Below are 144,179 nucleotides of genomic sequence, written 5' to 3' on the forward strand. Positions count from 1 at the left end.
TGAAAACAGATTTACATACTGTACACATTAAATATTGTCAAACATCAAACTCACTGCTGGCCAAACAACGCATACCTTTTCATAAACAATGGACCACACCCTAAACATTTCTTCTCAAACAGTATCTCTCACACACGCATGAGGAACTTCCAGTACCAAACTCTCACCAGAGAAGGACTATGGGCAAAGATTATCTATTATATTGACAATATAGTTGAGTGACCGCTTCAACAATATATGTACATGTCCTCAAAGATGGAAGGCAGGCGGGAGGAGGAGCCAAGATCAGGTGATACCATTCTAGCCAATGACAGGTCAGATGCACGTGTGAACAGACACTACTCTGATGTAAATTGCCAAACTTTTTTCTACTTATACTGTATCAGTGCTTTCCTAACATCCTAACCATTACGAAACTTCTATTCAATCAAATAACCTTTTTTTTTCTTTTTTTTTGTGTGTATACATACAATAAGTATATAAATAGACAATGATAACATATGCTAGGGGGTACAACAAATTACAGATTATACAAAGACCTTAAAAGAAACAACCATATTGATTGTTTTAACAGCTTTCTTATTAGAATCATGTAGAATGGTCTTAATGTACTGCTTAATGTACTGTGAATATCTTTCCATAATTGTTTTACATATAGACGATGCCAAAATGAATGCAACATTTTCTGGATGTTCAACACAAAAAGTATAATCAATGTTAATGTATTTTTTGAGTTTCTTCAGGGTAGTACTTATGGATCATTCTGAAAGAGACCTTGACCTTGTTAACAAGTATTTGTGTGGTAATAACCAGACTTTTTTTCCAACAGATATTAGTGACCAATGTATTCCAGTAAGTTGTGATATAAGGAATGAATACAATATCCCTTTGAAATAAAGCATGTATAGATCTGTTGTTCTGAGGGAGCAAGGAGAAACACATTTTCCCAATTGGAGAGTCAACTGGATTAATTGAGGGTAGGTCAAGAAGGTGAGGTCTGGCTACACCTCTAAATAACATGAAAGTTCCAGATGGAATAGCATCAAAGACTATGGTGAACTCTCTAGGTGTTACAGGGATATTGTAACAAGATAACATTTCCCCATAATTGAGAAACAATCATTCTGCATTAAAAAGTTGACTCACCAGCAGGATATGATTATTGAACCAGTTCTTTAAAAACAAAGACTTGTTTCTATACAAAATGTCCTTATTGTTCCAAATTAAATACCTATGCGAGGAAAAATTATGTTTATATATTAACGACCATGCTATGAATACTTGTTTATGAAAAGCAGATAATTTTGCAGGAGTCTTATCAATGTTACAGTTACAAAATGGGAGAAGATGTAATGAGGGATGAAATTCCAAATTGAAGTTGGATTCTTTAAAAAATGTTTAGCCCAATTTATCTTAACTATTATTCAAAGTAGGAAAGTCAAAAAAATTGAGACCACCATATTCATGAGTTCATAACAACAGATTTCCTAATACAATGTGTACGATTTTTCCAGAGGAAGTTGAAAAGCACCTGGTTAACCTTTTTACCTAACTTCAGCTTTAGAAAGCAATACTCGACCTTTCAAGGATAAATCCCTCCGCAACCAATGGTTCAACTTCTTTTAGTTTTCTTCAATAAAAGGTATTACATTTAATGAGCATCTTTCCTGTTGATCTGTAGATATGGTAATCCCAAAGTATGTTACTTTTTCCTTGACTGGAATATTGCATATAGAGTGAGGCAAAAAAAGTATTTAGTCAGCCACCAATTGTGCAAGTTCTCCCACTTAAAAATATGAGAGAGGCCTGTAATTTATCATAGGTACACTTCAACTATGACAGACAAAATGAGGGAATATAATCCAGAAAAACACATTGTAGGATATTTAATGAATTTATTTGCAAATTATGGTGGAAAATAAGTATTTTTATTGTGTTTAAGTGTTAATTATTATTATATATATATTTTCTTTGAACAGTAACATGCAAAACCCAAAAAACAGAACAGCCAGAGGGATTACACAAAGAAATAAGGAAGAGAAAAAAAACAAATCCACATAATATCAAATCAAATACAGACATGTAGGGAATACATCTTTTAAATATTTTGTTTTGCATACGTTTTAATGATTCTAAATAGTTTTCCAAATTTAGATTTGCGTATGAAACATTTTCCTAATAAAATAAAGATTTATTAAAATAATGTCCAAATTTGATATTTCAATGGCTGTATGCATTTTGTTGCCAAGATATAGTTTCACAACAGTTCAGAACACTTCACTATGTAAACAATTACAAAACAGGTGTTCAATAGATTCCATTTCTAGTTCACAAAAACTGAATTCACTGGTAACATCAGGTATATATTTAGAAATAAAGCTATTACATAGTTAGAATCTATGGATAATTGTCACGACTTCTGCCGAAGTCGTTGCCTCTCCTTGTTCGGGCAGTGCTCGGCGTTCGACGTCACCGGTCTTCTAGCCATCATTGATCATTTTTTCATTTTCCATTGGTTTTGTCTTGTCTTCCCACACACCTGTTTTCAATCCCATTCATTACCTGTTGTGTATTTAACCCTCTGTTTCCCCTCATGTCTTTGTCAGAGATTAATTTGTTGTCAGTGTAGTGTGATTGTTTGTATAGGTGCGCGTCGGGTCTTCGTACCCATGTTTTGTTTGTTTGTACATTTATTGTTATGGAGCATACTCGTGGAACTTTATTAAAAGACTCCATATTTACACTCCATTTGACTCTCCTGCACCTGACTTCCCTGCCACCTATTACACCTATGCATGACAATAATCTTAAAGGAGATCTCCTTTACTTTATTGGTCACCATACACTTGTGTGGATTGAGCCAAGCACGGCGCCATTCTACATCAATCGATGAAGCCCAACAAAATATAGCAGAAGGAATAGAATTGAGGTTGCGGGCGGTGCAGTTGCCATACCAGGCGGTGATACAGCCCGACAGGATGCTCTCAATTGTGCATCTGTAAAGATTTGTGAGGGTTTCAGGTGCCAAGCCAAATTTCTTCAGCCTCCTGAGGTTGAGGAGGTGCTGTTGCGCCTTCACCACACTTTCTGTGTGGGTGGACCATTTCAGTTTGTCCGTGATGTATACACCGAGGAACTTGAAGCGTTCCACCTTCTCCACTGCGGTCCCGTCGATGTGGATAGGGGGGGTGCTCCCTCTGCTGTTTCCCGAAGTCCACAATCATCTCCTTTGTTTTGTTGATGTTGAGGGAGAGGTTATTTTCCTGGCACTACACTCCCAGAGCCCTCACCTCCTCCTGTAGGCTCTCTCGTCATTGTTGGTAATCAAGCCTACTACTGTTGTATCAACTGTTGTGACTCAGGACCAGACAGGAGGAAGAGCAGTTTAAGGGGATTGAGATTGATACTAAAGACTCCATTTTGAATCTGTTATTTTTGGTCTGAAATTCTCCATGTTCTACAGGACACCACAGGTATTACTGTTCAACCAGACTCATGTGATCTCCTTCTAGGTATTGTTCCTGTGGATACACTCCAATCCTTTCCACTTAAATGGATAGATGATCTTAGCAGCAGCAAGGAAATGTGTAACAAAATCCTGGAAGAATAAGCATGCACCCTCAAAATATATGTGGTGAGGTCTATGTTTGGAACTTGCTGACATGGAGAGAATTACATCAACCTTGAAACATAGACAGCATAGGTATGAAGGTGTCTGGTTGGCGTCCCTGACATATTGTACTGGTCTTATTCTGTCATTTCTTTTTTTGTTTCTGTTTTTCTGTGGCTTTATCTTATTCGGACTCTTGAAATGCTCTATACAGCCAAAATGTACCCTTAACATGTGAATGTAGTTTTTCTCCTTTGTAAAGACAGAAAATATATGTTGTGTATGTATGGTACATGTTCTTTATGTGCGCTTAAATAAAAATGTATAAAAAATGTTTGTTTTTTTAATACTCAATTTTGACTTCTGCTTGTGTGAAAAGTGACTGAGGACTCAGCCTCCAGTATTTATGCTGCAGTAGTTTGTGTCGGGGGGCTAGGGTCAGTTTGTTATATCTGGAGTACTTCTCCTGTCCTATTCGGTGTCCTGTGTGAATCTAAGTGTGCGTTCTCTAATTCTCTCCTTCTTTCTTTCTCTCTCTCGGACCTGAGCCCTAGGACCATGCCCCAGGACTACCTGACATGATGACTCCTTGCTGTCCCCAGTCCACCTGGCCATGCTGCTGCTCCAGTTTCAACTGTTCTGCCTTACTATTATTTGACCATGCTGGTCATTTATGAACATTTGAACATCTTGGCCATATTCTGTTATAATCTCCACCCGGCACAGCCAGAAGAGGACTGGCCACCCCACATAGCCTGGTTCCTCTCTAGGTTTCTTCCTAGGGAGTTTTTCCTAGCCACCATGCTTCTACACCTGCATTGCTTGCTGTTTGGGGTTTTAGGCTGGGTTTCTGTACAGCACTTTGAGATATCAGCTGATGTACGAAGGGCTATATAAATAAAATTTGATTTGATTTTGATTTGAGGACCCAGCTCTCATATCTCCATCAAGCTCAAAAGGAAGGAAACAGAGAGAGAGAGAGAGAGAGATTCTATCCAGTACTACAACTGAACAGATCACAACAGAACCTGATGGAGAGGACTATAGGGAATCAGAACCAACCAGTGTCTCCTCGCCCCTCTCTGCAGTCAACCCAGACTGCAGTTCAACGTGGTATGGAGAATGGTTTAAAGCCAGTAAAATCAAAGAGAGAAGAGATCATAAAAGGACAAAGGTCACATATCAATGCTAAGGGTAAGAAATCACTAACTTTCACCTGTGAGAGGAGATGCACCTCAGGACACAACTCTTGGGTGAATAAGATAGGACTGTATTCCAGCTTGAACATAAGATCTCCACATCACTGTCAAACAGAGCAGTCAGTGGATTTCTGAGCAACAGTAGTTCCTACTCATTAGTTATAGGATGACGCAACAGACATTTGAACCTATGTCCTCTATCTGTACATAAAACATGTTTTTTTGTTTCGAGAGTCAAAATTCTCAATATGTTGAAATCTGCTACATTATATCTCTTGATGTTGTTAAAGTAGTGTTCACAATGTTGGTTACTTTGTGCTTATGTGCCCTCTGGTGTCCACAGGAGTTGAGAGAATCCTAAACACATTGTATTTGTAATATTTTCTAAGGGTTAGTTTTAAAATAAAATGGTCAGAGAAATTGTAAAAATTGTCGGGGTTTATGACTTTGTGGTGTGGAAGCTGGTGATGATAGTGACGATCTTTTGTCGCAGATGCCGCACATGATTAAAACAGACCAGCTGGATGGCTAATCAACGTGCATGATCTAAAAATGCCTAAAATAGAGTTGAGTTCTCAACAAAAGATGAACAGCTGCTGCTGAGGAGATATTTGGGCTCATTGAAAAAGCGATAGGAGAGTATCAGGAGGAAGTTGTCAGTCTACAGAGGCTGCTCGACATTGTTCTTCAACCTGAGATAAAGCTACACAGAGCATGTTTCTTACTCAACGTTAATATAACTGAAACAATCTTCATTTTGTAGGACAGAGAAATGCCATGTTGCACTCCAGTCCAGCAGGTGGCTATAGCGCAACAATGTAATAACTTGAACATGCACTAACAGTGGAGTTTTTTTTAAAGTAAAGCCCGGATTCTGTTGATGACGCACGGACAGGGATAACAACTAAAATAAAAACACAGCTAGCTAATCAACTTGAATTATCAAAGAATGTCTCAAATACAGTTGTTGAGGGTTTTTCTGAACGATAGATTAACAGCTGCTGCTGAGGAGATATTCGGGGTCGTTGAAAAAACGGTAGCAGAGTATCAGGAGGAAGTTGTCCGTCTACAGAGGCTGCTCGACATTGTTCTTCAACCTGAGATAAACCTACACAGAGCAGGTAGGCTAACTCGGGGGTTCCCAAAACTTTTTTTGCGCCGGGGACCCCTTTTGTGGTAAATTCATCAGGCACTTCCTTGAATATCAGAACACAACTCCTACTTCAGAGTACGACGAAAATAGCATAAAAGTTGCAGTTTAAATGAGTCGTTCCATGTTTGAACAAGCCATGGCGATCTCTGATCGTTCTGAAGTCGTTTATGTAGTTAGAAACAGATAATATTAACATTCATACAACATTATTTTGTTTTACATTTGATTTGATCTCTGAAATTAAGCTAATGGATTGCACCCAAATTGGCCCTTTTCATTTATACAGGATTGACATAATATCCATTTAACAGGGTTTGGGAGTAGTGAACTACACTGAACAAAAATGTAAATACAACGTGAGCTGAAATAAAAGCTTCCAGAAATGTTCAATTTTTGCACATTTTGTGCATACATTTGTTTACATCCCTGTTTGTGGGCATTTCTCCTTTGTCAAGATAATCCATCCAACTGACCGGTGTGGCATATCAAGAAGCTGATTAAACAGCATGATCATTACACAGGTGCACCTTGTGCTGGGCACGATAAAAAGCCACTCTAAAATGTGCAGTTTTGTCACACAACACCACAATGGTTTTGAAGGAGTGCGCAATTGGCATGCTGACTGCAGGAATGTCCACCAGAGCTGTTTACAGAAAATGTCATGTTAATTTCTCTACCATAATCTGCCTCCAATGTTATTTTTGAGAATTTGGCAGTATTTCCAATCGGCCTCACAACTGCAGACCACATGTAAGGTGTCGTGTGGGCGAGCGGTTTGCTGATGTCAACGTTGTGAACAGAGTGCCCCATGGTGGTGGAGTTGTGGTATGGGCAGGCATAAGCTACGAACAACACAATTGCATTTTATCGATGGCAGTTTGAATGCAAAGAGATACCGTGACGAGATCCTGAGGCCCATTGTCGTGCCATTCATCCACCTACATCACCTCATGTTTCAGCATGATAATGCACAGCCCCATGTCGCAAGAATCTGTACACAATTCCTGGAAGCTGAAAATCTCCCAGTTCTTCCATGTCCTGCATACTCACCAGACATGTTACCATTGATGTTTGGAATGCTCTGGATCGACGTGTACGACAGCGTGTTCCAGTTCCCACCAATATCCAGGAACTTTGCACAACCATTGAAGAGGAGTGGGACAACATTACGCAGGCCACAATTATCAACCTGATCAACTGTATGTGAAGGAGATGTGTCACCCTGCCTGAGGCAAATGGTGGTCACATCAGATACTGACTGGTTTTCTGATCCACGCCCCTACCTTTAAAAAAACAAAAATTGTGTTCCCAGTCATGTGAAGAAATCCATAGATTAGGGCCTAATGAATTTATTTAAATTGACTGATTTCCTTATATGACCTGTAACTCAGTAAAGTCTGAAATTGCTGCATGTTTTATATTTTGGTTCATTATAGAAGGACTGAGAAGCTCAGTTCTGGTGACTTTTTGAAAGGACATTCTACTCCAAAATGAATGGGGGGGGGATGATGCTGACGTCATCTAAAATATAATTTCCACTTCCAGAAATGAGCCCAATAACATATTGATAAAATGATGTATTATTTTAACCTGTTGGACCATGCGTATAGCCTATGCATGGTCCATATTATCAGGTATGCTATTAGCTAGCATTCGAAAATTAGGCAGTTTTCAGCCATTAACTTCACCCACGACTGACTCATGCAAACTACAGCCCCAATGTATTTTAACATTTTAAACATGTCATAATCATTGCTTGCAATACGGCTTTAAAAAAAATGGCATTTATCTTTAATCAGCGAGAAAGAATCTTAAATATTTTTTTTAAAATGAGAACAGATTCATACAGCTATGTGTGCTTCGATCTGACGAAGCTACACTACCCAAGTTACACTAACACACACAATGCTTCCAAAACCGTACCGCAAGCAAAACCGTACCCAAGCAACGGCTGTTAATGTTCAGATTGGGTGTCAGGGCTATTAAAAAAACTCCCCTGTACAGAAGACACCTTCGTTCAATGACTCATTATGTGTAATGTAATGCAACTGAGAGTCATGATCAATGGCTAGATATAAGCATCATCACCTGTAGCCGAACTGATGCAGAATATTGGCTATTAATAAATAGGCAATCCCATGTTTCAGCCTATCGCCATTTACCCTATTGCCTTCACACTTAACTCTGGACCTCGAAGCCTGTTCCACTGCGTTTTTTTCATTGTTCCCCTCTAAATCAGGGATTGACCTGGGACACCAGGTGGGTGCAGTTAATTATCAGGTAGAAGAGAGAACCAGCAGGCTCCGGACCTCATAGGGTAGGAGTTGAATACCCCTGCCTTATTGGTCTAATCATTACCCAGATCCCAAATGGGATATTTTAACCAACTATTTAGCAGAAAACATGCATAAACATAGTGAATGGGGCAGCAGGTAGCCTAGTGGTTAGAGTTTTTCGGTTACTGGATCGAATTCCCGAGCTGACAAGGTAGAAATCTATCGTTCTGCCCCTGAGCAAGGTAGTTAACCCACTGTTCCCCGGGCACCGAAGACGTGGATGTCGATTTAAGGCACCTCTCTGTTTCAGAGGGGGTGGGTTAAATGCAGAAGACACATTTCAGTTGAATACATTGTTGGACAACTGACCTAGGTCCCCTTTCCCTGGAATATAATGTAGGCCTGTTAGGGTAACTTGGGTTAACCACCCGGGGTAACACTCCCCCTGACTTTACTTGTCACAGAAACTACTTGTCACTTTCCCTGGTTGTCACTACTCTTGCTCAACTAAAAATGTAATGTTTCATCACAATTTTAAGTCACTCCCAAAAACCTATTTTGAGGTAGGGTGGTGTTTTACCCCAAGTTACCTTACAATTGACCTGTGTTACATTCAGCGCCACTCTCCCATATGCACTCACAGGGAATTGCTGAGCAGTAACTTGCTTAATTAACCATGCCGCTGCTAGAAACTCTTGAGTTTAAAATGGTGCAGTACGCACATATTTAGCAGTTAAAAAATAAATAAAGTAGCAATGGAAAGCTGGGATCCCCCTTTTTTTAACAAAGGACATTAAAACTGCTGTTTTCCCCTACGATTGCAAGAATTGTTGAGCATTGTTTGCTTGTCAGAAGCAAGTTTCCCTCCCTATTGTACTTGTACAATAGGGAGTGCACCTCGAGAGAAAAATTTCTCTCACATAGAACAACAAGCCGACTAGTTAAAAACATAAACTATTCTGCTATGGGGTTGTCAGATTTTTCTAGTCATTAGTTGTTTTGTTTGCAAGAAAAAAGTAAACATGGACTGTTCTAGCATCTTCAAAGTGCATCTCGGCAGAAATATATATTTTTTTAATGTTCCATAGTTTTGGGATGGTGGCAACAATGATTTAGCTGTGGCGCAGTGCCATTGCTAGATGACTGCAGCAAAAACACTGCTGTTAACATTTGACCCCAAATTGATCTCTTCTTGCAGTCTATGACATTTTAGATTTACAAATGATAATGTTTTACAAAGTAGTTTGGATGTACTTTTAAGTAACTTTAGTAAACTATATTTTTCTTAAGGGTAGCTTTAGTGCTGCTTAACTTCTTCCAGTGTGAAGTATTTGGCAGGTTGGTGAACTATCTTTTCAGAGTAGCTTCCCAATACTGTCAATAAATATAGTACGCAACATCTGATTTGGACCATAATTCTTTCCACCGTTAATGAATAAAATGGTGAAAAGTCACCCATGATTCCCCACACCAATCCCACTCCAACCACCAGTACAAAGTGTCACTTCTCTGTTTGACAAGTAGTGAATCTGATTTATATTTTCTTCCCCAATTCAGAGAAAATAGTCATTGACGTTTCTTCCCGTATTTACAATAAATTGTGAAAGTACCAGGTTTTGCCTCCTAGATGCTGCTGTTTTTGCTGTTGCCACACTCTTTTATAAGTGTTGTTGGTCTCTTGTGTTTATTACATTTATCATAACATTTTCTTTGCAACTTTGAGTAGAAAAGCAGTAGCTTTTGCGTATGATGAAAATAACTTCTGGTCATCCTCACAACAAGCCAAGCCTGTCCTTCATGAAAGTCATTCCGTTGGTCCTTCTCTAGGCCAGGGTTTCCCAAACTGAGTCAGCTGTGTAGTGCTAAGTCAAAAAATAAAATGTGCACCCAGGTGGTGCCCCAGGACCGAGTTTGGTAAACCCATCTCTAGGCAACCTAATGCTTAAACCAATCTCTCCTTGAATACTGCAACAAATGGCAGCTCTCGGAGGAAGAAACCATACTCTAAGCCGCAGCTCCATAATACTTGTAAGACATAGAGAACTGACAGTGTATAGCAGTTGTTGGGGTGAGACTGGAGTGGGGTGTGAGGGATCCATTGGTGGCTTTTTTCTTCTTTTACATTTTTTTTTTGCCCCCTTTTTCTCCCCAATTTCGTGGTATCCAAGTGTTAGCAGTTACTATCTTGTCTCATCACTACAACTCCCGTATGGGCGCGGGAGAGACGAAGGTCGAGAGCCATGCGTCCTCTGAAACGCAACCCAACCAAGCCGCACTGCTTCTTAACACAGCGCGCATCCAACCCTTAAGCCAGCCACACCAATGTGTCGGAGGAAACACTGTGCACCCAGTGACCTGGTAAGCGTGCACTGTGCCCAGCCCACCACAAGAGTCGCTAGTGCGCGATGAGACAAGGATACCCCGGCCAAACCCTCCCTAACCCGGACAACGCTAGGCCAATTGTGCGTCGCCCCATGGACCTCCTGGTCGCGGCCGGCTGCGACAGAGCCTGGGCTCGATCATTGGTGGCTTTTGATCATTTTATTGGATTCCTCATGTCTTACTCATTGTTAGATGGAACTATATTTATTGAAGATTATATCAACACTATAAATTAAAAGGGCCAATTTGAGTACAATTAATTAGATCAAATTATAGTTCAAAATAATTTTTCAGGAATGCAAATATCTGTTTCAGTAACACTTTATTTGGATAGTCCATCAGTAAAATGTAATCCATCTACTAACCTTAAACCTTAACCTAAACCTTATTCTAATCCTAACTGTTTAGGATTAAAAGTTTAGAATTACAGTTAAATTATATTTGTCTAGTAGAATTAATTATTGCAGGCGTACCAGACAGGAGGTAGGTCTACATGTCATTGAGTTTTCTGTTTTATCCTTTCTCCTTTCCTCCAGACCTCCAGCAGCGTACTCTTTCTTTCTCTGAAGAGGAGGTTCCCCCTGAGCAACAGCAGTGTGAGCAGGAGTGGAGCCCCAGTCTGGGACAGGAGGACCCAGAGCCCATACAGATTAAAGAAGAGCAGGAGGAACTCAGGACCAGTCAGGACGAACAGCAGCTTAAAGGGCTTGAGGCAGAGACCATAGAGTTCATATTCAATCCTGTCTGTGTGAAAAGTGATCGTGATGAAGACCCAACTCAGCCCTCACATCTCTATCAAGCCCAAAAGGAAGGCAACGGAGAGAGAGACACTCTACCCAGTACTAAAACTGAAAAGATCAAAACAGAACCTGATGGAGACATCTATGTAGAATCAGAACCAACTAGTCTCTCTCAGCCTTTCTCTACAGTAAATTCAGACTGTTCTGCAGCTCAGAGTGAAAACAGTCAAAGTGTCAGTGGTATGGAGACTGGAGAACCTCCTTCAGGTTTTAACCCAGTCAAATCAAAGAGAACAAAGATGATGAAAGGACAAAGCTCCTGTGTCAAGAAATCTACACAGTTGTCCCTCCTGAAATCACCCAGTCAAAGTCATGATACTCCCTGTTGTTGTAAGGTGTGTGACAAGTCTTTTCATCACATGGGTTCATTACTTAAACATGTGAAAACTCATAGAAAGGATAAAGAAGGTATTTGTGGTGTGTGTGGAAAATGTATGGAGTTCACAGAAAGTATGAAAGATCACCTCCAAACCCACATTGCAGCTAGATTTTGTTGTGATGTTTGTAGTAAATGGTTCAGCACAAATAGTAAGCTGACAGTGCACATGAGGAGCCACACAGGGGAGAAACCTTTTTCCTGCCCTGTTTGTGGTACCTGCTTCATGCAGAATGGAGGTCTGAAAATACACATGAGAATCCACACAGGGGAGAAGCCATATCGTTGTTATTGTTGTGGACAAGGATTCAGCACTGGCAGTGCTATGAAAAGGCACATTAGGATTCACACAGGGGAGAAGCCATTTTGTTGCCCTGATTGTGGCAAATCATTCACTCGTAAGGGACATCTAAAAATACACATGATGACCCACACAGGGGAGAAACCACATAGCTGTCCTGATTGTGGCAAAGGTTTCAGCATTGCCAGTAATCTGTCAGTGCATATGAGGAGGATTCACACAGGAGAGAAAGGTCAAAGGATTCAGCAGTGGCACCAATCTGAAAGTGCACACGAGGACTCACAGGGGAGAGACCATACTGATGTCCCTGTAGTAGAAGATTAATTTTCCAATCGGGTACATTGAATTGCAATAGGCACCATCTATGGCCACCAGACTATATCCAGCTGATCTGTCATTAAACCATCAATACGCATTAAAATCACCCGCACAGCTGATCTCAATTGCAACCATCGTTGGCCACGGATTTACCGCTCCTTTAACGCAGATGTCGAGCTTATCTTTTAGTCCTGATTGCAACCAACATTTTTCAAGATGCCCAATGGTGGGTATTATCATCGTAACAATATAATCCTGCAATTTTAAATTGACTAAGGGCCATTTATCTATTTGACTATCCGTACAACTGATTTCCTCGTTTACCAAGGCAAATATACAATGCAATGTAGCTTACCCTACACATTTTATGATTTGAAAGATTATGGTGTAGGAGTATTTATTTGTTTCCAATTGATGTAATCAATTAATGGTTTTACTTGTCTTAATAGACTGAGTATTTCTGACGAAGCGGGGGAAATGTATACTCCTTAAAGGGGATGTTTTTTTACAACCAAATCTCTATTTTTGGTGTAAATGGCATGTTATGAAAATTATTGCAACCAATAGAATGTTATGTACAGTACCAGTAAAAAGTGTGGACACAGCTACTCATTCAAGGGTTTTTCTTTATTTTTTACTATTTTCCACATTGTAGAATAATAGTGAAGACATCAAAACTCTGAAATAACACACATTGAATCAATCATGTAGTAACCAAAAAACTGTAAAAAATCCAAATATATTTTAGATTCTTCAAAGTAGCCACCCTTTGCCTTTGACAGCTTTGCACACTCTGCATTCTCTCACTCTACACTGCATTCTCTCAACCAGCTTCACGAGGAATGTTTTCCCAACAGTCTTGAAGGAGTTCCCACATGCTGGCTGCTTTTCCTTCGCTCTGCGGTCCAACTCATCTCAAACCATCTCAAGTTGATGTTGAGATGTGTCTGTTACTTGAACGTGAAACATTTATTTGGGCTGCCATTTCTGAGGCTGGTAACTCTAACTGATTTTCTGCAGTAGAGGTAACTCTGGGTCTTCCTTTCCTGTGGCAGTCCTCATAAGAGCCAGTTTATCATAGCTCTTGATGGTTTTTGCGACTTCACTTGAAGAACCGTTCAAAGTTCTTGACATTTTCCGGATTGACTGACCTTCATGTCTAAAATGAATGATGGACTGTCGTTTCTCGTTGCTTATTTGAGCTGTTCTTGCCATAATATGGACTTGGTCTTTTACCAAATAGGGCTTTCTTCTGTATACCAACCCTACCTTGTCACAACACAATTGATTGGCTCAACTGTTTCCACAAATTAACTTTTAACAAGGCACACCTGTTAATTGAAATGCAGTCCAGGTGACTACCTCATGACGCTGGTTTAGGGAATGGCAAAGCTGTCATCAAGGCAAAGAGTGGCTACTTTGAAGAATCTCAAATATAAAATATTTTGATATGTTTAAAACTTTTTATTTGGTTACTACATGATTCCATATGTGTTATTGCATAGTCTTGATGTCTTCATTGTTATTCTACAATGTAAAAAATAGTACAAATAAACAAAAACCCTGGAATGAGCAGGTGTGTCCAAACTTTTGACTGGTACTGTATATGGGGCATACAACCATCCCAGTACTGCTGATTTTGCTGCGAAGAGACAGAAGAATTTGATCACTTGTTTTGGTACTGCACATATGTATATAGCTTGTTTTTGCTCGCAGGTTCAGGAATGGCTGAAGAATTGCAACATTTACCTGGAGCTAACTGCAAAAACCACTGCTGGTTGACTTGAAAAGCCATAGTCAATTGATCAGTAATATAGTAGTACTTTTAGTAAAAATATTAATCTGTAATATACAATCTGTAGAAACTATGAGAATAGAAAGGTACGGGACTTTTGTGAAACATTACAGCACAATTGAAAAATATGGCAATTAGAAATGAAAACTATGGTTTTCAGAGATTGATAGGAGGGGTTGAGGGTAACTGAAGGGTGGGGCTAAAAACGAACAAAAAAAGATACCTAATGTCAAATATACCATGTCATAAAATGTATATAGTATGTATAAGCTGTAAGTAGAAGCCTAAGTATTGTAGTCAATTATTTTACTCCAATTAGAGGAGGGGTGGTAGAATTAGTGTAAAATAATAAAGGCAAAAATATATGGGATTGGAAATTATGCAATTACATTGATAGAATCCACAATCTATCTGCAGTATTAAAGCTGATCTACCCCCTTAAAAAAATAAATCAGATTTAATCAACAAATACAATAGTCAGTTTAAAATAGGTTAAGGATACAAGACTGTACATATGTGTGTTGGTAAAATCACTACATATCCCATCGAGCCAAGCAGGGAGAGGCTGCCCGTTGTCACCTTTCCAAGACCTGTCAGAAATGTCAGTAACCCTACGCTAATGACGCAGGTGGATCTCAAAACTGAACTTGTATCCGTGGTGTCTTTCTTTCATGATTATATAACTAGCAAAGGAGTTTTAAAGTTGGGGGTGAAGTATTTTTGGAGTTTTGCAATGAGGACATAAACAAGCATTGTTCAGCTAGTTTCGCCGGGTAAAACAAGCTCGGGACAGGATCTAGCTATGCGCACTAGGCTAATTCAGGAGACCGATTTGTAGTTTTTATGCTCTATCAGGAAGGAGCTGGCTGTGGAAAGTTTGATTAAACAATTTAGAGACCAACGAATGTCAGATTACAAATATTTAAGGAGAGCGAATTGATATACAATCCTGAAATCAGCTGTAGTTGTCAATAGTATAACAACGCTTAAAACTATGTTTGAGTGAACCCTGAATCCAGAAATGAATGATGGAGTCTTCCGGACACGGTACACGACGACTCCTCACCACGCTATTTTAAGACACTTTATGTTGGTGTTTCCTTTATTTGGGCTGTTACCTGTACGTCCTCCCTTTTGTACATAAAACATGTTTTACGTGTAGATGTAATGTGGAACATTTTTACATCGACAAGACATCTGTTTTGATGTTGCTAAAGGGAAATTACATGGTAACGGAATTATGCTGAGACACTTTTAAAATGTATACCAAACAAAAACCATTGATTTCAAAGTTTAACAAACCATTTTCTATGCACAATGACTACTTTTAAGAATCTCCGCAAAGTTTTACAAAAACACATTTACAGGAAGAACTGTGCCGGTACAAAGTTTGATAACAATTCACCTGAGGGAGATTTTACCTTAATCTGTTACCAAACTTTGCACAGTTTTTACAGTAAATTATATATTTTAAATTATTCAAATGAGTTGTTGTGCATCGAGTTGTACTGTTTGTTAAAATGTTTAAAATGTTTGTTTGGCATACATTTTAAAGTGAAATTCAGTCTCAGCGTAATTCCATTTCCGTGGAATTGTCCTACAGTAATTTTCACAATATCAGTTACTCCGTGCTTATGTTTCCAGTTTCCACAGGATCTGAACAATTCCTATCGTGTTTGTTGTTACCTCTGAGCTTGATGCCAATATCCACTCTGAGGAATTATCTTTTTTTTTTTTATCTATCAAGTGTTCCCATTCATATAAATGAACCTTCTGAAACATGTTTGTTTAATCTAGGAATGTATATATTTAATCTGCCTTTGTATAACAGAATAAATGTTGATAACGCATGTTTATTGTGAGGTGTCTTTACCTGCACAATTATTTTTCCTCTGTGTTAATTGCACTTATTTCAGAATATTTAGGAAAGTTAGCTGGCTAACTCATTGATTCTGCTTTGTAGTATACCCCTCAGGCTGACTGTCCAAGTCCGACAGTAAACTAACTTAATAATGAAATACAAATGTCTAACACCTACAAATTCAGAGAGAGAGAGATTCTACAGCAGCAAAGTGCAGTGATAAAATGGGAAAAGTTATACTGTCACAAAATATGGAGAAATAAGTGTTCAGTATATTCCATTACGTTTGTACATTTTACGCATTTCGTAGACACTCTTATCCAGAGCTATCAGCAAAGTCAGTGTTAGGAAAAGACAAGTGCAAAGGGATGGGGGAACTGACAAGTCTTTTTTAAGAAGCGGTAGGGTTTCACATGTTTTGGGAAGATGGACCATGGTCAGCGGGTCGGACACCAGGAGCTCGGCACAGGAATATGTGCAAATAGCTTATTGCACAAAGAAGAAAGGAAGAATATAAATAGAATGCCCTGAATGTGTTTTCATTAAAGGACTCACCCTGAAAGTAGTCTATGGAGCAGGAGAAACTAGAATGCTAGCTAAACATCTATGGAAGAGATGGGGCATGTTGTTTTTTTTTTAAATGGTCAAAATCACCTTTAAGTAACATGCTCACATGCCCCCATCACTTTCATTGATTGAGTTTGTTTTCAAAGAACAACAGAGCTAGATTGTTGAGACATGCAGTCAGCATGCAAGATTGGATGGATGTTTGGATATGGCCTGTAGTGGAGAAGGGTCTCTCAACACTACAAGTCATAGGAGGGGTGATGATGGCCCTTAGTAGTCTATTGATGTTATGGAAAATGTCAGGGTTGTAGCTATCCAAAACTTCAATATGGGTTGGGATGGGAACCGTCGACACGGTTGGCTAGCTATGTTCCAGAGTGAACAACAGTAGAAGATGGGAACGAGGACACCCCTTTCGGACAATCTGAGCCATACAAGCTTGCCGCTGAAAGGCCAACAACCTTCCTAAGGAGGGCTGGTTCCGAAAGAGATAAACGTCGAACAAAGGCACTCACACGTAAATACATTCTTGATTTCTTATTCCAAACAGTAATCATATAGTAAAACTATATGATTACTGTGAGAATAGTTTTGAAAATGTATCGGCGATAAGTCTTTTTCTCTTTTTCCCTCTCAATGTCGTTGTGTAAAAGCCATATTGTGTCAGTCTGCTAGGGACCTTTGTCTCATGTAGTAAGTGGGTATGTTTATTCTGTGTTATTTAGTTAGCTAGTCAATAAATAATTAAACAAATTTGTGTAGTACTGAATCATGAGGAAGGCCGGGTTTTTTGCAGATTCAAGAAGGTTACCACTGTTCAAAATGATAAGAGGTAATGATTAATAAGGTGACTGATTATTGATGTAATAGATTATAGAGTTTAATTTGGGAGATGGTAAATCTTTAAAACTTCTTGTGGCTGGGGGCAGTATTGAGTAGCTTGGATAAATAAGGTGCCCAGAGTAAACTGCCTGCTACTCAGTCCCAGAAGCTAAGATATGCATATATATTTGGATAGAAAACATTCTGAAGTTTCTAAAGCTGTTTGAATGATATCTGTGAGTATAACAGAACTCATATGCCAGGCAAAAACCTGAGAAAAAAAATCCAACCAGGAAGTAGGTAATCTGAGGTTTGTGGTTTTTCAACTCTTGGCCTATCGAATACACAGTGGGATATTGGTCATATTGCACTTCCTACGGCTTCCACTAGATGTTAACAGTCTTTGGATCCTTGTTTGATGCTTCTACTGTGAAGTGGAGGCGATTGAGAGGGGAATGGGTCAGGGCTCTGGCAGAGTGCCATGAGCTGACCGCGCTCGTTCACGTGAGAGCGAGCTCTGTTCCATTGCATTTCTACAGACAAAGGAATTCTCCGGTTTGAACATTATTGGAGATTTATGTTAAAAACATATATCGCTGGGGGCGAAGGAATAACCCTGCAAGATAATTAACAGAGAACCCGCGGAGGAGCATGTTAAGCAATTCACAACACATACATAGAACAAGCCAGTTGGCACACTGAGTCATAGTGTAACTGTCACGTTCTGACCGTAGTTCTTTTGTTATGCCTTTGTTTTAGTATGGTCATGGCGTGAGTTGGGTGGGTTGTCTATGTTTGTTTTTCTATGAGTTGGTATTTCTGTGTTTGACCTGGTATGGTTCTCAATCAGAGGCAACTGTCAATCATTGTCCCTGATTGAGATCCATACTTAGGCAGCCTGTTTTCACCCTTGATTTGTGGGTGATTATTTTCTGTCTGTGTGTTCCACACAGAACTGTTTCGGTTTTTGTTATTTAACGTTGTTATTTTGTATTTTTCTGTGTTCTATTAAAAGAATCATGAACACGTGCTTTGGTCCTCACCTTCTTCCACCGACGACCGTTACAGTAACGCTAACAAAACAAGCATGACAAACCACGGGCGGAAGATACAGATCAACAGCGCCGCGACAGGCCAGCTGCTCCAGGCTGCAAACAGCCAGTGAGTATACTTCCACGCAAGATACTTACCAGTGACATGCCAAGAGAACTTCAGAAAGTTTGTACCTCAAACCATATGGACGTCCGCCGAGAAAATGAAAGAGAACATGTCGCGGCCATGGGGTCTATATATTAGTGATAGCCAGCTCTTATAGGTGAACGTTAGGAGCTGACTCGCATATCAGAAGAGCCAAATCTATTTATACAAATATTTTTAAATGAAGATATGAGTAATCAAAAGATTTAAATGAACAGAATGAACTAATTCAAGGAACGAAAAATAAATAAAATAATATAAGCCTAAATGCTCAAGCGCACACAAATTTTCAATTTTCAATTCCACCTTGTAGTGCAGTCTTGCAGTCTTGCAGTCTTGCAGTCTTGCACTACAAGGTGGAATTGAAGATTGAAAATGTTGAAGCGGTTTCTTGAGTCAAATGATGCCATCATCTCTATCCTGGCCATTGTCAATGCCCCTGTTGATGCTCTGACCCAAGAGGAATGGGAGGTGGTGGAGGAGGTGTGCAGAGTCCTGGAACCCTTTGAGAAGGTCACTGTGGAGATCAGTGGAGAGGTACAGTAAGCAGTTATTACTACATCATTATTTCATCCAGTATTATATATGTAGATGAGAATGTAGTATCAGTAGACAAAACATGAACCTGAACTAATAAGTTCTCTCTTTTCAGCTATATGACAGCCTCAAAAATGATACTCCTGTGTAAGGGTCTGCAGCGAATCACAGCCAGCCGCCAGAAAGAAGCAAATGTAACCACAGGACATGTGACAGAGTTGATGGACACCCTATGTTCATCAATAGACAGAAAGTTCCACAGAATGGAATATATGCTATCAGAAACTGCTGCACTTGACCCCAGGTTTAAGAAGTCTTCAGTGATGCCAGAGCGATTGATGAGGCTCTTCAAAGAATAACCTCAGCAGCAGGGAGGTACAGCCCCAGCAGTCAGCTGGCTCAGGCACCAGGGCAACAGGAAGAAGAGAGATTAGATGGAGCAGAAGCACCAGCAGTAGTGCCACAAACGTCTGCTGTTTGGATGCTGTTTGACGAGAGAGCAACTGGGGATGCAGTACGAAGGAATCCCTCAGCAGATGCCATAATGGAGGTCCGATCCTATTTGGAGAAGCCCCTCCAAAGATCTGCAGATCCTCTGAGCTGGTGGAAGAACAAGCCTCTGTCTACCCACGGCTATCTAAAGTCATGACAGGGAGACTCTGCATAATGTCCACATCCATTCCCTCTGAGAGGGTCTTCTCGAAAACGGGACAAATAATTACTGAGAGAAGAAACCGCATCAGCCCCTCGAAAGTGAGGGAGCTTGCATCTCTGAATGTAAATCTCCCATAAATGCAAAATATAGTCAGCATTGCTGTGTGCTGCTGGTTATAACATGGTAATAAAGAAGAGAGAGAAAAGAGGGACCAGTTTAATGTTTTAACTGGGATGCTGCCGTTTTGCACATTGTTATTTATTTTTCTTTGATATGGTGCAATATTCTATTATGCTGTTCAGATTGTATTCATTTTGAATGGTTCGATTTATATTCACTTTGTTTATATACATTAAAAAGTTGCAAATGTTTAATAGCATTCTTTTTCATAACAAACCAATTCATTTTTAAATACATTGTGGTTAAGGTAGAGTATGATTTCATTTAAGAATTTAATTAGAGTTGTTTTAACACCAATCATAGTCAAACTATCGCAAACATTTTTGGTGGGCTGAGCCGAACGAGCCGGCTCACTGGAAAGAGCTGGAATGCCATTCATATAGGGGCAGACCCCAGCAGTGACACAGGTGTACACGGGAGAAAATCTGTAAATCCTCACCTCGGGTGTATCCCTCCGCCGCGGAGTGATACCAATATATTGGAGTGATCCAATATGGTGAAACATAACAATGTGCCGCAAACTATCTGGCACCTCCCTTCCGCTAGCAAGAATAACAAGACCAAGAAAGAATAAGATAATGACTACTGCGCTTTTCCTTCAAAATAAAATTCCCAAAAGCATGGCGGCTAGGAAAAACTCCCTAGAAAGGCCAGAACCTAGGAAGAAACCTAGAGAGGAACTAGGCTATGAGGGGTGGCCAGTCCTCTTCTGGCTGTGCCGGGTGGAGATTATAACAGAACATGGCCAAGATGTTCAAATGTTCATAGATGACCAGCAGGGTCAAATAATAATAATCATAGTGGTTGTAGAGGGTGCAACTGGTCAGCACCTCAGGAGTAAATGTCAGTTGGCTTTTCATAGCCGATCGTTCGGAGTATCTCTACCGCTCCTGCTGTCTCTAGAGAGTTGAAAACAGCAGGTCTGGGACAGGTAGCACGTCCGGTGAACAGGTCAGGGTTCCATAGCTGCATGCAGAACAGTTGAAACTGGAGCAACAGCACGGCCAGGTGGACTGGGGAAATCAAGGAGACATCAGGCCAGGTAGTCCTGAGGCATAGTCCTAGGGCTCGGTCCTAGGGCTCAGGACCTCCGAGAGAGGTCCTGAGATGGTGTGGGGTGGCATTTCTTTGGGGGGCCGCACAGCCCTCCATGTGCTCGCCAGAGGTAGCCTGACTGCCATTAGGTACCGAGATGAGATCCTCAGACCCCTTGTGAGACCATATGCTGGTGCGGTTGGCCCTGGGTTCCTCCTAATGCAAGACAATGCTAAACCTCATGTGGCTGGAGTGTGTCAGCAATTCCTGCAAGAGGAAGGCATTGATGCTATGGACTGGCCCGCCCGTTCCCCAGACCTGAATCCAATTGAGCACATCTGGGACATCATGTCTCGCTCTATCCACCAAAGCCACGTTGCACCACAGACTGTCCAGGAGTTGGCAGATGCTTTAGTCCAAGTCCACCTCATCAGGAGCATGCCCAGGCGTTGTAGGGAGGTCATACAGGCACGTGGAGGCCATACACACTACTGAGCCTCATTTTGACTTGTTTTAAGGACATTACATCAAAGTTGGATCAGCCTGTAGTGTGGTTTTCCACTTTAATTTTGAGTGTGACTCCAAATCCAGACCTCCATGGGTTGATAAATTTGATTTCCATTGATCATTTTTGTGTGATTTTGTCAGCACATTCAACTATGTAAAGAAAAAAGTATTTAATAAGAATATTTCATTAATTCAGATGTAGGATGTTATTTTAGTGTTCCCTTTATTTTTTGAACAGTGTATTATGTTTCACCAAGTTGTGACTGAACAACGACACGTATAATATAGAGCTGGCTGGGTTTTCTCTGCATCGCCAGGACAGAGAAACTACGCCTGTCACGAGAATTATGTTCTCAATATTCAAAACCCAATTCAATTAAACTACTCAGTCTGCAACCTAGAATTTGTAAGATACTGGTTGAATGAAACAGACGGAGGCCCAGCTATGATAGTCAAAATGTTTATTCACGAGAGCGCTAGTCCGTCAAAGCATAGAGTATACAAAACATCTACACTGAAATGGATTTAACAAGTGATATCAATAAGGCATCATAGCGTTCACCTTGGTTTTACCTGGTCAGTCTATTTAATGGAAAGAGCAGGTGTTCCTAATGTTTTGTACACTCTGTGTACATAATGCATAAGATTTCAAAAACAAAATTGTTTTAAGTACAAAGGGAGGAGTTTCCAAAATGTCTGGTCATCCTATAACTAACAACTGCTCTCTGTTAGATAGTGATCGAGTTCTTACATTCAAGCAGCAATTCCGTCATATCTTATTCACCCACGAGTAGTGTTCTGAGACATCGACTCTCAATCTTCGGTCTTCAGACCTTTCCCCAAACAGCACACTGTTAAGTTCTCCCTCTAGTGACAGTTCTATCCATTTTAAATGAAAGACAGTGTTTTCTCATTGTGTCTGACTGTTATTTAACGTACCTGATTGGGGAAATAATTTTCTAAATTGAGGGTATCTATTCTCTCCTCTGAGTCCTTAAGGGCACTTTCAGATTGGTGCCAGTGCAGAATCCTTTACCACAGTCACTATGGATACTGTTTCTCTCCAGTATGAATCCAAATGTTTTTAATCTCAGAAGGACACAAGTGCTGAATCCTTTGCCACAAATGGCAATATTATTTCTCCCCTGTGTGGGTCCTCATGTGTAATTTTACATGTCCACTCCGATTAAATGTTTTTCCACAATCAGGACAGCAAAAAGGCTTCTCCCCTGTGTGAATCATAATGTGTCTTTTCAGAGCGCTGCCAGTGCTGAATCCTTGGTCACAATCATGACAGCGATAAGGTTTCTCTCTTGTGTGGGTCCTCATGTGTGTTTTTAGATTTCCCTTCTGGTTGAAACCTTGGCCACAATGACAACAGCTATATGGTTTTTCCCCTGTGTGAATCCTCATGTGTATTTTTAGATCTCCATTCTGACTGAAACATGTGCAACAAATAGGGCATGAAAAAGGTTTCTCCCCGGTGTGAATTCTCATGTGTATTTTTAGACTTCCATTCTGTTTGAATCCTTTGCTACAATGACAACATCGAAATGGAGTCTCCCCAGTGTGGCTTCTCATGTGCACTATCAGCTTACTGTTCTTGCTGAACCCTTTACTACAAACATCACAACAAAAACTAGCTGTAATGTGAGTTTGGAAGTGATCTTCCATACTTTCTGTGGACTGAAAACATTTACCACAAACACCACAAATATCTTCTTTATCTGTATGAGTTTGCACGTGTTTAATTAATGAACCCATTTGATGAAAAGCCTTGCCACACAACTTACAACAGGGAGTAGAATTACTTTGACTGGATGATTTCAGGAGGGACAACTGTGTAGATCTCTTACCCTTACTATTGATATGGGACATTTGTCCTTTTACCATCTTTGTTATTTTTGATTTGACTGACTTAAAACCTGAAGGAGGTCCTCCAGTCTCCCTACCACTGACACTTTGCCTGTTTTCACTCTGAACTATAGAGAAAGGCTGAGAGACACTGGTTGGTTCTGATTCTATGTAGTCCTCTCCATCAGGTTCTGTTTTGATATTTTCAGTTGTAGTACTGGGTAGTGCGTCTCTCTCTCCGTTTCCCTCCTTTTGGGCTTGATAGAGATGTGAGGGCTGAGTTGGGTCTTCATCACGATCACTTTTCACACAGACAGGATTGAATATGAATTCTATGGCATCTGCCTCAAGCCCTTGAATCTGCTCTTCCTCCTGACTGGTCCTGAGTTCCTCCTGCTCTTCTTTAATCTGTGTGGGCTCTGGGTCCTCCCGTCCCAGACTGGGGCTCCACTCCTGCTCACACTGCTGCTGCTCAGGGGGAACCTCTTCTTCAGAGACAGAGAGATTGAGTAGCTGGACATCTGGAAGAAAGGATGAAATAGAAAAGTCAATGACATTGCAGAACTACCTCCTGTCTGGTACGCCTGCAATAATTAACTTCTGCTAGTAAAGTATAAAGAAATGGGTCTTTCCATATTAATTCAAATCACCTTTTTGACTGCACCCCTTTTGATTTTAACAAATAAAACATTCCATACATTTTTGCCCATGAATGCCGAAACAAAGTTAACCCATTTTGCAGGCGGTGATGCAACCGGTCAGAATGCTGTCAATGGTGCAGCTGTAGAACTTTGAGAGTCTGGGGACCCATGCCAAATATTTCCAGTCTCCTGAGGGGGAAAAGGTTTTGTTGTGCCCTCTTCACAACTGTCTAGGGAGTGTTTGGACCATGATAGTTTGTTGGTGATGTGGACACCAAGGAACTTGAAACTCTCGAACCGCTCCACTACAGGCTTGTTGATGTTAATGGACTGAATTCTCTGATCCACCTCTTCGCAGACACCATTCTGTATACTTCTGGCCCTTCTTTGGACACTGTGTTAACAAACCTCCAGACGAGCTTCAATGCCATACAGCAATCCTTCCGTGGCCTCCAACTGCTCTTAAATGCAAGTAAAACTAAATGCATGCTCTTCAACCGATCGCTGCCCGCACCCGCCCGCCTAGCATCACTACTCTGGACAGTTCTGACTTAGAATATGTGGACAACTACAAATATCTAGGTGTCTGGTTAGACTGTAAACTCTCCTTCCAGACTCACCTTAAGCAGCTCCAATCCAAAATTAAATCTAGAAACGGCTTCCTATTTCACAACAAAGCATCCTTCACTCATGCTGTCAAACAATATCCTACTGATCCTTGACTTCAGCGATGTCATTTACAAAATAGCCTCCAACACTCTACTCAGCAAATTGGATGTAGTCTATCACAGTGCCATCCGTTTTGTCACCAAAGCGCCATATACTACCCACCATTGCGACCTGTATGCGCTTGTTGGCTGGCCCTCACTACATATTCATCGCCAAACCCACTGGCTCCAGGTCATCTATAGGTCTTTGCTAGGTAAAGCCCTGCCTTATCTCAGCTCACTGGTCACCATTGCAGTACCCACCCCGAGCACATGCTCCAGCAGGTATATTTCACTGGTCATCCCCAAAGCCATTTCCTTCCAGTTCTCTGTTGCCAATGACTGGAACGAATTGCAAAATAAATAAATACATTTTTTTTTTTAAATCACTGAAGCTGGAGTCATATCTCCTTCACTAACTTTAAGCATCAGCACTCAGAGCAGCCTAACATCATTGCACCTGTACACAGCCCATCTGTAAATAGCCCACCCAACTACTTCATCCCCATATTGTTATTATACTTTTTTGATCCTTTACCCCAGTATTTATGCTTGCACATTCATCTTCTGCACATCTATCACTCGAGTTTAATTGCTACATTGTAATTATTTTGCCACTATGGCCTATTTACTGCCTTACCTCCCTAATCTTACTACATTTGCACACACTGTATATAGATTTTTCTATTGTGTAGAATGTTTGTTTATCTGATAGAGGAAAATATAGTTTAGATGATCAATTATGTATTCGTTAATGATTAGAAACCATGTATTACTGAAAATGTAAGCAAAACTAATTTGATTGTCTGTGCCTCTTGGGAAGGTCAAGGGGGAGAAAAAGCTTTTCAGACAAGATAAGAATGTTTGGGTTTTGTTCCATTGTTGAGAGAAATCTGTATCTTTTAGACAGGTTGTAATGTCTGGTTTATGAGGGGAGTAGAAAGCATCTCCGGACCTAAACAAAAAAACAACGGGGCTATCGTGGGAAACTGATGATGTCATTTTGAGTTTATAACCTGTGAAAATCTGTGTATGGGGGAGTACTCTCTGGAATTAAACGCTCTTTAACCTGGCTTTTAAGACTGTTCTCAATCTACTTCATGCATAATTAATGAACTTACAACTCATTAAATGAATTAGAAATGAGTGCTAATTGGTATTGGCAATTAAAACATTAAAGGAATTTAGAATTCCTCTATCATTATCCCATGTGTTGTTTGTGTCGCACTGCTTTGCTTTATCTTGGCCAGGACGCAGTTGTAAATGAGAACTTAATCTCAACTGGCCTACCTGGTTAAATAAAAAATAGCCAAATTGATTAGTCACAGGAATCCGGACTAATAAAGCCAATGCAACTGCCTGTTTTACTAAAGGTAGGCCCACTACATGGATGGACATATATACATTTCCATCTCTATGTTTGGTTCAGATTTGGTGCGGCAATTACATATTTTCAACGTTCATTCAAAACCAAAAATGAACCCGATTTCAACTTCCGGAAAATAGATGTTCAACGTCCATAAAATATTCATTTAAACGTCCAGAAAACATGCATTTTAAACGTCCAGAAAATGTATTTTCACATTTCCTTAAGACATTTAAATTAACTTCAAAGTCTCTAGACAACACTTCCCCATTGTCATTTGCGGGGTTGTAGGAGGGCAACAATTATTTGTCTCCCTAAGGCGGCAGAACGGCCAGGACCACGCCTGTCAATACAATCTTTGCCTTTACCTAACGAATGGTTGATAATTCTGATCCAATATTCACATTCTGACCATTTTACCATGGACAAACATGTAGCTAACTTAGTTTCGTTCAAATTAAAAAAGGTGCGGCCAAAAAAAGTCAGCTTTTTGATTGACTAACCCTAAACTTAATCTACAAAATAACCACCTTTGTCCAACGTCCTATAAAATGAAGGTTGAGTTAGTTAGACAAACGTGATGGGTTGGCCTACCTGCTCTGTGTAGGTTTATCTCAGGTTGAAGAACAATGTCAATGTCGAGCAGACTCTGTAGCCGGAACACTTCCTCCTCATACTCTGCAATAGTTTTTTCAACAACCCCTAATATCTCCTCAGCAGCAGCTGTTAATCTCTCGTTGAGGAAAACCCTCAATAATTTTATTTTAGACATTTGTAGAAAATGTAAGTTAAGTAGCTAGTTTGCCAGACAGATAGCGCGTTGTGTTGTTTTCATCACGTCCGGCATCAGCGACAAAAGCATCCGGTTGCGAAAGGTCGTCACTAGTTACTACAGCCACAAAGTCTTCATTATGGCTATTTCTACAATTCCTCTTCATGAAGTACCTCCCCTCGACCTAATTTCCCTTCAAAGAGAGGGAATGTATGGCGGACCAAATCTACTGTAATTAAAAATAAATAATTAAATGCACACATAAATATATACATACATAAATGAATGAATGAATACATACATAAATAGATAGATCATTAATTTAATAATTAATCTACTTTTTCATTTTATTCATTGATATTATTTCTTAATTTATTGATTTCTATATTTCTTTCTCCAATATGAAAATGAGGGGGTGTCAAGTAAATGTATGTGGGTGGTATCTAACACATCATTGGTTGATCAATGCCAAAGCACGCTGCTCGATAGCATTTGCCAAGGGATGTTAGGCTATATAAGTTATCCTGAATGAGCTTTTGTGCCAAATACATTACATTATTACAGCACTCAAGCTTATGGGCATGTGGCAGCAGTGTGTCGGAGAGAGGTTCCTGAAAAAGTAGAGAAAGATGGGTCAAGGGGGAGGGATCCTGAGAGGAGTGGTGTGAGTAATAGATACTATATGTTTTCATTTCAGCCTCCTCCATTTCCACTAATTGAAGTTCATTGTAAGGATTGTTTTATATTAATAGTGTAAATTGAACAGCTATACAGAAAGACTCATTGTGAAGGCCTAATTACAAAGGAGGAACCTCTAGATGCAATTTCTGTATTTGTATTTCTGACCGATCCTCATTAGCTGCTGCATTGACAGCAGCTGCTTTTCCTGGGGTCCAGCTAAATTAAGGCAGTTTATACAATTTTAAAAACATTACAATACATTCACAGATTTCACAACACACTGTGTGCCCTCAGGCCCCTATTCCACCACTATCACATACAGTAGCAATAAAAAGTATGTGTACCCTTGGAATTACCTGGATTTCTGCATAAATTGGTCATACAATTTGATATGATCTTCATCTAAGTCACAACAATAGACAATCACAGTCTGCTTAAACTAATAACACACAAACAATTACATGTTAATATCTTTATTGAACACACCATGTAAAAATTCACAGTGTAGGGTGGAAAAAGTATGTGAACCCTTGGATTTAATAACTGGTTGATCCTCCTTTGGCAGCAATAACCTCAAACAAACGTTTTATGTTGTTGCGGATCAAGAATATTGCTGAACAGAAACAGTTTTGTAAAGAGGAATGGTCCAAAATTCCTCCTGACCATTGTGCAGGTCTGATCCGCAACTACAGAAAACATTTGGTTGTCGTAGCAGTTGGACGTGTGTTTGTTTTGTCCCATGTAAATAGTCGGTTTCATAGTTTTTTCCCGTATATATTTAATCTCACTTTCCATCGATGATCTAAATATACTTTCCTGCAACCCGCCTCACCCAATGTGGTATGGATCTGCGATTTTTATACGTTATAACTGGAACCTCCATCAGAAGCAAGCCAGCTAACTAGCTACTAGCTAGTAGTCACTGTTAACCACAGCTAGCGGTCTTCACCTTTAGCTCAGAAACCAGCCAGCTTTAGCTCGGGCAATACCTGCCAGTCTGCACAGGGCGATATCAACCCAGAGCATATCGGACTGCTTTTCTCTACCACATCACCGGATTCCTGCCGCAAGCTCTGGGCCATTACACTGGATCATTCCAGCTAGCTAGCTGCAAGCGAGTGGCTACCGCTGGCTAACGTCTCTGTCCCGAAGCAAGCATCAGTTAGCCTTGAGCTAGCCTCGAGCTAGGCCCATCTCCCGACTAGCCGAAGAGGTATACCCGCTAATTCGTGGGCTACAATACCTCTTTTGCCAATTGGCCTGGACCCTTTATTTCCGACACGGAGCACTGCCAATACATCACGACTGGTCTGCCGACGTAATCGTCACATGCGGTTTCAACAGGCTATTCCGTTGCGATGTCACCGAAGACCCATCCGCTATCCCCGGCCTGCTAGCTTTCTGAACGCCGTGCCTCCCGATCGCCGAGCATAGTAGCGACTACCGAATGGCTCCCAGACTAACCTATTGCTGCTCACTGGACACTATGATCACTCGGCTACATATGCCTCTCTCAAATGTCAATATGACTTGTCTTCTGCTGTTCTGGTTAGTTATGGTTTTATTTCACTTTAGAGCTGGTAGTCCAGTTCAACATGCCTTAGATAGTTATTTTTTCACACACCTCACACATGGGAGACCTCACCTGGCTTAGCTGGTGTCTCCAGAGATGCAAGCTCTCTCATCATCACTCAATGCATAGGTTTACCCCCACTGTACTCACATCCTACCATACCCTTGTCTGTACATTATGCCCTGAATCTATTCTACCATGCCCAGAAATCTGCCCCTTTAATTCTCTGTTCCCAACGCACTAGACGACCAGTTCTTATAGCCTTTAGCCGTACCCTTATCCTACTCCTCCTCTGTTCCTCTGGTGATGTAGAGGTTAACCCAGGCCCAGTAGCCCCCAGCATCACACATATTCCCCAGGTGCTCTCATTTGTTGTCTTCTGTAACCGTAAAAGCCTTGGTTTCATGCATGTTAACATCAGAAGCCTCCTCCCTAAATTTGATTTATTCACTGCTTTAGCACACTCCGCCAACTCTGATGACCTAGCCGTGTCTGAATCATGGCTTAGGGAGGCCACTGAAAATGTTGAAATTTCCATCCCCAACTACAACATTTTCCTTCAAGATAGAACTGCCAAAGGGTGCAGAGTTGCAATCTACTGCAGATAGCCTGCAGAGTTCTGTCATACTATCCTGCTTCTACTTTAAAAAATCCACACTTACAGAAATAAGTCTCTCACTGTTGCCGCTTGTTATAGACCCCCCTCAGCCCCCAGCTGTGCACTGGAGACCATATGTGAATTGATTTCCCACCATCTATCTTTAGAGTTCATCCTGTTAGGTGAACTAAACTGGGATATGTTTAGCACCCTGGCCGTCCTACAATCTAAGCTAGATGCCCTCAATCTCACACAAACAATCAAGGAACCTACCCGGTACAACCCTGAATCCGTAACCATGGGCACCCTTATAGATATCATCCTGACCAGCTTGCCCTGTCAATACACCTCTGCTGTCTTCAACCAGGATCTCAGTGATCACTGCCTCATTGCCTGCGTCTGTAATGGGCCCGCGGTCATTCGACCACCCCTCATCACTGTCAAACACTCCCTAAAACACTTCAGCGAGCTGGCCTTTCTAATTGACCTGGCACGGGTTTCCTGGAAGGATATTGACCTCTTCCTGTCAGTAGAGGATGCCTGGTTGTTCTTTAAAAGTGTTTTCCTCACCATCTTAAATAAGCATGCCCCGTGAACTAGAACTAAGAACAGATATAGCCCTTGGTTCACTCCAGACTTGACTGCCCTTGACCAGCACAAAAAAAATCCTGTGGGGTACTGCATTAGCATCGAATAGCCCCCACGATATGCAACTTTTCAGAGAAGTCAGGAACCAATATACACAGTAAGTTAGGAAAGCTAAGGCTAGCTTTTTCAAACAGAACTTTGCATCCTGTAGCATTAATTCCAAAAGGTTTAAGTCCATGGAGAATAAGAGCACCTCCAGCTGCCCACTGCACTGAGGCTAGGAAATACTGTCACCACTGATAAATCTAGACGACTCTGGACGATTCTGACTTAGAATATGTGGACAACTACAAATACCTAGGTGTCTGGTTAGACTGCAAACTCTCCTTCTAGACTCACATCAAGCATCTCCAATCCAAAATTAAATCTAGAATCGGCTTCCTGTATGCTCTCGTTGGCTGGCCCTCGCTACATATTCGTAGCCAAACCCACTGGTTCCAGGTCATCTATAAGTCTTTGCTAGGTAAAGCCCTGCCTTATCTCAGCTCACTGGTCACAATAGCAACACCCACCCGTAGCACGCGCTCCAGCAGGTATATTTCACTGGTCATCCCCAAAGCCAACTCCTCCTTTGACCGCCTTTCCTTCCAGTTCTCTGCTGCCAATGACTGGAACGAATTGCAAAAATCACTGAAGCTGGAAACTTATTTCTCCCTTACTAACTGTAAGCATCAGCTGTCAGAGCAGCTTACCAATCACTGAACCTGTACACAGCCCATCTGTAAATAACACACCCAACTACCTCATCCCCATATTATTATTATTTTTGCTCTTTTGCACCCCAGTATCTCTACTTGCACATCATCATCTGCACATCTATCACTCCAGTGTTAATGCTAAATTGTAATTATTTTGCCACTATGGCCTATTTACTGCCCTACCTCCCTAACCTTACTACATTTGCACACACTGTACATATATTTTTCTATTGTGTTATTGACTGTACGTTTGTTTATCCCATGTGCAACTCTGTGTTGTTGTTTGTGTCGCACTGCTTTGCTTTATCTTGGCCAGGTCGCAGTTGTAAATGAGAACTTGTTCTCAACTGGTCTACCTGGTTAAATAAAGGTGAAATACATTTTATTTTAAACTAGGGCCTGTAGGACCTGCCTTGTTGATAGTGTTGTTAAGAAGGCAGAGCAGCGATTTATTTTGGACATACTTCTCCCCATCTTAACTACTATTGTATCAATATGTTTTGACCATGAAGGTTTACAATCCAGGGTTACTCCAAGCAGTTTAATCATCTCAACTTGCTCAATTTCCACATGATTTATTACAAGATTTAGTTGAGGTTTAGGGTTTAGGGGGTTTAGTGAATGTTTTGTCCCAAATGCAAATGCTTTTAGTTTAAAAAATATTTATGGCTAACTTATTCCTTGCCATCCACTCTAAAACTAACTGCAACTCTTAGTTGAATGTTGCAGTCATTTCAGTCGCTGTAGAAGCTGACGTGTATAGTGTTGAGTGATCTGCATATATATACACTCTGGCTTTATTAAAAGTCAGTGGCATGTCGTTAGTCACAAAAAATGTAAAAAGGAAGGGGCCTAAAGAGCTAACATGGGAAATTCCTGATTCTACTTGGATTATGTTTGAGAGGTTTTCATTAAAGAACACCCTCTGTGTTCTGTTAGACAAGTAACTCTTTATCCACTTTTAGCAGTGGGTGTAAAGCCATAACACATACATTTGTCCAGCAACAGACTATGATCGATAATCCTGCACTGAAGTCTAACAAGACAGCCCCCACAATAATTTTATTATCAATTTCTCCCAGCCAATCATCAGTCATTTCTGTAAGTGCTGTGCTTGTTGAGTGTCCTCCCTTTAAGCGTGCTGAAAGTCTGTTTGTCAATTTGTTTACTGTGAAATAGCATTGTATCTGGTCAAACACAATTGTTTTCCAGAAGTTTACTAAGGGTTTACTAAGGGTTAGTAACAGGCTGATTGGTCAGCTATTTGAGCCAGTATTGGGGGCTTTACTATTCTTGGGTAGCGGAATGACTTTAGGCCTGAGGGCACAAGTAGGCTTAAATTGAAGATGTGGCAAACAGGAGCGGCAATATCGTCTGATATTATCCTCAGAAATATTCCATCCAGATTGACAGACCCTGGTGGCTTGTCAATGTTGATAGACAACAACACTTTTTTCACCTCTTCCACACTGACTTTACAGAATTCAAAAGTACAATTATTGTTTTTCATAACTTGGTCCGATATACTTGGATGTGTAGTGCCAACATTTGTTGCTGGCATGTCATCCTTAAGTTTGCTTATCTTGCCAATGAAAAAGTCTTTAAAATAGTTGACAATATCAGTGGGCTTTGTGATGATTGAGTCATCTGATTCAGTGAATGATGGAGCCGAGCTGGCTTTTTCCCCAAAATGTAATTTATGGTGCCCCAAAGCTTTTTACTATCATTCTTAAATTAAAGCCTTCAAGTCTGGGACAATTCCAGGGCTGGATGGCATACCAGTTAAGGTACTGTATATATAAAAAATATAAAAAATGTACTCAAAGGTATTAGTATTATTAGGTTATTAACATGTTTTAACCACTTCTATAAAAATGTAACACTGTCAGATACTCAGCAGGAAGGTCTGATTTCACTATTACTGAAACAGGACCCAGACGGTAAATATAGATCCAGTCCACCTAAAAAACTGGAGACCCCTTACACTTCAGTGTTGTGATGCCAAAATCCTAGGAAAATGCATAGCACATAGAATTAAAAAGGTGTTGTTGTATGTTATTCATCCTAATCAGAGATAATATAAGAGAAATACTGGAAACAATAGAACACTATGAAACATCAGGGAAACCAGGCCTGATATTCATAGCTGACTTTGAAAAGTCCTTTGTTAAAGTACGATATATACAGTGCCTTCAGAAAGTATTCAGACCCCTTGACTTTTTCCATATTTTGTTACGTTACAACCTTATTCTAAAATGGATACAAAATGTAAAAATCTGCAGCAATCTACACAAAATACCCGATAAAGAAAAATCCCAAAATGTTCTTAGATTTTTGCTCGTCATAAAAAATAAAAAACAGTTTTTGCTTTGTCATTATGGGGTGTTGTGTGTAGATTGATGACGGGGAAAAAATGATTTAATCAATTTTAGAATAAGTATGTAAGGTAACAAAATGTGGGAAAAAAATTCAAATCACCCAGAAAAACAGTTACATTCCTCCACAAATAAGTCCCCAATCAAAACTTTAAATTGCCCGAACGCCACCAGAACATGAAGATGAAATGTACAGTGTATTCGTTAAAGTATTCAGACCCCTTAACTTTTTCCACATTTTGTTAAAATCAAATCAAATGTTATTGGTCACATACACATATTTATCAGATGTTATTGCGGGTGTAGTGACGTACTTGTGTTCCTCCAACAGTGCAGTAATACAGTTGAAGTCGGATGTTTACATACACTTAGGTTGGAGTCATTAAAACTTGTTTTCAACCACTCCACAAATTTCTTGTCAACAATCTATAGTTTTGGCAAGTCGGTTAGGACATCTACTTTGTGACATGCACAAGTCATTTTTCCAACAATTGTTTACAGACAGATTATTTCACTTATAATTCACTGTATCACAATTCCAGTGGGTCAGAAGGTTACATACACTAAGTTGACTGTGCCTTTAAACAGCTTGGAAAATTACAGAAAGTTATGTCTTGGCTTTAGAAGCTTCTGATAGGCTAATTGACATAATTTAAGTGAATTGGAGGTGTACCTGTGGATGTATTTCAAGGCCTACCTTCAAACTCAGTGCCTCTTTGCTTGACATCATGGGGAAATTAAAAGAAATCAGCCAAGGTCTCAGAAAAAAAATTGTAGACGTCCATAAGTCTGGTTCATCCTTGGGAAAAACTTCCAAATGCCTGAAGGTACCAAGATCATCTGTACAAACTATAGTACGCAAGTATAAACACCATGGGACCACGTAGCTGTCATACCGCTCAGGAAGGAGTCGCGTTCTGTCTCCTAGAGATGAACGTATACTTTGGTACAAAAAGTGCGAATCAATCCCAGAACAACAGCAAAGGACCTTGTGAAGATACTGGAGGAAACACGTACAAAAGTATCTATATCCACGGTAAAAACGAGTCCTATATCGACATAACCTGAAAGGCCGCTCAGCAAGGAAGAAGCCACTGCTCCAAAACCGCCATAAAAAAGCTAGACTACAGTTTGCAACTGCACATGAGGACAAAGATTGTACTTTTTGTAGAAATATACTTTCAAAGTTGTGGCAAAACGGCTTAAGGACAACAAAGTCAAGGTATTGGAGTGGCCATCACAAAGCCCTGACCTCAATCCTATAGAAAATCTGTGGGCGGAACTGAAAATGCGTGTGCAACGAAGGAGGCCAACAAACCTGACTCAATTACACCAGCTCTGTCAGGAGAAATGGGCCAAAATTCACCCAAGGCTACCCGAAATGTTTGACCCAAGTCAAACAATTTAAAGGCAATGCTACCAAATACTGATTGAGTGTATGTAAACTTCTAACCCACTGGGAATGTGATGAAATAAATAAAAGCTGAAATAAATCATTCTCTCCAGTATTATTCTCACATTTCATATTCTTAAAATAAAGTGGTGATCCTAACTGGGAATTTTTAAGAGGATTAAATATCAGGAATTGGGAAAAAACTGAGTTAAAATATATAAATTTGGCTAAGGTCAATGTAAACTTCCGACTTCAACTGTAAGTATTCAGACCCTTTACTCAGCACTTACAGCCTCGGGTCTTCTTGGGTATGACACTACAAACTTTGCACACCTGTATTTGGGGAGTTTCTCCCATTCTTCTCTGTGGATCCTCTCAAGCTCTGTCAGGTTGGATGGGGAGCGTCGCTGCACAGCTATTTTCAGGTCTCGCCAAAGATATTAGATCGGGTTCAAGCCCAGGCTCTGGCTATGCCACTCAAAGACATTCAGAGACTTGTTCCGAAGCCACTCCTGCATTGTCTTGGCTGTGTGCTTAGGGTCATTGTCCTGTTGGAAGGTGAACCTTCGCCCCAGACTGAGGTCTCAAGCGGTTTGGAGCAGGTTTCATCAAGGATCTCGCTGAACTTTGCTCCGTTCATCTTCCCTCAATCCTCATTAATCTCCCAGTCCCTGCAGCTGAAAAACATCCCCACAGCGTGATGCTACCACCACCACGCTTCACATTAGGGATGGTGCCAGGTTTCCTCCAGACGTGACACTTAGCATTCAGGCCGAAGTTCAATCTTGGTTTCATCAGACCAGAGAATTTTGTTTCTCATGGTCTAAGAGTCCTTTAAGTGCCTTTAGGCAAACTCCAAGTGGGCTGTCATGTGCCTTTTACTGAGGTGTGGCTTCCGTCTAGCCACTCTACCATAAAAGCCTTATTGGTGGAATGCTGCAGAGATGGTTGTCCTTCTGTAAGTTTCTCCCATCTCCACAGAGGAACTCTGGAGCTCTGTCAGAGTGACCATCGGGTTCTTGGTCACCTCCCTGACCAAGACCCTTCTCCCCCGATTTCTCAGTTTGGCCGAGCGGCCAGCTCGAGGAAGAGTCTTGGTGGTTCCTAACTTCTTCCATTTAAGAATGATGGAGGTCACTGTGTTCTTGGGGACCTTCAATGCTGCAGAAATTTTTTCGTACCCTTCCCCAGATCTGTGCCTCGACACAATCTTGTCTCGCAGCTCTACAGACAATTCCTTAGACCTCATTGCTTGGTTTCTGCTCTGACATGCATTGTCAATTGTGGGACCTTATATAGACAGGTGTGTGCCTTTCCAAATCATGTCCAATCAATTGAATTTACCACAGGTGGACTCCAATCAAGTTGATCAATGGAAATAGGATGCACCTGATCTCAATTTTGAATCTCGTAGCAAAGGGTCTGAATACTTAAGAAAATAAGGTATTTCTGTTTTATTTTTATAAATGTGAAACATTTTCTAGAAACCTGTTTTTGCTTCGTCATTATGGGGTATTGTGTTTAGATTGATAAGGAAATTGTTTAATTTAATCCATTTTAGAATAAGGCTGTAACGTAACAAAATGTGTAAAAAGTCAAGGGGTCTCAATACTTTCTGAACTGTAACAGTCAAACATTTCAATGGTTCCAATGTTTCATAAAAGTGCAATGAACAGTCAGAGGAAAGAAAAATGTGCAGGTAAAGACACCTCACAATGAACATGTGTTATCAACATTTATTCTGTTATACAAAGGCAGATAAAATGTACAATCCCTAGAATAAAAAAAAACACGTTTCAGAAGGTTCATGTACACTATATGAATGGGTCCACTTGAGCATAGCACAACAATTTTCTTCATGCTTTTCAAAACATGGAAAACAAAATAAAAATGTATTTTCCCCTCAGAGTGGATATTGGCATCAAGCTCAGAAGTAATAATAATGGTAGGATTATTTCAGCTCCTAACTGATATACAAAGTAATTGATATTGCGAAAACTACTTTATAGGGCAATTCCATGGTAACGGAATTACGCTGAGGTTCTGATTTTTTCATTTAAAAATGTGTGCCAAACCAAAACCATTGATTTCCTAAGTTTAACAAACCATACAACTATATACACAATGACTACTTTGAACAATTTACACAGTAAATGAAATAAAAACACATTTACTGGAAAAACTGTGCAGATGCTAAGTTGGGTAACAGAATTACAGTATAAAACTCAGTTTTATTCTGTTACCACAATTTGGATCTGCACAGTTCTTTCTGTAAATGTGTTTTTGTAAAATCCTCTGTGGAAATTGTTAAAAGGTGGTCCTTGTGCATAGAGTTACCATGGAATTTCCCTTTAACAACTTCATAACAGATGTAATGTGGCAAATTTCAAAACCATGACAAAACCATATTTTATGTAGAGATGGAGGACATAGTTTCAAATGTCTTTCTGTCATCCTATAACTAATGACCAGGGACTACTGTTGCTCAGAAATCCAGACTGCTCTCTGTTAGACAGTGGTGGCTGCTTCGGGTGATATATTGTTCTTATGTTGAAGTTGTAATTCAGTCATATTTTATTCACCTAAGAGTGGAATATACAATGCCTTCAGAAAGTATTCATACCCCTTGACTTATACCACAGTGTGTTGTGTTACAGCCTGAATTCAAATTTGATTAAATAAATCATTCTCACCTATCTACACACAATACCCTCTTACGACAAAGTGAAAACATGTTTTTAGAAAAACATTGTTTTTTACTGAAAATGAAACACCCATAACTAATTTACAAAAGTATTCACGCCTCTTTGCTATGACATTCAAAATTGAGCTCAGGTGCATCCAATTTACTTTGATCATCTTTGAGATGTTGCTACAACTTGATTGGAGTCCACCTGTGGCCAATTCAATAGTTTGGAGATGATTTAGAAAGAAACACACCTGTCTATATAAGGTCCTACAGTTGACAGTACATGTCAGAGCAGAAACTATACCATGAAGTCCAAGGAATTGTCCGTAGATCTCCAGGACTGTGATGAGACATATCTGGGGAAGGGTATAAAACAATTTATAGTGTGTTGAATGTTTGATTGAGCACAGTGGTCTCAATCATTGGGAAAATGCAAATATATGGAACTACCATGACTTTGGCTAGAGCTGGCCGTCCGACCAAACTGAGCAACCGGGCAAGGACCTTGATCAGGCAGGAGACCAAGAACCCAATGACCACTCCAACAGAACTACGGAGTTCCTTGGCTGAGATGGGAGAACCTGCAAGAAGGATAACAGTCTCTATGGCACCTCACCAATCTTGGCTTTATGGGAGAGTGACCAGATGGAAACACAAGGGAATTCTGCCCTATGTTCATACAAGAGACCACGGGAAACTTCCTTGATCAGAGGTTAGTTTGTTTAATAAGGATTGCAAGCCGGATTGCAACCCGGAGTTTACACTTACAGTAATTTGCAAGTAACACACTTAGTTCAAAAGATGGTGTTTTCCCTTTTTATCCCCAACTGAGGTTCACCTCACCCAGGATGATGTCCCTTAACTTTAATACCATATAAGCTCATAATTAATTCTTACATTTAAGTCATTGTAAATTCAGGCTATAACACAACAAAATGTTGAATAAGTCAAGGGGTATGAATACTTTTTAAAGGCACTGTACAATGTGCCTCTCAATCTTCTGTCTCCAGACCTCTCCCCAAACAGCACACTGTCATGTTTTCTCCCTCTTGTGATTGTTCTTCATGTTACTTTATCAGAGTTCTATCATTTAGAAAAATACTGCCAGTTCCACACATTTAAAGTGCTTCCTTGGTGTGTCTGTTATTTAATGTACCTGATTGGGAAATACATTTCTACCATGAGGACATCAGTATGGTCTCTCCCCCGAGTTCTCATGTGCACTTTCAGATTGGTGCCAGTGCTGAATCCTTTTGTCTTTTCTCTCCTGTGTGGATCTTCATGTGCACTGACAGATTACTGGCAATGCTGAATCCTTTGCCACAATCAGGGCAGCTATGTGGTTTCTCCCCTGTGTGGGTCCTCATGTGTATTTTTAGATGTCCACTCTGAGTGAATGATTTGCCACAATCAGGGCAGCAAAATGGCTTCTCCCCTGTGTGGATCCTAATGTGTCTATTCAGAGTGCTGCCAGTGCTGAATCCTTGGCCACAATAATGACAGCCATACGGTTTCTCTCTTGTGTGGCTCCTCATGTGTCTTTTTAGATTACTGTTTAAGGTGAAACCTTTACCACAAACATGACAACAAAACCTATCTGCAATGTGAGTTTGGAAGTGATCTTGCATACTTTCTGTAGCCTGAAAACATTTTCCACACACACCACAAATACCTTCTTCATCCTTTGTATGAATTTGCACATGTTTAATTAATGTACCCATGTGATGAAAAGACTTGCCACACACCTTACAACAACAAGGAGTAGCATGACTTTGACTGGGTGATTCCAGGAGGGACAACTGTGTAGATTTCCTACCCTTAGTTTTGATGTGGGACATTTGTCCTTTTATCATCTTTATTTTTGATTTGACTGACTTAAAACCTGAAGGAGGTTCTCCAGTCTCCCTACCACTGACACTTTGCCTGTTTTCACTCTGAACTATAGAGAAAGGCTGAGAGACACTGGTTGGTTCTAATTCCCTATAGTCCTCTCCATCAGGTTCTGTTTTGATATTTTCAGTTTTAGTACTGGGTAGAGTGCCTCTCTCTCCGTTTCCCTCCTTTTGGGCTTGATGGAGATGTGAGGGCTGAGTTGGGTCTTCATCACGATCACTTTTCACACAGACAGGATTGAATATGAATTCTATGGCATCTGCCTCAAGCCCTTGAATCTGCTCTTCCTCCTGACTGCTCCGGAGGTCCTCCTGCTCTTCTTTAATCTGTATGGGCTCTGGGTCCTCCTGTCCCAGACTGGGGCTCCACTCCTGCTCACACTGCTGCTGCTCAGGGGGAACCTCATCTTCAGAGAAAGAAAGAGTACGCTGCTGGAGGTCTGGAGGAAAGGAGAAAGGATGAAACAGAACTTAATGACATGTAGACCTACCTCCTGTCTGGTACGCCTGCAATAATTAATTCTACTAATCTAAAATAAATTAACTTTAATCCTGAACTTTGTCACAAAAATAACTACCTTTGACATCCAATGCCTTAAAAAATGAAGGTTGAGCTAGACAAACTTAACGAGTTAGCCGGGGTTTCCCAAAGTGGGTCCGACACTGCAGGGAGTCCGCAACCAGATCTCAAAATATAAATACAATTGTCTTTTGTATGAATATCGCTAGCAACAACAGATTACATGAATATTGGAGAAGGAATCAGTGGAAAAAGTTGAGGGTGCAATACAATACAAAACAATATCATACATCCACAATTTATGTTCTTAACCTTTAGATGCACAACATGGGCCTGGGTAGCTCAATAATAAACTAAAGGAGCCTAACGTTACTCCTTATAGTCCAAGGACCTTATATGTTCTTCTTAGAGGCGAATTGGCTCAGGCCGCCAAAACAGCCAAATATTCCATCTAAATGTGAAAATACATGGTCGTGACAATGACTGAAGAGAATTCTCTCGAGAGGTAATGCGGTCGGCATTTGATGGTGAGGCATTCCAGATAGGGCGAACAAACAAAATTCAGTTCTTGTACGTTAACCATAAACACACAATGAGTAGTTAATCATGAAACATACACCTCCACCTTTCTTTTTCCATGCAATGTATGGAGACCCCCCCCCCCCGGCAGTAAGGATGTGGACAGTATATCCGGAGAGAGCCATGATTTTGTGAAACAGAGAATGTTAACAGTCCTCAGAGCATGCGCAGACCTGCTGGCTGAAGTGTTTACAAACATATTCAATCTTTTCCTATCCCAGTCTGTTGTCCCCACTTGCTTCAAGAGGTCCACCCATTGTTCCTTGTACCCAAGAAAGCGAAGGTAACTGAACTAAATGACTATTTCCCCGTAGCACTCACTTCTGTCATCATGAAGTGCTTTGAGAGGCTAGTTAAGGATCATATCCCCTCCACCTTACCCGACACCCTAGACCCACTACAATTTGCATACTGTCCCAACAGATCCATGGCGACACAATCACATCACACTGCCCTATCCCATCTGGACAAGAGGAATACCTATGGTAGAATTCTGTTCAACAACTACAGCTCAGCCTTCAACACCATAGTGCCCTCCAAGCTCATTACTAAGCTCGGGGGCCCTGGGTCTGAACCCCACCATGTGCAACTGGGCTTCTTAAAGGGCCGATCATAGGTGGTGTTAGGCACCAGCACCTCTGCTACGCTGATCCTCAACATGGGGGCCCCACAATGGTGCTTGCTCAACCCCCTCCTGTACTCCCATGACTGCATCTCCAACTCAATCATCAAGCATGCAGATTACCAATAACGACAAGACAGCCAACATGGAGGAGGTGAGGGCCCTATTGGAGTGGTGCCAGGAAAATAACGTCTCCCTCAATGTCAACAAAATGAAGGAGCTGATTAGGACTACAGGAGACAGCATAGAGAGCACACCCCCATCCACATCGGCGGAGCTGCAGTGGAGACAGTCAAAAGCTTCAGGTTCCTCTGCATGCACATCACTGACAACCTGAAATGGTCCCTTCAAACAGACAGTGTGGCGAACAAGGTGCAACAGTGCCTCTTAAACATCAGAAGGCTTAAAGAAATTCAGCTTGGCCCCTAAGAACCATATGAACTTCTACAGGTGCACCATTGAGAGCATCCTGTCAGGCTGTATCACCGCTTGGTACAGCAACTGCACCATCCTCAACAGCAGGGCTCTCCAATGGGTCGTGCGGTCAACCCAACGCAGCACACTGCCTGCCCTCCAGGACATCTACAACACCCGGTGTCACAGGAAGGCCAAGAAGATCATCAAGGACCTCAGCCACCCGAGCCACGGCATGTTCACCCTGCTACCATCTCGAAGGAGCAGACAGTACATACAGGTGCATCAAAGCTGGGACCAAGACATTGAAAAACAGCTTCTATCTTCAGGCCATCTGACTGTTAAATAGTCACTTCTAGCCAGCCTCCACCCAGTCACTGTTACTAGCCGGCTACCACCCTGTACTCTACCCTGCACCGTAGAGACCGCTGCCCTATGTACATAGCCATTTTAATAATGTATGCATACTGTTTTACCCACTTCATATGTATATACTGTATTCTATTCAAGGCTCATCCTATATAACTACTGCTGTAGACACATTTCCTATTCATATACTGTCCATAATGTCTATACACACAATTATATACATGTATATTCATATTCCAGACTATGACATTACTCGTCCTGATATTTCTACATTTGTTTTGTATTGTAAGGTATTACTGCACTGTTGGTGTTAGAAACATAAACTTTTCGCTGCCACCTGCAATAACATCTGCAATATATGTATATGCGACCAATCAAATTTGATTTGATTCTTAATTGTGGTATAATTCTAGAAACATAAAGCCCCCTACCTTCATATCACATCAAAATAATTTCACATATTCAAAATATACTGAGACTGTACACTGTTTTAACTGGATTTAACACAGTTTCAGCCAACAGTATTTTTCAGTGACAAGACTTTTGTGGTGGAGTGGTGTCTGTCTTCCATTTACACACAGGTGTTTGGACTTACAGATAGCAATTTAGTACGGGTACACCTCTCTATTCTATCTGTTTTCTGTAAACAAGCGCTGTAACATGGAAAAATGGCAGTGTGGGAACGCTAACCCTATAAAAAGGTGTGTAGTAATTAAACTTAAAAAAATATATATATTTCTGTGATATGACAGATATGTTAGTAATGTTTCCAAAACTGTACTGGGTTTTAGTGGTCAGAACAAGCGTCGGGGCTCTTAACAAAACTCTGGCCAGAAGATACTATCATATTTAGCGTTGATGAATGAGTTAGGGCTTGGGAGACTCACATGGATATTGGTATCCACAGTACTCCATCAATGACACATTTTTTAAAACTTAATTTGTTTTGTATTCCCCCAAAATGTTGTTTTAAACATCATGCACTATAATTTGAGCTTTTAAACGGCAACATTCTATTTCTGTTTCATGGCAAAATGTGTAAACTTGAAAGAAATTAGCTTTAAAACTGCAAAACGTTCTCTTTACCTCAAGGCAAACTGTGTAGAATTGCAGGAAATTTGCTTTAACTGCAACATGACTCTCAGTTCCATTACACAAATCAAATCAAATTTTACATGCGCCGAATACAACCGGTGTAGACTTTACCGTAAAATGCTTAAGAGCCCTTCCCAAGAATGAAGAATTAAAAACGAATAAGAATTAGCTAAAATAAAAATAAAATGGTCAAATAAGGTTTAAATACAAGGAGTTCCGATACCGAGTCAATGTGCAGGGGGACGAGGTAGTTGAGCAGTGTGCTGCTGAGGGGAGGACGGCTCATAATAATGTCTGATGTGGGGGACCGGGAGCTGTTGGGCTGTGGTTAAAGCTTTGAAGGCGTGGAGACATTGGCTTGAGGGGGCTAAACACCCTTTTCTCATCTGGACTGACCACCGCAACCTGGAGTACATCCGGGCAGTGAGGGGACTCAATCCTCATCAGGCAAGGTGGGCCATGTTCTTTACCCGTTTTGTGTTTACCTGTCCTACAGACCAGGTTCCCAGAATATGAAGGCAGACGCACTGTCCCGGCTGTATGACAGAGAGGAGTGGCCCATGGATCAGACTCCAGGCCTCCTGCCTGGTAGTGCCGGTCGTGTGGGAGCTGGACGTAGACATTGAGCAGGCATTGCATACAGAGCCCACTCCCCTCCAGTGTCCCGTCGGGCGCCTGTACGTTCCGTCTGCTGTCTGACCAGTTGATCTACTGGGCCCACACATCACCCTCCTCTGGTCATCCGGGGATTGGTCGGACGGTGCTCTGTCTGACTGGGAAGTATTGATGGCCCATCCTGGCAAAGAATGTGAGCGTTTGTTTCCTCCTGCTCGGTGTGCGCCCTGTGCAAGGCCCGAGGCACCTGCCCAGAGGTACAACCCTTACCCGTTCCAAAACGGCCCGAGGTCGCACCTGTCGATAGATTTCCTGATCGATCTTCCTCCCTCACAGGGTAACACCGCAATCCTGGTCGCTGTGGATCATTTTTCTAAGTCCTGTTGTCTCCTCCCTTTGCCCGGTCTCCCTACGGCCCTACAGACTGCGGAGGCGTTGTTTACACACGTCTTCCGGCACTACGGGGTGCCTGAGAATATAGTGTCTGATCGGGATCCGCAGTTCACGTCGAAGGTCTGGAAGGCGTTCATGGTACGTTCCGCCGAAGTAGTCTCCTTTCCTTGTTCGGCCAGCGTTCGGCGGTCGACGTCACCGGCTTTCTAGCCATCGCCGCTCCATTTCTCCATTGTTCCTTTTGTCTTGTTCCCTGCACACCTGGTTTTCATTCCCTAATCACACTGCATGTATTTATTCCTCTGTTCCCCTCCATGTCTTTGTGTGAAGTTGTTTTTGTTACATGTTCGTGTGTATGCGCCAGGCTGGGTTTTTCCCTGTTATTCCGTGGCTTCTCACGAGAGATGTTTATTGTACAACATTTGCTCTATTTTTGTGACTGTTTCGCGCATAGCACTTTTACCTTTGTCTGGAGGTTTTGACGCAGTGGCGTCTGTCTGTTTTGTTTGCCTCTGCCTTAATAAAGTGTGTGCCTGTTCACAACTCTGCTCTCCTGCACCTGACTTCTCCACCAGTAGCGCACACCATGACAGGGGGTGGAGGAAGCATGTTGTGGGGGTGCTTTGCTGCAGGAGGGACTGGTGCACTTCACAAAATAGATGGCATCATGAGAAAGGAAAATTATGTGGATATATTGAAGCAACATCTCAAGACATCAGTCAGGAAGTTAAAAGCTTGGTCGCAAATGGAATCTTCCAAATTGACAATGACCCCAAGCATACTTCCAAAGTTGTGGCAAAATGGCTTAAGGACAACAAAATCAAGGTATTGGAGTGACCATCACAAAGCCCTGACCTCAATCCTATAGAAAATGTGTGGGCTGAACTGAAAAAGCATGTGCGAGCAAGGAGGCCTACAAACCTGACACCAGGTCTGTCAGGAGGAATGGGCCAAAATTCACCCAACTTATTGTGGGAAGCTTGTGGAAGGCTACCAGAAATGTTTGAGCCAAGTTAAACAATTTAAAGGCAATGCTACCAAATACTAATTGAGTGTATGTAAACTTCTGACCCACTCGGGATGTGATTAAAGAAATAAAACATTCTCTACTATTATTCTGACATTTCACATTCTTAAAATAAAAGGTGTGATCCTAATTGACCTAATACAGGGATTAATAATTACTAGGGATTAATAATTACTAGGATTAATGTCAGAAATTGTGAAAAACTGATGTATAAAACGGATGTATTTGGCTAAGGTGTATGTAGACTTCAACTGTAGGTTCTGGAGGCAGGGAGCGTGGCCCCAGTGATGTACTGCGCCGTACGCACTACACTCTTTAGTGCCTTACAGTTGGACACCAAGCAGTTGACATAACAAGCGGTGATGCAACCAGTCAAGCTGTATATCTTTTTGAGGATCTTCCTGAGGGGGAAGAGGCGTTGTTGTGCCCTCTCTGCGACTGTGTTGGTGTATTTGGACCATTATAGGTCCCTAGTGACACAGAGGAACTTGAAGTTCCACAACAGCACTGTCGATGGGGTTTGCTCAGCCCTCTGTTTCCTGTAGTCCAGGATCAGCTCCTTTGTCTTGCTGATTTTGAGGGAGAGGTCGTTGTCTCTGACCTCCTCCTTATAAGCTCTCATCGTCGTCGGTTTCTTACACCACAGATTATCCATTATATTGACCAGATACTGTAATGGCCGCTCTAACAATGAAAAAAAGTCTTCAAAAACGGAAGGCATTCGGGAGGAGGCAAGAGCAGGTGGGACCATTCTAGCTAATGAGAGGGCAGATACACATATGAACAGGCACTACTGTTTCCAATACTTACCACAGTCACAGAGTCAAAATGGTTAAGCATAAGGTTATCAGTATGGTTAAGGTAAGGTTTAAAATCACATTTTAAGAAGATACATTGTTGAAATAGGTGGGGTTTATGACTTTGGCTGTGGTAACTAGTGACGACTAGGCACACTACTGATAAGAGTTCTCTCAAAGTTGCTGGGATGTCGTGTCCTACTTATATCAGTACACTTGTAACAACCTAGTCTTTACGAAACTTTTAGATCAAATAAGACATTAATTTTTATGTGAACCATATTCAACACTCTTATTGACCTCCATATAAAACTTGCTTGGTGAGCCATTTTGGGCCCAGTTATCCCTCTCCCTTTGCCTCTTCCTCTCTGATTACATATAAGAGTCATTGGATGAAGGTGTCTTCTGTACAGGGGAGTTTTGTTAAGTGCCCTGGCGCTCGGTCTGAACATTAACATTGCTTGCGGTACGGTTATGGAAGCATAAGGGCCTTATCTTTCATAAAAGCAAGAAAACATTTTCAAAAAACACAAGTTAAATTGATAAAGGTGTTTAGGGTTGGTGTTCCCACACGGCCATATCTCCATGTTACAGCGCGTTTACAGAAGACAGAGGGACCACCTGCGCTACTTAGCTATCTATAGCATGCTCCAAACATCTGTGTGTAATGGAAGAAATCGGCTACAACTGCGATAAAGCAGGTTAGTGGGTAAGTTTTGCATTTGTGAAATTATTTTGATGTGACATGAAAGTAAAGGGCTTTATGTTTCTAGAACCGTTTCGCAATAGAGAATCGATTCACGTTTAGATGGAGGATTTGGCTGATTTGGCTGCCAGAGTCAGTCTACCTCTGGAAATAACACAAGGTCCATGGACCTTAAAGAGTAACGGTAAAGTTTGGCTCCTTAAAATCCTATTTATAGGCTCCGTATGGAGGGTGTTTCGCAATTACGGAGCCTCCGCCTGCAGAGGCCAAATTGAGCTCCGTACCGCATCGCTGTGCACCTCCCAAATGTCGTAACAATGTGGAGGGCTCCTTATTGCTCCACATTGACATGATTGGTTGACGGTAGGTGGAGTCGGGAGGTCCTGTATAAACACAAACTCACTTCAGTAACAACTTCCTTGAAACTACTCAGAATGGTAACCTGCTCTGATTGGGCTACAGTGTTGAGTAGTGTGAGGACAGGCATGTTGGATAGGGGAGACTTGTAGAGACGATGGTGCTGTTAATGGGATTGAAGAGGATGGAAGTGGTGATAAGCGTTTGCTGGTTTCCTGCCCATGTAGATGTAGAGGGTAATGAGATGGCTGGTGTGGTGGCTAAAAGTCTGGTGAGGCAAAAGGGGGTAAATATTCAGGTCTTGCTGGGCCGCAGTAGTAAGGGTAGAGGTGCACCGGTCAGTAAAGGAAGAGGTGAGCAGTATGGGATGTAGGACAGAGGAAGTTGTGTGGATTAGACTACAGTTTGGGCACACATGTTTGAATGCCATGTTGTGGATGATCTGGAGACATTAAACAGGTCTGTGTGATGAGCGTTTAGTGGAGGAAACGGTGGACATGTGTTGATATTTTGTGAACTGTATGAGATTGTGTGAAAGGGTTAGAGGCTGGACGGGGTTGGGGTTTGGGGGGGCGGGGGGAGTGGTGTTTAGGGCTCTATTTCACGTTTTTAGAGGAACAGGGCTTGTTGATGAAGAACATTTTATGTAGGTAGGCCATGACTGTCCCCACACTCCAGTACAGTAGACGGTGGTGTATGCACATAAAAGAATGGATGCGATCTGCCAACCCAATCTCAAAGTAACAGAAGACAACTTCCTTCACAACAGCTCTGCACTGCTCCGTGAAGCGCAAGAAGTATGAATGCCCTGACTTTTGCCATAACACTGTAAATGCTGCACGGCCAATGCAGACGTCGGATTGACTATGCAGCACCTTTAAGAGTACATCTTGGGTTCTAGCAAAGATACATCACTCCGCCCTAACAATGGGAGTCGTTGTCCACAAACCCGCTTATCCATTCTTTGGATTGGTGGATACTAGAGGTTGACCGATTATGATTTTTCAACGCCGATACCAATAATTGGAGGACCAAAAAAAGCCAATACCGATTAATTGGCCTGTGTATGTGTGTGTATATATATATATATATATATAATGACAATTACAACAATACTGAATGAACACTTATTTTAACTTAATATAATACAGAAATAAAATATATTTAGTCTCAAATAAATAATGAAACATGCTCAATTTGGTTTAAATAATGCAAATACACAGTGTTGGAGAAGAAAGTAAAAATGCAATATGTGCCATGTAAAAAAGCTAAACATTTTAGTTCCTTGCTCAGAACATTTGAAAGCTGGTGGTTCAATATTCCCAGCTCTTCAATATTCCCAGTTAAGAAGTTTTAGCTTGTCATTATAGGAATTATGACGTGTCGACTATTTCTCTCTCTACCATTTCTATTTCATATATCTTTGACTATGGGATGTTCTAATAGGCACTTTAGTATTGCCAGCCTAATCTCAGGAGTTGATAGGCTTGAAGTAATAAACAGAGCTGTGATTCAAGCATTACTAAGAGCTGCTAGCAAACGCAGTAAAGTTCGAATGAATGCTTACGAGCCTGCTGCTGCCTAGCACTGCTCAGTCAGACTGCTCTATCAAATATACGTGTTCTCGCACACCCCGAGAGCTTCTGGTCAGCGGGGTGGTGGCACCGGGATCCTCATCTCTCCCAAGTGGTCATTCTCTCTTTCTCCCCTTACCCATCTGTCTATCGCCTCCTTTGAATTTCATGCTGTCACAGTTACCAGCCCTTTCAAGCTTAACATCCTTATCATTTATCGCCCTCCAGGTCCCCTCGGAGAGTTCATCAATGAGCTTGATGTCTTGATAAGCTCCTTTCCTGAGGACGGCTCACCTCTCACAGTTCTGGGCGACTTTAACCTCCCCACGTCTACCTTTGACTCATTCCTCTCTGCCTCCTTCTTTCCACTCCTTTCCTCTTTTGAGCTCACCCTCTCACCTTCCCCCCCTACTCACAAGGCAGGCAATACGCTCGACCTCATCTTTACTAGATGCTGTTCTTCCACTAACCTCATTGCAACTCCCCTCCAAGTCTCCGACCACTACCTTGTATCCTTTTCCCTCTCGCTCTCATCCAACATTTCCCAAACTGCCCTTACTCGGATGGTATCGCGCCGTCCCAACCTTCGCTCTCTCTCCCCCGCTACTCTCTCCTCTTCCATCCTATCATCTCTTCCCTCTGCTCAAACCTTCTCCAACCTATCTCCTGATTCTGCCTCCTCAACCCTCCTCTCCTCCCTTTCTGCATCCTTTGACTCTCTATGTCCCCTATCTTCCAGGCCGGCTCGGTCCTCCCCTCCCGCTCCGTGGCTCGACGACTCATTGCGAGCTCACAGAACAGGGCTCCGGGCAGCCGAGCGGAAATGGAGGAAAACTCGCCTCCCTGCGGACCTGGCATCCTTTCGCTCCCTCCTCTCTACATTTTCCTCCTCTGTCTCTGCTGCTAAAGCCACTTTCTACCACTCTAAATTCCAAGCAGCTGCCTCTAACCCTAGGAAGCTCTTTGCCACCTTCTCCTCCCTCCTGAATCCTCCTCCCCCCTCCTCCCTCTCTGCAGATGACTTCGTCAACCATTTTGAAAAGAAGGTCGACGACATCCGATCCTCGTTTGCTAAGTCAAACGACACCGCTGGTTCTGCTCACACTGCCCTACCCGGTGCTCTGACCTCTTTCTCCCCTCTCTCTCCAGATGGAAACTCGCGTCTTGTGACGGCCGGCCGCCCAACAACCTGCCCGCTCGACCCTATCCCCTCCTCTCTTCTCCAGACCATTTCCGGAGACCTTCTCCCTTACCTCACCTCGCTCATCAACTCATCCCTGACCGCTGGCTACGTCCCTTCCGTCTTCAAGAGAGCGAGAGTTGCACCCCTTCTGAAAACCTACACTCGATCCCTCCGATGTCAACAACTACAGACCAGTATCCCTTCTTTCTTTTCTCTCCAAAACTCTTGAACGTGCCGTCCTTGGCCAGCTCTCCCGCTATCTCTCTCAGAATGACCTTCTTGATCCAAATCAGTCAGGTTTCAAGACTAGTCATTCAACTGAGACTGCTCTTCTCTGTATCACGGAGGCGCTCCGCACCGCTAAAGCTAACTCTCTCTCCTCTGCTCTCATCCTTCTAGACCTATCGGCTGCCTTCGATACTGTGAACCATCAGATCCTCCTCTCCACCCTCTCCGAGTTGGGCATCTCCGGCGCGGCCCACGCTTGGATTGCGTCCTACCTGACAGGTCGCTCCTACCAGGTGGCGTGGCGAGAATCTGTCTCCTCACCACGCGCTCTCACCACTGGTGTCCCCAGGGCTCTGTTCTAGGCCCTCTCCTATTCTCGCTATACACCAAGTCACTTGGCTCTGTCATAACCTCACATGGTCTCTCCTATCATTGCTATGCAGACGACACACAATTAATCTTCTCCTTTCCTCCTTCTGATGACCAGGTGGTGAATCGCATCTCTGCATGTCTGGCAGACATATCAGTGTGGATGACGGATCACCACCTCAAGCTGAACCTCGGCAAGACGGAGCTGCTCTTCCTCCCGGGGAAGGACTGCCCGTTCCATGATCTCGCCATCACGGTTGACAACTCCATTGTGTCCTCCTCCCAGAGCGCTAAGAACCTTGGCGTGATCCTGGACAACACCCTGTAGTTCTCAACTAACATCAAGGCGGTAGCCCGTTCCTGTAGGTTCATGCTCTACAACATCCGCAGAGTACGACCCTGCCTCACACAGGAAGCGGCGCAGGTCCTAATCCAGGCACTTGTCATCTCCCGTCTGGATTACTGCAACTCGCTGTTGGCTGGGCTCCCTGCCTGTGCCATTAAACCCCTACAACTCATCCAGAACGCCGCAGCCCGTCTGGTGTTCAACCTTCCCAAGTTCTCTCACGTCACCCCGCTCCTCCGCTCTCTCCACTGGCTTCCAGTTGAAGCTCGCATCCGCTACAAGACCATGGTGCTTGCCTACGGAGCTGTGAGGGGAACGGCACCTCAGTACCTCCAGGCTCTGATCAGTCCCTACACCCAAACAAGGGCACTGCGTTCATCCACCTCTGGCCTGCTCGCCTCCCTACCACTGAGGAAGTACAGTTCCCTCTCAGCCCAGTCAAAACTGTTCGCTGCTCTGGCTCCCCAATGGTGGAACACACTCCCTCACGACGCCAGGACAGCGGAGTCAATCACCACCTTCCGGAGACACCTGAAACCCCACCTCTTTAAGGAATACCTAGGATAGGATAAAGTAATCCTTCTCACCCCCCCCCCTTAAAAGATTTAGATGCACTATTGTAAAGTGGCTGTTCCACTGGATGTCATAAGGTCAATGCACCAATTTGTAAGTCGCTCTGGATAAGAGCGTCTGCTAAATGACTTAAATGTAATGTAAATGTAAATATCAAATCATATACTTAATTATAATAAACACAGAAATACGAGCCTTCGGTCATTAATATGGTAAAATCCGGAAACTATCATTTCGAAAAAACAAAATGTTTATTCTTTCAGTGAAATACGGGACCATTCCGTATTGTATTGAATGGGTGGCAACCCTAAGTCTAAATATTGCTGTTTACACTGCACAACCTTCAATGTAATGTTATGTCATAATTATGTAAAATTCGGACAAATTAGTTTGCAACGAGCCAGGCGGCCCAAACTGTTGCATATACCGACTCTGCATGCAATGAACGCAAGAGAAGCGACACAATTTCCCTAGTTAATATTGCCTGCTAACATGAATTTCTTTGTGTATTGATTTTAAGAAAGGCATTGATGTTTATGGTTAGGTACATTCGTGCATTGATTGTACTTTTGTTAAATCATCACCCATTTGGCGAAGTAGGTTGTGATTCGATGATAAATTAACAAGCACCGCATTGATTATATGCAACGCAGGACAAGATAGTTAACCTAGTAATATCATCAACCATGTGTAGTTAACTAGTGATTGTGTGAAGATTTATAAAGAAATCAGATATGTTTAATGCTAGCTAGCAACTTACCTTGGCTCCTTGCTGCACTCGGGTAACAGCAGTTTCCTCGTAGAATGCAACGTAATCGGCGTCCAAAAATGCAGATTACCGATTCTTATGAAAACTTGAAATCGGTCGACCTCTAGTGGATACATCTCATTACTGTAATCCTGTTTTGAATATTCAATGAGGGTTGTTGACGTCAACCGCTTGTATTCAATGGAGAGAGATGCTATGCTACTAGCCTCAACTATGAATATGCAAAGCCATCTCGAGACAACTCCGATAAAAAGTGTGTTTTTTTCCTAGTTGCTGGGATGTGATGTGTCCTACTTATATCAGTACACTCGTAACAAATGAAGCATTATGAAACTTCATATAATCCTCAAGTAGCAAATAAGCCATATTTTTTTGTTGATCTCCATACATTCTGTAATAGAGAATTATCAATGGAAATAGTTGGTTTTCAGTTCAACATCTGTTAGGAATGTCAGTCCTGAACTCATAGCTACGTGTTGCACTTTCTCATTGGTCCAACCTGAAATAGGATACTTGTTATTTGGCCATTGGCCCAGTTTTATTGCAAGGAATTCTAATTGGTCAACCACAGGCTAGGGCTGGGTTCTAAAACTACATCCTGGCCCTTTGTTCTGTGGAGAGAATCACTGAGGACAGGGAAGCATGAACATCTACCTCCCCGCATGGACCTATTTTCCTCCCTTGGCAGTAAAGATAACAGAGTAAGAGCAAGTATGCTGCGCCAACCACAACTTACGCTGACGAAAGCCATAGACATAAGCAGAGCAATCGGACAGACGTAGATACAATTTTTAAAAGATGAACACTGTCCCTAAACAGGCAGAATCTGTTAATTATGCCACTCAGAACAAATACAGAGACCATGTCGATAGAAAATGGAAACATAATTCATCGGACAGCGATCTAAGGCGGAAAAATACTAAAGAAGGGTGCATGTACTGTGGATCAACATACGCAAGAGCCAAAAGCCCAGCATATGGGGTTATATGCAAATTCTGTGGAAATGTTTTATTTTTTTGCTGAAGTGTGCAGACAAAGACAAAGTAAGCATGTCAATCTGCTAGAACAGGATACATGCAGTGATCATAATGATGATGAAGAAGCGGACATCCTATACATGACAGATGTTATTTCTGTTCAAAGTGGCAAAGATAAATGGTTTACAAACTTAAAGCTTATCCTACTATCATGTGATAACTGTGATTATGATCCAAGCAGCATTTACATTTACATTTAAGTCATTTAGCAGACGCTCTTATCCAGAGCGACTTACAAATTGGTGCATTCACCTTATGACATCCAGTAGAATAGTCACTTTACAATAGTGCATCTAAATCTTAAAGGGGGGGGGGTGAGAAGGATTACTTATCCTATCCTATAGACAGTGGCTCAACTGTCAATATACTCAGCTACAGAGACTTTATGCAAGTAATGTAGGATGGAGATGCAAAGCCACAACCAAGCAAGGCAAGGCGAAGGCTGTACGGTGGCTCGGTTATTACACCAGTAGGGGAGTGTGAACTACAAGCCAATCATGATGGGGAAACGTGCTAAAGGGGTGAAAACCTTGCAAAAGCCTCTCATTCAGCAGAAACTTGTGAAAAGCATAAGTTGCTACAGCTCAACCACCAACATGTCATTCATCATGTTCGCACTAAATAAAAACAAAAGGTTCCATCAGACTTGAACACCTAAGAGGCAATACTGAAAGAGTTTGATGACGTTTTTGAAGGGATGGGGGCTCTGCCAGGTGAGCTCCACCTTGTGGTGGATGAACCTGTTAGACCAGTTCAACAGCTTCCCCGTCGAATCCCCATTCCACTGAAGAAAACCATACTAAAGGCTGTTGATTCAATGGAGGAACAGGGTGTCATTACGAAGGCCACAAAACCTACTATGTGGGTAAGCAACATGGGTTGTGGTGGGAAAGCCTGGCAAAATAAGAGTCTGCCTCAATCCAAGTGCTCTGAACAAAGCTTTATGTAGGGCACATTACCAAATGCCATTGACGAGATACTGCCAAGCCTGGCAAAAGCTAAAATATTTTCGGTTATGGATGCAAAAATTGGGTATGTACATACATGGGACATATTTTGACAGCTGAAGGCCTGAAGCCAGACCCCAAGAAGGTGGAGGCAGCAAATGCCACCACCTACAGATGCAAGATGTGATGCAAGTGACAAACGCCTAGGGGCAGCACTCCTGCAGAAGGGGCAGGACATTGCATTTGCTTCAAGGACATTGAGCAAGGATATGCCCAAATTGAAAAGAAGTGCCAAGCCATAGTGTTTGCCTGTGACCATTTTGATCAATACCTTCAAAGTAGACACTCTATCACAATGCACACTGATCACAAGCCGCTTGAGGTTATCTTCAAAAATCATATTCTGTCTGCCCCGAAGCAACAACTAGACACCCGCAATATCGGACAAATGAGACAGTATATGCTGTACAGGCATAGTTTGAAGATGTGAACCATGCTACTGATCAAAACATCTCCCAGCAGACACAGGATACTATTAAAACTCATTCAGCAGAGGACAATACTTCTCTAATGTTTCAGTCTTTTATCCTAAGAGGCTGTCCCGGACACAAGAAAGAGTACGTCCATCCTGGTGATGGACTACTGGACATACAGAGCCGAACTCACAATGCAGGAAGAGGTTGTCTACAAAGGCAACAGGGTGGTAGTGCCAGATACTCTACGCCCAATGATTCTCACTCATATCCATGCAGGGAACTCAGGGGTCGAAGCCAGTCTCAGGAAAGTCAGAGACTCAGTATGAAAAGAAATTAAACATTTTGTGGCTGTGTGCAGAATATGTAATGCTAATCTACCTAAACAGCAAACAGAAACGCTGCAGCCACATGACATGCCAACACGTCCTTGGTTTAAAGTGGGAATGGATCTGTTCACAGTAAATAATGTTCCTTTTCTGATTATAGTGGGCTACTATTCAGATTTTTGGGAGGTGAAGAAACTGATGGACACAACAGCCACTTGCATCATCGACTGTTGTAAGCAGCAGTTTAGCAGAATTTGCATATAACCTCATACGGATAATGGGCCACAGTTTGAATCAAGACTTTGCAGAAGTGGTCGGTTATTATATCTGCCTGCTTAGTCCCAGCATTCTGTTATGGTTGGTCACAAGGTTTGTGAGCTATGAAGTTTTTCCCAGATTCCCAGTTCCATCATGTGACCTCTTCACCATACCACAGTCAGAGTAATGGTAAGGCGGAGTCAACAGTGAAAATAGCAGTGAAAACTCTCATCACAAAGGCAATGCAGGAAGGCACAGATGTGTGGCAAGCCATTTTTGCGTGGAGAAATACTCCCACAGAGGGCTTTCGGCAGCAGTCCTGTACAGCACTTCATGCCTAGACGCACACGCTCTCTGTTGCCAACAACTCCCAAGCTCCTCGCACCAAAAGTCATTGGGGATGTTCAGGTACACAAACGTGCATGTCAGGACAAGTAAAAAACAGTACTATGACCAGCATGCAAAAAAAATCTGCCTGTAATAAAACAAGGCCATGCTATTAGAGTGCTCCTGTCACCTCACGCCAGGGATGCCACATGGAGTCTTGGCACATGCATAGGGCACATCAGCGCAAGGTCATATGAAGTGGAAGTAAAGGGCCAAAAGTATTGAAGAAACCATAAGGACATGCGCCCAGTTTAGGAGAGCATCGGGCACAGGAGGGCCACTTGAAAGACTGGGAATATCCTCTGGATGGTGTGGGCAGGACACATAATGAGGAGACGGGGAAGACCCCACCAGGGCAGTTCTCTGCAGACTGTGCCTTCACAATTTCAGAAGGCTGTGGAAGAGCCAGGAGAGGACCTGAGGACCCCAGAGGTGCCCAACGTCCCAGAGGTGCCCAATATGGTACCAGTGCGACACACTAGGACACGGGCTAACGTAAGACCGCCCCTGCGGTATGGGGACGGTATGATGTCCCTTAAGAGATGGACTTTTGTTTTTTTGACCTTATATAAACATTTATAAAAAAAAAGAGTGATAATATAAATAGGTATGTTTACTGTGGTATTAAAATGGTATGAAGTGCTCAAGCTAATTATATATGAAAAGGAAGATGTTAAGATAATGGACGAAATGCCAACCCAGAGATGGCGCTAGTGAGGCCCCTATCTAGGATATATAAAACAGCTGCATTATGAGTGTCTGATTAGGATGTTGTGACCTGTAACGTGTTATACCTGAGCAAAGGATTATGCTTTAACTTTACCAAACGTCCCGACGTGAGTTAAACACATACAAACAGTGGGCGAAACAACGAAAAAACGCCACCTGCTGGAGGTAGACAGATTTTACACCGAGTTGGGCCTCTCTCTTCCTCTTTGTGCTATAGTTAGCCTACCTGCTCTGGGCATGTTAATCTCAGGTTGAAGAACAATGTCGAGCAGCCTCTGTAGACGGACAACTTCCTCCTGATACTCTGCTACCGTTTTTTCAACGACCCCGAATATCTCCTCAGCAGCAGCTGTTAATCTATCGTTGAGAAAAACCCTCAACAACCGTATTTGAGACATGTTTAGACAATTCAAATTGATAAGCTAGCCGTGTTGCTTTAGATATCCATACCGCTACTGAACAGGCAAGAATAACTATGTACTTCCGAGTTACGAATCCTTCAAAATAAGAGTACCGTCCTATATACGTTGTAAATTAATAATTAGGGCGAGAATTATGGAGAATGTTCACAATTATCGATCTGTTTTATACTAGTTAGCACACCGAATAATTAAAAGTATTTCCATAAGAAACTGTGATTTGTCCCATTTCATATTTATATACTGTATTCTAGTCAAGCCCATCCTATTAGACTATTGCTGAACATACTGTACACTATTTTATCCTATGTATTCTTTAGATATACTACATATTCTATCCACATACTCTCCATAATCTTTATACATCCCATCACATATATATACATATTTATACTCCAGACTCCGACATTGCTCATCCTAATATTTCTTAATTCCATTCTTTTACTTTTAGATTTGTGTGTATTGTTAGATATTACTGCACTGTTGGAGCTAGGAACACAAGCATTTTCACTACATCTGCAATAACATCTGCTTAATATGTGTATGTGACCAATACAATTTTCTTATTTTTCAAACCTAAATTTACATTTACATTTACATTTAAGTCATTTAGCAGACGCTCTTATCCAGAGCGACTTACAAATTGGTGCATACACCTTATGACATCCAGTGGAACAGCCACTTGCATCTAAATCTTTTTTTTTTTTTTGGGGGGGGGAGAAGGATTACTTACCCTTACTTACCCTATCCTAGGTATTCCTTGAAGAGGTGGGGTTTCAGGTGTCTCCGGAAGGTGGTGATTGACTCCGCTGTCCTGGCGTCGTGAGGGAGTTTGTTCCACCATTGGGGGGCCAGAGCAGCGAACAGTTTTGACTGGGCTGAGCGGGAACTGTACTTCCTCAGTGGTAGGGAGGCGAGCAGGCCAGAGGTGGATGAACGCAGTGCCCTTGTTTGGGTGTAGGGCCTGATCAGAGCCTGGAGGTACTGAGGTGCCGTTCCCCTCACAGCTCCGTAGGCAAGCACCATGGTCTTGTAGCGGATGCGAGCTTCAACTGGAAGCCAGTGGAGAGAGCGGAGGAGCGGGGTAACGTGAGAGAACTTGGGAAGGTTGAACACCAGACGGGCTGCGGCGTTCTGGATGAGTTGTAGGGGTTTAATGGCACAGGCAGGGAGCCCAGCCAACAGCGAGTTGCAGTAATCAAGACGGGAGATGACAAGTGCCTGGATTGGGACCTGCGCCGCTTCCTGTGTGAGGCAGGGTCGTACTCTGCGGATGTTGTAGAGCATGAACCTACAGGAACGGGACACCGCCTTGATGTTAGTTGAGAACGTCAGGGTGTTGTCCAGGATCACGCCAAGGTTCTTAGCGCTCTGGGAGGAGGACACAATGGAGTTGTCAACCGTGATGGCGAGATCATGGAACGGGCAGTCCTTCCCCGGGAGGAAGAGGAGCTCCGTCTTGCTGAGGTTCAGCTTGAGGTGGTGATCCGTCATCCACACTGATATGTCTGCCAGACATGCAGAGATGCGATTCGCCACCTGGTCATCAGAAGGGGGAAAGGAGAAGATTAATTGTGTGTCGTCTGCATAGCAATGATAGGAGAGACCATGTGAGGTTATGACAGAGCCAAGTGACTTGGTGTATAGCGAGAATAAGAGAGGGCCTAGAACAGAGCCCTGGGGGACACCAGTGGTGAGAGCGCGTGGTGAGGAGACAGATTCTCGCCACGCCACCTGGTAGGAGCGACCTGTCAGGTAGGACGCAATCCAAGCGTGGGCCGCGCCGGAGATGCCCAACTCGGAGAGGGTGGAGAGGAGGATCTGATGGTTCACAGTATCGAAGGCAGCCGATAGGTCTAGAAGGATGAGAGCAGAGGAGAGAGAGTTAGCTTTAGCAGTGCGGAGCGCCTCCGTGATACAGAGAAGAGCAGTCTCAGTTGAATGACTAGTCTTGAAACCTGACTGATTTGGATCAAGAAGGTCATTCTGAGAGAGATAGCGGTAGAGCTGGCCAAGGACGGCACGCTCAAGAGTTTTGGAGAGAAAAGAGAGAAGGGATACTGGTCTGTAGTTGTTGACATCGGAGGGATCGAGTGTAGGTTTTTTCAGAAGGGGTGCAACTCTCGCTCTCTTGAAGACGGGAGGGACGTAGCCAGCGGTCAGGGATGAGTTGATGAGCGAGGTGAGGTAAGGGAGAAGGTCTCCGGAAATGGTCTGGAGAAGAGAGGAGGGGATAGGGTCAAGCGGGCAGGTTGTTGGGCGGCCGGCCGTCACAAGACGCGAGATTTCATCTGGAGAGAGAGGGGAGAAAGAGGTCAGAGCATAGGGTAGGGCAGTGTGAGCAGAACCAGCGGTGTCGTTTGACTTAGCAAACGAGGATCGGATGTCGTCGACCTTCTTTTCAAAATGGTTGACGAAGTCATCTGCAGAGAGGGAGGAGGGGGGATTCAGGAGGGAGGAGAAGGTGGCAAAGAGCTTCCTAGGGTTAGAGGCAGATGCTTGGAATTTAGAATGGTAGAAAGTGGCTTTAGCAGCAGAGACAGAGGAGGAAAATGTAGAGAGGAGGGAGTGAAAGGATGCCAGGTCCGCAGGGAGGCGAGTTTTCCTCCATTTCCGCTCGGCTGCCCGGAGCCCTGTTCTAAATCAACAATGTTTTTTGTTTGTGTATGTATCATTTATTACACTGTACATCATTCCTGTACGTTGGGTCACAGTAAAAGGGGGGTCCATTCTACTCGGAAGTACTTGTAGTTTCCAAATCCACAGAGTTTACACTCAGAGGATACACATTTTGTGACACATCGTACAGAAAATTGTGCATGGTGCAATATGTATGGCCAATAGGAAAAAAAACATGATTGTATTTAAACTGATTGGCCGCAAAATGAGCAGTGATGCTCCTCTAGGATTTGGAAATGAGAGGTGCTCATGAATAAAATGGACCCCCTCTTTTACTGCGACACTATATGTATGTACAGTATGTCCAATATGAACAACTTACTGAACATTGTGCAATATGAATGGGCTAAATAAAAATGGGATTTAAATGGGATTTCTAAGGTTGATTATAATAACAATAATAATAGTGATAATGATGATAATAATATTATTAACATTGTTATTACTATTATTATTCATAGTAGCCTTAAATCATGTTTTGCTATTTGTATTAATGTTGTTACCATAACTATCTGGTTGTATATATTATTGTATAGATTATATTATTATTTGTATTGTTTCATTTACACCTGCACTATTGGAGCTCAGAGCTTTAGTATTTTTTTATTCATTAACTATTACTTTCAATAATAGTATTTGTGCTATTAAGGCTCATATCTATTTTTATTTTTTGATATTGTTAAACTAAATTCTAAGTCTGCTAACATAAATAAAATGCAGTGGTGTAAAGTACTTAAGTAAAAATACTTTCAAGTACTACTTAAGTTGTTTTTTTCGCGGTATCTGTACTTTACTTACTTTATTTATATTTCTGACTACTTTTACTTCACTACATTACTGAAGAAATCAATGTACTTTTTCTCCATACATTTTCCCTGACACCCAAAAGTAATCGTTCCATTTCGAATGCTAAGCAGGACAGGAAAATGGTCCAATTCACACATTTATCAAGAGAACATCCCTGGTCATCCATATTGCCTCTGATCTGGCAGAAAAACATGAAAATCATGCTGTCTGCATTGCTTAATATAAGGAATGTGAAATGATTTATACTTTTACTTTTGATACTTGAGTAAAATTATTTGGTTTTAAATATACTTAAGAAGTATTTTACTGGGTGACTTTCACTTTTACTTTCGTCATTTTCCATTAGGGTATCTTTACCTTTACTCAAGCATGACAATTGGGGACTTTTTCCACCACTGATAAAATGTTACAAATTTCTACATTTTGGATTACTTTTTACCATCTTCATTGCGGTACTATTTTTTTGAAGGATAATCGCCATGGTCACGGTCTTATTCTTGTTTGGTCTTGCTTATTCTTGCCGGCTTCTCAGAGATCGTGTCAGTGCGGCAACAACAGTATCCGGTAGAAGAAATGGGCGGGGTTTATGACTTTGTAACCTAACGTAACAGGTGTAGAAAGACTTTGTGTTTTGGTAAGTTAACTAGTGACGGGTTTCTCACTGGGTTCCGACCTTATTTTATAGCTCAATGGTCCCAAACGCCCTGACTATTCTCAGAAGCCTAACTGACCTTTTCACACTCCACTCCAGCAGCAGGTGGCGATAGGGAACAAGTGTTTACTCGTGCGCCACCAAGAGCGCGCATTGCAGCAACCTTTGTGTCCAGGTAGCAAAATTAATACTTCCTGTTTTCTGATTTTGCCTTCAAAATAAAAGTCTGTAGTAAAACGCTATGTGTATATTCCAAAATCAATATTTTTTTTCAACTTTTCATAGTGCACAATGTAAAAAAACAAACATTCTCAGCTAAAGACAATTATTACGTCATATAAAATAAATAATATTATAAGGTGGAGCACATTGAGAAATGGTTGTAGCTTAAGAACTAATGTAAAGAAGACAACATTCTACAGACCCGATTGATCTAGAGTCTATATGGTGTATTTCCTGGATAATCGTGGTCTACATAGCCAGCAGCCCTTTCTACTCCACCCATTTCATTGGTCCCAATGCAAAAACACTGTAGGCCTATAAATGACATATTGTCTTACAGAGGAAAAAACATTCTATGTGCTGATGTAAAAGTGGGATTGGGCATTGGGAATCTATATGGTGTAATTTCATGGGGCCTTTTGCTGTGGTCAAACAGATTAGAATTGGGTGCCTGGTCACTATACGGTACAAATATAGAACTATTCAGGAACAACTATTATTTGTGCCGATGTAAAAACTGTCTGGGAAGTACTTAGTAAGATCTGTAGAATCTATATATGGTATTATTTCATGGGGGACTGATGTCTATATGCCCAGGAAACACTTTCTACTCCACACACTCCATTGGTCTCAGTGCAATACAGTGTGGTTAGGATTACTCACCAGGACAGGGATCAATAACTAGACAGGTTGATTACATTTATTTTTTTAACTAGACAAGTCAGTTAAGAACAAATTCTTATTTTCAATGACAGCCTAGTGGGTTAAGTGCCTCGTTCAGGGGCAGAACAACACATTTTTCACCTTGTCAGCTCAGATTCTATCTTGCAACCTTTTGGTTACTAGTCCAACGCTCTAACCACTAGGCTACCCTGCCACCCCAGGGATGGTCAGGGGGACCCTGCACTAGGGTCTGTAAAATCTACAGTGAGCTCCAAAAGTATTGGGACAGTGACACATTTGTTGTTGTTTTGGCTCTGTACTCCAGCACTTTGAAATGGTACAATGACTATGACGTTAAAGTGCAGACTGTCAGATTTAATTTGAGGGTATTTTCCATATCAGGTGAACCGTTTGGAAATTACAGCAGTACATAGAACCTCCATTTTAGCAGACCAAAAGTATTTGGGCAAATTCACTTATGTGTATTAAAGTAGTCAAAAGTTTAGTATTTGGTCCTATATTCATAGCACGCAATGATTACATCAAGCTTGTGAATCTACAAACTTGTTGGATACATTTGTTGTTTGTTTTGGTTGTGTTTCAGATTATTGGGTGATCAATAGAAATTAATGGTAAATCATGTATTTTGTGATTTTGGACTCACTTTTATTGTAAATAAGAATATAATATGTTTCTAAACACTTACAGATCGTTCTGAATGAATTGTGAATAATGGTGAGTGAGAAAGTTACAGGTGCACAAATATTATATCCTCCCCAAAATGCTAACCTCCCATGTTATTGTAATGGTGAGAGGTTAGCATGTCTTGGGGGTAGGATATATAATGCTAACCTCCCATGTTATTGTAATGGTGAGAGGTTAGCATGTCTTGGGGGTATGATATATAATGCTAACCTCCCATGTTATTGTAATGGTGAGGTTAGCATGTCTTGGGGGTAGGATATATAATGCTAACCTCCCATGTTATTGTAATGGTGAGAGGTTAGCATGTCTTGGGGGTATGATATATAATGCTAACCTCCCATGTTATTGTAATGGTGAGGTTAGCATGTCTTGGGGGTATGATATTTGTGCGTCTGACGTTCTTACTCAAAAAAAAGAATGTACTTTCTTTACAAGTTTTTTTCACTGCTGGGATGGTGTAAATAAAACTAGGCTAGACTAATATTACACACTGCAATTCATATCTTAATCATGAGCCCTGGCCTGGCCTGCCCTGCTCTTGCTGATGTAAACTTTTTGTGCTGCCTAACCAATGGCTGTGGCACTTCAGGAAGCGAGTCAAAGGCTTTCCTGAAAATCTTTTTTGATTTGTCCAAAAAAGTCAATATATCTGTGGAGGGACAGGTGGAGGCAAAGGGTGGACCGAGTGCTATAGTAAGAGTTGACTGTACTGATAGTGACACTGTTGTCTGTGGTGATAGAGTTAACTGTGGAGTTGACAATACTGATAAATGCATAGATCATAATAATTTAACACAACAGATGATACATGAAAATAATGCTGTTGAACCACCAATATGACATCTAAATTGTATGGGGGTGGCAGGGATGTTGGGGAGGACCAGAAAGTTAAGAATCACAACAACAAAAATTAACACCATTTTTGGGGGGGATCACCATGCTAGTTCAATGGCAATGCATTAAGTTATGCAGCAGCCAATTTAATATGCAAAATATACATTCTTTATAGGATAAAGAACCTGCTTCTGATCTTCATCATGATGTAGCAAAAGAGTTCATATGGAGTGTCAAGTGTGCAGCCCAATCAAATTTCAGACACCCAAGATATTGGGAATGAATACTACCACTTAGAGACAGAACGTTGTGGTAGAGGTATATCAGATGAGGAAATCGTAAGCTCTATGACAACTGAATCAGGTGAGCAGCATGTAACTGGAGAGATTGACGTCGAAATAAACAAGGATTCACTGAAATGTGTTTTGTCAGATGATGTAAGTTTTGGAGGGTTCAGGCTTACCACTTCAAATAATTGTGTGTTTACGTTGATGTCCTGTCAAATGGGAGAGGGTTAATTCAGAAATTAGTGGTAGGTAGTTAAAGAAGGACTCATGAGAAGGCTTATTTGCACCTCCGAGAATTGGGGTCCAGAAAATTAATGGACTCTACAAGGTGTGTCGACAGCGTTCCACAAGGATGCTGGCCCATGTTGACTCCAATGCTTCCCACAGTTGTGTCAAGTTGGCTGGATGTACTTTGGGTCTCAAGGCTTAAAAATCCTTCTTTAACCTGTCTCCTCCCCTTCATATACACTAATTTAAATAGAGTATACAAGTGAAATCAATAAGGTATATATATAGCTTTTACCTGGATTCACCTGGTCAGTCTATGCTATGGAAAGAGCAGGTGTTCCTAATGTTTTATATACTCAGTGTATAGGCCTATAGTGTATTGCTTTAGGACCAATTGAGTGGGTGGAGTAGAAAGTGTTGCTGGGCATATAGACATCAGTCCCCCAAGAAATGATACCATATATAGATTCTACAGACCCTACTTAGTACTCCCCACCTCACTTTTACATTGGCACAGATAATCGTTTATCCTGTTCAGTGCTATATTTGTACCATATAGTGTCCAATGGCATGGAGTAAAATGCCAGCAACACTCCGAATGGATTAAATTGAGATTTTGTGTCACTGGCTTACACACAATGCCCCATAATGTCGAAGTGGAATTATGTAATAAAATATTTATAAAATAAATTATAATAAACCCTGAAATGTATTGAGTCAATAAGTATCAACCCCTTTGTTATGGCAAGCCTATATCAGTTCAGGAGTACAAATGTGCTTAACAAGTCACATAGTAAGTTGCATGGACAACAATAGTGTTAAACATGTTGAATTGACTACCTCATCTCTGTACCCCACACATACAATTATCTGTAAGGTCCCTCAGTCGAGCAGTGAATTTCAAACACACATTCAACCACAAAGACCAGTTTTTCCAATGCCTCGCAAAGAAAGGCACCTATTGGTAGATTGGAAGAGTCATTGAATATCCCTAGACCTAAGCACACACAAAATCCTAGAGGAAAACCTTGTCCAGTCTGCTGTCCATTTTCTTTTTTTTTCACTCAATCTGCTTTCCAATAGACACTGGAAGGCAAATCCACCTTTCAGCAGGACAACAACCTAAAACACAAGGCCAAATATACACTGGAGTTGCTTACCAAGACAACATCGAATGTTCCTGAGTGGCCTAGTTAAAGTTTCGACTTAAATCGGATTGAAAATCGATGGCAAGACTTTAAAATGTCTGTCGAGCAATGATAAAGAACAAACTTGACAGAGCTAGATGAATTTAAAAAATAATAATGTGCATATATTGTACAATGCAGGTGTGAAAAGCTCTTAGACTTACTCAGAAAAACTCACAGCTGTAATCGCTGCCAAAGGTTATTCTAACTCAGGGGTGTGAATACTTATGTAAATGTAATGGGGTATTGTGTGTAGGTGGGTGCGAAAAATAAATACATGTAATCCATTTTGAATTCAGGCTGTAACAACAAAATGTAGAATAAGTCAAGGGGTATGAATACTTTCTGAAGGCACAGACCCTTATGAGTATTCCCTACAATACTTTTACTGTGGCACCCAGAACAGTTCTTGCTCTATAAGCCAATAAGTATTCCATATACAGTAATTCACATTGTCGCTGATGGAATGGATGGAGTAAAAGGCCAGCAACACTGTGTTATTCAGAGGCCCATGAAATGACATCATATATAAACTCAGCAAAAAAAGAAACATCCTCACTGTCAACTGTATTTATTGTTAGCAAACTTAACGTGTAAATACTTGTATGAACATAACAAGATTCAACAACTGAGACATAAACTGAACAAGTTCCACAGACATGTGACTAACATAAATGGAATAATGTGTCCCTGAACAAAGGGGGGGGGGAGGGGGGGTCAAAATCAAAAGTAAGTCAGTATCTGGTGTGGCCACCAGCTGCATTAAATACAGCAGTCAGTGCATCTCCTCATGGACTGCACCAGATTTGCCAGTTCTTGCTGTGAGATGTTACCCCACTCTTCCACCAAGGGACCTGCAAGTTCCCGGACATTTCTGGGGGGAATGGCCCTAGCCCTCACCCTCCGATCCAACAGGTCCCAAACGTGCTCAATGGGATTGAGATCCGGGCTCTTTGCTAGCCATGGCAGAACACTAACATTCCTGTCTTGCAGGAAATCACACGCAGAACGAGCAGTATGACTGATGGCACTGTCATGCTGGAGGGTCATGTCAGGATGAGCCTGCAGGAAGGGTACCACATGAGGGAGGAGGATGTCTTCCCTGTAACGGACAGCATTGAGATTGCCTGCAATGACAACAAGCTCAGTCCAATTATGCTGTGACACACTGCCCCAGACCATGACAGACCCTCCACCTCCAAATCGATCCCGCCCCAGAGTACAGGCCTCGGTGTAACGCTCATTCCTTCGACGATAAATGCGAATCCGACCATCACCCCTGGTGAGACAAAACCGTGACTCGTCAGTGAAGATCACTTTTTGCCAGTCCTGTCTGGTCCAGCGACGGTGGGTTGGTGCCCATAGGCGACGTTGTTGCTGGTGATGTCTGGTGAGGACCTGCCTTTACAACAGGCCTACAAGCCCTCAGTCTAGCCTAGCCTATTGAGGACAGTCTGAGCACTGATGGAGTGATTGTGCGTTCCTGGTGTAACTCGGGTAAGTTGTTGTTGCCATCCTGTATCTGTCCCGCAGGTGTGATGTTCGGATGTACCGATCCTATGCAGGAGTTGTTACATGTGGTCTGCCACTATAAGAGGACGATCAGCTGTCTGTCCTGTCTCCCTGTAGCTCTGTCTTAGGCATTTCACAGTATGGACATTGTAATTTATTGCCCTGGCCCCATCTGCAGTCCTTAAGCCTCCTTGCAGCATGCCTAAGGCACGTTCACGCAGCTGAACAGGGACCCTGGGCATCTTTCTTTTGGTGTTTTTCAATAGAAAGGCCTTTTCAGTGTCCTAAGTTTTCATAACTGTGACCTTAATTGCCTACCGTCTGTAAGCTGTGAGTGTCTTAACGACCGTTCCACAGATGCATGTTCATTAATTGTTTATGGTTCATTGAACAAGCATGGGAAACAGTGTTTAAACCCTTTACAATGAAGATCTGTGAAGTTATTTGGATTTTTACAAATTATCTTTGATAGGAAAAAGGAATGTAAGTTTTTTTGCTGAGTTTATATTCTACAGACCCTTCTGAGTATTAGCTACAATATCTTTTTGCTGTGGAACCCAGAATAGTTGCTTTATAAGCCGATATGCATTCCATGTACAGTGATATGACTTTGGAACATGTTTTAAAACCCCATTTTAATGCACACGTGACTTAAATATGAACAAATATGAATCATTAATGTTTAGACAATTATTTTTCATATCATTTATAATCACAGGTTATTGACACGTTTCTACTATTATGTGGAAGACTTTTATTTTGAGAAATTCCGTGACCCAGAAGTACTTTACTATAGTGTTGCTGACGAGACTGCGATAAACTACAGGATGCTTTTGTCTTTCATGCCGTGCCACGTGATGAAAACAACACCGCTTGCTATCTCGTGAATACTCCACTTGCATTATCTAAAAATGTTTAAAATACAGTTGTTGAGGGTTTTTCTCAACGAGAGATTAACAGCTGCTGCTGAAGAGATATTCGGGGTCGTTGAAAAAACGATAGCAGAGTATCAGGAGGAAGTTGTCCGTCTACAGAGGCTGCTCGACATTGTTCTTCAACCTGAGCCTGATATAACGTTAAAGCTACACAGAGCAGGTTTGTTAGCTACTCAATACGTCTTTCTAATTATGGGGCGCAATAGCGACATATATATGGAGGTAAATCATTGACATAATGATGTGAGTGTGTAGAATGGTTTTATAGTGTAAACACAATTTGAAAGGGTAACTGATGAGTTGTCAACATGAAATAATCCTCTGTACAGTAGTTGTAAACACGTTCTCAAACGTGTAACTGATGAGTTGTGAAAATGGGGTTGTAATGGCATTTGCAACCTATGATTCGCAAACGTGTAACATAATATTTGCAAGCAATAATTGCATCTGTACACCTGCACATGTCAATTTCGCACGCACAGAATTTTGGCAGAGAGAGACCTGTTTCTTTTAACCAATCAGATGAGGTTTTTGATAGACCAGTATACTCTACACTGGTTGGTTGGTGACAGCTCACACGGGACGGGGTGTGTTGTCTGGCGCAACCACCTGTCAATCACGACGTGTATCACTAGGTTACAACTGCGACTACTTGCACAATGTCCATCACAGAAGCCCAGCTGTTAGTTATTGCCGGTAAGTTTAAATGTCTTTCTTTTATGGATAGGTAAACAAGCTATTTTCTACTTTGTAATAGGTGTTTGAAAGCAATTGTCCAAGTCATTGTTGTTAAAGAGTTTAACTCTTACGTTGTAGTCTGACGCTAGCTTCCGAAAACAAACTATTTAAAGCTTAATTCTGTATGGAGCCACAACTAGCTAGCTAGCATAATCATTAGAAAATGAATCATTCACCTGCTAGAACCTAGCAACTGACATAAATCCCATGATTTATAGATCACCCAGTTAGATATGGAGTTTTAGTAGAAGTCAGACTGAAGGTAGAAAATAATTTGTTCAATATGTAGGGATCGATGTTCCGTCTACGGGACAGACGTTACACAATTAGCATAATGTGTGAACATGTGTCTTATATGGGCAGAAAGCTAAAGTTCTTGAGGAACTGCAATTCCTAACTGCATTGTCCAATTTACAGTAGCTATTGCAGCGAAAAAATGCCATGCTTTTGTTTGAGAGTGCATTAAAACAAAACACTTTTTTCACCGCAACAGGTTTGATACATTCACATATGAAGGTAAAATATTTACTTTACATTCTGAAATCTTGCTCTGATTTGTCATCCTAAGGGTCCCAGAGATAAAATCCATATAGTATGCACTATTTTGTATTTCCACTTGTTCAACTTGCAAAGAAATAAATCTGAAAATCGAACGCTAAACGTTGTTTCAACCAGTCAAATTACATTCGTATTTATTCCTCACAAGTGAAAAAGTAACCAACCTTTGCTAGATCAGTCTGCATTCAGTCAATCCACTGGGAAATCAATTTTAGCTAGGAAGGCATCATGGCTATATGATACGGGCTGTGTTCCCTTGATTGACTAATCTTTCAAATGACCACCTATCGTTTTGAAACCAAGCTAGCTAGATACTCTCATACTCATTGGCTATGTGGAAACTAGAGGTCGACCAATTATGATTTTAACACCCAATATCGATAATTGGAGGACCAAAAAAAGCCGATACCGACTAAATCGGCCAATTTATATTTATTTATTTGTAGTAATGACAATTACAACAATACTGAATGAACACTTATTTTACCTTAATACATCAATAAAAATCCATTTAGCCTCATAAATAATGAAACATGTTCGATTTGGTTTAAATAATGCAAAAACAAAGTGTTGTAAAAGTGCAATATGTGCCATGTAAAAAAACTTGAGTTCCTTGCTCAGAACATGAGCAAGGAACGTTGGTGGTTCCTTTTAACATGAGACTTCAATATTCCAAGTTGAGGTTTTAGGTTGTAGTTAATATAGTATTTATAGGACTATTTCTCGCTATACCATTTGTATTTCATATACCTTTGACTGTTGGATGTTCTTATAGGCACTTTAGTATTGCCAGTGTAACAGTATAGCTTCTGTCCCTCTCCTCGCCCCTACCTGGGCTCGAACCAGGAACACATCGACAACAGCCACACTGGAAGCAGCGTTACCCATCGCTCCACAAAAGCCGCGGGGGAATAACTACTCCAAGTCTCAGAGCGAGTGACATTTGAAACACTATTAGCGCGCACCCCGCTAGCCATTTCACATCGGTTACACCAGCCATTAGGCTGATATGCTTGAAGTCATAAACAGCGCTGTGCTTGTGAAGAGCTGCTGGCAAAATGCACGAAAGTGCTGTTTGAATGAATGCTTACGAGCCTGCTGCTGCCTACCATCGCTCAGTCAGACTGCTCTATCAAATATCAAATCATAGACCTAATTATAACATAACACACAGAAATATGAGCCTTTGGTCATTAATATGGTCGAATCCGGAAACTATTATTTCGAAAACAAAATGTTTATTATTTCAGTGAAATACGGAACCGTTCAGTATATTATATAAAACGGGAGGCAACCTAAGTCTAAATATTCTTGTTACATTGTACAACCTTCAATGTATGTCATAATTACGTAAAATTCTGGCAAATTAGTTCGCAATGAGCCAGGCTGGCCAAACTATTGCATGTACCCTGACAATGAATGAACGCAAGAGAAGTGACACAATTTCACCTGGTTAATATTGCCTGCTAACCTGGTTTTATTTTAGATAAATATGCAGGTTTAAAAAATATATACTTCATGTATTGATTTTAAGAAAGGCATTGGTGTTTATGGTTAGCTACAGTCTTGCAACGATTGTTTGTTTTCCCGCAAATGCGCTTTTGTTAAATCATCCCCCAGCGTTGCATCGATTATATGCAATGAAGGACATGCTAGAATAACTAGTAATATCAACCATGTGTAGTTAACTAGTGATTATGATTGATTGTTTAAGATAAGTTTAATGCTAGCTAGCAACTTACCTTGGCTTCTACTGCATTTGCGTAACAGGTAGGCTCCTCGTGGAGTGCAATGAGAGGCAGGTGGTTAGAGCGTTGGACTAGTTAACCGTAAGGTTGCAAGATTGAATCCCAGAGCTGACAAGGTAAAAATCTGTCGTTCTGCCCCTGAATACGGGAGTTAACCCACTGTTCCTAGGCAGTCATTGAAAGTAAGAATGTGTTCTTTAATAACTGACTTGCCTAGTTAAATAAAGGTGTAAAACAAATCGGCGACCAAAAATACAGATTTCTGATTGTTATGAAAACTTGAAATCGGCCCTAATTAAATCGGCCATTCCGATTAATCGGTCGACCTCTAGTGGAAACCCTTTGTCTGGCGCACAAACTTTCAGCTAACCTAGCGCGCCAGGAGGCTAGTTCTGTTTGGACATTTATGCGTAACCTGCTTCGACATATTCTTGCATATCTGTGAGTTATGAAAATTGTTTTGCAAATGTTGAACTTACAATATGGCTACTAATACTGGAAAAGCTAAATGAAAGTCCAGGTATACAGATTTTGGACGATATTCTAGCATAAATCTACCGGGAAAGTGTCATAGACAACAGCTAAAGGAGAGGACGCTAACATGACCTTAAACTGGTAAGTGAAATACGAGTCTTTATATTTATATTGTAAATCCGAAAGCCACATGTCAATGTCAACATACAATACACATTTGGGCTCCCGACTGGCGCAGTGGTCTAACACACTGCAGTACCTGGTTCGAATCCAGACTGCATCATATCCGGCCGTGATTGGGAGTCCCATAGGGCGGCGCACAATTGGCCCAGCGTTGTCCGGGGTAGGCGTCATTGTAAATAAGAATTTGTCCTAACTTGCTCAGAACATATGAAAGCTGATGGTTCCTTTTAACATGAGTCTTCAATATTCCCAGTTAAGTTTTAGGTTGTAGTTATTATAGGAAATATGACGTGTCGACTATTTATCTCGATACCATTTGTATTTCATATACCTTTTGCTATTGGATGTTCTTATAGGCACTTTATTATTGCCAACCTAATCTCGGGAGTTGATAGGCTTGAAGTCATAAACAGCGCTGTTTTAGTTAATATTGCCTGCTAACTTTAACTAAATATGCAAGTTTAAAAAATATATACTTCTGTCTATTGATTTTAAGAAAGGCATTGATGTTTATGGTTAAGTACATTTGTGCAACGATTGCATTTTTTGCTAATGTGCTTTTGTTAAATCATCTCCCGTTTGGCAAAGTTGAAGTAGGCTTTGATTCGATGATAAATTAACAGGCACCACATTGATTATATGCAACGCAGGACAAGCTAGTTAACCTAGTAATATCATCAACCATGTGTAGTTAACTAGTGATTTGTAACGACGTGCGTTGAGAGTCGGGAAGCAAGTTCAGGGAGTGAGTGTTTTAAGAACTAAACACAACAATACAAAAAATAAGAAACATGAACAACACACAGAACTGACACAAGAACAGAAACAATAACGCCTGGGGAAGGAACCAAAGGAAGTGACATATATAGGGATGGTAATCAGGGAGGTGATGGAGTCCAGGTGAGTCTGACGCGCAGTGCGTGTTAACGATAGTGACAGGCGTGCACCATAACGAGCAGCCTGGGGACCTAGAGGCCGGAGAGGGAGCACACGTAACATGTTATGTGAAGATTGATTGATTGTTTTTTATAATATAAGTTTAATGCTAGCTAGCAACTTACCTTGGCTCCTTGCAGCCACAAGGTCCTTTTGATGCTGCACTAACCACCTGCGTAACAGGTGGTCAGCCGCCATGCCGTCTCCTCGTGGATTGCAATGTAATCGGGTCCTAAAAGGCAGATTTACCGATTTGTTATGAAAACTTGAAATCAGCCCTGATTAATCGGTTGACTTCTATTCCATACATGTTTCATTTTAAAACAAAGGAGTTTAATCTACCTGCTTAACTATTTATCTGTATATGGAATTGTATTTTGTTTAAAAAAAAAAAAATTCTTAATCTTTACAGGAAAATGCCACGGCCCCTATCTGATGTGTGGAGCCATTTCACTGCAGCTAATGTAGAAGGAAAAGCTGTGTACATTTGCTAATATTGTGACAAATCATGTGTGAAGAATGCAACAAAGATGCAGAATCATCTGGCCAAGTGCATAAAGTTCCCTCAGCGCTCACAACAAGCAACCTCTGACAAAAGTCCCTCTTCTATTCAAGGTGAAAATTATGAATCAGACACCTTATTGATAGCAACAGCTCATGGTCCTCCTGGAATCAGATTTTTTTTAACTCAATGGATGAACGTAGTCAGAAATGCTGATGAATGTCTTGCTCGAGCTGTGTATGCAACTGGTTCACCTCTGATGCTCACAGGCAATGTGTATTAGAAGAGATGTTCTTCGCCCAGCATACACCCCTCATCTACTCATTTGCTGGATATAGAGTTTAAGTGAAGGTCAAGCAAATCTTAGAGAGAGCAGACAGTATTGCAATCATCTCTGATGGGTGGTCAAATGGTCGTTGGCAATGAATAATTAACTACATCTCCACCCCTCAACCAGACCAGCTGAAGGCAGTCATCAATGACCTTGGACCACAGAAGGTATTTGCACTGGTGACAGACAATGCAGTGAACATGAAGGCTGCTTGGTCTAAAGTGGAGGAGTCCTACCCTCACATCACACCCATTGGCTGTGCTGCTCATGTATTGAATGTGCTCCTCAAGGACATCATGGCACTGAAAACAATGGATACACCCTACAAGAGAGCCAAGGAAATGGTTAGGTATATGAAGTGTCATCAAGTTATAGCAGCATTCTACCTCACCAAGCAAAGTGAGGGGGCGGCAGGTAGCCTAGTGGTTAGAGCCTTGGACTAATAACCGAAAGGTTGCAGGATCGAATCCCTGAGCTGACAAGGTAAAAATCTGTTGTTCTGCCCCTGGACAAGGCAGTTAACCCACTGTTCCTAGGCCATCATTGTAAATAATAGTTATTAACTGACTTGCCTAGTTAAATAAGATAAAAAGTGAGAAGATAAGATTACCACATTGAAGCTGCCCAGCAACACCTTTTGGGGTGGTGTTGTCATCATGTTTGACAGTCTCCTGGAGGGTAACGAGTCTCTCCAAGAAATGGCCATATCACAGTCTGCTGATATGGACAGCCCCATCAAGAGGATCCTCCTGAAACCTATAGAAGTAGCCATTGCATGGATTGAGGGAGACAATGCCATCCTGTCTGATGTTTAGATTTAAGAGAAGAAATCTGTACTGCCCTTCACTGTTGCTCCAAGCAGAGGAAACTGCAGTTCTGAAATACATCAAAAACATGAAGACTTCTGCCTGAAGCCCATAAAAGCTGCAGTATACATATTGGACCCAATGCTGGCAAGAGCATCCTGTCTGGTGCAGAGATCAACAAGGCCTATGGTGTCATCACTACCGTGTATTGCCGCCTGGATGAGGGCAAGGTTCTTGGCAGTCTGGCAAAGTACACTTCCAAGCAAAGGCTTTGGGATGGAGATGCAATATGGCAGTCATGCCAACATACCTCATCAGCCACTTGGTGGAAGGGACTTTGTGGATCTGAGGCTTTTTTCCCTGTTGCCTCCATCCTCCAAATCCCACCAACATCAGCCGCCTCAGAGCACAACTGGCCCTTGTTTGCGAACACACACACCAAAACACGCAACAGGCTGACCAATACAAAATGGAAAGTGACAGTGAAGATGAGGCCTCAGAGTCTGATGGTCAAGAGGTGGACATTGAGGTCCAGGGAGAAGACATGTGAAGCTTGAGAGGAAGACAACCAAAGCTTTAGTTTCTAGACATCATTTTACAGATGTATGTTGAAAACGTTTTGGGAGATGCGATGGATCATTGGGGATCATTCAATCTTCCCTTTTCATCGTTCAGTGAAATCATCCCATATAATTTTATTAAAGTTCAATTTCGTAACTAAAATGATTTGTATTTTTTTATATTGGAAGGATTTAATCATCATTTGCAAATTTGTCTACTTATGATAAGGTAAAATGTTTGTTTTTGTCTCCATATGATATGGTAAATCTATCCAAAGTAAAAAGCATTTCAATTGTGTTAATATTTGCATATATTTCCGTTATTTCCCATATATTCCCCAAAATGTGAAATCCTAGGGGTGAGACACACTTTGCTACGGGGTTCTGGGGGCATGCCCCCAGACTTTTTTGAGAAAAGTATACAGGCAACAGAGAATTTTTTTGTTTTTTTGTTAATTTACTGCAATTCTACTAATCTTGCCATATGGCATAGAGAACAATTTGCAGTTTTACAGCTAATTTCCTTAAATTCTACACATTTTGCCATAGGGTGGTGAGAAATGTGTGCAATGTTTTTGGTTATGGTATTGAGTGACAGTGAATAACAAAATCAATGGTGGCTCCCCAGTCGGTAATTTAACCATGATTACCACAAGTTTAGATTGGTAAATTAGTCAAGCCAGCTAAAACATGGGCTAATTGACTGACATAACAATATTTATTTAATTTTTAATTGCACCTATTCTACTTTTCTAATTCTCAGTAAATTTAGACCCTGACTTTTAAACTGCGCACCCATAATCCAATGTTATTTAAAGCTTTTACTACCTACTTGTGCTTGTCCTGATTGTTAGAGTTGTCAGTTGGATTTGGAATCTATAGTTTTTTAGATGTTTAAATTTTTTGTGTCCCTTGCTAAAAAGAAAGCATCGTTGCAGCTCTTTCTCCATTAAGAAACAAAGCCTCCCTTGGCAGAGGTCGGGTAAAACTCTAAAAATAAACATACAGATTTCAGCACCCAAAGAAAAGCTTGCAGCTATACGGCAAACATAGGTACAAAGAAATAATTAAAGAATGGACATTTTCAAGTATAGATTCTAACCGACTCGATGTCGTTGGTGGACACTCATCGCAACTCAAATTTCTGCCACTTATAACTAATTTCTTGCATTTCAACATTTTTTTAAATGACCCATTGCCCTTCTAACCATAATATTTTTTTAAAGAATGGCACCATGTTCAAAAGTTGTGGCTAAATCACTGTTGGCTCAAGTTGAACAGTTTTATACCCTCAGCATATGATCAAATGATGTGCTCAACAGGAGTTGCATAGGCCTTTATCTGAAGGAGTTATTGGCTAATTCATGTTATTTTTAGGCTGCATTTTGTGATGACGTTGATCTATCAGGTTTGACAAGCACCTTTATTAGGGCTCTGATTGATAACCACTTTGTAGGGATGGTGAGATCCAGAGGCAGATGTTGCAGACCTTTACAGTGCAATCCTCTGAATAGTAAGCATTTTCTGTGTAACATTAATTCCCCATTAACTAGGGATGGGAATTTGAAATTATTTCACTATTTGAATAATGGTTTTTTTTCAGCTGAGATGTTCACCATCATAGAACTGATTCTGTTTTTTGAACTTTCTGGTGAGTATTTTTCATTGATCAGTGTTGGTGCACAGCTGTAGGCTAATCGCTATTTGAAGTTGGGAAAATAGCATACAATTGTCATGGCTGAATGGAGGGCTAAATGCGGTAGCATAGTAAAGTATTCATGTAAAACGCAACCCATATCCCATGAGACAGAAAATGAGCTTGAAAATAAGTAACTTTGTGCGTCCTTAGAACTGGTGGCTACATTTACAGTGCGCAACTGTAAACAGTGTACTGTCAGACACGTGACATCTGAATCAACAGTAGCTCAATGCACCTTATAAATAACACAAATATACACTACACCTGCCCGTCGATCATCTCATTCCAAAACCCCTTTGCTGCTATAACAGCCTCAACTCTTCTGGGAAGGCTTTCCACTATATGTTGGAAAATTGCTGCAGGGACTTGCTTCCATTCAGCCACAAGAGCATTAGTGAGGTCGGGCACTGATGTTGGGTGATTAGGCCTGGCTCAGTCTGCATTCCAATTAATCCCAAACGTGTTCAATGGGGTTTAGCTAAGAGCTCTGTGCAGGCCAGTCAAGTTCTTCCACACCAATCTCAGCAAACAATTTCTGTATGGACCCCGCTTTGTGCACAGGGCATTGTGTTTCATGCTGAAACAGGAAAGGGCCTTCCCCAAACTGTTGCCACAAAGTTGGAAGCACAGAATCATCTAGAATGTCATTGTATGCTGTACCGTTAAGATTTCCCTTCACTGGAACTAAGGACTCCTAGCCCAAACCATGAAAAACAGCCCCAGACCTAAATGTAATAATGTCAGTATTAAGTTCTGTTTCATCCTTTCTCCTTTCCTCCAGACCTCCAGCAGCGTACTCTCTCTGTATCTGAAGAGGAGGTTCCCCCTGAGCAGCAGCAGTGTGAGCAGGAGTGGAGCCCCAGTCTGGGACCGGAGGACACAGAGCCCACACAGATTAAAGAGGAAGAGGAGGAATTCAGGACCACTCAGGAGGAAGAGCAGAGTCATGGGTTTGAGACTGATACTAAAGACTCCATATTCACTGCTGGCTGTGTGAAAAATGACTGTGATGAGGACCCAACTCATCCCTCACGTCTCTATCAAGCCCAAAAGGAAGGAAATGGCAAGAGAGACCATATAACTGAACAGATCACAACACAACCTGATGGAGAGGACTACATAGAATCAGAACCAATCAGTGTCTCCCAGCCCCTCTCTGCAGTAAATCCAGATGCAGCTCAGAGTGAAAACATTGAAAGTGTAGGTGGTATGGAGACTGGAGGACCTCTGTCAGGTTTTAAGCCAGTCATATCAAAGAGATCAGAGATGGCAAAAGGACAAAGGTCCCATATCAATACTAAGGGTAAGACATCGACACAATTCTCCCTCCTGAAATCACCCAGTCAAAGTCATGCTACTTCCTATTGTTCCTGCGCTGTTTGTGGTACATGCTTCAACCAGAATGAAGATCTGAAAAGACACATGAGGAGCCACACAGGAGAGAATCCATATTATTGTCATGATTGTGGCAAAACATTCATTCGGAGTGGACATCTAAAAATACATATGCGGATTCACACAGGGGAGAAACCTTTTAATTGTCGTCATTGTGGCCAAGGATTCAACCAGAATGGAAATCTAAAAAGACACATGAGGATTCACACAGGAGAGAAACCATATCACTGTCATTTTTGTGGCAAAGGATTCTGCAACAGCAGTAATCTGAAAAAACACATAAGGATTCACACAGGTGCAGGGTTTGGGTCAATTCCAATTTAGTTAGAAATTCCAATTCTTGAATTCACTCAAGAAGTGGAGAATTTAAATTGAATTCAAATTTCAACAATCTTTAAGTTACGGAATTGGAATTAGACTGAGTTGGAATTGTAAAAACATTTCATCTTTGGAATTAAATGAAAATGTATGGAATTTATGCACTTAGAATTTTTCTATTGCAGGATTCGTTTTAAATCATTTCAACTTGTAATTATATATTTACACTATAGCTAAGCGGTCTGAACACTGACATGATCAGCCAGAAAGAAGCCTGAATGAATTTGTGGAATTGGGGATAATATTCAATTGGGAATTGAGTTCCTGGAATTTACCAAACATTGGAATTGGGACGAATTTAATTACTGATCTGGAATTTGAATTTACAGGGAGAGGGAATTGAATTAGAACTGAATTTGTGGAATTAACCCCAACCCTATACGGGGGGAGAGAAGCCATTTCACTGCCCTGATTGTGTCAAAACACTAATGTTACAACTCGATCAACAAATTAATTCACACAGAGGAGAAATAAGACTTACTGCCCTAACTGTGGCACAGGCTTCAATCCGATTGACCATCAAAAGATACACAAGGACTCACACGGGAGAAATGATATCATTGCCGTGTTGATGACTGATATTTCAGGAATGACACAAATCCAAAAAGTACTCACATGGGAGAAACAATTAAGATGCAATGATTGATATGCTTAAGTGGGTCCATTCATATAAATGAACCTTGTGAAACCTTGTATTTTTTCTTCATCCAGGGATGGTGTGTTTTATTCACAACATAATAAATGTTTAACCTTGTTCATTGAAGTGTCTTTACGTGTTCTTTCTTGACAGTTTTCTAGTTTGATGTTAGAAAGCTTCTATGCAAAACAATCCTCTGAGTTAGATTAAAAGTGCAATATTAAACATTTAAAATGTTGGACCATTGAACTGATCGGTGGGTTCAACATTTGATGTCATGACTACATTACTGTGTAGTCTCAAAGGGTCCATGTTACTACTAAAATCCTTTCCCTCCCTCACCCTGAGAGCTGGACTCCAAACCCTGCATAAACATGGCAGTTTGTAAGCGAGTGGAACAAAAGAGCAAGGGAGAAATATTAAATCTCCTAATCTAGTTAAGAATAGGCTGCTAGCTACAATTACGGTAATCCTCTCTAATGTCTGCCTCTAAAACAGCAGGTATTGTGGGGAGGGGGAACAATGGGTTGTGGCATTCCCTCTCTGTCTGGACTCACTGCTTACTTGCATTGAGGGAGGGTCAGGTTGCCTTAGTGCTGAGAGTTTCGGCATTAGTCTATAATGCGAATAGCAACTTCTAACAAATGTACGTTTACACTGTACTGCTACTAGTAGTAGGGTGCATCATTTAAAATCGGTTGCAGAGATTAGACAATGCCCTTGCAATTAGAAGTGAAGAAAACATTTAGGTTTTGAAGCATGGAGAGATTCCGGTCGTCCTCATCTCGAGGTAGCCTATGTAGTCATGACACACATGAGAAGGGACACTGACTGCATGCACCAGCTATGAGACTTCATTTCTGTCAATTGACCAAGTTCAAGAAACCTCGCAGATGCGTCTGAGAATGTTCACGGTCCGCTCTTCAACTTGAATTTTAAAATAATTTGATTACATATTACACGCGCAATGACTGTTCCATGCAGTTTGATAACAATGAGTTTGGTGTACCACACGGAATCGAGGTGTTCACCGACTTCTTACTATACTGTTGAATTCGTCGATACCCTGGTATTTTCATCGATAGTGAAGAATCTCAGAAGAGGCGCACAGCTTCTGAATTATTACCAAGAGGCAGCTCTGAAATGCAGCCGAAACTGTTGCCTTACAAGACATTGTAAGTTTACTGTATTTGTTCAGTTTTGCATTTCATCTGCACTGCCAACACTGGAGAGCTGCATCCTGAGCCACAAATACTTTATCCTGTACAACATCACGAAAGGTGAGCCTCCATATGATACAATTTAGACACTGGAACTAAGTTGTAGGCTACTTTAGTGGTGATTGTTTCTATAATAAAACAAGACAAACTTATGTTTATTTCTGCTAATAAAACATTTAAAAAGCTTAATCATGTACTTATTGAAAACCATTTATAAACTGTTATAGCTTACATTGAGTGATTGAGATGTAGCCTATAGGCTTCAGTGAGATGACCCATCACCTGCTACACAGTATGACTGTGGGGTTAGTTTTCTTGTCTCATTCTGGTGTTTCCAGACCTGTTGGTGTTTGGGAAGTACTCCACCTCCACACCAAATTCAATGCCTCAGAGCCCCTGGCCTCAGACAAGCGCCAGTTCAACTGACCACCACCCCGTAGCCCTGGTTAGAAGCAGGGCAGGATGCCCAGCACCACCATCGCACCCCAGAGCTCTACTCAGGGCACGATTCATCACATCCACCCCCTCCTCCACCGTAATGCCCACCTTGGGGACCTATGCCCCCACCACAGCTGCCCCCTACATTACCCAGGAACCATTAGTGGTGTAGATAGTCCTGCAAACTTATTTACATGCAACTGTATCGCTAACTATATTTGTGTTCTTGGAGATGAGCTGCATAGAGAATGAATTGAAGCACGTGTCAAAACTGTAAGATCAAATTTGCTGTGAGGATTGTGGTTACTGTTGTGAGGTAATAGCTTGAGACTTGGAGTAACTGCTGATGCATTTGAGGTCACTTGCCTCAATATTTAAATTTTATTTAAAAAAAATGGCACATTGTTGAATGTGTCCTTTCAGTAGGGTGCTTCTCTTTCTCTCCCTGAGCCAGAGGGGGTTGGTCAAATATTTCACAACAGACAGTTACAGGTATCAAATGCTGTGTGGTGAAATCAGAGGTTGGTCTCTTAACATTGCACCGGTCAACATCAGGGTGTAGAAATTAAATTCTGGTCTTTGTACTACACTACCTTTAACTACACTGTCCCACAATTGGACGTGAAGTGATAACGCTGCAAAACTGTTCAAGTGGTGAGGTGGCTATGCTTAAAACACAGCCAGTTGCTTAAACTATGCTTAACACAACCATGTGATGTCTTCCTGAGCCCAAGAGGGGGGTTTAGGTGTCCCGAATATTGAGTGGATTTACGCTGCTACTGTTGACTCACCTGTTGAACATACAGTTAGGGAGTCAGCCAGAGCCTCCCTACTTTTGGACCTACAGAGGTTCCACTGGCCAATGGAAAATTGAACACTCGTGATGTGGGCTTTGTAGTCTGGTCCGACTGGCTGGACCTCAAAGACCTGTGGAACACGACTGGAGTGGAGCTCAGGTGGACACGGACTGATATACAAACTGAGCCAGTGACTTCCTCTGATGCAGTTGTGGTAGATTGCGGTGTTGATGTAGAGGCTTCTGTCACCCATGATGAAACATCTCATCCTACATCCAGGACGACACTCCTTGGTCTCAGACGGATGCAATTTTGTATTCTACATGAGTCAAATGTAATGGAGTCCATTGTTGTGAAGGGCTGCTGTTCCTACAAGGACTTGTACATTGCTAGACATGACACGCCTTGTTGACCTGATAGCCAGCGAGGTGAGACAGTCTCACCAACAGCACACATGCATAAACATTCTTGTGCAAGGGGGAAGCTGATTTGATGCATGTTCATGTGTGCCAACTACTCCAGATATTGTTGTTGTGTGTGTGTGTGGGGGGGGGGCGCTCATTTTCATTTTGGAAGTGGGCTGCTCATTTGACGGCTACATGGAGCGGACCTTTGCTGAGAAGCTTGCTTAAATACCAGTCCCTCGTGGCACACCAGCCTCGGGTGAAGGTGCAAGCTGGTAGCGCTGATATTTGGCAAGGGTAGGGTAAAGCAATTGGCTAAGTACTGCTCTGTTTCAGCTGTTGTGGGCAGCCTAGCTGTATGGAGAAGGAGGTGCTTTCTGTACCTTTGAGTGTCATACAGGGACCTTTGAAATGTTTGGAGCCTTTTTTTGTAAAATTTGATTGGTGGATTCAACTGAAGTATTTAGTGTGTGTTAGACATATTAGAGGTTCAGTAGTTTCTTCCCAGTTTCTCTGTACTGGAGTACGCTGCCCTCACTCTCACCCTCGTTCTTCAGTCTGGTCACAGAGTCCCTGTACTCCTGTACCTCTGGCTTTCCTCCCTCCCCTGCTAACCCCATGCGGACCAAGGTGGACAGGGCGTTCTTCTGAGAGGGGCTGATCTCCCAGCTGTACTCCTCCATGTCTGCCACAGTCTTCTCAGGCTCCCAGGCCTCCGCTTTCTAGACAGAGTAAGTGGAACAGCACAACATTGTCCGCTACATAAGCTCAAACAAAATGCTAACCAGGATTGATCAGTTTATGACTCAATATATGACAAATGATAGGTATGTGAAACATTAAGATAACGGTCTGCGATTGCCCCTCTTGGGATTGTGGGTTTGGGGACAGAGCAGTGTGGAACCCCTCGAGTGCCCTGGTCAGTGATGTGATGCTCTGCTCTCCTGTCCTCTCAGAGATAGGGTTTCTCCATACGTGGTACGGAGTTCCTCCATCACAGCCTGTCTCTGTCCGATCACATTCCCCAGAGGACAATAGGCCCGTTGTGTGGGAGCTTAAAGCAGGGGCAGTCACAGCCTCATCAGGGGCAGCCCTGGTGTTTGGGGTTAATGACCCTCATTACATCTATATATGGTTCCTAATATCCAGGCTGGCTGAGGCCCAACCCCTCCAGCGGACAGGGTGGTAGGATGGGGATGGCTGGAGAAGAGATTCTCTCCTCTTTAGCCTGACTGTCAGGGTCTTTACACTATCTTCACAGGGTCAACTAGTGTTGCAGTCCCTTTCAATCACATCGATTCAGTTAGTTTGCTTTAGAATCTAAGCCATTTGATTCAGCATACAGTAGTTCACGTTTTAATCAATCCGAGTTAAAAAAGGTAGGTGACCATTGGTTGGACAGACTCCATATCTTCTATTGCTTTCATCTCCACAGGGTGTAGCCCAGTGAATGAGACGAGGGTGATGACAGGGCGGCAGGTAGCCTAGCAGTTAGAGCGTTGGGCCAGTAAGGTTGCTGGTTCGAATACCCAAGCCAACAAGCCGAAATATCTGCCGATGTGCCATTGAGCAAGGCATTTAACCCTAATTTGCGCCAGGGGTGCAGTACTACTATGGCTAACCCTGTAAAACAAGACATTTCAATGCACCTATCCAGTGTGTGTGTGTGAGAGAGAGAGAGAGATATATATATATACACACACAGGATAGGTGCAGTGAAATGCCTTGTTGGCTAATATATATATATATATATATATATATATTAAAGACAGTGATGTTGACAGACCAACAGACACCTGTTTTACAGGAGGACATTTGTGGGTTTTATTACTGGAGTGGAGCACAGAGTACTGGAGCACTCAAATAAGAGATGGACAGATGAAATAGTCTCTTGGGGATTGGAGTGCCTCTAGTGCCCAGCAGGGGAGATGGTACGGTACATTACCTGCTGTGGTGGAGGACTGTGCTCTGTCACAGTGGATCACTGGTTTGGATCAACAGCCCACAGTCAGTCTCACTGAGTGAATAGATAGAATCACCCAAGCGGCGGCTAACACGCGGCCTCTTTGTGGGCTAGCGTTACTACCTGAGCACAGCTTCCCCCGACCGGCGGGCTGCACTGTGCCTTCCATTGACAGTGTTCCGCTTCCCGGCTTGAACGCCATTCCCCAGAGAGACAAAAAGCCAAGGCTTTTTAACCAGCTAAACCCTGCTGCCTTGGTGAGAGAACTCCCAAAGGCACAACAGGGAGAGCCATTAAGTCCCTTGTGGCTGTACTCATGTGAAAACAGCCTGTGCTGGTGACCCTGACGGTGGATATCTCAGGTGTTGGTTGGAGTGCTGTGAATAAGTGGCAGGGTCAGCATCGGATACTGGAGTCTGTTTTCTCCTGTTTAGAGGGGAAATGCCAGTGGTGACAATGCTGCTGTATGCCACACCTCTGCCTATTCTCCCTATTCACGCATCATACCTCCCTTATGGCCTTACTCTTTCACACGAAGGGGAGAAATAATGATTCACTTGAATAGTGAATCCCTGAACTGACTTGGATGAAAGGCAACATAAAAGCCTGTAACGCTCTTTCTATTTACAAAGCCCTAATGTATATACAAGCCCTTTACCTGTAGGGATGGTTTATAGTATCATGCATCTCTTTCCTAGTCCATTAGGGGTCTCTGATGCTTTGCAAAGTGATGGCCTTGGCTGCCTGACCGTCTGTCCACTCACTGTCTACCTATTAGCAGATGGGCTGGCTGGGTAGTGAGGTTAGGAGGAGGATCATGACTCCTCAAGCTCTTTAGTACTGACCAGGGTCACATTTGGGAGGATGCTACATACTGAACGGAGCAGCTAGACATGTCATGAATAGAGCTGGGAATATATTGTACATCTGACCTTTCCATATTCTGTCCTGTTGAGCACATCTCTGGACTTGACTAGTCAGAGTAGTAGAATTAGACACTTACCCACGACTCGTGATAGAGAACAGTCAGGAGGTACATGGCGTAGTCATAAATCTGCTGTCTCACAGGGCAGCTGAAGGAGCAAAGGGGAGAAAATAAAGAAAAACATTTCAGAAAATACAGTGTTAGTTGAAATAGAGCCTCCATTTAAAATATATTACTGTAAAGCAACTGTAGTGAAGGACCAACACCTTATTGGTAACAGCACATTGAACAACAGGGGGTGCTGCTTACCTGTCAGTGGTGAGTGTGTCTGTGTCTCTCTCTCCTACCAGTTTAACCATCTTCTTCCTGGCATGGTTGTCCAAGTTCAGACTGGAGAGCTTCACCTGAATGGACAAAGACACATACATCTGACATTATAATACTAAAACTTATTGGCTTTGGCAAATTGATTCAAATAAAACCAGAAACAATAGATGTAGTCATCCCTCAATCTGAAATAATATGCACTGTGCCACACTAAATATTGAAACTCTACAGCGGTAAGTCAGTTAATGTTTAAACTCAGTCTATTGAATGGAATTTAAATTATGGAAAATGTCAAAATGACAATATGGTTCATGCTGCAGAAAACATAGTTCCCCCTTACAGCTTTGACAGCTGAAGTTCATGGAAGAGAAGAAGTGAATAATGAGACGTGAAGAGGCTTTTCAGGAGAAGGATTATAGGCTATTCTCTCGCATTGTTCCAGCACAATGTCAACCAAAACAAAACCTTAAAAAAGGTCACATTTCTCATTATTGAGACTAAGACCCTTACCCCCATTGGTCAAATCTCCTTACTTTCATCAGATTAATCACATAGTTATTTAAAGAGAGGCCATGCTACTGAGTGATCAGTAAGCCCTTTGCAGATCGGGTGGAAAACAAAAGATTACTGCAGGTCTTAACGGACATCGCGCTGCTTGCTTAGCAAGTACCACTTCCTTCTGATTTGGCTCATACGGACACTCAAACACATGTAACCACCCTCCTGAAGCGTCTTACAATCAACATCATGCATTTTCTAAAGCCCTTTTTACAGCAGTTGTCACAGACTGAAATACAGATACCGAGCCTAAAACCCCAAAGCAATGCATAAGCAGTGGCTAGGAAAAACTCCCTAGAAAGGCAGGAAACTAGGAAGAAACCAGAGAATATTCACGCCTCGGAGAAGCTAGCTATTCGGCAGCGCAAGTGGGAACACTTCAGGCTTAGGAATGGGTTTCACACGTACTACACATACATGTACCTCACATGGGAGAGTTTATACACAAGGCTCACAAGTATATTATAGAAATGTGACATGTACACACGTGTGCATGTTCTACAACTGTGTGTGTGTGTGTGTGTGTGTGTGTGTGTGTGTGTGTGTGTGTGAGAGAGAGAGAACCGGTTGCCACGCGTGTTGACAGGAAATGCGTGTACATACAGTGCCTTGCAAAAGTATTTAGACCCCTTGATTTCTTCACATTTTACTGTGTTACAAAGTGAGATTCAAATTGATTTATCATTTTGTCAACAATCTACACAAAATACTCTGTCAAAGTGGAAGAATTCATGTTAAAAACAAAAGTGCACGGAAATGAACTAACTAAAAGAGTCATTGCATAAGTATTCCGCTTCCTGAGTCATTACATGTTAGAAACGCCTTTGGCATTGTTTACAGCTGTAAATCTTCATGGGTAAGTCTATAAGAGCTTTGCACACCTGGATTGTGCAATATGTTCCCATTATTCTGTTTTTTTTAATCTTCAAGCTCTGTCTATGTTAGAGATCATGGCTAGACAGTGATTTTCAGGTCTTGCCCTAGATTTAAGCATAATTAAGTTAAAACTAACTTGACCACTCAAGAATTTACTGTCTACTTGGTAAGCAACTTCAGTGTAGATTTGACCTTGTGTTGTAGGTTATTGTCCTGCTGAAAGGTGAATTCCTCTCCCAGGCTCTGTTGAAAACCTACTTCAATCTGCTTTACCTCTAGGATTATGCTTTTTAATCCTTAAACAATCCCCAGTATTTGATGATGTCAAGCATACCCATACCATGATGGTACCAACAGGCTTGAAAATGAGGAAGTTACTCAGTGATGTGTTGGATTTACCCCAAACATAAGGCTTTGCATTTAGGCTATGATGTGTATTTTGTGTAGAATTACTTTAGTGCCTTGTTGCATACAACATGCAAGTTCTGTAATATTTATCATCATCTGTATATTTGTATTCTTTTCACCGTGTAATAAGTGTAAAATGTGAAGAAATCCAAGGGGTCCTAATACATTTGCAAGGCAATGTATATACACTCCTTAACTTTTTCCACATTTTGTTACGTTACAGCCTTATTCTAAAATGTATTAAAATTGTCCCCCCAATCTATACACAATACCACAGAATGACAAAGCAAAACCTGTTTAGAAAATTTGGCAAACTGAAATATCACATTTACATACACTATCGTTCAAAAGTTTGGAGTCACTTAGACATTTCCTTGTTTGAAAGAAATGCACATTTTTTTGTCCATTAAAATAACATCAAATTGATCAGAAATAGTGTAGACATTGTTAATGTTAGAAATTACTATTGTAGCTGGAAACGGCAGATTTTTTAAAATGGAAAATCTACATAGGCGTGCAGAGGCCCATTATCAGCAACCATCACTCCGGTGTCCCAATGGCACGTTGTGTTAGCTAATCCATGTTTATAATTTTATAAGGCTAATTGATCATTAGAAAACCCTTTTGAAATTATGTTAGCACAGCTGAAAACTGTTGTCCTGATTAAAGCAATACAACTTTTTTAGACTAGTTGAGTATCTGGAGCACCAGCCCTTGTGGGTACGATTACAGGCTCAAAATTGCCAGAAACAAATAACTTTCTTCTTGTTCTGAGAAATGAAGGCTATTCCATGGGAGACCTTGCCAAGAACCTGAAGACCTCATACAACGCTGTGTACCACTCCCTTCACAGAACAGCACAAACAGTCTCTAACCAGGATAAAAAGAGTGGGAGGCCCCAGGCAACACCTGAGCAAAAGGACAAGTACATCAGAGTGTTTAGTTTGAGAATCAGACGCCTCACAAGTCCTCAACTGGCAGCTTCATTAAATAGTACCCGCAAAACACCAGTCTCAACATCAACAGTGAAGAGACGACTCCGGGATGCTGTCCTTCTAGGCAGAGTTCCTCTGTCCAGTGTCTGTTCTTTTGCCCATCTTAATCTTTTCTTTTTATTGGCCAGTCTGAGATATTGCTTTTTCCTTGAAACTCTACCTAGAAGGCCAGCATCCCGGAGTCACCTCTTCACTGTTGACGTTGAGACTGGTGTTTTGTGGGTACTAGTTAATGAAGCTAACAGTTTGAGAAACAGAAGTCCTCAAAACAAGAACATTTCTAAGTAACCCCAAACTTCATGCTGAATGCTGCCAACACTGTTCACTGAAGGGATGGTGCCAGGTTTCCTGCAGACGTGACGCTTGGCATTTCGGCCAGTGTTTAATCTTGGTTTCATCAGACCAGAGAATCTAGTTTCTCAGGGTCTGAGTCCATTAGATGTCTTTTGGCAAACTCCAAGCAGGCTGTCATGTGCCTTTTATTGAGGAGTGGCCTCTGTCTGGCCACTCTACCATAAAGGCCTGATTGGTGGAGTGCTGCAGAGATGGTTGTCCTTCTGGAAGGTTCTTCCATTTCCACAGAGGAACTCTGGAGCTCTGTCAGCGACTATCGGATTTTTGGTTACATCCCTGACCAAGGCACTTCTCCCCTGATTGCCCTGTTTGGCCGGGGGGCCAGCTCTAGGAAGAGTCTTGGTGGTCCCAAATGTATTCCATTTATAAATGGAGGCCACTGTGTTCTTGGGGACCTTCAAAGCAGCAGAAATGTTTTGGTACCCTTCCCCAGATCTGTGCCTCGAAATAAGCTTGTCTCGGAGCTCTACAGACAATTCCTTTGACCTCATGGCTTGGTTTCTGCTCTGACATGCCCTGTCAACTATGGGACCTTATATAGATGGGCATGTGCCTTTCCAAATCATGTCCAATCAATTGAATTTACCACTGGTGGACTCCAATCAAGTTGTAGAAAACTCAAGGATGACCAATGGAAACAGGATACAGCTGAGAGTCTCATAGTAAAGAGTCTGAATACTTAGTTGGGATAGCAACTAAAAGGGATGCAGGAGTATTATCCTTTCATTCAGATTATATCATAAAACTGGGAGTTGTGTGGCAAGCCTGAGAACAGTGGGCTAAAATGGTATCAGTCTGTTTCGGCTGTATCCTGGACCCTGCTTATCCTGCAATCTATCTTTGATTCTCATGCTAATCTAGGGGGATTAATGGCTAAATCATTCCTGTGTCGAGGTTGTAATCTAAGGGGAAAGTGTCAGGCTTGAAAATGAGGAAGTTACTCAGTGATGTGTTGGATTTACCCCAAACATAAGGCTTTGCATTTAGGCTATGATGTGTATTTTGTGTAGAATTACTTTAGTGCCTTGTTGCATACAACATGCAAGTTCTGTAATATTTATCATCTGTATATTTGTATTCTTTTCACCGTGTAATAAGTTAAAATGTGAAGAAATCAAAGGTGTGTGGAGTGTCAGTGGAGCAGATGGCTGGCGATTAATCACAAAATTCTTCTAGAGATAACTCAATTGTTTTTAGTTTCCATGCCTATTGCCATTCTCCATTTATGACAAGTATGTTCATATGATGGAATATTGCAATCATACAGGGTTATGAAAAAGGTATGCATTGTAGAAATATCTTAGAGCAGCGTTTCATAGATTTAAAGGAAAGATTCACCCATTTTGAATGTTATTGTTTTTGTGCATCTGAGTAATGTCCTATCGATTCCCTAAGTCATTTCATGTTTATCGGAGGTATTGGCGTTCAAGCAGGCAGACATTTGGCCGGTATGAAGTAGCATTACAATAAAGCCACTCTCACTACACTGGAAGTTAATAGAAAGACAATTTCACAATCTAAAAGTCTATCATACATGTTAGATTTCAATACTGGCCAATGTCAACTTGCGAGGTTGTCTTCTCTCGAATGAGCCATTAATCATACTTTTGCGTTATTCCTACCTCAAGAAATGTGTAATTTAAAAGAGGATCTAGCAAATTTCTCCTGTGTCTGCCTCTTCAGTCCAGGGTGCATTGCATGGTGTCATTGCAAATTTCAGAGTCCACTCTGTGGCACATCAATCTGCAAGTTGAACATGGTGAGATTATAGACTCCTAAATTGATAGTGCAGTTGTTTAAGTGATTTTACCGCTAACTGGCTACTTCACCTGCTGATAGTGTCTTTGGTATTATTGTAAACTCAGCAAAAAAAGAAATGTCCCTTTTTCAGGACCCTGTCTTTCAAAGATAATTCGTAAAAATCCAAATAACTTCACAGATCTTCATTGTAAAGGGTTTAAACACTGTTTCCCATGCTTGTTCAATGAACCATAAACAATTAATGAACATGCACCTGTGGAACGGTCATTATGACACTAACAGCTTACAGACGGTAGGCAATTAAGGTCACAGATATGAAAACTTAGAGGACACTGAACAGGCCTTTCTACTGACTCTGAAAAACACCAAAAGAAAGATGCCCAGGGTCCCTGCTCATCTGCGCGAACATGCCTTAGGCATGCTGCAAGGAGGCATGAGGACTGCAGATGTGGCCAGGGCAATAAATTGCAATGTCCATACTGTGAGACGCCTAAGACAGAGTTACAGGGAAACAGGACGGACAGCTGATCGTCCTCGCAGTGGCAGACCACGTGTAACAAACACCTGCACAGGATCGGTACATCCAAACATCACACCTGCGGAACAGGTACAGGATGGCAACAACAACAACTGCCGAGTTACACCAGGAACCCACAATCCCCCCATCAGTGCTCAGACTGTCCGCAATAGGCTGAGGCTGGACTGAGGGCTTGTAGGCCTGTTGTAAGGCAGGTCCTCACCAGATATCACCCGCAACAATGTCGCCTATGGGCACAAACCCACCGTCGCTGGACCAGACAGGACTGGCAAAAAGTGCTCTTCACTGACGAGTTGCGGTTTTGTCTCACCAGGGGTGATGGTCGGATTCGCATTTATCGTCGAAGGAATGAGCGTGACACCCAGGCCTGTACTCTGGGGCGGGATCGATTTGGAGGTGGAGGGTCTGTCATGGTCTCGGGCGGTGTCACAGCAGCATTGGACTGATCTTGTTGTCATTGCAGGCAATCTCAACGCTGTGCGTTACAGGGAAGGCATCCTCCTCCCTCATCTGGTACCCTTCCTGCAGGCTCATCCTGACATGACCCTCCAGCATGACAATGCCACCAGCCATACTGCTCATTCTGTGCGTGATTTCCTGCAAGACAGGAATGTCAGTGTTCTGCCATGGCTAGCGAAGAGCCCGGATCTCGATCCCATTGAGCACGTCTGGGACCTGTTAGATCGGAGGGTGAGGGCTAGGGCCATTCCCCCCAGAAATGTCTGGGAACTTGCAGGTCCCTTGGTGCAAGAACTGGCAAATCTGGTGCAGTCAATGAGGAGGAGATGCACTGGAGAATTTAATGCAGCTGGTGGCCACACCAGATACTGACTTACTTTTGACCCCCCTTTGTTCAGGGACACATTATTCAATTTCTGTTAGTCACATGTCAGTGGAACTTGTTCAGTTTGTGTCTCAGTTGTTGAATCTTGTTATGTTCATACAAATATTTACACGTGTCAAGTTTGCTGAAAATAAACACAGTTGACAGTGAGAGGATGTTTCGTTTTTGCTGAGTTTATGTAGCTATGTTTGCTAGCTAGCTAGCCAGCCAGCCCAAAGAGCATTGCATTTATGGATTTCCACAACGATTTTCATATTTCTACCAACCTTAATATAAACAGCAAAATGAAACATTTGTTCACAAAATGCCAGCATCCTGGAGTTTCTAATGATCAATTAGCCTTTTAAAATGATAAACTTGGATTAGCTAACACAGCGTGCTATTGGAACACAGGAGTGATGGTTGCTGATAATGGGCCTCTGTACACTTATGTAGATATTCCATTAAAGATTACATGTATTTATAAAGCCCTTTTTTACATCAGCTGATGTCACAAAGTGCTGTACAGAAACCCAGCCTAAAACCACAACAGCAAGCAATGCAGAAGTTGCACGGTTGCTAGGAAAAAAATGAATCTACAGTTTCCAGCTACAATAGTAATTTACAACATTAACAATGTCTACACTGTATTTCTGATCAATTTGATGTTATTTTAATGGATGCATTTTTTAAAAAACTTTTCGAGAACAAGGACATTTCTAAGTGACACCAACCTTTTGAATTGTAGTGTATAAAAATGATACCAATTCATGAGGCTGCAGGTAGCCTAGTGGTTAGAGTGTTGGACTCGTAACCGAAAGGTTGCAAGATCAAATCCCCAAGCTGACAAGGTAAAGAAAATCTGTTGTTCTGTCCCTGAGTTAACCCACTGTTCCTAGGCCATCATTGAAAATAAGAATTTCTTCTTAACTGACTTGCCTAGTTAAATAAAAGGTGAAATGAGGTGAAATAAAAGGTGAAATTTTAAATTATTTTGACTGGCTGAGAATCTGACAGGCTGTCTGTCTCATCCTGACAAAATCAGAACTATGGGACAGCTGGAGGTCAAATTTCAATATTCAAACAATGTTGCAAATGTCGAAGACAGCAAGCTTAATACGCTGTTGAAAACCAAACGCTAGTCTAAAACAAAAAGTGAGATAATATCTAGATGCTTTTTTACAGTGGAGATCTAGTATATAACATGCCTGGCTGGGCTGATGAGACAGTGGATTGCACAGTCAAATTTAAACTTCATACCCTTATCCGGTGGTATCTTGTGTAATAGACACCGGCTGGAACGCGGTTTTAACCAAATCAACATCCAGGGTTAGACCCACCCGTTGTAGAATTGTTAATTAAATACTACCACTCAATAAGCACTTTGACTTACGCTTCAGAGCTTCACAGAGTTTCGTTATGGCTGCTGGAGTTAAATGCAAAAAGTTTGGAATCTGAAACAGACAAGAGTTTTCATAAATGCCTGTATGATCTGACAGCACAATATATAGCCTTAAATGGTACAAATGATTTCCATCCCAATGCATAATCAAAAGCTCTGACATGTCAGGTTGGAGGTGAGGAACTGACCTTGATGAGCTCTAGGTTGCCCTTCTCCGGAGGCACCCCTCTCTTCACTGGGAAGCCCATGCGGACAGGCAGGGGCACAGAGCCCTGTCTGAAGGGGGCAGCGGTTGGGTACACTGCTGTCCAGTCCTGGTCTACAGGCATCCTATCTGTCCTGGGGTCACCCGCCTGACACACCATGGAGACAGGGAACAGAGAAAAAGACAACTAATTAGAGATGTCACAACAACTTCAAAATATAGCTTTATTTTTGTCAATATACAGCTTTGTCTAAACTTGATAATACATTCCTCCCAATTTGTTTTATTGGTAAATTATCTGGGCTGATTCCATGACGTGAACCTTTACCCAGGGACCATAATATGCTGTAGCCAGAAAGACTCATGTTGGCATGCTTGTTGGGTTGTGTTGTCTATATTTTTTCTGTCTTTGTATATTTCCACTTCATTTGTACACTAGAGGGCACTATGTTGGGTCATGGGTCACTGTTTACTTCAGCACAAAAGTAGCAATGATGGCTTGTGATACTGGCACACGCGTGACCAAAAAGTTTATTTATTTAGATGACAAGAAAAGTGTGGATGCCGCCCAGGTATGGAGCGGCATCTGTATTATACCATTTGTATTTCATATACCTTTGACTATTGGATGTTCTTATAGGCACTTTAGTATTGCAAGTGTAACAGTATAGCTTCCGTCCCCCTCCTCGCCCCTACCTGGGCTCGAACCAGCAACACAACGACAACAGCCACCATCGAAGCAGCGTTACCCATGCAGAGCAAGGGGAACAACTACTAGAAGGCTCAGAGCGAGTGACGTTTGAAACGCTATTAGCACGCGCTAACTAGCTAGCCATTTCACTTCGGTTACACCAGCCTCATCTCGGGAGTTGATTGGGTTGGGGACTTAGTCTATGAGCGGATAAAAAAAGTGGGTGGGTCACCAGGTGCACAGAGCCTGTTACGGGTTACCAGGTGCACGTGGTTCCTGACAGCAGGACTATAGATATCTTATTCCAGGGAGTAAGCTATACTCTAAGGCCAGGGGAGAAGGGTGCTGACCAGGTAGGGAGAGTAGGTGTGGAGGTCTGTAGTTCCAGGGAGTAAGCTACACACTCTCAGGCCCAGGGCGAGGGCAGGCAGGCAGGCAGGCAGGGAGTGTAGGCCTAGAGGCCAGGAGTCAGGGTCACCAGGTCAATGTGGGCATGCCTGGAGGTCAGGAAGGCCCCAGGGAGAAGGCCCAAGTGAACAAGTGTGTGAGTGACACTGTCCTTCAGGGGGGCAGAGTAGGCAACTTCATGTAAAATTGTGTGATATGAAAATGGACACACTAAAGGATGTGCAATGTGTAGGCCCACTGAGTGGACATTCTGAACCTTGTTTGAAGTAACAAGGTCACATGACCAAGGAGCTATTGAAATTTAACATTTTGAATAATTCATGTCAAATCGTGTGAGATGAAAATGGACAAACTAAAGGGTTTGCAATATAGAAGGTTAGTCAGTGGACATTCTGAACCTTGTTTGTGGTCAGTAGGTCACATGACCAAGAAGCTGTACATATTAGAAACATTGCAAAACATGGAAAATGTAAAATTTTGTGAGATGAAAATTGACAAACTAAAGGGTGTGCAACATGTAGCGCCACTGAGTGTACATTGTGACCCTTGTTTGAAGTCAGTAGGTCACATGACCAAAGAGCTATTACAATTTTTAAATTTAAATACATTTGAAATAATGTGAGATGTAAATCGACAAAAAAAAATGCGCACAGTGTCCATGTCACCGGGTTAGCTAGAACTAGTTTTGAAAGTTTTAGGGGTAATGGTTAAAGAGCTATTGAAATTTGAAAATTTTGATTTGTCACTATGTTGACGACCTCTAAATGCTGTTGGTGGCCGTAAGAAAAACTACAGGTGAATATCCGTTGAATATCCAACCTGAAACGGTTTTACCTCTGTACCTATCCTGTAACGGCTAATGGAACATCCAAATCACATTAGCCCGTTACAACCCGCTAGCTACGCTTGGATTGGAAAGGGTTTGTTTTGCACACGTTTATGAACATTTGCAATCCCACCTGTGTTCGAGTGAGTATCATGAACTTTGTTTGACTCGTTACATTACTTGTTCCTCACCTCTCTCCGTGGTCTTCTGTTGAAAGGTCCTCTATTAGGAAAGCCTAAAATTGATATTGAATGTGTCAGAAAAACATATCCAACTTCATTGGGCTCCCGAGTTGCGCATCGGTCTAAGGCACTGCATCTCAGTGCTAGAGGCATCACTACAGACACACTGGTTCGATTCCAGGCTGTATCACAACCGGCCGTGATTGTAAATAAGAATTTGTTCTTAATGGACTTGCCTAGTAAAATAAAAGGTTATATTAAAAAACATGTTTTTAAATTAAGCTAACCATGGCTCTAATTTTCTTAGGAAACAGTTAGACATAATCGGGACCATGTGAGCAGGTTCCTCGTCGTGACAGCATATTGCATGTAAACTCACCTTTATTCTGACTAGAATTATTAGTAGACAAGGCCGTCGCGTATGTAGCCCTATTTAACGGGTTAAGCGCACGAATTCCATAAATGCGACCATTTATTTATCCTAATGACAAAATGGATTTGTTCAGTGTGTGTGTAGCCATGTTTGATCATGTAATGTCAAAATATGGCAAATCGAGAGGGACAGTTTTTTTTAGCGAAACAGAACGCGCAGACAAGATTGGTATCAGTGCCCCCCTTTGATATAGATAATGAACTGCAATTTGCGAACAGGTGAAAGCATTTAGCCAACAAAGGTTTATTATGTATTTCGAAAAATGTAGGCCGTTAGAATTTCCTGATTTCTTTATCTGTTAGACTATATTTTAAGAGCTCAAATAACATTTAATTGTGTTTATGTAGTTTGAGGGCCTCCTTAGCTAACAGTCCACTCACGTTCATGCCACTCCTTACCAAAGATACTGGCCTTTCAGCAATCTCAATGTTCAATATGTGCTGGATTTACGGAGTTACTCACTGGTTTTTGGATATACATGACTATTTTCAATGGCAACATGTCAAGCATTGAAAATATAATTAGAATGTATAACGTCAAAAACAAACATTTACCTGTTAGCGAGGCAAGTTGTTGTATTTCAAGGTTTAAAATTAAACCAAAGACGTTTTGTGGTTGGAATTGTAGTATGTATTTAGTTTGAGAATTTAGACATGAGTTAGCAACTTTTGACAGCCCAGTTTAATCTCTGGACAAACAGAAAAATGTTGCTTAGCAATCGGATACCAACGTGTTCTGTGGAGAAAAAAAAAAGGTGTTCCAATATTTGCATAATCGTTGTGATTGGAGGATAGGTGTGAGGTTTATTGAATAAATTTCATATTTAATCAGAATATTCATATTTGAAGATGGCAGACTAAATTCAGTTTCTTTGGCACATAACATGGAGTACAGGGAGTGGATTAGCTAAAGAGACTGGTACCCAGGCTAGTGTTTATGGACTATTTAGGCCATTCAACTGTTAAACTTGGGATATCCTAGCTCCCATGATCATTATCTAAAAAACTACGCTAGTGTTTCTGATTGTATTCATAATCTTACTTGGTTCATCCTTGGTAGACAATACAATTTATTTGCGCCGCTGGGGTCACGTGCGTCAGGTGGATCATGTTGAGCACAAGATGAAAGGTTCCAGTGTATTTCAGCAGCATCCCTGCCGCCGTGCGCGTACTGCCACCAGCTGTTGCTTTTAGCAAGCACACACTATCCAGTTCGTGACAGACGCACTTCAGAGACAAGCTGCGAAAGGATAGAAACAATGACCTGAGTTGTTTTTCTGCTTCTAATTTATGTATTCTAATGTTCAATTTTTCAATGGTGTCCACTGTAATTTACGCACAAACACGTCTTACATCTGGGTACCACTTTGAAGGGAAGATAGGCTAACTGAATGTCCTCAGCTGAAAGGTAAGTTCACTTTTCTTTTTTTTCTTATTTTCTTTTTAACATCAAATGAATTTGGGCTCTTAAATTATTACTTTATTACAATAAAATATGTGAAGAGTTATATCCCTATAGGAATAACTAATAGCTGAAACATCCTAATATTTCATGTTTGGTCCTAAGTATTGGAATATTCAAAGTAATAAGATGCTACTGTAAGGTTAAGAAGATGATATTCCTATATGGAATGATTGATGATGGATTAACTGAAGGTAACTCCTGTGTCAAAGGACTTCAAAGCCTGACAGAGTTGTGTGTTTGATGGTTGTCCAGCATAGCAGAGAAACTCAATCTATGGCCTGGTGACAGCAGCAGTGTTTGTGAGAACAGACTGTCATCGCATTATCTGCTGTGAAGGACAGACACGGTGGAGGGTTGCTAACCTGTTACGTTCCAGTCTCACACCACAAAGACTTACTTCTTGACAGATTTAGTGACCATGATCCGTTCACTTTTCATACCCAGGTCAATTTCCTTAAGGAAAAGTTGATGCCTACTGAATAGTGGCCATGACTTTTATGGTGGCTGATGCTGGTCTATAGAGAATAAGAAGGAACATGATGGACTATGGCCTAAATTCAGTCAATGATATCAGGGTAGTATTTCACCTGAGGTAAAGTTCTTGTGTGATCCTCTATAAATGTGTTATAGACCTTGTGTGTGGTGACCTCTGGTCTCTACCATTGGCTAAGGAATCAATCATGCAGGATGACACACACACACACACGTTATCTGTTACCAAGATGGTCCAATGCCTCTCAACTTCGGACCGCTTGACATCCATCATCATTACCAGTTTGAGTAAAGTTACCAGTATTGTGTCTGTTGGTTGTGTTGATGTAAACAGATCACATGTGAAAGGAGATAGCTATAATGATGACGCATAGAGATTACACACTTCTCCAAATCCATAGTCACAATGGTAATCCCCTGTCTGCCCTCATCCCCTTGCAACATTAATGGACCAGAATCCTCTGTGTGAGCTCTCAGGGCTCAGGCCTGGGATGTGACTTCTACTTATGTACAGGCACAAGTCGTCAGATTCATATTTGAACTTTGGACAAGAACAGAACATTCTGAGATTCTGAGACCTGGAAGTGTCTGATTTCCTATTGTAAACAAGTGAGTTATAGCAACGGCACATATGAAAGATGAATATAAGGTAAGATATGTCATCTCAGGGATAGTCTATCATATCCAAGCTCCATACCCTCTGTCTCTCCATCTCCTTCCCTAGCGTCATCCACCTGAAAAGGAAAATGCACTAATTACCCTGAACTAAAATTAATGCAACAATTTCAAAGATTTTACTGAAATACAGTTCATAAGAAAATCTGTCAATTGAAATAAATTCAGTCGGCCCTAATCTATGGATTTCACATCACTGGGAATACAGATACAGTGGGGCAAAAAAGTATTTAGTCAGCCACCAATTGTGCAAGTTCTCCCACTTAAGAGAGAGAGGCCTGTAATTTATCATAGGTACACTTCACCTATGACAGACAAAATGAGAAGAAAAAAAATCCAGAAAATCACATTGTAGGATTTTTAATTAATTTATTTGCAAATTATGGTGGAAAATAAGTATTTGGTCAATAACAAAAGTTTCTCAATACTTTGTTATACTCTTTGTTGGCAATGACAGAGGTCAAACATTTTCTGTAAGTCTTCACAAGGTTTTCACACACTGCTGCTGGTATTTTGGCCCATTCCTCCATGCAGATCTCCTCTAGAGCAGTGATGTTTTGGGGCTGTTGCTGGGCTACACAGACTTTCAACTCCCTCCTAAGATTTTCTATGGGGTTGAGATCTGGAGACTGGCTAGGCCACTCCAGGACCTTGAAATGCTTCTTACGAAGCCACTCCTTCGTTGCCCGGGTGGTGTGTTTGGGATCATTGCTGAAAGACCCAGCCATGTTTCATCTTCAATGCCCTTGCTGATGGAAGGAGGTTTTCACTCAAAATCTCACGATACATGGCCCCATTCATTCTTTCCTTTACACGGATCAGTCGTCCTGGTCCCTTTGCAGAAAAACAGCCCCAAAGCATGATGTTTCCACCCCCATGCTTCACAGTAGGAATGGTGTTCTTTGGATGCAACTCAGCATTCTTTGTCCTCCAAAACACAACGAGTTGAGTTTTTACCAAAAATTTATATTTTGGTTTCATCTGACATTCTCCCAATCTTCTTCTGGATCATCCAAATGCTCTCTAGCAAACTTCAGACGGGCCTGGATATGTACTGGCTTAAGCAGGTAGACACGTCTGGCACTACAGGATTTGAGTCCCTGGCGGCGTAGTGTGTTACTGATTGTAGGCTTTGTTACTTTGGTCCCAGCTCTCTGCAGGTCATTCACTAGGTCCCCCCATGTGGTTCTGGGATTTTTGCCCACCGTTCTTGTGATAATTTTGACCCCACGAGGTGAGATCTTGCGTGGAGCCCCAGATCGAGGGAGATTATCAGTGGTCTTGTATGTCTTCCATTTCCTAATAATTGCTCCCACAGTTGATTTCTTCAAACCAATCTGCTTACCGATTGCAGATTCAGTCTTCCCAGGCTGGTGCAGGTCTACAATTTTGTTTCTGGTGTCCTTTGACAGCTCATTGGTCTTGGCCATCGTGGAGTTTGGAGTGTGACTGTTGGAGGTTGTGGACAGGTGTCTTTTATACTGATAACAAGTTCAAACAGGTGCCATTAATACAGGTAACGAGTGGAGGACGGAGGAGCCTCTTAAAGAAGAAGTTATAGGTCCGTGAGAGCCAGCCATTTGCAAATAAATAAATTAAAGATCCTACAATGTGATTTTCTGGAGAAAAAAAGTCTAATTTTGTCTGTCATAGTTGAAGTGTACCTATGATGAAAATTACAGGCCTCTCATCTTTTTACGTGGGAGAACTTGCACAATTGGTGGCTGACTAAATACGTTTTTGCCCCACTGTATGCATATGTTGGTCATAGATACCTTAAAAAAAATAGGGGCGTGGATCAGAAAACCAGTCAGTATCTGGTGTGACCACAGTTTACCTCAAGCAACATGCCACATCACCTTCGCATTGAGTTGACCAGGCTGTTGATTGTGTCCTGTGGAATGTTGTCCCACTCCTCTTCAATGGCTGTGCGAAGTTGCTGGATATTGTCGGGAATTGGAACATGCTGTCATACACATCGATCAAGAGCATCCCAAACTTGTGTACAGATCCTTGTGACATGGGGCTGTGCATTATCATGCTCAAACATGAAGTCGATAAAACGCAATTGTGTTCGTTGTCCGTAGCTTATGCCTGCACATACCATAACCCCACCATGGAGCACGCTGTTCACAACGTTGACATCAGCAAACCGCTCGCCCACACGACGCCATACACGCTGTCTGGCATTTTCCCGGTACAGTTGAAATTGGGATTCATCCGTGAAGAGCACACTTCTCGGTTACGACGCCAAACTGCATTTAGGTTAAGACCTTGGTGAGGACAACGAGCATGCAGATGAGCTTCCCTGAGACGGTTTCTGACAGTTTGTGCAGAAATTCCTGGTTGTACAAACCCACAGTTTCATCAGCTGTCCGGGTGGCTGGTCTCAGATGATTCCCACAGGTGAAGTAGCCAGATGTGGAGGTCCTGGGCTGGCGTGGTTACACGTGGTCTGTGTTTTGAGGCCGGTTGAACGTGCTGACAAATTCTCTAAAATGACGTTGGAGGCGGATTATGGTAGAGAAATTAACATTCAATGCTCTAGCAACAGCTCTGGTGGACATTCCTGCAGTCAGCATGCCAATTGCACGCTCCCTCAACTTGAGACATCTGTGGCATTGTGTTGTGTGACAAAACGGCACATTTTAGAGTGGCCTTTTATTGTCCCCAGCACAAGGTGCACCTGTGTAATGATCATGCTGTTTAATCAGCTTCTTGATATGCCACACCTGTCAGGTGGCTAGATTATCTTGGCAAATGAGAAATGCTCACTAACAGGGATGTAAACAAATTTGTGCACAAGATTTGAGAGAAATAACCTTTTTGTCCCTATGCAACATTTCTGGGATCTTTTATTTCAGCTCAAGACTTTACATGTTGCGGTTATATTTTTGTTCAGTATTTCCTTAAGGAGACTGACCTGGGTCTTAAAAGTGGTGAACAGATTATGGAAACAAGTCCTTGTGGTCGGAGGCTGAAAGGCTGTTCCTGGAGAGCTACATGTTGTGGCTGTCAACTTTTGCTTCAGTGCAGCACTAATACCCTATTTCATCCAATCAAGGTCTTAATTATTATTTCATTAGTTGCTGTTTAGGGTGTAAGTGTCGGGCTTGGTCAGAACCAAAGCCTGCAAAGTGCCAACCATCTCAGCGGGTTGGTGACTGGTACTGTGTTACTAGTACTGTGTTACAAGGTTCAACTGTCACTGTGATCACCCTGCCCATTAGATCTAACCTATCTGATCTCCTCTTCTCCTCTGCAATTCTGTCACCTAACAAAGAGTTCTTTAGTCTCTGGGGTGGACGTGCCTTGTCATTAGGTGTTTATCTCCTCCCACCTGGACCTGTTTGACCTTTAACCCAGCCTCCTGCTCCTTTGAACCGGACTGTTCTCTTTGGCAGTATGAGCGAGAAGCGAGGATGTCCCTTTCAGCTGCTGAACCGTGCGCACAGAGACTACGGTGGTAGTGGTGGTGGAGGATCCAAGACCTTCGGGCCAAATGGTCATGCCACCACCAGCCTTACCAACCCGGGACCGAGCCCCATGGGTAGAAGGAGCCAAGGCTTGGGCACCATGGACAGTGACAGGTCCCTGGCCCTGGATGAGGCTGCCGCTGCTACTGCTGACAGTACACGCTACTCTCCTGTTTCACTGAAACTGGAGCCCACAGCGGTGAATAATGGGTCAGACACTCCCTGCAGCCCGCAGACGGACACAAAGGACCCACCGCTGCAGATCGACGGCCGGCCCCCTGCCTACTGCCCTAACCCTCCTCTCCCTCCAGCCAGCCGGCTGCGCTCCACCATACACTCCCAGAGCCCCTACGTCACCAAGACTAGCATGCAGGGGGATGTCTACAACTTCCTAGAGAGACCCGCTGGATTGAGATGCTTCCTCTACCACTTCTTGGTGTGAGTACCTACAGTACATTTTCATCCTTTGCTGGTCACTTTAACATACATGTAGGCAGCTAAAGGGCTACTCACTTGGCACACACTGGTTGAATCAACATTGAAATTACATTGAACATTGAACCAACGTGGAATAGATGTTGCATTGACGTCTGTGCCCAGTGGTTAGACAGCTTCTCTAGATCAGTGGTTTTCAACCGGTGTGCCTTGAGAAACTCTCAGGTGTGCCGTACATTTTTTGCTACTCTTGATTTAAAAAAATGTATCTCACAAATGTGACCTGTGGAATGTACATGTTATTTTGACTTGGGAGCACCACTGCCGCTCAGATAATACATTTTACTGCACATGATTACATCTGTATTATTGTTTCAAGTCTGTTGTGCTCAGGCTGTTACATTTGAATCATCTGAGGGGGGCGTATCAATCGAGCAAAGTCATTTATATAATTTTACTTCACCTGTGAGAATCTGACTAAGTTTAGCTATATACGGTCTCTGCCATAGATAGAAAACAGAGCATGGCCTTGTGTCCGTGGTTGCACCTTTTACAATGCAGAAATCCTCTCGTCTCCAGCTCAAACTGAAGACATATTTTACCAGAGCTACATTTTTTTCTTTCTGGTGTGGATTGCGGTGATGCTCTTAAAGGGGTACACACAAATTAATCACCATGAGTAAGGAACTATGCAAACTATTAAAATAGTTCAAATAAACACTATTTGATCTATTAAAAGTTTGTCACAGAAAATAGATAATTTGCAGTATGGTTCAGATGAGATGGAGGTCATTACCACTAAATAAATTAATAAGGACATTTTAGGTGTGCCGCAGAATTTTCTATTTCAAGGTAATATAATATAATAATAATATAATAATATATTATTACTATATCAAGGTGTGTCATGGTTCAAAAAAGTTTGGGAACCACTGCCCTAAAAAACACTAATTCCTAAATATATCTTTATAAATAATATTATAATTTACATTTTCTGCAACGTTTGAAAGCCACACATTTTCTATTAGAACCCCCCTCCACATTTGCATAGGGAGTGACGTCACATTTTCTGGCCTATCCAGACAAAGGAACAATTTCCTGTGCCTGTGACACTCACAGCTGCGCTTGCAATAGCGCATATGAAACAGTCTTGACATGAAAAAAATACTAAATCATGTAATAGAATTGAAACAAGATCCATTTCTCTTGGTCACAGATGGACTAAATCACTTTGTGCTTAAAGCTGAAGTTGTAACGAGTCTGCACACATTTGAACGGGGTCTCTGAGTTGCTCAGTGGATGTTGTCATCAGTTATATGAAATAGTGCCAATATTGTACTGTCCCTAAGTATGATCATATTTGTTTTACATTTATGACAAAGGTGAAATCTTATAGTGAGTATTTAATAATTTGATTGTTAATATATTTAGAGAGCGTTTCAGTCATTTAAATTCCTATTTCCCCACATTTGTTTAATAGTAAAAAATAATGTATGATTTTTCATATTTTGTTAATATTTGTACTATGTACTTGAGCTTGTGTCCTCAAAAGTGAGTACACCTTAGCAATTTAGAACTATTTTTCTCAGAAAGGTGAGTTCCAGACCTTTCTAAAACTAGGCAACTTTACCAATTATTGTTGACGGCCATCTCATGAAAAATAATTACGTTTGGGTATGTCTATTTATGCGGGATCCTAATTGTTGCCCTATCATTCAAGAGGTTGGACAATACCGCTTCTACTGTTTATTGACTTAAACAGGGGGTGTTGAACTTGAGGTTAAAATCTCTACAGGATCGGTGTGTCTCGAGTGGCACAGCAGTCTAAGGCACTGCGTCTCAGTGCAAGAGGCGTCACTACAGTCCCTGGTCTGAATCCAGGCTGAATCACATCCGACCGTGATTGGGTGTTCCATAGCACAATTGTCCCAGCGTCGTTCGGGTTTGGCCGGGGTAGGCCGTCATTGTAAATAAGAATTTGCTCTTAACTGACTTGCCTAGTTAAAGAGTCTTATGCAGTGCTGTCAGCAGGTGCTGCAGGCTCACCAGAGAACAGACACCCTGGATCTCTGACAAACATGTCTTGTGCAGTACCCAGTAGATTTAAGTCTTTTATATAACATTATCTAACACAGGGGATAAGACATGTGTTACCTCAGCCTCCCTCAGCCCCTCAGAAAACAGGCTCCTTTGATCCGTGGCTTGCCAAGCCTCTCACTTTCCTCAATGGCAGTGGACTGACGTAGCCCCCAATGGGGAAATGCAATCAGTGGTAGAAAAAGTACCCAATTGTCATACTTGAGTAAAAGTAAAGACACCTTAATAGAAAACGACTCAAGTAAAAGTAAATATACTTAGGCATCAAATGTAATTGCAAAAATATACTTAAGAATCAGAAGTCAAAGTATAAATAATTTAAAATTGCTTATATTAAGCAAACCTGACAGCACAATTTTGTATTTTATTTTTAATTTACAGATAGCCAGGGGCACACTACAACACGCAAACATCCTTTACAAATGAACCATTTGTGTTTAATGAGTCTGCCAGATCAGAGGCAGGGGATTCCCAGGGATGTTCTCTTGATAAGTGTGTGAATTGGGCCATTTTCCTGTCCTGCTAAGCATTCAAAATGTAACGAGTACTTTTGGGTGTCAGGGAAAATGAATGGAGTAAAAAGTACATTATTTTCATTAGGAATGTAGTGAAGTAAAAGTGAAGTAGTCAAAAATATAAATAGTAAAGTAAAGTACAGATACTGCAACAAACGACTGAAGTGGTATTTAAAAAATATTTTTACTTAAGTACTTTACACCACTGAATGCAGTTTACTGACTAAAGTCAGACCACTTTACTGATTTTATATTCTGTTAATATTCCACCATACACAGCTGATACAACCACACACAGATGATTATTGTTTTTTACCTATGAGGTCGGCTGGCTGTGAACTGTGATGCTGCTTATCTCTGATCTTTCCATCTATTCATCTTCAGCTACATAACTAAGCGAGGAGGGTTCTTCTGTTGCTGTGGATGCTGAGGTATCCTGCCTACCCATGGTGGATGGGTGAGGGCCTGTCAGAGCAGGCTGCTGGTCAGATGTTATGATCAGAATAGGCATACACTATTTCATAGTCAGCTATGTGCTGACTAGCTGGTGCTGAAGGCGGTGCTGATCCCCCTCTGATGCGCACCAGATTGTAGGCACTGTTTAAATCCAAGTTAGTAAAGTACTTCACACAATGTATCTGTTTGATCACAGTGGGTATGAGAGGCAGGGGATAACTGAATTTAGCAGTAGCCTTATTCAGTGTCCTGTAATCGATACAAGGGTGGAGACCTCCCTCCTTCTTCACGAAAAAGAATGCCTCCTGGGTGTGTGCCTCCTGGACGTAGGCCTCCATGGCTTCGGTCTCTGCATGCGAGAGAGGGTAGATGTGCCCCCGAGGGAGGGTAGAACCAGACAGTAGGTTGATAGTGCAGTCCCATGGGGCGATGTGGGGGCAGGCACGTGGCACGAGGCTTCGAAAAGGCCACCTGTAGGTTCCGGTACTCCTCCAGGATAGGACGTGGGTGGCCTGGTCCGGACTTTCCACAGAGGTGGCACATATTGACAGAGAGACACCTCCCCTGCACTCCTGCGACCAACCCAACAACCTCTCTGTCCACGATATACTGGGGTTATGCAACTGTAGCCAGGGGAAACCTAAAACTATGGGGTGTGCATAAGAGTTTAAGATGAGTAAAGTGATGCGTTCATGGTGGTTGTGAGTAACTGTGAGGGAAATGGGAATTGTAGTCTGGAGCACCAGTCCTGTTCCTAGGGGACAGTTCTCCAGGGCAAGAACTGGGGTTGTAAAGGGTCTAGAGGAATGCGTAATGATAAGGCCTCTGACCGGTCTAGGAAATTGCCTGCAGCACCTGAGTCCCCTAGGGCAGGACTCAGTGGGGGACCAGGATAGTCAGGGAAGGTGACAAGGAGGACGATGGGCTGGGTGGACAGAGAGGAGCAAGGCATGTCCATGCCTACCTGGGAAGGTGCAGGAGCGCTCCTCGGCCCGTTGCTTCCTCGCCTGGTTCTCCTTCTGGGACAGGTGTTCCAGGGGTTGTCCGACTCCCCGCAGTAGAAGCAGAGACCCTGTTGACGTTCCTCGGTGGGAAGGTGCGTCGTGCCCACCTCCATGGGCTCAGTCTGGCTGGAGGTTCCTGGGAGAGACCTGAACCCCCGGGATGGGCAACGATGGGCATGCAGGAGTTTATCCAGGCGGATGGCCATGCCGATGAGCTGATCCAGCGTGAGGTCCTCATCGTGACAGGCCAGCTCGGTCTGAGCAGAAAACCGTCAACAGGGCCTGGTTGTTCCAGCCAATGTACGCAGCCACCATCTGATAATCCAGAGCGTACTCTGACGCTGGCCTGGACCCCTGGTGTAGACGGAGGAGACACTCACCTCCCTCTCGGCCCTTTGACGGATGGTCGAGGACGGCACGGAGGAGTTGGGTGAAGCACTCATAGGACTGCACTTCTGGTCTGTCCCTCTCCCAGATGGCGTGCGCCCACTCCAGAGTCCGGCCTGTCTCACCGAGATCACCGAGGCCACCTTGTCCCTCTCGGAGGCCGTCTCTGCATGACGGGTCAGGTGGAGGTCACACTGCAGGAGAAATCCACTACAGTGAGCTGGGGTGCCATCAAACGGCTCCGGGAGGGGCAGGTGGACGTTGCTGATTTGACCGTGTGATGTAGATGGTGGTGGGGTGGCTGGAACGACCGCAGGGAGCTGGGAAGGTGGTGGTGTAGCCTGCAGTTGGTGTACGGCCCGGAGCACCTCGTCCATTGCAGTCCAGAAGGGCTCCAGGCACGAGTCGTGGTGGTGGCGCTTCACTCATACAGCGGAGAGATCGGGATGTCCTGCTGTTTCCTGTTTTCTTGGGTCGGTCCTTCTGTCACTGGTGTAGGGAAGAGTAGGCAGGAGGCAGTTGCAGGTTTAGAACTACTGAATTTATTTAAACACCATAGATCAAAGCGGGACAAAACCCAAACGCTGTTGTGCTCAAAATATATCGTCATAAACAAAAAGGCACAGGGTGAACCCAAAGTGCAAAGTATAAAGTACTCAGGGAACAGTCAGAGAGATTCCTCTCAGGAAAACAAGCAACATTTTACAATGACCGACAAAGACAAATGGCAGAGGGAGTATATATACAGTGATGGAGTGGGGATTGTAATCAGGTGTGTGTAATGAGGACGAGACAAGTCCGGGGTTGATGAGTGAAGGGCGTTTGCCATCAGCTAGAAGACCGGCAACGCCCAAAGCCTGTGCTGAACAGGAGGGGGAGCCAAAGCGAAGGCTGGTGTGACAGTAGTTAACAATAAGGGAGAGGTTGTTGTTCCGGCACCACACTGCCAAGTCTTTGACCTCCCTATAGGCTGTCTAATCGTCGTCGCTGATCAGGCCTACCACCGTCATGATGTCCGAGAACTTAATGATGGTGTTGGAGTCGTGTGTGGCCACGCAGTTGTGGGTGAACAGGGAGTACAGGAGGGGACTAAGCACGCACTCTTGAGGGGCCCCCGTGTTGAGAATCAGTGTGGCAGGTGTGTTGTTGCCTACTCTCACCACATGGGGTGGTCCGTCAGGAAGCCCAAGATCCAGTTGCAGAAGGAGGTGTTCAGTCCCATGGTCCATAGCTTAGTGATGAGCTTGGAGGGCACTATGGCATTGAACGCTGTGCTTTAATGAACAGCATTCTCACATAGGTGTTCCTTTTGTTCAGGTGGGAAAGGGCAGTGTGGAGTGCAATAGAGATTGTCTCATCTGTGGATCTGTTGAGGCGGTATGCAAATTGAAGTGGGTCCAGGGTTTCTGGGATGGTGGTTCTGATGTGAGCCATGACCAGCCTTTCAAAGCATTCCATGGCTACTGATGTGAGTGCTATGGGGCGGTAGTCATTTAGCCAGGTTACCTAGGTGTTCTTAGGAACAGGGACTATGGTGGTTTGCTTGATACATGTAGGTATTACAGACTGGGTCAGAGAGCGGTTGAAAATGTCAGTGAAGACACTTGCCAGCTGACCTAGCATTATCTTATTGTATCTCAGTATCATTCCAGTTGCATAAGCTGATTCATAATTTGACACTTTGATTAAAGTGGGAGATAGCCGGGAGATGGGGAGATAGCCGTTGATGGATGTCCCTAATAATCTATTGCTCAGATGCAATAGGCTACATTTATTACTATGGCTGTGAGGGTCTTGGAATTTGAGGTTGTACACGGTCACCCACATAACCGTTCAATAAAGGGAGGTCACAATTCTGTGTGTACACTTGTTTCCATGGATATGTGAAACTAGCCATTACACTTCATTATTATCATTATTCAGGTTATTACTAATGAATATTTATCAACAAATGAAGAAATGCCATGTTGGAAAGGATCTCTCCCATATTCGTGTTGACACATTAACTGAGTCAAAATAAATATATATTTCTACCTTGTCTTTGACTGTTGGCTCTTCTGCATAATAAAAATACAGATCCTATTTCAAAGCACAAAACCATTTGAATTAAGTCTGATGGGTTTTCACCCATTTTTCCTGAAATATTTGCAAATCTTCACAAACCCTGCTGCTGCGGTCATTCAATGGCAGTGGCATTGGGATTGGCATTATGTTCTTCAAAGAGAGGACTCCGTAATGAAGAGAAGTAACATAGCCTAAGCTACTGAAAATAGTCATTTTTAAACAACTAATTGTTCAATTAGTTCATTTTTTTTAGCTCAATGCGCACATTGCAGTTTCTCTCGAGATAAATCAGACCCAGCCTGATGCTTTGCCCAGGTATCTACCTGAAAATACATGATCTAAATGATTGATATTTGGTGTTCAGTCATAAAAGTATGCCTTATTTACTTTGAAGGAATACAAAATAGTGATTTTGTCAGACAGCATAGGCAGCAGCCCTATAGAGATGAGATGACGACTTGGAATGAAATAACGTAATCAAGTAAAACAAATGTGATATAGGCTACACAACAACTGCAATATTTTAGTAAAGTAATGTGCATAAATGATCATCACGGGACCTTTATCAATTGTTTTATTCTGTGTTGCATAGTGCATTTAATGTTTTTTTTTTTTTATAATTGAAATTGAAAACCGTGATTATTTTTAAACAAACCTGTAACGGTTCTCTTCTTCCTCTTCCTCTGAAGAAGAGGTGTAGCAGGGATCAGACCAAGACGCAGCGTAGTTATAATTTGTGGTTCTTTTAATAACGAAACTACACATGAAATAGACTACAAAATAAGAACCATGAAAACCCGAAACAGTCCCATGTGGTACTGACACAGGAGACAACCACCCACAAAACCCAACACAAAACAGGCTACCTAAATATGGTTCCCAATCAGAGACAATGACTAACACCTGCCTCTGATTGAGAACCATATCAGGCCAAACATAGAAATAGACAAACCAGACACACAACATAGAATGCCCACCCAGCTCACGTCCTGACCAACACTAAAACAAGGAAAACACACAAGAACGATGGTCAGAACGTGACAGAACCGACATAAAAAAAGAAATAATCGCCTAGCACTACTTTTTCTACATGTGGTTGTGTTACAGCCTGCATTTAAAATGGATTCCATTTAGATGTTTCTATACCTGGCCTACACACAATACCCCATAATGTCGAAGTGGAATGATCTTTTTTGAAATGTTTACAAATGAATACAAAATGAAATAGCTGAAATGTCTTGAGTCAATAAGTATTGAACCTCTTTGTTATGGCAAGCCCAGTAGAAGAATCACAGTTGTAATCGCTGCCAAAAGTGCTTCTACAAAGTATTTACTTCGTTTTGAGAATACTTACGCAAATTAGATATTTCTGTATTTAATTTTAAATAAATGTGCCAAAATTTCTTAAAACATGTTTTCACTTTGTCATTATCCAGTATAATGTATAGATGAGGTGAGACAATTTAAAATTAAATCAGTTTTTAATTGAGGCTGTAACACAGCAAAATGTGGAATAAGTCAAGTGGACACACGCACACTCCTATAAAAGCACCTGTCAATCAAAGCCATCAGTGTATGTCAGACACAAGCAATATTTATCCTTTCCATAAAACACATTAAAAAACTTTCAGATTTTTGGAAGTATTCTATAAGATAATGAATTGACAAGGAAAGTATGAAGGGGACAGCTATTCTTTAGTATGAAGATAGCCTAGGCTACTATTGTACTGTGTGGGGATAGGAGCGTGGCAATTTCTTTTGCCGCACCTAGGGGTGGCATATCAGCCAGAATCGGGCCTGGTCAGCAAATGAAAGGTTGATTAGTCTATAAATTAAAAAAATATTCTGTATCAAATTATACCATTGTCTATTGGACACAACATTATAGGCCTCAGAGCCAGAACAACCTTGTCGACTGCTGTTGAATAATTCATAAATAATCAGACACATTCAACCTTTTTTAAAAGAAGACCAATTTATTTATTTACTCGCAAGCAATGTATAAAATAATGTCCACGCATCAAACTATTTTTAGTTTGAGCCTATAGCACTTTACATCCCTGTGCAACTCGCAGATCAGCTGGTCCAACATCAAAGGACAGTTGGAAAGATGAGATGTTTTAAGGGAAACGTCACCCCTCCTCTATTTAACTAGGCAAGTCAGTTAAGAACAAATTCTTATTTTCAATGACAGCCTAGGAACAGTGGGTTAACTGCCTGTTCAGGGGCAGAACGACAGATTTGTACCTTGTCAGCTCGGGGATTTGAACTTGCAACCTTCCGATTACTAGTCCAACGCTCTAACCACTAGGCTACCCTGCCGCCCGTATATGTGCTTTCTTGAGCAGGGGGACCTTGCGGGCGCTGCAGGATTTCAGACCTTCATGGCGCAGTGTGTTACCAATTGTTTTCTTGGTGACTATGGTCCCAGCTGCCTTGAGATCATTGACAAGATCCTCCCGTGTAGTTCTGGGCTGATTCCTCACCGTTCTCATGATCATTGCAACTCCACGAGGTGAGATCTTGCATGGAGCCCCAGGCAGAGGGAGATTGACAGTTCTTTTGTGTTTCTTCCATTTGCGAATAATCACACCAACTGTTGTCACCTTCTCACCAAGCTGCTTGGCGAATGTCTTGTAGCCCATTCCAGCATTGTGTAGGTCTACCATCTTGTCCCTGACATCCTTGGAAAGCTCTTTGGTCTTGGCCATGGTGGAGAGTTTGGAAACTAATTGATTGATTGCTTCTGTGGATAGGTATCTTTTATACAGGTAACAAACTGAGATTAGGAGCACTCCCTTTAAGAGTGTGCTCCTAATCTCAGCTCGTTACCTGTATGAAAGAAACCTGGGGGCCAGAAATCTTTCTGATTGAGAGGGGGTCAAATACTTAGTTCCCTCATTAAAATGCAAATCAATTTATAACATTATTGACATGCGTTTTTCTGGATTTTTGTTGTTGTTATTCTGTCTTTCACTGTTCAAATAAACCACCATTAAAATTATAGACTGATCATTTCTTTGTCAGTGGGCAAACATACAAAATCAGCAGGGGATCAAATACTTCCCCCCCCTCACTGTATGAACAAATTCTTATTTTACAATGACGGCCTACTCTGGCCCAACCCTAACCACGCTAGGCCAATTGTGCGTCGCCCTATGCAACTCCCAATCACAGCCGGTTGTCAAACCAGGGTCTGGAGTGACGCCTCTAGCACTAAGATGCAGTGCCTTAGACCGCTGCGCCACTTGGGAGCCCACTATGACTGTGAGATGTGGTTGGCCCACCTAGTTTCTTAAGATAAATGCACTAACTGTATGTCATTCTGGATAAATTTAAATACGAGCGTTTCTGCATCTCACTAGTAGAAACGGGCCAGATACATTTCCTGGTTGTAAGCAAACCACAATATCCAGAATTCAATGTGTATTTCAAGACGTTGAGCACTGCCCCGTGGGTGTGTATACAATTGATGTGAGAAATATCAAAATGTCTTTGTTTCTAACTGCCATTACCCAACACAAGAAGAGGTTCACCAGCTGAAGAACATTCTGGAACATTCAACCAACACAAGATCCATATTCAGTTAGACTGATGTTGTAGTATAATTTAGAATGACTTGTATGCTCACAATTGCATTGTGGTATAGAAATTGCGTTCAAAAGTTTGGGGTCACTAAGAAATGTATTTGTTTTTGAAAAGAAAACTCATTTTTTGTCCATAAAAATAACATCAAATTTATCATAAATACAGTGTAGACATTGTTAATGTTGTAAATTACTATTTTAGCTGGAAACGGCAGATTCTTTATGGAATATCTACATAGGCGTACAGAGGCCCATTATCAGCAACCATCACTCCCGTGTTCCAATGGCACGTTTTGTAATCAAAGATTATCACTATCAAAGGCTAATTGATCATTAGACAACCCTTTTGAAATTATGTTAGCATAGCTGAAAACAGTTAATAAAACTGTTCTTCTTTAGACTAGTTGAGTATCTGGAGCATCAGCATTTGTGGGTTCGATTACAGGCTCAAAATGGCCAGAAACAAATAACTTTGTTCTGAAACTCGTCAGTCTATTCTTGTTCTGAGAAATGAAGGCTATTCCATGTGAGAAATTGGCAAGAAACTGAAGATCTCTTACAACGCTGTGTACTACTCCCTTCACAGAACAGCGCAAACTGGCCCTAACAAGAATAGAAAGAGGAGTGGTAGGCCCGGTGCACAACTGAGCAAGAGGACAAGTACATTAGAGTATCTAGTTTGAGAATCAGATGCCTCACAAGTCCTCAACTGGCAGCTTCATTAAATAGTACCCGCAAAACACCAGTCTCAACGTCAACAATGAAGAGGCGACTCCGGGATGCTGGCCTTCTAGTCAGAGTTCCTCTGTCCAGTGCCTGTGTTCTTTTGACCATCTTAATCTTTTCTTTTTATTGGCCGGTCTGAGATATGGCTTTTTCTTTGCAACTCTGCCTAGAAGGCCAGCATCACGGAGTCACCTCTTCACTGTTGACGTTGAGACTGGTTTTTTATGGGTACTATTTAATCTGGAACATGCTAACATCTCTGTTGACGAGTCTACGATACGTACAACACTGAATAAAAATGGTGTTCATGGGAGGACACCACAGAAGAAACTACTGCTGTCCAAAAACAACATTGCTGCACGTCTGAAGTTCGCTAAAGAGCACCTTTATGTTCCAAATATTCTGTGGACAGATTAAACTTAAGTTGAGTCGTTTGGAAGGCCCACTCAACACTATGTGTGGAGAAAAAAAGGCACAGCACACCAACATCAAAACATCATCCCAACTGTAAAGTATGGTGGAGGGAGCATCATGGTTTGGGGCTGTCTTAGGGGCTGGACAGCTTGCTGTCATCGGAAAAATCAATTCCCAAGGTAATTTTGCAATGTGGATGTTTAGACATGTGTTCAGTAAAGACATGAAAACGTGTAATTGTTTGTGTGTTATTAGTTTAAGACGACTGTCTTTGTCTATTGTTTTTTTCTCAGATGAAGATCAAATCACATTTTATGACCAGTTTATGCAGAAATCCAGGTAATTCCAAAGGGTTCACATACTTTTTGTTGCCACTGTAATCATTAGTAAACATGCTACTAGGTGAAGTTTATCTACAGGAAAACCATATTGTAGGATTTTTAACGAATTTATTTGCAAATTATGGTGGAAAATCAGTATTTGGAGGACAGAGGAGCCTCTTAAATAAGAAGTTACAGGTCTGTGAGAGCCAGAAATCTTGCTTATTTGTAGGTGACCAAATACTTATTTTCCCCCATAATTTGCAAATAAATTCATTAAAAATCCTACAATGTGATTTTCTGGATTTCTTTTTTCATTTTGTCTGTCATAGTTGAAGTGTACCTATGATGAAAATTACAGGCCTCTCTCATCTTTTTAAGTGGGAGAACTTGCACAATTGGTGGCTGACTAAATACTTTTTTGCCCCACTGTACACACGCACACAGAAATTACTGTTTTTGTCATGGTTCATATTGTAGGGGGGGATCGGGACTCCACTGCACGCTCTCTGTAGTGGGTCTGAGGGATATGCAGTTATTGTAATAACGCTGGATCAACCACCAGCTGTTTTGTTTTAATCAGATCCCAGGGGTTTTGTCCTGGTTGTGACCTGGTTTGTCCCCACGCTAAAACCTCCTGGGGCGTCAGGATACACACAGAGAGGCTTTAGGTCCTTTAGGATATTACTGTAGGAGGAATACACAGTTCCTCGGTCTAGCTGCTATTGATTTCATTTATTCGATCATTAAAAGTAGTAGGCTGCTCCAGCCGGAGACAACATTACATACATAAAACTATTATTGAAGATAAAAACACAATACAGTCCGGAAGCTTCTTTCCATTGTGGTCCCCATTTTTGGCAGTGAGATGGCAGATGGGCAAGACTGACACTTCACATGCATTCAATGCAATACAATTAAACAGTAAAATTGCATTGTATAACAATCACAAAGTGCTGTATGTAGAATCTGCAGTAGGGGAAACAGCGCCACTGTCTGCCCCACGGTCATTGGCATTGTTTTGTTGACAACGCAGAGGTGAGGAGCATCGCGCCACCCAGTAAAAAAAGAAACAAAGTACATATTCTGCTGTTCTATGACTCCCGAATGGAAAAAACACTGGTTTTGTTGTTTGCTGTAGCTTCTTTGTTGTTGTAATGTGTCAGTTTTAACATCAAGGATTCCAGCTTTAAAATGATATAAATGATAAACAAATAATAATACATAGTGTTTTTACGGTGCTTTTCTGGAACCCAAATATGCTTTATTCAGAGTTCGAGAATTAAAATAGGACAGTTTGTCTTATGTAATTGTGATTGTTTTGGCATGGGACCTTGGTCAGGAGGATTCGTTTTCTGTTTTTGCTTTTTTAAGTCTTATGGTCTTCTGTTTTTGTAGGCATGAGTGATTTTAGAGAGTATGAACTTTGGATACATGTCGGGCTTGAAGTTTGGTTTTACTCTGTGTAGTACTTCAATATCGTACTCTGCATTTATGCTGTTACCAGACGTCACTCAGAGGTTTGGAAGGAGCTACATATTTGGCTCCAGTGGGTAAGTGTTATTGATATTGCTGAGGTCAGGAGTCGGTCGTTTTCTCTTCCATGTACTTCAGTCCCATCAATTTATCACTTTACTACAGTAGCTAGTAGCTCCCTTCATTTTGTTCTTCCAAGAGCTTTGACTGGCCGTTCAGACACATTTCTTTATTAATTTGTGTTGTTTTTGTATTGATACTCTTGCAGGTATTACTACACAACCGGAAATGTCAGCAGTCTACAGTACAAATCATTTTGGGGAAATTAGAGTTAGAAACAACATCGAGAGGATACGCCGTGTTTCATACTGCTGCATAGCGTCATTTTCTCAGGGGAATTGTGTTTTTGCAGAAAATGTACACTTGTGTATAACCTGACTAACAATGACATATGACATCATATTTGTATTTGTATAAATCCAGTTAAGATGATCCTGTGTTATGACAAGAGAAAGGGATTCTTTTTCATTTCACTTTTTCACTTCCTCCCCAGATGTTAGGAAATACAAAAATGACACCAAGAGATGAAACCACAACAATGACTTTGTTCACAATATTACTGTACTAGGGCAAGGGTATTGCAAGACAGGTATTTTCAGATTACACAAATGCTTTATTCTCTTTTCATGATTCCTCCATAAGTGTGTTTATTAATCCCAACATCAGTAAATGTATAAAACCATGCATGTTTGATGAAAATCCATCATAGCCTAAATACTGCAATGCTACTTCCATGTTCTGTTCAGTTCATAGGATTTACATTGGCTACAACTCAGCACTTGGAGAATTCAGCATAGCCTTTAGCAGTATTCTAGCTCCCCCTTCTCTTCTCGCTTTGTTGTTATGTAGTATTGTGTGTAGATTGATGAGGGAAAAAAACTATTTAAATAATTTTATAATAAGGCTGTTATGTAACAAAATGTTGAAAAAGTCAAGTGGTCTGAATACTTTCTGAATGCATTATATATAGTACAGTACCTCTTAATACCCCAAATCATGTTAAGTTAAAAAAGTTACATTACTCTCACAATTAAACCCGATGAGGGTTTAGATCTTTAAAGCCAATTATCTCCGAATAGGTTTTTGCAGATAGAACCTTATAATTCTAAGGTCACGGGATTATGTTTCAACTATATTTAATTTGATTATTTTCATACTCCAACAAACCTGCATGCACAATAAAGTTAGTCATTTCCTAATGAAAGCCCTTTCATAATTATCCCTATTATCCCTATGTTGGAGCTCAGGCTTTATTTGAAAAGCTTTCCCCCGGTGTTAGTTATGAAGGCGAGATGTTAATTAAACAAGTATCTTGAGTTGTGTTTGCGTGTTCTTCAGTCTTGTTAAGATAGATGGTTAGGGTCTAATGAGTGGCGCGGTGGTCTAAGGCACTGCATCATAGTGCAACCTGTGCCACTAGAGATTCTGGGTTCGAGTCCAGGCTCTGTCGCAGCCGGCCGGCAGAAATGTCCCATCGCGCACTAGCGACTCCTGTGGCGTGCCGGGCGACAAATTGGTGCGGCTGGCTTCTGGGTTAAGTGGGCATCATGTTGGGTTGTGTTTCAGAGGACGCACGCCCCCAACCTTTGCCTCTCCTGCCATACGGGAGTTGCAGCAAAGAGATAAGACTGTAACTACCAATTGGGGAGATAAAGGGATAGAAAAAAGATGACTGGGCCAGGCAATGCAATTTTAAAAAAAAATTCTAATATAAAATATCTATTTGTTTAACACTTGTTTTATTACTACATGATTCCATATGTGTTATTTCATCGTTTTGATGTTAACTACAATGTAGAAAATAGTAATAATAATGAAAAACTCTTGAATGAGTTGGTGTGCCCAAACTTTTGACTGGTAATGTATATACATAAATTATATATATATCAGTCAAAAAATGGATGTAGCAACTACCGATTGCTCCTTTAAGTCTATCAAACGGGTTTGAGCATGTGTTCATTAGGCCTATGGATTTTTTAAATCAATTAGATTGAACAATAAAAGCCCCATTTGTTTTCAATAGCCTGGGATCCGCACTATGCAGCTGTTGCAAGAGCGCATTTTTCACTGGCTGTCCACAGGTTTCAAAAAGAATGATTGGTAAACCGCTTAAACTTCTTGAATGTAAGGTGTGTATATGGGAGGCGAAGTCAAGTGCAGGAGAGCAGAGTATAATAAACAGGCACACTTTAATACCGGTTAACAAATGACAGTACATAACACATACTAGTCCCAAATCAGTCTAAAACAAAACTGCAGCCCCTGACAAATATCCACGTAACAGATAACAGTCACTCACAAATACAACATGGGGAACAGAGGGTTAAATAATAAACAAGTAATTGGTTGAGTGAAGCCAGGTGTGATAAGACAAAGACAGTACAAATGGAAAATGAAAAGTGGACTGCCGAACGCCACCCGAACAAGGAGAGGAACCGACTTTGGTGGAAGTAATGACATTGAATTCAACTATTGGGTTCAAATACACATTTAGATTTGTGAACAGCCATCTACAATAACCACAATCCTTAATGTGCAGATAGCTAAATGAGAGAGAATGCCGTGTGAGTCACATCAATGCGCTATGTAGATATCAATAATAAGTGATATCCATATTGCCGTAGACTACAACCACTGCTGTCATCCTTACCTCCAAGTGTTTATTCAAGTTGGATAATCTTTGGATGCCGACAGCAGTCGTACCATTGGAAAACATAGCTTGGACTGTAGCCTACAAAAGCCTATTCCTGCTATTTTCCTTCCATCCAGCAAACACATTGGGTGTGTCATCATAGTGGTCTCTGACTCGCTCAGGTGGAACAAACTTAAACTTGTGACTTTTTTCAATGCAGAGAAGATAAATAAATATCTCGCAAACATTTAAACATAATTTAAACATAATTCTCAAAGTAATCATCTAGTTTTTCAAAAGTATCTGTAATCCAATTACAATATTTTTGTTGGTAACGTTACGGATTACAGTTGCCGTTTAAAAAAATCTACTTTGTGCATGACACAAGTAATTCTTCCAACGATTGTTTACAGACAGATTATTTCACTTATAATTCACCGTATCACAAGTCCAGTGAGTCAGATGTTTACATACACTAAGTTGACTGTGCCTTTATACAGCTTGGATAATTCCAGAAAATTATGCCATGGCTTTAGAAGCTTCTGATAGGCTAATTGACATAATAATAATATATGCCATTTAGCTGACGCTTTTATCCAAAGCGACTTACAGTCATGTGTGCATACATTCTACGTATGGGTGGTCCCGGGAATCGAACCCACTACCCTGGCGTTACAAGCGCCATGCTCTACCAACTGAGCCACAGAAGGACCACATAATATTATTATTATTATTATTATTATTATTATTATTATTTATTATTATTATATATTACTAATTGACATAATTTGAGTCAATTGGAGGTGTACCTGTAGATGTATTTCAAGGCCTACTATCAAACTCAGTGCCTCTGCTTGACATCATGGGAAAATCAAAAGAAATCAGCCAAGACCTCAGAAAAAAATGTAGACCTCTACAGATCTGGTTCATCCTTGGGAGCAATTTTCAAATGCCTGAAGGTACCACGTTCATCTGTACAAACAATAGTACGCAAGTATAAACACCATGGGACCACGTAGCTGTCATACCGCTCATGAAGGAGAAGCGTTCTGTCTCCTAGATATGAACGTACTTTGGTGAGAAAAGTGCAAATCAATCCCAGAACAACAGCAAAGGACCTTGTGAAGATGCTGGAGGAAACAGGTAAAAAAGTATGTATATCCACAGTAAAACGGGTCCTATATCGACATCACCTGAAAGGCCGTTCAGCAAGGAAGAAGCCACTGCTCCAAAACAGCCATAAAAAAGCCAGACTACGGTTTGCAACTGCACATGGGGACAAAGATCGTCCTTTTTGGAGAAATGTCCTCTGGTCTGATGAAACAAAAATAGAACTGTTTGGCCATAATGACCATCGTTATGTTTGGAGGAAAAAGAGGGATGCTTGCAAGCCGAAGAACACCATCCCAACCGTGAAGCACAGGGGTGGCAGCATGATGTTGTTTGGGTGCTTTGCTGCAGGACGGACTGGTGCATTTCACAAAATAGATGACATCATGGGGTAGGAAAATTATGTGGATATATTGAAGCAACATCTCAAGACATCAGTCAGGAAGTTAAAGCTTGGTCGCAAATGGGTCTTCCAAATGAATAATGACCCCAAGCATACTTCCAAAGTTGTGGCAAAATGGCTTAAGGACAACAAAGTCAAGTTATTGGAGTGGCCCTCACAAAGCCCTGACCTCAATCCTATAGGAAATGTGTGGGCAGAACTGAAAAAGTGTGTGCGAGCAAGGAGGCCTGCAAACCTGACTCAGTTACACCAGCTCTGTCAGGAGGAATGGGCCAAAAGTCACCCAACTTATTGTGGGAAGCTTGTAGAAGGCTGCCCGAAATGTTTGACCCAAGTTAAACAATTTAAAGGCAATGCTACCAAATACTAATTGAGTGTATGTAAACTTCTGACCCACTGTGAATGTGATGAAAAATATACAAGTGGAAATAAATCATTCTCTCTGCTATTATTCTGACATTTCACATTCTTAAAATAAAGTGATGATCTTAACTGACCTGACAGGGACTTTTTACTAGGATTAAATGTCAGGAATTGTGAAAAACTGAGTTTAAATGTATTTGGCTAAGGTGTATGTAAACCTCCGACTTCAACTGTATACGTGATTCTAAGTTTGACATGTGCTTCTTCCCTCCACAGTTTCCTCATGGTCCTGGTATGCCTTATCTTCAGTGTCCTGTCCACCATAGAACACTATGCCGATTTTGCCAGCGGAACACTCTTTGTGATGGTGAGTGGATTTGGGATGGATTCACCAAATCAGTGACCTACCTTTTGATTTTGTTTTATTGTAATACCATCCACATCCACATGATGGGAGTAGAACATATTGAGTGGGACGCAGACTTAACCTCCATCTTAAATTCAACTGACTTCGAGCTCAGTGTTCCAACAGTATTATAAAAATTGTGAACCTCAAATGAAATGGAAAGGGTCTATATAGGTGCATGAGACTATATCTATTAGTTATTGGCATGCTTCAGAGCTTACTGTTGGGGATATTGGTTGATGTACATTATATTGGCTACTCAGTGTTGTTACTCTCAGTGCTATCAGTCCTATTCTCACAGGTAGAGAAATACTGATATGGTGCAGGATAAAGACTTTGCATCATGCTTTGCATCTAAACACACACACACACACACACACGCTCACACTCACCTCACCAGTGTGGGGGCAATCAGAAGACAGGACTATACAGAGTGTTCTCTAAACTTTTGGCAAGTGCCCTTTGGAGGATTCCCTGGCCGCTGAGTTATTCATTTATTACACCCTGGAAGAAGAGCTCTCCTATCAGCAGCTTGGTTAGATCGAGAACAGTAGGTAGTAACCCAGTGGGTAGGACAGAAGACAGACAGTTAGAACAGTAGGTAGTAACCCAGTGGGTAGGACAGAAGACAGACAGTTAGAACAGTAGGTAGTAACCCAGTGGTTAGGACAGAAGACAGACAGTTAGAACAGTAGGTAGAAACCCAGTGGGTAGGACAGAAGACAAACAGTTAGAACAGTAGGTAGTAACCAAGTGGGTAGGACAGAAGACAGACAGTTAGAACAGTAGGTAGTAACCCAGTGGGTAGGACAGAAGACAGACAGTTAGAACAGTAGGTAGTAACCCAGTGGTTAGGACAGAAGACAGACAGTTAGAACAGTAGGTAGAAACCCAGTGGGTAGGACAGAAGACAAACAGTTAGAACAGTAGGTAGTAACCAAGTGGGTAGGACAGAAGACAGACAGTTAGAACAGTAGGTAGTAACCCAGTGGTTAGGACAGAAGAAAGCTATAACAGATGAGCTAGAAAGCAGTAGTTACATTAGAGCATTAGAGGTAGAGTTACCCATTGTAACAAAACATTTGTAACTCAAAACATGAGAGTTGCAAAACCTACAAGGTAGTATTATTAAGGAAGACAGGTGGCAATGTCCTGAGGGGAATATTTTAGTTACTAAACTGTTCAACCCCATTTTATGTGCACCTGCATGTGTGTGTATGATGTAATAGTGTTTGTGTATTTCATAACTTCTGTGTATGTATGTGTGTTTGCGTGCGTGCATGAGTGAGTGAGAGACAGTCTTTGGCATCATGGCACGTACTTGTGGTGAAGTGGCTATACTTAGCGAGTTCAGGGTTAGCTGACATCCATGAATCTGTGTGCTTGTTTTGGATGGCAGAGAGGACATTAGTCCTTAAGGATATTTGGCTTTCAAGACAGCTGCCAAAGTAAAGTTAGCCAGGCCAAGCAGGACGCACCGACATCCATCACGTGTCACACACTCTCGTCTCTCTCTCCTGTCCTGTCCTCCAGTTTACTCCAGGTCCACTGATGTCACAGCTATGTGGCACAGTGCACCACCAAACATCTGATCAGAAACTGGCCTCCACCATCATTCCACCATATTAACACAGAGCTTCCTCAAACATTTCCGAATGGCCCAATCCATCTCTAATCCATCTAATTACATTCAGATTGCTAATACACAGGCCTATGAATCAGCTCCATCCTAGTTTTATGAGATTAGGGAAAACAACAAAATGAACTATTAGCTGTTTTCTGCAAACTTCGAGTTACCGGTTCGTGACACCAAAATCCTTCGGACATGCAGGTGAACCATTTTAGAATTTTGGGGATTTATTGTAATCCGATTTGATTTCCATGTTCACCTGGTTTTACCTGGAAATGTCATTGTCAAATAGTTATGTTATAATGTAATTATTTGATAGTGAAGAACCAGAAATTACCCCATTTCTTGTATATAGTTTATACATTGAGTGGGGCAAAAAAGTATTTAGTCAGCCACCAATTGTGCAAGTTCTCCTACTTAAAAAGATGAGAGAGGCCTGTAATTTTCATCACAGGTACACTTCAACTATGACAGACAAAATGAGAAAAAAAATCTAGAAAATCACACTGTAGGATTTTTTATGAATTTATTTGCAAATTATGGTGGAAAATAAGTAACAAAAGTTTCTCAATACTTTTTTACATACCCTTTGTTGGCAATGACAGAGGTCAAACGTTTTCTGTAAGTCTTCACAAGGTTTTCACACACTGTTGCTGGTATTTTGGCCCATTCCTCCATGCAGATCTCCTCTAGAGCAGTGATGTTTTGGGGCTGTTGCTGGGCAACACGGACTTTCAACTCCCTCCAAAGATTTTCTATGGGGTTGAGATCTGGAGACTGGCTAGGTCACTCCAGGACCTTGAAATGCTTCTTACGAAGCCACTCCTTCATTGCCCGGGCGGTGTGTTTGGACCCAACCACGTTTCATCTTCAATGCCCTTGCTGATGGAAGGAGGTTTTCACTCAAAATCTCACGATACATGGCCCCATTCATTCTTTCCTTTACACGGATCAGTCGTCCTGGTCCCTTAGCAGAAAAACAGCCCCAAAGCATGATGTTTCCACCCCCATGCTTCAAATCAAATCAAATCAAATCAAATTTTATTTGTCACATACACATGGTTAGCAGATGTTAAATGCGAGTGTAGCGAAATGCTTGTGCTTCTAGTTCCGACAATGCAGTGATAACCAACAAGTAATCTAACTAACAATTCCAAAACTACTGTCTTATACACAGTGTAAGGGGATAAGGAACATGTACATAAGGATATATGAATGAGTGATGGTACAGAGCAGCATACAGTAGATGGTATCGAGTACAGTATATACATATGAGATGAGTGTGTAGACAAAGTAAACAAAGTGGCATAGTTAAAGTGGCTAGTGATACATGTGTTACATAAGGATGCAGTCGATGATGTAGAGTACAGTATATACATATGCATATGAGATGAATAATGTAGGGTAAGTAACATTATATAAGGTAGCATTGTTTAAAGTGGCTAGTGATATATTTACATAATTTCCCATCAATTCCCATTATTAAAATGGCTGGAGTTGGGTCAGTGTCAATGACAGTGTGTTGGCAGCAGCCACTCAATGTTAGTGGTGGCTGTTTAACAGTCTGATGGCCTTGAGATAGAAGCTGTTTTTCAGTCTCTCGGTCCCAGCTTTGATGCACCTGTACTGACCTCGCCTTCTGGATGATAGCGGGGTGAACAGGCAGTGGTTCGGGTGGTTGATGTCCTTGATGATCTTTATGGCCTTCCTGTAACAACGGGTGGTGTAGGTGTCCTGGAGGGCAGGTAGTTTGCCCCCGGTGATGCGTTGTGCAGTCCTCACTACCCTCTGGAGAGCCTTACGGTTGAGGGCGGAGCAGTTGCCGTACCAGGCGGTGATACAGCCCGCCAGGATGCTCTCGATTGTGCATCTGTAGAAGTTTGTGAGTGCTTTTGGTGACAAGCCAAATTTCTTCAGCCTCCTGAGGTTGAATAGGCGCTGCTGCGCCTTCTTCACGACGCTGTCAGTGTGAGTGGACCAATTCAGTTTGTCTGTGATGTGTATGCCGAGGAACTTAAAACTAGCTACCCTCTCCACTACTGTTCCATCGATGTGGATAGGGTGGTGTTCCCTCTGCTGTTTCCTGAAGTCCACAATCATCTCCTTAGTTTTGTTGACGTTGAGTGTGAGGTTATTTTCCTGACACCACACTCCGAGGGCCCTCACCTCCTCCCTGTAGGCCGTCTCGTCGTTGTTGGTAATCAAGCCTACCACTGTTGTGTCGTCCGCAAACTTGATGATTGAGTTGGAGGCGTGCGTGGCCACGCAGTCGTGGGTGAACAGGGAGTACAGGAGAGGGCTCAGAACGCACCCTTGTGGGGCCCCCGTGTTGAGGATCAGCGGGGAGGAGATGTTGTTGCCTACCCTCACCACCTGGGGGCGGCCCGTCAGGAAGTCCAGTACCCAGTTGCACAGGGCGGGTAGGTATGGTGTTATTTGTATGCAACTCAGCATTCTTTGTCCTCCAAACACGACGAGTTGAGTTTTTACCAAAAAGTTATATTTTGGTTTCATCTGACCATATGACATTCTCCCAATCTTCTTCTGGATCATCCAAATGCTCTCTAGCAAACTTCAGACAGGCCTGGACTGGCTTAATCAGGGGGACACGTCTGGCACTGCAGGATTTGAGTCCCTGGCAGCGTAGTGTGTTACTGATTTTTTTTGTTTTTTTTGTAACCTTTATTTTACTAGGCAAGTCAGTTAAGAACAAATTCTTATTTTCAATGAACAGTGGGTTAACTGCCTGTTCAGGGGCAGAACGACAGATTTTTACCTTGTCATCTCGGGGATTCAAACTTGCAACCTTTCGGTTACTAGTCCAACGCTCTAACCACTAGGCTACCATGCCACCCCTGATGGTAGGCTTTGTTACTTTGGTCCCAGCTCTCTGCAGGTCATTCACTAGGTGCCTCCGTGTGGTTCTGGGATTTTTGCTCACCGTTCTTGTGATCATTTTGTCCCCACGGGGTGAGATCTTGCGTGGAGCTCCAGATCGAGGGAGATTATCAGTGGTCTTGTATGTCTTCCATTTCCTAATAATTGCTCCCACAGTTGATTTCTTCAAACCAAGCTGCTTACCTATTGCAGATTTGGAGTGTGACTGTTTGAGGTTGTGGACAGGTGTCTTTTATACTGATAACAAGTACAAACAGGTGCCATTAATACAGGTAACGAGTGGAGGACAGAGGAGCCTCTTAAATAAGAAGTTACAGGTCTGTGAGAGCCAGAAATCTTGCTTGTTTGTAGGTGACCAAATACTTATTTTCCACCATAAATTGCAAATAAATTCATTAAAAATCCTACAATGTGAATTTCTGGATTTTGTTTTTCATTTTGTCTGTCATAGTTGAAGTGTACTTATGATGAAAATTACAGGCCTCTCATCTTTTTAAGTGGGAGGACTTGCACAATTGGTGGCTGACTAAATACTTGTTTGCCTGTATTTTTTGCTTCTACACCTGCATTGCTTGCTGTTTGGGGTTTTAGGCTAGGTTTCTGTACAACACTTTGTGATATTGGCTGATGTAAGAAGGGATATATAAATACATTTTATTTCATTTAGCTGTCTACATTCCACCACAGACTGAGGATGGCACTAAGACCGCATTCAATGAGCTGTATTCCACCATAAGCAAACAGGAAAACACTCATCCAGAGGCAGCGCTCCAAGTGGCCGGGGACTTTAATGCAGGGAAACTTAAATCAGTTTTACCAAATTTCTACCAGCATGGTAAATGTGCAATTATTGGGAAAATATACTCTAGACCACCTTTACTCCACACACAGAGACGTGTACAAAGCTCTCTTTCACCCTCCATTTGGCAAATCTGACCATAACTCTATCCTCCTGATTCCTGCTTACAAGCAAACATTAAAGTAGTAAGCACCATGAAGCCATGAAGTGCTTTGAAAGGCTGGTCATGGCTCACATCAACACCATTATCCCAGAAACCCTAGACCCCCCCAATTTGCATACCACCCTAACAGATCCACAGATGATACAATCTCTATTGCTCTCCACACTGTCCTTTCCCACCTGGACAAAAGGAACACCTATGTGAGAATGCTATTCATTCACTACAGCTCAGTGTTTAACACCATGGTGCCTTCAAAGCGCATCACTAAGCTAAGGACTCTGGGACTAAACACCTCCCTCTGCAACTGGATCCTGGACTTCCTGACGGGCCACGTCCAGGTGATAAGGGTAGGTAACAACACCTCCGCCAAGCTGATCCTCAACACAGGGGCCCCTCAGGGGTGCATACTCAGCCCCCTCCGTTATCCCCTTTTCCCTCATGACTGCATGGCCAGACACAACACCACACCAACATCATCATTAAGTGAGCAGATGACACAACAGTGGTAGGCCTGATCACCGACAACGACGAGACAGCCTGTAGGGAAGAGGTCAGAGACCTGGCTGTGTGGTGCCAGGACAAGAACCTCTCCCTCAACGTGATCAAGACAAAGGAGATGATTGTGGACTATAGGAAACGGAAGACCGAACACACCCCCATTCTCATCGACGAGGCTGTAGTGGAGCAAGTCGAGAGCTTCATGTTCCTTGGTGTCCATATCACCAACAAACTAACATGGTCCAAGCACACCATGACAGTCATGAACAGGGCACGACATAACTCATTTCCCCTCAGGAGACTGAAAAGATTTGGCATGGGTCCTCAGATCCTCAAAAAGTTCTACAGCTGCAGCATTGAGAGCATGGTTGCATCACTGCCTGGTATGGCAACAGCTCAACCTCCAACCGCAAGGCACTACAGAGGGTAGTGCGTACGGCCCAGTACATCACTGGGGCCAAGCTTCCTGCCATCCTGGATCTCTATACCAGGCAGTGTCAGAGGAAGGCCCTAAAAATGGTCATAGACCGTTCTCTCTGCTACCACACGGCAAGCGGTACCGGAGCACCAAGTCTAGGTCCAAGAGGCTTCTAAACAGCTTCTACCCCCAAGGCATAAAACTTCTGAACAGCTAATCAAATGGCTACTCAGACTATTTGCATTGCCCCCCCTTTTACGCCGCTGCTACTCTCTGTTATTGTCTATGCAAAGTTACTTTAATAACTCTACCTACATGTACATATTACCTCAATTACCTCGACTAACCGGTGCCCCCGCATATTGACTCTGTACCGGTACACCCTGCATACAGCCTCGCTAATGTTATTTTACTGCTGCTCTTTAATTACTTGTTCCTTTTGTGTCTAGTTCTTATTCGTGTTTTTTTAACAACATTTTTGGTTAGGGGCAGTAAGTAAGTAAGTAAGCATTTCACTGTAAGGTCTACTACACCTGTTGTATTCGGTGCATGTGACTAATAACATTTGATTTGATTTGAATAGGGTTATACCTGGAATAAAAACATTTTTTTCCTGGAACCAAAAACGTTTCTTCATATGGTTCTCCTATGGGGACATCCAAATAACCTTTTTAAGTTCCAGATAGCACCTTTTTTGTGTAGAGGTGCTGACCACTGGGGAGCAGTTTGGACAGGTGTGGGAAAATAGCCTTGGCCAACCTTTAGACACAAATACCCACAAATAGTGCAATGTTATATAGACACAGCACAGAGCCATGCAATTTGGTCTCTCACTCTCTCCGCGGTATACACAAGTAGGGCTGTGCCTGGTCGGTCAAGTCCAACTAAAATAGATGTTAATAACCCACTTCTCACTTTTTCCCTCAGTCACAAACACGGTAGCTATTTATGTTAAATCCACGCAACAGTGCTACTTGTTCCTGTAGGATCTGTCCAACCCACAGTATTATTAAGGAAAGGAAGGACACTGTCACTGCATTCGCAGTAAGTGAATGTGTCTGTAGGGTGAGTGACAGTCAGGGGATTGTTTTTGTGACTATGGAGCTATGTTGTTGCAGCAGGGCCTGTGGTATTAGGTTTCAAAAAGGGGGGGGGGCTGGTAGGGCAGCCAATTCAAGCAAGCAATGGGATGGCCACCCACACTAAGACAGCTATTACTGAGTGTTAGGTGGCAAAATATTATGGAGTCATGGTGCTAATGAAAAAGATATTGGCTCATAAAGAATTATCACACACACACAAACAAACACACTCCCCCCTCCCCACCATACACACAATATTTGCACTGTGGCAAAATGTCACCTATTATATTTGAACCACCCAACAGATGTGTAAAGGGCTCCAAAACAACCCAGCTGATTTACTATTTATCCTACCTGCACAACCTGCTGAGGCACTGTCACAGCCATGAGGCTCAAATCACTGAGCCATTGACCCTGGCTCAATATCCTCTGTCATCAGAGATGCTATCTAACCTTCTTCTGGGTGGGCTGGTGTGAATGGTTCCCTTACTACTAGACCACCTCAGCCTCTCTCTGTCAGCACACCTGTCAAGTCCCAGTCCCACCAAGTTCTTATCAAGCCTGACATCTCAATGCATTGCTTGGCACTGGACTTAGAAAAACACTCATATTACTTTCATAGTATGAAATGGTAGATAGATAGTGTGTGTGTAGTAGTCTTAGTAAAATGTAATAGTAATATGCTCTGGTCTTAATGAACTAGTTTGAATGTTTTGTGTCTTCTTCCCCAGCCCTGTTCTCCTAATTGTTGTCTGTAACTGCTTGTGTTCTGGTCCACAGGAGATTGTCCTGGTGCTGTTCTTTGGGACAGAGTACGTGGTGCGGCTCTGGTCTGCCGGCTGCAGGAGCAAATATGTGGGGATCAAGGGACGACTCCGCTTCATCAGGAAACCCATTTCTATCATAGGTGCACCTGGCTTATCCTTTATTAAATCTCACAGTCAGACACCGTTGTTACATGTTTTTACCCCTTCTTTTTTGGGGTCAAATTTGATTACTTCTGCTGTTATGTCTACTAGGGGAGAACCGGGACAAAAGTAACACTTTTTGTTTCTTAATTACTCACAGATCGATAGCACTAGAGAGACTATATTTTATGACTAACAACTTGTGTATGTCCTCTACCATTAGCAACTGTAATTTCATTTCTGAGGTAAGTGAGTTGAAATTAAATAGACTACCGCATAGTTAATGGCGGGGCGGGAGTAACATCTGGTGAGAAGTGCACAATATCTGTCTTATCTCCATGTTTCTGGTTTGTAAGTGCTCTTAACTTTCAACAAAAGTACTATCAGCCATCATTTCCTGAATAATTCATGCTATAGGTTAGAAATGTATGAAAAGGAGCCATCTCAATGTTGCGCACACACAATATTTTGCCTTACAATATTAATCAGACTAAAATTGATCAAATAATAGCTACATTAACCATAGTAGGAGATGTTTTTCAACATTTTCAATTATTCATGCTTAGCCCTACCAATCACCTGTGCTCCAGTTGTCCTTGTCATGCCGCTCCTCGTGTCTTGATAGAGTAAACGTTTGTATTATTTTCCCAAACTGCAAAGTAATCAGGCTTATCACATTTCCATGGCTTGACACAAGGTAATTAACCCCCAGAATCATATATATTTTTAACCACTAACATGTCAATAAAAGCTTATGTTGGAAGCTGATCCATCAAGTCATTTGATTATGGCATAATTCTAATGATGTCATATATAATTTTCTAACCTGTTGATATTTTGCTAACATTATAAAAGCAATATAAACTAGAGGAGACAATGGCCTGTGCTTAAATTTTTTTTTAAATTCCAGGTCATCAGTTAACATTGTGTTACTTTTGACAGGGGGGGTTGCAGGGAGCAGTGTGTTACTTTTGCCCTGTGTGACTTTCGTACCGGCTCTCTTCTTACTTCTTCTACTATTATGTCTACTACTTTCGTTGTTCAATGGCAACATAAACATTTGAAGATTATGAGCTAGATGCCAATGCTAATGTGCAGGTGTATCCCTGTATCCCCCAGATCTGATAGTGGTTATTGCCTCCGTCGTAGTGCTGGGTGTAGGCTCCAATGGCCAAGTGTTTGCCACATCTGCTATCAGGTACTGGGTGTGGTAAAAATTAATATTTTACCTGGTTTTCCAGAAATCCTGTTTGGAGGATCCCAGATATCCTGCTTATTCACCTCCTGATTGCGGGAAAGCCTCCAACCGGGATTTAGGGAAAACCAGGAAATGTATTGAAAGTTCCTGCAATTTTGCAACCATAATTACAAATAATATAATATTGTAATATTAGTGTAACATTTTGTGTTGTACTGTAATTGTGTTTTTGTTGCAGAGTAAAACAGGTGGAAGAGAGTAGAGGTATATTAGGCTAAGGTTTGATTGACATTGGTTGCCTTTTATCTCCATGATTACAGGGGAATCCGCTTCCTCCAGATTCTACGCATGCTGCACGTGGATCGTCAGGGAGGAACATGGAGGCTTCTTGGATCGGTAGTCTTCATCCATAGACAGGTGGAGATCCCTTTACATCTGTTGGCTCATTTCATATCATAATGATGTGCAGTAGTATGAGCTTACATGAAGTTAAATATCAAAAGTTAATCTGGAATATAATGCTGTTTTTAGTAGAATGAATTCATCTACCCTGATCTTACTTGATCTAACTTCATCTACTTGTCTACTGTACCCTGAGTAGGCTTCTCATAAATCCTCAGTCAATCAAGCAGATTCAAATAAAAAGCAAGGTAGATGAGATGGCTAAAGACGTGGTTAGTCATGGCTTTGAAAATGAAACATAAAACAACTATTGTTGGACATTTCTTAACCAAATAAGGACACTGTGGTCAGATGATGGGTTCACATTGCTGCCATTTCTTCCAGAGGATTAGTGCACTTGTTCTGTCTGAGTTGCCCTGCCTCCTGCCTAGCTTGTCTGGTTATGGGTAGACTGAGGCAGACATCTGTCCATGTTGTCCATGCTATATTGCCACCAATGATTATCACAGGGCCCGTTGCAGAATCACAGATTCCTCTGATACTCTCACTAGGACCTGCAAGGCTTTATAAGGAGAGAGAGGTAGAGAGTCAGGTTTAACAGCTTTCCTTTCCACCTCTTCATGTGTTTCCCCCTCTTTGTTTGTATTCTAATTTCAGTCATCTGGGGTTCTTTTGAAGACATCCTCTTTCTGTTTTTTCTTTAACAGGAAGCTGTGGGTTATTTCTCTGTGATGTGCAATGGGTCTACTGCTATTCTTTTAGGGTTGAGGGTTTAGGGTTTATATAAATAGGGGAGATTAGGAATTTGGTATTTTATTGGGATCCCCATTAGCTGTTGGGAAAGCAGCAGCTACTCTTCCTAAAGATGAAGTCTTCTGTCTGTGTGAAATGATAGATAGAGTCATATGCCTCCTCTTTCTTTGTAGTCATTGCACACTCTAAGCTTGATCAGACTATGTGTTGTAATGATTGATGTTATGGACAGATATCATTTTAGTTTGATTCACACCTGCAATGTAAAATGTGTAAATAATGTAAAGAAATACATGTAACACCTATACATGGTCTACTGCACATTACAAGTGACATACTCCACTCTCTATCTGCATTTCCTCTGTTGTAGGAGCTGATCACCACGCTGTACATCGGCTTCCTGGGGCTGATTTTCTCCTCCTACTTTGTGTACCTGGCGGAGAAGGATGCTGTGGACGAGGAGGGAAAGACTGGCTTCTCCAGCTACGCTGATGCCCTGTGGTGGGGCGTGGTAAGGCATAGTATTAGAGCTGATGCCCTGTGGTGGGGCGTGGTAAGGCATAGTATTAGAGCTGATGCCCTGTGGTGGGGCGTGGTAAGGCATAGTATTAGAGCTGATGCCCTGTGGTGGGGCGTGGTAAGGCATAGTATTAGAGCTGATGTCCTGTGGTGGGGCGTGGTAAGGCACAGTATTAGAGCTGATGTCCTGTGGTGGGGCGTGGTAAGGCATAGTATTAGAGCTGATGTCCTGTGGTGGGGCGTGGTAAGGCATAGTATTAGAGCTGATGCCCTGTGGTGGGGCGTGGTAAGGCATAGTATTAGAGCTGAAGCCCTGTGGTGGGGCGTGGTAAGGCATAGTATTAGAGCTGATGCCCTGTGGTGGGGCGTGGTAAGGCATAGTATTAGAGCTGATGCCCTGTGGTGGGGCGTGGTAAGGCATAGTATTAGAGCTGATGCCCTGTGGTGGGGCGTGGTAAGGCATAGTATTAGAGCTGATGCCCTGTGGTGGGGCGTGGTAAGGCATAGTATTAGAGCTGATGCCCTGTGGTGGGGCGTGGTAAGGCATAGTATTAGAGCTGATGCCCTGTGGTGGGGCGTGGTAAGCAGAAGAAGCTGGTGAGGGAGGACGGCTCAAAATAATCAATGGAATGGAATGATGGAATGGCATCATACACATGGAAACCAACCATTACTATGAGCCCGTCCTCCCCATTTAAAGTGCCACCAGTCACCACTGGTGGTAAGGCATAGTCATAGGATAGTACTGTATATAGCAGACACGTTTATCCAAGGCAACTTACAGAACAGTGATATACAGTGCATTATTTTTAATACATTTGTAAAAATGTCTCAAAACCTGTTTTTGCTTTGTTATTATGGGGTATTGTGTGTAGATTAATGAGGAACATTTTTAATTTCATCCATTTTAGAATAATGCTGTAATATCACAAAATGTGGAAAAGGGGAAGGGGTCTGAATACTTTCCGAATGCACTGCACATTTTAGTACATGTGACCCAAGCGGGACTCAAACCCACAACCCTAGATTGAATCTCCTCTATTTCAAATCAAATCAAAGTTTTTTTGTCACGTGCGCCGAATACAACAGGTGAAATGCTTACTTACAGGCTCTAACCAAAATAGTGAAAAAAGTGTGTGTGTGTGTGTGTGTGTGTGTGTGTGTGTGTGTGTGTGTGTGTGTGTGTGTGTGTGTGTGTGTGTGTGTGTGTGTGTGTGTGTGTGTGTGTGTGTGTGTGTGTGTGTGTGGTGTGTGTGTGTGTGTGTGTAGGTAAGTAACAATTTCCACCATTGCGCTTGTTTTGTGATGTGTATCTGTCGGGGTCCCCCTCTAGCTTGAGTGGTTCTGGAATACCATAAAGAAACAAGTTGCTAATCCAGTTTCAGTTACACAAAGCTACTTTTACACAAAACAATTTTTTATTTAACCAGGTAGGCCAGTTGAGAACAAGTTCTTATTTAACAACTGCGACCTAGGCCAAGATAAAGCAAAGCAGTGCCACAAAAACAACAACACAGAGTTACACATAAACAAACGTACAGTCAGTAACACAATAGAAAATAAAAATAGAAAAATCTATGTACAATGTGTCCAAATGTAGAAGAGTAGGGAGGTAGGCAATAAATAGGCCATAGACGCCTATTTATTAATTACAATTTAGCATTAATACTGGAGTGATAGATGTGCAGATGATGATGTGCAAGTAGAGATACTGGGGTGCAAAAGAGCAAGAGGGTAAGTAAGAATATGGGGATGAGGTAGTTGGGTGTGCTATTTACAGATTAGCTGTGTATAGGTACAGTGATCGGTAAGCTGCTCTGACAGCTGATGCTTAAAGTTAGAGAGGGAGATATAGGACTTCAGCTTCAGAGATTTTTGCAATTCGTTACAGTCATTGGCAGCAGAGAACTGGAAAGAAAGTCGGCCAAAGGAAGTGTTGGCTTTGGGGATGACCAGTGCAATATACCTGCTGGAGCACGTGCAACTGGTGGGTGTTGCTATGGTGACCAGTGAGCTGAGATAAGGCGGGGCTTTACCTAGCAAAGACTTATAGATGACCTGGAGCCAGTGTGTTTGGTGACGAATATGTAGTGAGGGCCAGCCAACGAGAGCATACAGGTCGCAGTGTGGATGGGGATTTGGTGGACAAAACTAATGGCACTGTGATAGACTACATCCAGTTTGCTGAGAAGAGTGTTGGAGGCAATTTTGTAAATGACATCGCTGAAGTCAAGGATCGGTAGGATAGTCAGTTTTATGAGGGTATGTTTGGCAGCATGAGTGAAGGAGGTTTTGTTGCAAAATAGGAAGCAGATTCTAGATTTAATTTTGGATTGGAGATGCTTAATGTGAGTCTGGAAGGAGAGATTACAGTCTAACCAGACACCTAGATATTTGTAGTTTTCCATATGTTTTAGGTCAGAACCGTCTTGAGTAGTGATGCTGGTCGGGCTGGAGGGTGCGGGCAGCAATCGGTTGAAGAGCATGCACTTAGTTTTACTTGCATTTAAGAGCAGTTGGAGGCCATGGAAGGAGTGTTGTATGGCGTTGAAACTCGTTTGGAGGTTTGTTAGCACAGTGTCCAAAAAAGGGCCAGATGTATACAGAACGGTGTCATCTTGTTAGAGGTGGATCAGAGAATCAACAGCAGCAAGAGCGACATCATTGATATATACAGAGAAAATGGTCGGCCCAAGAATTGAACCCTGTGACACCCCCAAAGAGACTGCCAGAGGTCCAGACAACAGGCCCTCCGATTTGACACACTGAACTCTATCTGAGAAGTAGTTGGTGAACCAGGTGAGGCAGTCATTTGAGAAGCGAAGGCTATTGAGTTTGCCGATAAGAATGTGGATGTGGATGAAGATGACTGTGGTTATGATATCGTTTAGGACCTTGAGCGAGGCTGAGGTGCACCCACGACCAGCTCGGAAACCAAGTTTCTGCAGGGAGTGATGTGTTGTTGGCCGATGATCAATTATTGTAGATTTATCGGTGGTGATAGTGTTTCCTATCCTCAGTGCAGTGGGCAGCGGGGAGGAGGTGCTCTTATTCTCTAAGGACTTTACAATGCCCCAAAACCTTTTGGAATTAGTGCTACAGGAAGCACTTTTCTGTCTGAAAAAGCTATCCTTAACTTTCCTAACTGACTGAGTATATTGGTTTCTGACTTCCCTGAAAGGTTGCATATCGCGGGGGCTATTCGATGCTAATGCAGAACGCCACAGGATGTTTTTGTGCTGGTCAAGGGAATTCTGGGGTGAACCAAGGGCTATATCTGTTCTTAGTTCTACATTTTTTGAATAGGGCATGCTTATTTAAGATGGAGAGGAAAGTACTGTTGAAGAGAAACTAGGCATCCTCTACTGACGGGATGAGGTCAATATCCCTCCAGGACAGACAGAAACTAAAACAAGAAGCTCCCGCGCTGAGGTCTGTTCAACGCTGGTCCGACCAATCTGATTCCACACTCCAAGACTGCTTCCATCACGTGGACTGGGATATGTTCCGTATTGCGTCAGACGACAACATTGACGAATACGCTGATTCGGTGTGCGAGTTCATTAGAACGTGCGTTGACGATGTCCTTCCCATAGCAACGATTAAAACATTCCCAAACCAGAAACCGTGGATTGATGGCAGCATTCGCGTGAAACTGAAAGCACGAACCACTGCTTTTAATCAGGGCAAGGTGACTGGAAACATGACCGAATACAAACAGTGTAACTATTCCCTCCGCAAGGCAATCAAACAAGCTAAGCGTCAGTATAGAGACAAAGTCGAATCGCAATTCAACGGCTCAGACACAAGAGGTATGTGGCAGGGTCTACAGTCAATCACGGATTACAAAAAGAAAACCAGCACCGTCACGGACCAGGATGTCTTGCTCCCAGGCAGACTAAATAACTTTTTTGCCCGTTTTGAGGACAATACAGTGCCACTGACACTGCCCGCAACTAAAACATGCGGACTCTCCTTCACTGCAGCCGACGTGAGGAAAACATTTAAACGTGTCAACCCTCGCAAGGCTGCAGGACCAGACGGCATCCCCAGCCGCGCCCTCAGAGCATGCGCAGACCAGCTGGCTGGTGTGTTTACGGACATATTCAATCAATCCCTATCCCAGTCTGTTGTTCCCACATGCTTCAAGAGGGCCACCATTGTTCCTGTTCCCAAGAAAGCTAAGGTAACTGAGCTAAACGACTACCGCCCGTAGCACTCACTTCCGTCATCATGAAGTGCTTTGAGAGACTAGTCAAGGACCATATCACCTCCACCCTACCTGACACCCTAGACCCACTCCAATTTGCTTACCGCCCAAATAGGTCCACAGACGATGCAATCTCAACCACACTGCACACTGCCCTAACCCATCTGGACAAGAGGAATACCTATGTGAGAATGCTGTTCATCGACTACAGCTCGGCATTTAACACCATAGTGCCCTCCTGGGGCGGCAGGGTGGCCTAGTGGTTAGAGCGTTGGACTAGTAACTTAAAGGTTGCAAGTTCAAACCCCCGAGCTGACAAGGTAAATATCTGTCGTTCTGCACCTGAACAAGGCAGTGTTCCTAGGCCGTCATTGAAAATAAGAATTTGTTCTTAACTGACTTGCCTGGTTAAATAAAGGTCAAATAAAAAAATACAAAAAATAAAAATCAAGCTCGAGACCCTGGGTCTCGACCCCGCCCTGGGCAACTGGGTACTGGACTTCCTGACGGGCTGCCCCCAGGCGGTGAGGGTAGGCAACAACATCTCCACCCCACTGATCCTCAACACTGGGGCCCCACAAGGGTGCGTTCTGAGCCCTGTCCTGTACTCCCTGTTCACCCACGACTGCGTGGCCACGCACGCCTCCAACTCAATCATCAAGTTTGCGGACGACACAACAACGACACAACAACGACGAGACGGCCTACAGGGAGGAGGTGAGGGCCCTCGGAATGTGGTGTCAGGAAAATAACCTCACACTCAACGTCAACAAAACTAAGGAGATGATTGTGGACTTCAGGAAACAGCAGAGGGAACACCCCCATATACACATCGATGGAACAGTAGTGGAGAGGGTAGTAAGTTTTAAGTTCCTCTGCGTACACATCACAGACAAACTGAATTGGTCCACCCACACAGACAGCATCGTGAAGAAGGCGCAGCAGCGCCTCTTCAACCTCAGGAAGCTGAAGAAATTCGGCTTGTCACCAAAAGCACTCACAAACTTCTACAGATGCACAATCGAGAGCATCCTGTCGGGCTGTATCACCGCCTGGTACGGCAACTGCTCCGCCCACAACCGTAAGGCTCTCCAGAGGGTAGTGAGGTCTGCACAACGCATCACCGGGGGCAAACTACCTGCCCTCCAGGACACCTACACCACCCGATGTCACAGGAAGGCCATAAAGATCATCAAGGACAGCAACCACCCGAGCCACTGCCTGTTCACCCCGCTATCATCCAGAAGGCGAGGTCAGTACAGGTGCATCAAAGCTGGGACCGAGAGACTGAAAAACAGCTTCTATCTCAAGGCCATCAGACTGTTAAACAGCCACCACTAACATTGAGTGGCTGCTGCCAACACACTGACTCAACTCCAGCCACTTTAATAATGGGAATTGATGGGAAATTATGTAAAATATATCACTAGCCACTTTAAACAATGCTACCTAATATAATGTTTACATACCCTACATTATTCATCTCATATGTATACGTATATACTGTGCTCTATATCATCTACTGCATACTTATGTAATACATGTATCACTAGCCACTTTAACTATGCCACTTTGTTTACATACTCATCTCATATGTATATACAGCACTCAATACCATCTACTGTATCTTGCCTATGCCGCTCTGTACCATCACTCATTCATATATCTTTATGTACATATTCTTTATCCCCTTACACTTGTGTCTATAAGGTAGTAGTTTTGGAATTGTTAGCTAGATTACTTGTTGGTTATGACTGCATTGTCGGAACTAGAAGCACAAGCATTTCGCTACACTCGCACTAACATCTGCTAACCATGTGTATGTGACAAATAAAATTTGATTTGATACCCGGGCCAGGTTGATTAGAAAGGCCTGCTCTCTGAAGTGTTTTAAGGGAGCGTTTGACATTGATGAGAGGTGGTCATTTGACCGCGGACCCATTACGCATGCAGGCAGTGATCGCTGAGATCCTGGTTGAAGACAGCAGAGGTGTATTTAGAGGGCAAGTTGTTCAGGATGATATCTAAGAGGGTGCCATGGTTACATATTTAGGGTTGTACCTGGTAGGTTCCATGATAATTTTTACCCTTACAGACAACTAACATGCTGTAGCCGAGGCGCTTTCGAGGGTATATGACTGTGATATATATAACTTCTTGGCCGGGCACTTGCGGTCATACATACTTAAAGGACCATTATTCTGCATTTTGAGTTGATGTAGATTTTTTCTTATCGTTTTAATGAAAAACTGATGTAAAAAAATGTGAAGGAAACCTGCCTTAATGGCCTTAATGACTACCGCCCAGAAGCACTCACGTCGGTAGCCATGAAGTGCTATGACAGGCTGGTCATACCTTCATTCCAGAAACCCTAGACCCAATTGTATACCACCCCAACAGATCCACCCACAGATGACGCAATCTCAATCGCACTCCACACTGCCCTTTCCCACCTGGACAAAAGGAACACCTATGTGAGAATGTTGTTCATTGACTACAGCTCAGTGTTTAACACCATAGTGCCCACAAAGCTCATCACTAAGCTAAGGACCCTGGGACTAAACACCTTCCTCTGCAACTGGATCTTGGACTTCCTGATGTGCCGCCCCCAGGTGGTAAGGGTAGGCAGCAACACATCTGCATAAATACTGCATCTGCATAAACACATAAATACTGGAGGCTGAGACAGGAGGGGTCAGGAGACACTGTGGCCCCATCCGAGGACACCCCCAGACAGGGCCAAACAGGAAGGATATAACCCCACCCACTTTGCCAAAGCACAGCCCCCACACCACTAGAGGGATATCTTCAACCACCAACTTACCATCCTGAGACAAGGCCGAGTATAGCCCACAAAGATCTCCGCCACGGCACAACCCAAGGGGGGATTGCATAGTCACTACCTACAAATTACTTCGACTAACCTGTACCCCTGCACATTGACTCAGTACCGGTACCCGCTGTATATAGCTACGTTATTGTTATGTAATTTTCTTGTGTTACTTTTTATTTTATTTTTTACTTTAGTTTATTAAGTCAATATTTTCGTAACTCTATTTCTTGAACTGCATTGTTGGTTAAGGGCTTGTAAGTAAGCATTTCACGGTAAGGTCTACACTTGTATTCGGCACATGTGACGTACAATTTGATTTGTTTTGATCAACAACCCAACCCTGCTCTTTTTAAAGAAAACAATACAACTAAGTGACCCAATGCTTGCAACTCAGCAGTTGGGTCATCTAAACAACCCAGCATCCGAGAGAAGTCTGTTTTGGCTGTTTCCATCAGGCGGGTCAAGTTTCCAGTTCAGTTAATTAAACAGTTCAATGTAAGGCTGTGGGTAATAAAAAACCTATGGTAGTCTTGTGCTAGAGGGATCTACACGCAATAAACCACCTCACTGCTCTCTGTCTCAAATACCTTTTACTCTGCCACTATAAAGTGTCAGTTCCTTTAATTAAAACTGTAATTGCAGGATTACTAGCTGTTTTGTAATGAGAGTTAGAAAGGTTCAGGGGTCCTTGGTGCCCAATGGAACCATGAAGAAAAGCTGTTTTTGTGTGTCATAGCCACAATGAACAAAACAGCCCAATAGGAACTTTGCTCTCCTTTGTTAATCACAGAGACTGTAAACTTGAGACTTGTGATATGCCGTGCCAATAGGTTTGGTCACTCGTGTGTGTGTGTGTGTGGTGTGTGTGTGCTGAGATCAGTTTGTCCAGCAGTAAAGGGAGAGCCTGTTTGGAGAGTGTTGTGTGTGCGTGTTTCCCAGTGTATTCCCTGTCAGCTTGTTTTCCACTGTGGGGTGTGCAGGTGCAGGGCACAGCTGTAGGATGGGCCCAGAGCCCACAGGCCAATGGCATGATTCATATTTCTCCTCTCCTCTCATCTGCCTCACACTCAGAGGTTGTTAAGGGAAGAGTGTTTGATCTGGAGATTCACCAGCACTCTGCTCAACCTCTGAAAATGGGAGAGAGAGACAGAGAAGCGATTAATATCAGGATGGATAGGGAGAGGGGTAGAGAGAGAGATTTAGTTGATGTTGTTTTTAGGGTGTATGGTGTTTACTATGAACCATATGATGGCAGGTGTGGTGTGGCAATGACACACACTTCCACAGAGAGAGGGAGAAAGAGTAAATGGACTGTGCCCCAGTGTGAACTCAAGGTGGTGTGTTTGACCTTTGTGAAGACATGGAGAGGCTTCGCCACACACTTGGAGTGCAGTGCTTACACCAGGGGTTTGAATGCGGGGGTGTTGTTGAGTGGACTATTCCACACTGATGTCAGGCCCATTGTTTAGTCATAGAATGTGTAGATGAGGATTAACCATCCCCCTCCCTCCTTTCTTCCCTCCCACCTTCTTCCTATTTACTCCCAAAAAGTTTTAAGTATCTCACCTTACATCACCCTCTTTGTATAAGCACACAGCACAAGATCACACGGCGCCCCAAAGACACTCCACTGTGCTTCTCTCAATGTGTCACAATTGGCTCAGCTTTCAGAGTGGATGTACATGGAAATGCAGGGGTATTTGTTTTCCTCCGCGCTCCGCTTGGCCAAATTCCTCTCCTCACTGAGGATTAGTCCCAGAATGCTCTCCTCACCGAGGATTAGTCCCAGAATGCTCTCCTCACCGAGGATTAGTCCCAGTCAGAATCGTATTCCTATTGAGTGAATTTCAACTGCTGAGTGGTGACAGTTTTGGAGGCAGGCCAATACGTGTGATGAACTTTCTCCTCATGGTCTGCTCCGTGTTGTTATCACCAAACTGTGCTCAATGACCTCTTTACGACCAATTAGCTCATTATTAGAAGCCTTTAACAAACAATTTTTAACTTATTTAGTACATATGTAAATGTAATAATGGTGAAAAGATATATATAACGGGAAATGATTGTGTAAATAAAATAACATCAGTGTGTGGAAACATTGCCTTGTTTTCCCTAACCTATCCCGTCCCCACTGCCCCCAGGTGACGGTGACCACCATTGGCTACGGGGACAAGATTCCTCAGACGTGGATAGGGAAGTGCATTGCCTCCTGCTTCAGCATCTTCGCCATCTCCTTCTTCGCTCTGCCTGCAGTAAATTACCCCTCATCTTCCTCCTTTTCTTACACAATAAACTAAATAGCATAATGTGTACATAATTCATAATACACAATATTGCCTTCCATCATTACTGTGTTGTCTGGTGAGTAACCCAGTTAGTCCTCTGAGGGGAAGCATCAGTGTGCAGCTCCAGGTCGTCCTGTGGTTTCAGTGTCATGATGCCTCTCTCTCTCTTTCTCTCTTTCCCCCTCCCCTTCTCCAGGGTATACTGGGCTCGGGCTTTGCTCTGAAGGTGCAGCAGAAACAGAGACAGAAACATTTCAACAGACAGATCCCGGCTGCAGCCTCACTAATCCAGGTACTGTCAGTCAGTCAGTCAGTCAGACAGACAGACAGACAGACAGACAGACAGACAGACAGACAGACAGACAGACAGACAGACAGACAGACAGACAGACAGACAGACAGACAGACAGAGAGACAGAGAGACAGAGAGACAGACAGCAGTCAAACAATCACTCTGTCCTGTCTGGGATCTCAACAGCTGTGTATAGGAGATAATATGTATAGGAATGAGTGTGTAGAAAGTGCTTAAGCACAGTGATGACACATGGGACCTACTGTAGGCCGCTGAACCTCTCTAGGACCAGGTCTGGTCTGGTCTGACGGACGCCATCTTTGATTCAGTGCTTTACTCATGTAACAACTCCAGGCCAGGATGTCAGATAGGTTCAATTTAACATGTCCAGGACCACTACATTTCCTGATTTCTTTAAATAACACATTTGTTCCCTTCAAATCGTGCCAATGTAAGCTTCAAAAAGCAGTCTAGTACAAATAGATGAGTAGCAGTGTTTGTAGTCTGCACATGTCCTGGAAAAGGTGAGCTGTCCTGTCCTGTTCTCTCCCAGGCAGAGAAGACAGGCAAATAGCAGCCAGTTAATTCACCAGGAGCTGGCCATCACAAGGATCACATTGACTCTGAACATACAAAGAAGCCCACAGCGACATTTACAAAGAGACTCCTTATTGTGTTGACATTTAAGAAACATAGTCACTGAATCTACATGATGTGATGAGGATGAAGGTACAGAGCTAAACATGGAATGGATATATGAATGGTTATACTGTATGTGAATGGTTATACTGTATGTGAATGGTTATATGAATGGTTATATGAATGGCTATATGAATGGTTATACTGTATATGAATGGTTATATGGGAATGGTTATACTGTATGTGAATGGTTATATGAATGGTTATACTGTATGTGAATGGTTATATGAATGGTTATACTGTATGTGAATGGTTATATGGGAATGGTTATACTGTATGTGAATGGTTATATGGGAATGGTTATACTGTATGTGAATGGTTATATGGGAATGGTTATACTGTATGTGAATGGTTATATGAATGGTTATACTGTATGTGAATGGTTATATGAATGGTTATACTGTATGTGAATGGTTATACTGTATGTGAATGGTTATATGAATGGTAATACTGTATGTGAATGGTTATATGAATGGTTATACTGTATGTGAATGGTTATATGGGAATGGTTATACTGTATGTGAATGGTTATATGGGAATGGTTATACTGTATGTGAATGGTTATATGAATGGTTATACTGTATGTGAATGGTTATATGAATGGTTATACTGTATGTGAATGGTTATATGAATGGTTATACTGTATGTGAATGGTTATATGAATGGTAATACTGTATGTGAATGGTTATATGAATGGTTATACTGTATGTGAATGGTTATACTGTATGTGAATGGTTATATGAATGGTTATACTGTATGTGAATGGTTATATGAATGGTTATACTGTATGTGAATGGTTATATGAATGGTTATACTGTATGTGAATGGTTATATGAATGGTTATACTGTATGTGAATGGTTATATGAATGGTTATACTGTATGTGAATGGTTATATGACTGGTTATACTGTATGTGAATGGTTATATGAATGGTTATATGAATGGCTATATGAATGGTTATACTGTATGTGAATGGTTATACTGTATGTGAATGGTTATATGAATGGTTATACTGTATGTGAATGGTTATATGAATGGTTATACTGTATGTGAATGGTTATATGTGAATGGTTATATGAATGGTTATACTGTATGTGAATGGTTATATGTGAATGGTTATACTGTATGTGAATGGTTATATGTGAATGGTTATACTGTATGTGAATGGTTATATGAATGGTTATACTGTATGTGAATGGTTATATGAATGGTTATACTGTATGTGAATGGTTATACTGTATGTGAATGGTTATACTGTATCTGAATGGTTATATGTGAATGGTTATACTGTATGTGAATGGTTATATGAATGGTTATACTGTATGTGAATGGTTATATGAATGGTTATACTGTATGTGAATGGTTATATGTGAATGGTTATACTGTATGTGAATGGTTATATGAATGGTTATACTGTATGTGAATGGTTATATGACTGGTTATACTGTATGTGAATGGTTATATGAATGGTTATATGAATGGTTATACTGTATATGAATGGTTATATGAATGGTTATATGAATGGTTATACTGTATGTGAATGGTTATATGAATGGTTATATGAATGGTTATACTGTATGTGAATGGTTATATGACTGGTTATACTGTATGTGAATGGTTATATGACTGGTTATACTGTATGTGAATGGTTATATGAATGGTTATATGCATGGTTATATGAATGGCTATACTGTATGTGAATGGTTATATGAATGGTTATACTGTATGTGAATGGTTATATGAATGGTTATACTGTATGTGAATGGTTATATGAATGGTTATATGCATGGTTATATGCATGGTTATATGAATGGCTATACTGTATGTGAATGGTTATATGAATGGTTATACTGTATGTGAATGGTTATATGAATGGTTATACTGTATGTGAATGGTTATATGAATGGTTATATGCATGGTTATATGCATGGTTATATGAATGGCTATACTGTATGTGAATGGTTATATGAATGGTTATATGCATGGTTATATGCATGGTTATATGCATGGTTATATGAATGGCTATACTGTATGTGAATGGTTATATGAATGGTTATATGCATGGTTATATGCATGGTTATATGAATGGCTATACTGTATGTGAATGGTTATATGAATGGTTATACTGTATGTGAATGGTTATATGAATGGTTATACTGTATGTGAATGGTTATATGTGAATGGTTATATGTGAATGTTTATATGTGAATGGTTATATGTGAATGTTTATATGTGAATGTTTATATGTGAATGTTTATATGTGAATGTTTATATGTGAATGTTTATATGTGAATGTTTATATGTGAATGTTTATATGTGAATGTTTATATGTGAATGTTTATATGTGAATGGTTATATGTGAATGTTTATATGTGAATGGTTATATGTGAATGTTTATATGTGAATGGTTATATGTGAATGTTTATATGTGAATGGTTATATGTGAATGTTTATATGTGAATGGTTATATGTGAATGTTTATATGTGAATGGCTATATGTGAATGTTTATATGTGAATGGTTATATGTGAATGTTTATATGTGAATGGCTATATGTGAATGTTTATATGTGAATGTTTATATGTGAATGTTTATATGTGAATGGTTATATGTGAATGTTTATATGTGAATGGTTATATGTGAATGTTTATATGTGAATGTTTATATGTGAATGTTTATATGTGAATGTTTATATGTGAATGTTTATATGTGAATGGCTATATGTGAATGTTTATATGTGAATGGCTATATGTGAATGGTTATATGTGAATGGTTATATGTGAATGTTTATATGTGAATGTTTATATGTGAATGTTTATATGTGAATGGTTATATGTGAATGGTTATATGTGAATGTTTATATGTGAATGTTTATATGTGAATGGTTATATGTGAATGTTTATATGTGAATGTTTATATGTGAATGGTTATATGTGAATGGTTATATGTGAATGTTTATATGTGAATGGTTATATGTGAATGTTTATATGTGAATGTTTATATGTGAATGGCTATATGTGAATGTTTATATGTGAATGGTTATATGTGAATGTTTATATGTGAATGTTTATATGTGAATGTTTATATGTGAATGGTTATATGTGAATGTTTATATGTGAATGTTTATATGTGAATGGTTATATGTGAATGTTTATATGTGAATGGCTATATGTGAATGTTTATATGTGAATGTTTATATGTGAATGTTTATATGTGAATGGTTATATGTGAATGGTTATATGTGAATGTTTATATGTGAATGGCTATA

At 41.9% G+C, this 144,179-nt stretch overlaps 4 protein-coding genes and 1 pseudogene across 12 annotated transcripts in view; 2 read left to right on the top strand and 3 right to left on the bottom strand.

Moving 5' to 3' along the window:
* The first annotated feature begins 5,530 nt into the window (after positions 1 to 5,530).
* Positions 5,531 to 78,355, top strand: LOC118359263 (zinc finger protein 177-like). Of its 9 annotated transcripts, none has more exons than XM_052480562.1 (3): positions 5,653 to 5,930; positions 11,157 to 11,194; positions 76,639 to 78,355. In XM_052480562.1, exons 1-3 carry the CDS (start codon positions 5,759 to 5,761, stop codon positions 77,536 to 77,538), a joined length of 1,110 nt encoding a protein of 369 aa, XP_052336522.1. In that variant the 5' UTR covers positions 5,653 to 5,758; the 3' UTR covers positions 77,539 to 78,355. The 9 variants fall into 9 exon arrangements, with proteins under 9 accessions (XP_052336520.1, XP_052336522.1, XP_052336521.1 ...); XM_035737690.2 differs by lacking the exons at positions 5,653 to 5,930; positions 11,157 to 11,194 and adding exons at positions 67,151 to 67,444; positions 75,724 to 75,771 and having other exon boundaries at positions 76,601 to 78,355; XM_035737694.2 differs by lacking the exons at positions 5,653 to 5,930; positions 11,157 to 11,194 and adding exons at positions 67,515 to 67,980; positions 68,516 to 68,538 and having other exon boundaries at positions 76,609 to 78,355.
* Positions 22,016 to 27,038, bottom strand: LOC118359261 (histone-lysine N-methyltransferase PRDM9-like). The gene is made up of 2 exons (XM_035737687.2): positions 26,734 to 27,038; positions 22,016 to 23,946 (listed from the first exon to the last, which is right to left on the bottom strand). The coding sequence occupies exons 1-2, from the start codon at positions 26,909 to 26,911 to the stop codon at positions 22,706 to 22,708; spliced, it is 1,419 nt and encodes a 472-aa protein (XP_035593580.1). The 5' UTR covers positions 26,912 to 27,038; the 3' UTR covers positions 22,016 to 22,705.
* Positions 36,599 to 57,106, bottom strand: LOC118359262 (zinc finger protein 184-like). The gene is made up of 2 exons (XM_035737689.2): positions 56,381 to 57,106; positions 36,599 to 39,898 (listed from the first exon to the last, which is right to left on the bottom strand). The coding sequence occupies exons 1-2, from the start codon at positions 56,550 to 56,552 to the stop codon at positions 38,793 to 38,795; spliced, it is 1,278 nt and encodes a 425-aa protein (XP_035593582.1). The 5' UTR covers positions 56,553 to 57,106; the 3' UTR covers positions 36,599 to 38,792.
* On the bottom strand, positions 78,350 to 94,851 carry LOC118358772 (28S ribosomal protein S35, mitochondrial-like; annotated as a pseudogene).
* A 19,458-nt stretch (positions 94,852 to 114,309) lies between these two features.
* Positions 114,310 to 144,179, top strand: part of LOC118358773 (potassium voltage-gated channel subfamily KQT member 1-like) — a 34,886-nt gene continuing 5,016 nt past the window's right edge. The window contains exons 1-8 of the mRNA XM_052481111.1: positions 114,310 to 114,428; positions 119,196 to 119,286; positions 127,594 to 127,720; positions 128,841 to 128,919; positions 129,240 to 129,336; positions 130,445 to 130,585; positions 139,778 to 139,888; positions 140,118 to 140,213. Of these exons, the coding sequence (XP_052337071.1) occupies positions 114,310 to 114,428; positions 119,196 to 119,286; positions 127,594 to 127,720; positions 128,841 to 128,919; positions 129,240 to 129,336; positions 130,445 to 130,585; positions 139,778 to 139,888; positions 140,118 to 140,213 (861 nt within the window). The remainder of the gene's footprint in view (positions 114,429 to 119,195; positions 119,287 to 127,593; positions 127,721 to 128,840; positions 128,920 to 129,239; positions 129,337 to 130,444; positions 130,586 to 139,777; positions 139,889 to 140,117; positions 140,214 to 144,179) is intronic.

Source organism: Oncorhynchus keta, chromosome 26, assembly GCF_023373465.1.
Source record: "Oncorhynchus keta strain PuntledgeMale-10-30-2019 chromosome 26, Oket_V2, whole genome shotgun sequence".
NCBI lineage: Eukaryota > Metazoa > Chordata > Actinopteri > Salmoniformes > Salmonidae > Oncorhynchus > Oncorhynchus keta.

What these genes read in the sequence shown, in the direction of transcription:
- LOC118359263 (XM_052480560.1), top strand. Translation starts at nt 5,759, where the DNA reads ATGTCTCAAATACAGTTGTTGAGGGTTTTTCTGAACGATAGATTAACA. An exon ending in GATAAACCTACACAGAGCAG is followed by an intron (nt 5,931 to 11,156) that starts GTAGGCTAACTC and finishes CCTTTCCTCCAG; the next exon opens with ACCTCCAGCAGCGTACTCTT.
- LOC118359261 (XM_035737687.2), bottom strand. Translation starts at nt 26,911, where the DNA reads ATGTCTAAAATAAAATTATTGAGGGTTTTCCTCAACGAGAGATTAACA. An exon ending in GATAAACCTACACAGAGCAG is followed by an intron (nt 23,947 to 26,733) that starts GTAGGCCAACCC and finishes CCTTTCTTCCAG; the next exon opens with ATGTCCAGCTACTCAATCTC.
- LOC118359262 (XM_035737689.2), bottom strand. Translation starts at nt 56,552, where the DNA reads ATGTCTCAAATACGGTTGTTGAGGGTTTTTCTCAACGATAGATTAACA. An exon ending in GATTAACATGCCCAGAGCAG is followed by an intron (nt 39,899 to 56,380) that starts GTAGGCTAACTA and finishes CCTTTCCTCCAG; the next exon opens with ACCTCCAGCAGCGTACTCTT.